We start from the raw sequence: 143,071 nt of genomic DNA, 5'->3' as shown, positions 1-143,071 counted from the left end.
CATAGTTTAATGATGTACAACTAAAATAATCCTAATCAGAGAAATGGCAACCATGGGTAATACCCAGCCCGCATTAACTCTCGCTTAACATGTAAAAATAAGGCTCCAGCTCAAGAGTAGCAACTCCAGCACTTTTTCTCCGGATGCACAGACGACTGTGCTGAATAGGACTCGGTAGGTACATGCTAGGGAAGGGTGCTTCTGCGGGCATGAGATACCCACTAGAGAGGATAAAATAAATACCAGCTCCTTCTCCCCCTCCCCCACTCGGAGCCCAAAGATTTGTTTATTTTCTAATAATGTTTTCCTCCAAGAAATCTATTTCTTGCGGACTGCTTTATGAGCTCTCGGGGCGGAAAAAGTCAGAACAAAGACAGTATTTCACTCCTTGGTTGGCAGGCAGCTGTTAAAGGTATTTACTGCTCTACTGCAGTGCGGCAGTGAATGCTGCTGGCAGGGCTGGAGGAAAAAAACAGGAAGTTAAAGGAAAAGATGAGACACCATAAACGCGGCAGTGAAGCAGCTGGGCACGGCTGAGCATCACAAACACTGACCTGGACAAGAGACCATCAAAAAAGAAAAAACGCGCCCCCCCGCCAAAACAAACAAACAAACAAACAAACAAAACCCAACCCCAACTGGAGTGTTGGGCTGGCTTGCTGCGAACTGGGAAAGACCTTAAATGTGTAATCTCAAAGCGGGTGCCAAGAAAAGCACCTGGAGTTCCCGCCCCGCTTCGGAAAGTCATGCCCCGTGGCCGTGGGTTATGCCAGGCAGAGCCCCACGGCTTAGAGCAGCTCGCGTAGAGACGAGGGCTGGAGTCCGTGGAGCTCGCGGGTGAGGCCGCTTCTGCGCGGAGCAGGAGCAGGAGCAGGAGCAGGAGCAGGAGCAGCGCACGTGTGTGCCCGCCGGCGTGGGGAAGCGCGCAGCTGCTCCCGCCGCGGGGGCGCGCGCGGGGGGGCGGGGCAGGCACATTCAATAGCCCCGTCCGACCTGGAAAGGCCCGGATTCCTCGGGGCAAGTGGGCTGCCGATTGGTGTCCGCTGTTGCCCAGCGCCCCGGGTGAGAGCGGCCCTGCGGCAGTGCTGGCCCTGGCGGCGGTGGGGCGCTGTCCCCTGCCCGGCTGCCTGCCCCCGCGGCAAAGGTGGGGGCTCTTGCTGAGCCTCGGCTCCTTTTGCACTGCCCGGTTTCCTGCCGGCGGCTCTGCGGGGCTGATGGAGGAGGAAGGAGGGCGCACCCGGAGGGGCTCAGTCCGGCCCCAGGTGCCAAATCTGCCAGGTGAGGCGGGGGCGTTTTGCTCCCTCCTGCCCCACAGGCCGTCGGCGTCGGGGCCAGCCCGCTGCGCGGGTCCTGTCCCGGGCGCGCTCCCGGCTGGCGTGGGGCGGGGGGGCAGGGCGGGTGACCCGCGGGGGTGCCGGCCAGCCCCAGCGCCCCGCGGGTCGTGCTCGGCTCTGGGGAGCCCAGCCAGGCCGCGCCCCTGCGCCCGGGGGCCTCCGCATCCGGCCCGTGTGCACGCGCTCGTCCGCCTGGAGCGGGGCCCCCCCCGCCGGAGGGGCACGTCCGCCCCCAGCCCCGGCCCCGGCCCCGGCCCCGGCCCCGGGGCCGCACGCGAGGGGCGCCCGGCCCGGCCCGGCCCGGCCCGCGGCCTTCCCGGTGCGGCAGCGCGCTCTGCTCTCCCGCCGCTCGTCCAGGAGAAGGCGCTGTAGGACAAGCCTCGCGCTCCGCGCCCGCAAAGCCTCGCCCGCAGCCCGGCCGCTCAGCCCAGGCGGCCGGCAGCGCCCCCCCGCCGGGCGCACGGCCCAGGGCGGCGCGGGCTCCCGCTCTGCAGCGCCGGGGGTGGCGGGGGGCTGCACCCCTGGAGGGGCAACTCTCCCCCCGCCAGCGCCCGCCGGGGCCAAACCCTGGCAGCACAGCGCGGGGGGACAGCGAGCCCCTTGCTGCCTGGGCCCTACCGGCCTTCTCTGCCAGTGCAGCCCCCTTGGCCTGTGGGTCCCCAGGGCGCACAGGGAGCTGCCCTCCCTGGCATCAGCCGGGGCTTTCGTGTCTGTCGGCTGCGGGTTCCTCTGCTTTCCCTTTGATGTCCCCGGGGCAGAGCCTTCTCTCGGCCCGGGCCCGCCTGCCCACACTTCCCCTTCTCCTTGCACTACCCACCCGCAGCCCGCCCTGCCCCTTCCCAGCTCGTGCCTGTAGGGACCAGCTTGCACAGCCAAGTCACCGGCTGCACCGGCACCCCCTTGTATCCCCCCCCCGGTGGTAGAAATACTGCCCAGGGCTGATCTAGGCGCCCCCAAGCCCTTGCCCTTCGCCCCTTGCCCTTCCAGTGGTTGGGGTGTTCTGCAGGCGTCAGCGCCTTGGCCTTTTCGATCTTCCTCTCCGGCTCTGAGTCTTGGCTGCCTGCTCCCAAAGGCAGGGCTGCTGCTAGGGTTGAGGCCTCGAGGTGCAGTAGCCTCCAGCCACTTGAGTGCCCCCATCAGGACACGCATTAGCAGGGCTATGCAAAAGGTGGTAAGAGAATGGGACCTGATGTACTGGGCACGTTCAAGATGGCACACCTGATCTTTAGTGTAGGGAAGAGGTGCGTCACTGTTGCTGGTTGCATACACATTGCAAGCGCCTCGGGGTAGGATCCTTGTGTCTGTGAAGCGACTTGAACTACACCTACCAGACACCCTTGTGGTTACGTTCCCAGGTGAATACTAATCATGCTTTCCATGGATTGCTTTAATCCAAACCTGTGCCGCTTCCTGTCTGTGATTCCTCCAAACTCCATCTTCTCATTTAGAGCAGGCACTAGCTGGCAGAGCTTCGAAGACGCCTTTCTCATCAGGTTTCGCAGGGCTCTCGGGGGGACGATAATCGTGGTTCTACGCTTTAAAATCATAGGGCTTGAACTGTTCAGCAGCAGGTCGTGTCTCTTCACCACGATTGACACTTGGATGTCAACTCACTTGCTGTAGACCGTCTCCGCGAAAATCGTCCTCTGCCTTTTTCGGCCTCAGTTTCTCTGGATCTCCTCTCTTCTCCGGCCTTTGAGAGGAATTGCATGCCTTGATAATAGCTGTTTCTGAGCCCGTTGCTGCCACTGTGTTTTCCTAACTGCTATGGCTAAATAATGTTTAAACCTCCCAGCCTCTGCACGTGCCTTCTCTCTGCTACACCTTTTTAGCTGCTTAATGGCGAGGTTTTTCTTTGAACTGCACCATTTTTCAATGCTCTAATTTTTCACCCGGGAACCGTCCAGTTGTTCCATGTGTTTTTTCGGATGATGTTCTTTGCCACATTAAGTGAATTCGCAATTCATCTCTTTTCACAGCTTACACGACTTCCCGCCCCCCCCTTCCTGGATAGAATCTCTTGCCATATTTCACTCTATACATTTATTTTCCACTGCCCACTCGAATGCAACAGGCGCTAAAGTGACTCCATTTGTAGCTGAGGAAAGTATTACAGTTCTTTTAAGAAACAGTAAGTGGTCTGAGTTGACACATGACCACAGCCTGATAGATTTAATTTCTTCTGTTGTTGTAATTAATGAGTCCCTCTTTTCTATGCCACCATGGCCAGTTCTAAATGCTTTTTGTTCTACAGTATGATTATCAGACTCCGTGGATTGCTGCCCAACTGTTTTGATGTTCCAAAACAAGGATGGTTCTTCTCTGAATTTTAATACACAACCACTTCCTCCACCTTCCCAGTAAACCTGTTAGTAATTAACGCCCTATTGCTTTTGGCCCTCACTTAGTAATTAGCTGGCTTTCATTTAGTTTGTGTTGGATACTGCAGTTGGTCGGTACTTCTAAAGACTGAGTCGGTGTGCCTGAGAAAGGAGCCTGGAACGGATCTGGCACTGACTGACAGCCTTCTCCCAAGCCGCCCATCTAGCATTTATTCAGGATAAATGGCACTATATCTGACAAGCCTCTGCTGCATCTTACTGGAAAGGGTGGGTAGTGATCATTCGCCACCCGTTCATTACAGTTCAGAAAATCATAATATAACTGTGCAGAGAGCTCTTTTTTACGCGGAGACACGGATTGGTTTTACTTCCTGAAATGTACCTACTTGCGGTGCCTTTGTAGCCAACTCCACTCGGGCACGATGCCAGGGCAGGAGACCTGAACCAGCATCCTGGAGGGCTGTGTCCAAGCCAGCCTGTCTGCCCCCATTCTCAAGTAGGGTGGCGCCCAGGCGAGATGTGAAAGGAATCCCTTCTCAGGAGCACATTTCCTACTTGGTAAATGTGGTTTTAAGCGATCATTTCCTATTTCTATTAAACTGTTTCCACAGCGAAACCCCGCTCTCTTCCTCACGGGCTAAATATTTCCATTGGTCCATTAATCCAGTTTCCCTTGGTTCATAGCTTTTTTCCTGGAATAAGTGAATCTGCTGGTTCCTGAGACATTTTGCTTTGCCTTTGAGATGTCAGTTTGCATGCAAGCTACTGCCTCCTAGGATGCGAAATAGCAAGCCAGCCAAAGGCTCCCTTGGTTCAAATCCTGGGGGAACCCCAAACAATCTTATTCTTTAAATGTTTGTTTTAATGTCTTTGACTGGTTTCTTCTGGCATTCATTTTTTTAAATTCTCAATTTACATCATCCCATCTCTGAATGCGATAGCGAAGAGTCTATCCCCATACAGTCGGGTATAAAAGGACGTAACAAAAACACGTATGTTATAGCGCTGTCCAATTCTGAAGTACAGATAGAGGTTTTAGAGGGGAAAACAGGCGAGTGCAAGAAATCAGGTGTCATAGAGAGGAAGCAGGAAAATAAAGTTATTAACAAGGTATCAAGACTGCCTGGGGAAAAATGATTATGCCATGATTTAGAAATGGCGAGATAATGCAAATATGTTAAGATACGAATATGTCTCTTTATTAGGCACATTTTAGTCTATGGCAGTGTCTTTGCCCTACAACACAGGTCTGTGTATCCTGACAATAGGAAATGCTGCAGTATTGCTGCTAGATATCACGGAGCCAAGCTGAGCGTGGCGGTGCCTCCTTTTCCAGAGGTCACGTCCCTGCAGCTAGGTGAACACACGCACTCTCGGGCTGGGGGAGAGGAGCTTCCTCTTCTACTCAGACCTGTTTTCGTGTTTTGCCTGTGTCTTCTCTGATGTAGCCTTTCCTGAACAGAAGTATTCAACCCCCGGCACGACTCAGCAGACCTGTCCTTTTGACCAGAGCTACTGTACTAACAGACTTCCCATTTTGAAGCCGAGCAGGGATAGATTATTAATTGGTGCCCAACTTGCTTCATGCAAGGGGGAGAAAGAGGGGGAGGGGGGGACACACACATTTGACTTCCTGTGCTTAGCCTCCTTGAAATTCTCATTTGCTTACTCACACCCTGCTCCCTTCACACCAGAGCTGTTTTATTGTTTTATAGCCCTCCTTAAAGCTTCAGTTATCAAAGATCTCCTTTGGTCAGGATGACCAGTTTTCTCACTTTAGAAGGAGCAGTGCCTTGCTGTTTGCAGCAGTTTGGTCACTTGCGAGCGCCCTATAGGCAAGCATCCCCCAGAAGCCCCGGGCATGTGTTCGGGGAGATCACAGCCTTGTGGCTCGACTGGACTGAGCAGGAGTCCCGAGGTGGGTTAGGGTAGCCCGGACTACTTTCTAAGGGCGTTCGACCAAAGTGCCATAAACTTTCAGACAGGGGGGAAAAAGCCCCTTAATGAAGACCCTCTCTTCTTTTCGCCTCGCCATTTGTTTCCCCATCCCTGCCAGCTACATGCATGCTCAAATAAAGGTTGGAATTGGTACTCACAGCGAAATGCACACGCTCCTTTTCCCATTAGCAATTTGGAGGCTAACTCCACTTTAAGTAGGGTTCTTTACCATACACTATTTTAAAAGGCCAGGATATTGGTACTACAGCGAGCTGCGTCCATCCCTGATATTTTGAACTATTTAAATTTTATAGAACACATTCAGCGAACCTTTATTTAGTGAATAAAAGTTTAAAGCTGAAGGTTATTTATGGTTCCACAGAGATAGGTCCTGAGTGGCTATTTAGAAGCACGTGATTCCAATAAACTTTGTTTTATGGCTTGAGAGTTGACAAGCCAAAATATAATTCCCACCATAAATTAGTTTAAGAGCATAGAAGTGCAGATGCTTTAGTTCCTGGAAGCAGTAATAGGGAAAGTGTTAGCAAGGAGCATTCTGCCTGAATCCGACCATGGAGATATTTCTGCTCTCAGTTCCCCCTTCCATGGGGAAAGCACACAGTAAGTCCGTTATTACTCTTTATACCATCACAAACGTGATCGGTTGCTTCGAGGTCTTTGTGCTTCCTTGAACTGTATATGAATGGTATTCAAATGTAGCCTACCCCTGCAATATTATATAGACTGGAAGCAGGTTTATTTTCAAAATGAGCAGGTACAATTCATATAACTACGATTAGGTAATAATGTCTGAGATTGGGTTGCTTTTTTCAGGTTTGAGCTTTCGGATGAGAGGGGAGCATCTTGTTCTCAAATTAACCCTGTTTTTAGCCGGTAAAGCATTACTTGCTGTTTAACTGCTGGGATTTCAGTATCCTTGGCAAGTTCTAAGGGAAAGTGAATAGTGCAGAAAAGCTGGAGGGGGAAAAAACGGTTTGGGAGGCTTTATATAGTGCACTAGTATTACAAGGTCAGTTCCTTTGTATGATGATACAACAATTGGCCAGGACATTATGGCAAAGCAGTGGATGAGGCGAAATAGTTGCTCACAAATAAAGAAATACTGGCATGTGCTCCTTAGAGAGATGAAATATTTTAACAAGCATCTGAATGTTTATTCCTTTTGTTTTAACTTGTATATTTATTGAATGTGGACAAACAGGAAATTTGAAGGTAAATTTAATGGAAATGTACATACACTCTTATGATGCAGACAAAGGCACTCATGTCTCCTGGTTATGTTTGGATAATAGGTGATTTTAAAGGATATCAATAATAGGGAACTCGGAGACGTATTAATATGGAATTATAGTTCTTTCTATTTTCAGAATCGATATGGTGCTGCATGACATGTGTCACTATTGATAGGGTATGATTTAGCAAGAGTAGATCCGAATATTTCATATGTATAGGAGTGTAGTGAATTAGTACAGAAAAAAGGCCTTTGTTATTCTTTTTTCAGTGGTGGAAGTAGTGGGTTTGGCTTTCTTCCCCCCCCAATAATTAATAAATGTATGACAGAAATAGTCAAAGTGAAAGAACATACGTCAGTCATGGGGGGGAGTGTGTTCATACAAATCTTAGTGAATGCAATCTGTGTTTAATTCAAAGAGAAGCTTCTTTCAGCACCGTATTGGAAGAATTACCCTCACCTTTTCTGTATGTGTGCATGCTCGTACTCCTTATGTTGCTATACTTATTTGAAATGAATATTACTCATATGAAATATACCAATAACAAACGTTTTTGTTGCAACAGGTTTGACACAATGGAAAGACGGCTACAGTAAGTAACTTCTAATTTCTTGTATAACTGGTATTCTTTGAAGACATTATTTCTTTGCCTTAAGCTGGAAACCAGGTCATTTTTACATGACAGTAAGGTTGTTTTTATTTGTATTTAAAGACTCTTGGGGCTCCAGTGTTTTTAAGCCTGTCTTTATGCACATGTGTACTTTCAGATAATTTAAAAGTGGTGTTTCTTTAGGGATAATATCAGTGCTGCACAGGTGCTAGGTGTCATGTTATCCTACTCTTAGGTACTATAAACTAATTAGCAGTATTACAGTTTTATCACGCCAGGGCTATACAGCGCCTCCCTGTGCAAACACTGAATTTATCAGGTTATATCACAGTGCTTCATAATCCTGGCTACTCCTCCTCTCCCCCCCCCCCAGAAAGGATTTAAAATAGAGTTGCGTTTGTTATCCAGGTTGAAACTCGTTTGGTCTGGCATCACGAATGAAGGGCATCGTGGTGTTTGCATGTCGGTAGCATGGGTGAATCAAGTTGTTAGCCTCGCGCTCCTGGGTGTTTTCCCAGCAGCAATACGGCTCCTCTGGGTCAATTAAGTCTTTCTGAGCTAGCGAGGGTAAAACGTTTATTTAAATTATGTGAAGGCACTGAGTAGACTTACTCTGTGAGTTTAGGAGGAGGACCTTCCATTTTATTGATTTTTCTTGTCTTTCTTTATCTACAATTAATTGCAACAAGACGAATATTTAAAGGGAAAACATTGTGACAAAGGCCATTGTTAGATATAGAGCAGAAAACGTTCTTTACTGCAGCTTTATGCGTGGAAAAATTGAAGAATAGGGGAACTCGATGCATTTTAAGCCTCCGCCTTAAGAATAAGGTTGACCTGTTTTTTAATGGAGAAGAAACCTTCAGATTGTTAAGATTCATTAAATATACATTTTCTGCCCACTCTGCAAACCATGATCTGACCGTGATAATGTTCGGGGGGGGGGGGCACTGTGCTCTCATGTCTGTTTTTTCTATGCTGCTGTTTCCTGCATACTGTTAAACAAGGTCTTTTGCTTCTTCAGAGTAGGCTGATGGTTCCGATTCTGATTTTACGTTGCCACATTATTTTCCGAGTTCTCCCTGAAGGAACTAAACAACTGCCAGTCCTGTAGGCTTTAAAATTCTCTTCCATAGGTAACTTTTCTTCTTCCCTAGATCTGTCCTGAGTTGCATGGATAGTCTGGCCATATTCTGTGGTCGGCCCTAAATCTATGGATCACTTTCTTTTTACAAACCTACATTTAGCATACTGATTATGAACCAGAATACAAAAAGGCTGATAGATCAAAAGCACTTGTATGGGCAGTTGAACAGGAGGTGAATATTTAACGCTTTTGTTCATCAATAACTCTTTGGCTTTGACCTGTCTGAGCAAGTCGTGCAATAAGGTGAAACGCAGGTCACAGCGTCTAACAAATATGAAAATGTGAGCTATTAAACGGAATATAGAGGTGCTTTCTCAGCCCTATCGATCCCTTCTGTTCACCACTCCCCGGATCCTCGGAATCTGGCGGGGCTGCTGCACTGCGAACCGGGTTTTTCTGATGTGGGCTTGTGGAGCACGTTTAATTACCGAGCACGTCGCAGCTAAAAGCTCTGCATCAAACAGAGAAAGCAAAGAGGATCTATGAAAAGAGCTAAATGCGATCTTAAACAATCCGGAAATCCAGATTTGGGCCAGAAAATCGTTTTGAGCGGCACTCGCTAAGAAGCGGTCCTCACAGCCATAATGAAAAAGGAGATGCTTAAAAATATCTTCCCTCAATACAGCGAAAGTAGACAGATGTGAGCTGTAGCAAAGCCAACCAGCCACCCAGCTTCCATCAGATAAACCTACTATCCCGAAATAGGCACTAACTAGTGCATCTCGGAGGACCCCCGCGCGCACACACTGTTAGTTGTCCTTAGGCTCCTTGTTTTACGTAGTGCAAGAAGAGGTTGGCCACAGGACAGCACGGAGGAGCTGGGTCAGACACAATTCATGAACTTTTGTACTCCTGTGTGCTGCTGTCGACAAAGTAAAAATAATGAAACTTTGTGATATGTTTGTAAATGATTTCGAATGACCTCTCGCCCTGCCCTTCACCATAAACGCTACCGCACGAAAACCTGAGGAGAGTGCTAAGCAGAGAGTTTTGCTGATAGGCTCCCACTCAGCTCTCAGGAATAAGTAACTAGAGCAGCATAATGTGATGAAGGTAAATTTGGAAATTATTTTCCCCTAACAACTAACTTTTTTTTCCTTTGTAAAAAAAAATCCTGTTTGCATATTGCTGCCTTTTGTTTCCTGCTCTTGTCTTTCTGCTTCGATCTTTTTTTTAAGCCTAATTAGGTGAAATCTCATCTAGATTAGCCAAAATAGAAAAACACTGATTGCATTTAATTTTAATGTAAAAAGCAGCTTATTTTGATTGGTAACGTCCATTGGCTTTAGTAGCGATTTAAATGGCAGAGCATCTAAAGTGATCATCAAATCTTAGGGAGCATTTGCAATAATGTTAGTTGCAATTCGTGGTACAAATTTGTTCAGACTCATAAAGATCTGTTCCATCCTGAAGGACCTAACTGAATCTTTTCGGAAATCTTACCCTTCTTCCAATCCACGTTTCAGAACTTTATCACTACAGAATAGCTTGTATTCCTCAGAAGACAGTAAAGAATCAGAAAATTGCAATGATCCCGACTATGATATTGTAGATGAAAACAATGTTATTACGTTGTCTATATATACCCTGTAGAACCGAATTTGTGTGGTATTCACATAGTCACAGATTCGATTCTAGGGGAATATATGGTCGATGCAAAAACTTCACCTTTCTGCAAATGGTTAGAAGTTAAAAATTTGAAGGTATCAAAAGACATGTGCGTGCTGAATATTGGGGAATTCTAAAAGTTTTTCTGCCTCTATCATATTTACTGCACATCAGAACAATTCCTAACGTTTATTTTGTTGTTCAATCGGAAATCTCACTCACAATCTGTTCATTTAAACATGATCAGTAAATTTATTTTTTGAAAAATGTGCCAATTAACTAATGATTTTTTAAAAAGATAACTTTTGCAAGTAAAGAGTTAGCTAGATATGCCAGATGATAGCAACATTTTCCTATCAACTGCCCAGATCTCATCAAAATATTTAGGACAATAGCAAAAGCAGCATTCGAGTCACTGGAATGTATTTACTTGTACTCCAAGAATGCTGTTGATGGATTAACACTGCATTTATCTAATTACATCTGTGATTATTTTTTTCACATAATAGTTAAATGCCATCTCCAATGCAATTGATTGCACTTCAGTAGTTAAAAATGAAGGTTTCCTGGTTATATGCTTTATTATATACAGATACATAGCGAGAGAGAGACTCACAAAGTGAACCAGAAGTTACTGATTGCCTAATTTTATTCAGCAGAACTAGATTCTGGTAACTTTTGGATGACCTCTGCAAGACAAAGACAGGACAGAGCTATTGTACATCATATTAGCTTCTTCTTTTATGTCTTTTCTTTTTCTCGTCTCCTTATCAATATTCTGCCTCTGAATCCTATTCCAGCCTCTGGCTCTTCCTTCCTTGCGATATTTTATTTAACAAATATAACCCGTGATAGAAATTATTGCTGGTGAATTAGACGAAAGGGCATCAGAGGTTAGAAAAGTCAGTTCAGACAAAAGGCTTGATTTACCTGAGGGTCAGAGAGGCTGTCATCGTTTGATGAATATTCTTTATACTTTAATATCTATTTTTGAAGATAAAATGTATCGAATTCGGGTCACTTGATTACACGTATATTATTTAGTTAAATTTGTGGAAATTATGAGATGCACACAAATCCGGTGATAAACTCGCTGCTTTCCTATTGGCTGAGCCAGTCACATGGACGCCTAACTTTATTCAGTTGACAGCAAGTAGGAGGGCTCTATGGAGGGAGAAAAAAAGACAACACGAGAAAAATTAGTATTTTCTACCTTCAGAAATTAATGGCCATGAGTTCGTATATGGTGAACTCTAAGTATGTGGATCCCAAATTTCCTCCTTGCGAGGAATATTTACAGAATAGCTACCTAGCCGAGCAGGGCTCAGACTATTACAGTGCATCGCAGGGCTCGGATTTTCAGCATCAGGGAATCTATCCACGGTCAAACTACAGCGAGCAGCCCTTTAGCTGTAGCAATGCCCAAGGCTCTGCAGTGCAGCCGCGGGGTCATGGACAGGAGCAATCCGGCCCACCGAGCCACTTCCCCGGTCAAGCAGAGCATTGTCCACCGCCTCCAATGGCCAACTCCCGAGCCTGCAGCCAGCAGCAAAACCTCAAAACCCCCAACGGGTCAGCAATTAAGCAGCCAGCAGTAGTTTATCCCTGGATGAAGAAAGTCCATGTTAACTCGGGTAAGGCTCCTCTTCTTACTTTGCTCTTCTCCCCTGGTTCTGATAATCCTGCGCAGAGGCTTCTTAAAGTCCTTGCAAGACTAATGGGCGAGGGTTTTAGACTGAGCTAGCCAATTAGACTCGTCATAAATTTTTATTGCCGAGGAAATAGGCCGTTGGCCATGTGGCTCTTCTCTGTGTAGGGGAAAACTCCATCTTAGGAGCAGAGCAGAGACTTTCAGAGGACCTAGCTAGCTTTAAAAAAGATGCCCGTGTTCTGTAAGCAGCTGGGATGCTCCCTGCCAGCCACATGCTTGCAGCTTGTAAGGTATGCTCTGTAAAGTCGAACTGGGAAGTGGAGATTAGATGTTTAAAGTTATACGTATTTTTTCCTCAGTGAATCCCAATTACAACGGAGGGGAACCTAAGCGCTCCAGAACAGCCTACACAAGGCAGCAAGTCCTAGAACTGGAAAAAGAATTTCATTTTAACAGGTATCTGACTAGGCGCCGCCGTATTGAGATAGCCCACACTTTGTGTCTCTCTGAACGCCAGATCAAGATCTGGTTTCAGAACAGAAGAATGAAGTGGAAAAAAGATCACAAACTGCCCAACACTAAGGGCAGGTCTTCTTCAGCTGGTTCAAACCAACATTTACAGACTGTTCCCAAGGACCATCAGACTGACTTGACAACTTTATAGAAGAGGTGAAATTTTCCTTTTCATCCTTAGAATCTGAACAGTCCTGTACATAACTGACATTACCCCAGCAGAACCTGCATGTAGCAGCTAAAGACTCCAGACTGTCATCCTGCTTTAAGGTACTGTCGTACAAGGGAGGCGAAATGACCTTACTCTGGACTTAATTTGAATTACCTATATTAGCACAACCTAAAAACTCTTCAGACAGGTAGTGGAAAGTGTGAGGACATTAAGCGAGATCCTCTGTCCATAAAAAGTAATAAATCTTGAAAATGAAAGTGTCCTGTGTTCAGTTTTGAATTTGAAAATGAAGGTTTGATGCTTTATTCGGCTCTCTTTTGTTCGGGTTGTCTTTCCCTCCCATGCATTTCGAGATGAGGCATTTGGGCAAGTTCAGGACAGAAATCTCTGACTAATCTTTTATTTCAACTCTGAAGAGTAGTATTTGTGAACTTTTTTTGTGCTGCTTTACATTTCTTGGTGTAATGAAAATTCTTGCTCATTTCCATAACATCTCAGAACAAGGGCATAGGAATGGAGTGAAAACGGGTTATTTTATGTTTTCTGTTTGTATTTGCCTATTTATTTATTTACGAATTAGAAGAATAAAGATAGGAAGCAAAGGAAAATAATCAAACCAAAAAGAGGAGAAAGCTAGGGTTTCTCCTCCCCAGTCCCATGAACATATGTATAATGCTCAGTTATCCTGACCAGACAGAACTTTTCGCCTCTTTTTCTGGTTTCCTTCCTTCTCTGTAAATACGAAATCGTTTCCTACCCTAAAAAAGTCACATTCTGTAAAAGGTATTTGACGTGTTTGTTTTATTCGGCTCTCTCCTTTAATCAGCCTTTGGTAACAAAAAAGAATAACAAGAAGAATAAAAACTAAAACAATACTCTCAGAGTGTAGATCAAAGCGTCCGAGGGGTGTCATCTAAGCCATTCTGCTTTCCAAATAGGTGGCATTTTCTTTGTTTTATATCTATAATGAGAGCCCCATTTTAAAGAAAGGTGGCGTACACTTCGTTGAGAAGATGGTAACAGTTTTGAAGCAATCAAACTTGAATCAAAGGCTTAGGCATCACTAGAAGTTAGTATTAAGGGAAAACGAACCATTGTAATAAAAGCTGAGCAGGTCCATTGGGCTTTGATTTGGACGTGGAGGCCATGTAAAAGTTTGAATGGAATCGGCCTTCTTTGTATCTCGGCTAAAATGCTCACAAGCTGGGCTAAATCAGCTGCCCTCCTCGGATAAACCTTGGCTTGGAGGGATTTACAGATCAGCCCTGAACTCTTAAGGAAAGGGAATAGCCTGTGTCTACACATTTTAACTAGACACTGCCTTCCTCCTATCAAAGAAAATCCGAAATCACAATGACTGAGATCTTAAAAGTGCAAGCATCTAGTCAAATTGGCTTCCGTTGGCAGCACTCTGGCACGTGAACTTTTTACTCGAGACAACACGAGGGGAAATGGATTTTAGTAGGCTGGAAATAAAAAAAACAAACAAAAACCAGGGGCTTCCGAACAAATGTAATCGGCAAAATGAACTGTGCTCAACGATGATTTTCTGCCCTTCCCTCGTCCCTAACTCTGTAAAGTGTCTTCCAAGACTTGATCTTTTGTTTTAGATCCTGGAGACAACTCTTTGTTCTTCCTAAGGGTTAGCCTGGTTCTCAGACCTGCACATGGCAATACTTGAATATCTCCACGTCGTGATATTAAAGATGGATTTTCCTGCATTATTCGCATCATTGTTTCTATGACAAAAAGCCCCGAGTTCATGCATAGTAAAGACGTCTTTTTCTCTGACGCCTTCACGTTGAGAAGCTGAAAAGGTATTTTACTGAAGTTCGGCTAAATTGCAGAAACAGGTTCATCCAGAGGACAAATTTTCTATTCGATTAGCTGTATTTCAGCCGGGCAGAGTGACCTCTAAACCCTTAACCTCTTGGACCCGCACTCCTCTTCCTTTTCTCTAGCATGGAGAGCAGCTAGAAGGCAGCCTTTGGGAAGGGCATTCCTCAGACAAGTTGCAAAGTTGCTATACCTAACTCTTTGGGTATCGGCCTTAAATCTCCCCAGTTGTCAAAAGTCATGTATTTTCTGTCACAAGTGATCTGAGAGGAGTGGGAGGAGGGCACTCTGGTGAGCCTGATTTAAAGTAAGCCTCGCCATTGTTTACCTAAAGTCTGTGCTGAGCTAATTGTGAACCATGCAAACGTGTTATTTTGGGGGGAAAGCCAACGTGTTGGGCTTTGTTCAGTGTGGTTTTCTGGGCAGTCACTGAATCAAAGGGGCTGTGTGGTTACGACTGAGCTCCAGGAAGAAGGCCACACTCTCTGCTCCCAGGCACAGCACCCTACTGTAGCCAGCTGAAGGGACCGAAGGCAAACCAGGGTCCACGTGCGAGCAAAATTTGGCCCATTGTCTTTTGAAATGTTAATACCGTCTGGGCGAGTGTTTGGTTCAGACAGCGGGTAAAACCCTGTTTGCAAGTCCCTCTGAGCAGGGCTGGGGCTAATGTGAGTTTGCCTGGTTCCAGTTACATCAGTAGGCTCTGAAAAGCCGCAAAACTCCCCAACTAAATAGTTCACATCTGCCACCCTTCTGAAGCTTCAGGATGTGAATGCCTGGGTAATAAGAAATAAACACGCCAATTTGCTATTCTCTCTCATTTGTCCCCATTTAATATGAGCCCGAAGTGTTCTGAACTCTCATGAGAGGTTATTTTATGTAGCTGAAGATAAAAAAGATGTTGTTTTGTTTTGTTTACCATGGATAAAATGTTGTGTATTGGAGCCTTTTGTTATAAGATCGCATTGTCCAACAATACTATAATATCTGTTAACGTGTGATGCTTTTTATAGACTTTACCAATGTTTTTGCTGCCACTGATTAAAGTATTATTTATACTAACTGTCGCCTGTAGTTTTGATGTAAGTCCTCCACATATATTTGAAATAAAAAAAGGTGTAGAGAAACAAATTCTGGTTTGTACCTTGAACAAGTAGTCCTTATGAGATGGATCTCCTTTCCATAAACATACATATCCTTCCTTTCATTATGCTGTTAAAACATGGATGTTGGTCTACAGACCCAAAGTCTACACCCAAATGTCCCTTTGAACAGTTTTGCTGATTAAGTTAACTGGACTGGTGTTACTCTGGGGCAAACTGAAGTCTATATTTACATTGAGGCTGCAGTTAAAATGCCCATGATCCATTTGTTAATGTTTTCTATTTAACAAAGCATTAAAATGGTTCATGGATTAATTCATGAGCGTAAATATGAAGAATCTACACCTGGAAGTACCTCGACTCCTCCACAGCTGGGATGAATATTTCAAGTGGGCAATGAAAGAGATTCTTTTTGATTTTTTTTTAAATGGAGAAGCTGCTTATAAGCAGTGGGTTCATCCGTTCCGCTGAGTTGAGAAAGCCAAATAAAGGTGAAACTTCGCATTTTGAACCTTTTTTGCAGCCCTCTTTCCTCCTAGATATAAGCCCCTCTTTCCTCTTAGACATGAATAACTCAGATGACAACAAACCCTTCTTGCTACAAGGGGTCCATCGCTTTATTGTTATCACAGATATTTGTCACATATGACTTGTCTTTTCTTGAAGGGTGGCCGAGGCATGAGTGCAAAAAAAGACCGCCTGCGAAATCAGAATAATGCCCCCAGATCAGGCGTGCGCCCTTCACCCAGGGAGAGCTTGGGCAGAGCTCTGCGTGCATGTGTGTTGACAAGTACCCAGTCATTGAGTTTAAATATTCAGGCACATTTTGTGATTATACTTGCCGTGTCTTCTGCTTAATGGCTCCTCCTGTTATTACCAATACATCAATACAATTCTGTATATTATATCACCGCTAGTCGTTAAGGTAAGAATGAGGAGGAAAGGCAGAGTCAATAGCAAACACCACTCACTGTACAGTACAGTAAATAGGGATCTTTCAATGCACAGCCACACAGCTTCCAACGGCCATGTTTGTTAGCCTTTCCCCCTGTTTTTTGTAAGCCTATAGACCAAAATAATCTTGCAAGGCACAGTCATAAGAGGCCGAATTTCAAAGTGCAAGGAAGATGATAAGAATAGATTTCTACAAGTCCTGACCACGTGATTTGCGAAATAATTAATTCAGCACGTCCCTTAAGAAACACGGAGTCGTCATTAATCTGCCAAGCAAAGGACTCTATCAGACTTGAAAACTGAAGAGATCCCAAGAATATAATATACAAAGGGTGCAGTCCCTTTCTCTCCACACCTAGCTCTTTGGTAGCAGCCGAAAAAGAGAAGCCTGGTATGTAAACATTTTACTTTTATTCCTTCATATTTAAATCCTTAATGAACTTAGCTGTCAAATGCTTGACAAATAGGACCCCGGGCTTCCTGATTTGGAACCAGGAAGAGCCCGAAGTTGGTCTGAGCTGATGCAGTGACCTTTGATTCAGAGAACAGTTTACACTATATGAAAAATTGTGATCTTCGGCAAAAAAGGATTCCTGTGCGTGCCTGGTCGTACTCTGGAGAGAGGGGAGAAGCTGAGATGTGGAGTGAAATGGGAGAAGATTTACTGGTTGCTAGTGTCTAACTGGGAACAATACTGGCTGTCAGGGCATCTGCTGCCCATTCTTAAAATGGTGAGAAAAGGCCCTGAACTTCTTTTCAAACAAGGGTCGTAAATTTTTCTTCGCGTCATAATAGAAGGCTATAAAACTGAGTTGAAATTTTACCCAAGGCAGGCTTTAGCCAGGAGATAATGAATTCAGAGGCTCTCTCCCCACACCAGACCTCCCCGCCACCGGGACACAAAGGGAAGGGGGAATTTTATTTTTATTCACTCATTTATTTATTTTTTGCCAGACCTGCCCCCCGTTTGGGACCGGTCGCGCTCGCCTCGCCTGTGCCCCTGGCGCGGGGAGCAGTGTGGAGGGGCGCTCCGAGGGGGAAGCCCCCGTGTCAGCTCTGCCTCCCCCTGCAGTCCTGCACTCTCCCCACTTCCAAGAGTCCAAACTGAGAGGGACATGGCCAGGCTACAGTTTTGATTTAGAAATCATTTTCCTCCCAACCAATACGATTTGGACCTCAAGGCTGAGATTCCTCCGTGAAATTCCCCAGTCAGTTGGAAATCCTTTCTGCAAACAGGATATTCTTTATTATCCCTTGCTGGAGTAATTTCTTAAAAACCCAGATTGTAGCTTTTATTACTTCCGTTTTGTGGCAGGACAGAGACAAAGTTTCCTATGTTATGAATTATACATTAAAACAATAACACATTAATTCAATTATTCAAAGATGACAAATGTTTATGTGCTTTGGTAGTGACTAAGAAACAGATTTGCTACTTCATGAGAACTCCTACATTTTTATCAATGAGGTTTATATTATTCTGTTTGTCCGGAAAGAGCCCAAACTCCACGATGCCATGCAGTAAAATGGACCCGAACATAAATTGAAACACTTTAATAATAACGTTTATTCCTTCATATAGCCCGGGATATTTTATCAGTTTGACAATTGCCGGAGTTGTTGTTATAAATCATCGTAAGTAATTCCTGAAAGGGTGCGAGGCTGCTGGGGGCGGGCGAAGACTGTAAATCTTTCTGTTTTATTGCTCTATGAACATATGCTCCGATTGAAGAAGTCTTAGATCCTTTACTGGAGACAAATTCACGCAAAGCTGGAATCCTGCTATCGCTGGGGATTAACACTTCCTTAATGCTTTTCCAGTCCTTTTGCAACGGCTTAATTTTTGCTTCTGCTTTTGGTGGTTGGGTTTGGGGGGGTTTTTTTTGCCATGCAACTCAAACAACTCCTTCGGTGGTGGGTACCTTTTTCCAAATTGCTCACAAAAAGGGGATTTTTTCCCCCTCCTCTTGATCCTTGCGTGGTCGATGGAGCGGTTTTATGGAAGGAGCGAAGGATATTTTCGTCATCCGAAAATGTCTAAATACTCTGTAGAATTATTTCCTGCGCTGGATACATGCATCCGTCTACCTCTATGTAAATCCAGACAGACCCCTAGCTAGGTACACTGATGTAAAATGCATGGCTGACGGGAAAGGATGTAAAGAACAATTACCTTGTATTCGAGGCAGGTTTTAAAGGCACCATTTCCAGGAAATATATGATTATAAATCCGGAGTTGTACACCATCATTTACACGGAATTTATGTTTGACTAACTGGACTCCAATCTTTTTATGACTAGTTTGGAAAGTCAGGGAAAGCAATGTAATTTAGATAAATGTTACAATACACTTATGGATAGGATTGTAAGGTAATACGTTACTGTCAGGTCGCCATGCTTTGGGTGGTAATGAAATCTTAGCAGATGCTAGATTAGGTGTGGTGCTGTTATAGCTTAGAAAATCAAACAAAGACCGAATATACATTTTTGCCGGATTTTACATGTTCAGATTCTTTGTGTACATCCTTTGGACGTATACATGTCGCTTTTGTTCTGGCTACAGACATGCGTATGCACGCCACAGAAAGAAATAAGGCTCAGTCCACACGCAGACATGTAATGTGATTTTTCTAAGGCTTCTTTGGTCTCCAGCTTCGGGAAAAAACGAGTTTACTTAAGTTTCTCCTCTACAGAAAAGAAGGGGGAGGAAAAAGAGAGCATATTAGTAAAACCCAGTACGTTTCAGTGACCTTTCATTGCACGTTTGTGCTGCGGAGTTTGTATCTATGCCTGTTATTTTCAGTTACCTTAAATCCAAATTTATTTTCTTCTTCTGTCACAAATTTCTGAATTATTAATTTATTTGATCAGCAATGGCTGAAGAGGCTGCTAGTCGGGTTAATGCCCTCTGTATTTGTTTTACCCACACGGGAAAAGATTAATGCCATAGAAATTACGGAGTGCTCACGGATTGCGGGGTGCTTCCCTGGAAGATTGCTGTGGGAGTTTAATTTGTCCAGGAGAGCTAGGAACGCACAATTTACCTAGGAAGAGAAGGTCCTGATAGTACTTGGCCAAAGAGATCAATTTAACCAGCGGGATTTGTAATAGATCTGAAAGGGAATTTGGCCATTCGATGCCTAAAACAATAATCTAACGCCAGCGTCAGTGGAGTGTGAAGACATTTTTGCAGTGGACTGTTGCAATGCTCCTGCAGGAGGTGGCTGGGCGCCTCTGGAGCCCCGCGTAACACCCCAGACATGTCTGTTCCGGGGGGCTCGGAGAGGACGGACATTGTGGAAGTTCCAGCCTCAATCAGAACAATCTGCTCTGGGGATCACGTGAACAAATATGCTTGTGTTTGAAGGCAGCGCCTATATTTCTGATTATAAAGGGGTTTGTGTTGCTCTTCCCCAAAATTCATAAATGGCCGCACGATTTAAAAACAAAACAAAACAAGAGCCGGCCAATTGCTGCCTTTGATTCCCTGAGGTTGATTGCAAAGGGTTGTGGTTTTTTTTTTTTTTTTTTTTTAACCCCAACAAATTCCGAATTGCACTCGCCCTCTTTTATTGGTAGTTGAGCCTGAGCCTGCTTTCATTCTATCGGGAATACTGGTGTATGGAAATGTCTGTAAAACCGCAAGATCAGGTTTAGGACAGTATTGTCTGCAGACAAAGGGTGAAGGATATATTCTAACAACCGCAAGCGCAGACACTGAGACTGAGGAGCCCAGGTTTATGATAAATTGATACACAGGTAAGCAACTGCATGACAAAATGGAACCTTTAACCACAGGGCTGCAATATCGCCTGCAGTCAGAGGCTAAATATAATTTGTTTGTAATCTCTGATCAGAAGGATTGCAAATGTGTAGCGAAAGATGCATCTGTCTCCGTATGCATCCAGAGCAATATCATCTTCAGTATATGCTTTACTTTTGGAAACTAAACATTTTCCAAAAGGCTGGAGGAATGCGTTTACCCCAATTTTATTCTGTATTTTGGCCGTTGACAGTATGGGATGGCAATTAAACAAAAAAACAGAAAAAGGAGGAAGGGGAGAAAAACTTTGTTATATACTATCACTGCCAAAGTGAGATGGAGCATTATATTCATTCGCTGACTTGGACTGCTGGGCAGGGGGGAGTCGTGTTGGTTTGCAAAGTACGATATAAAATAGTCTCTTTGGTAATGTAGCCTCTTCCTCTGGTCTCTTAAACGCTCTTGGCAAATGCACTCACCTTTTGCCTTAGCCTTTCATGCGCATTTATCATTCGATGCTGCGTTTCTGGTCTTTTTATTATTATTTCTCTCAGTCACACTTGCACTCAAAGCAACGATTTGCTGTTTACCAAGCAGTTTTCTTTAAATGTGTTTCCATGGGGTGATCCTTGGAAAAAATGGACTAGCGTGTTCATAGAGAAGCTGTTCAGTGTCCCTTGGAGGGCTTGGGGTCTAATCCCAATAAAAAAGAAAGAAGATAATTTATGTCAATTTAATCTAACAAAGGGATGTCACAGGAACCTTAATTCCGCTGTTGGCTGTTGAAAATAGCCAGAAACTAGCACTAAATGCCAAGTGTGCGTTTTAAGAGCCCCCTACCCTATTTAAAGAATAAGAACCCGGGATGACCTTTTAAGATTCTCCTTACTGAAGTGGCTCCAATACAATGTCCAAGCTTCGTGCAGGGTAGCAGGGATTAAGACTAAAACGTTGCCAGGCTAAATCGGGACAGAAGCCTTTATAGCTCTCAGGCAAGTCGCCCTTCGTTGTAGACGCTCGCCCGTTTATGCAGAACAATGAAAAGAAGGGCAGAAAGTTGTTTTGTCAATTGGGCGCGCTCTGCTCGATCAGAACTTAAAGGCAGGGCACATTTTTCTTAGCTCTATGCCTCCGAGCTGCTGGACTGCCAAGTTAGCCGGCTGAATCCAATTACAGCAAGCAGCATTTCATTTGGCTGGATGGAAGCACTCACTTATAACTGCACCTAAAATTTCAATAACACCTATATTGGGCCCATGCCTGAATAGTCCTAAAGATTTCCTTGGATTTAGCCCTGGCAACTTTTGATCAGAGCCCAGTTTTAGTTCTTTGAAGAAGTCTCAGCAAGGATGGCACAAAGCCAACTTCTTTAAGCCTCAGATCCTTAGGAATACAAACTTCTGGGGTTAACCCACGTTGTGATCAAAATCTCTCTCTCTCTCTGCTAAACTGGCTGTCAAGTTAGGCGGTCTGGAGCCAGGCTGTTCTCGCGGAGCTGCTGGGGAGGCAGTGGGACTGTTGTAAAAAGGATGAGAAGTCGATAATTAATTAGACACAAAATGAAAAACTTACCATGTTAATCAACAGCGGCTTACAGTGACTTGGTTTGCAATATTATGATCTCTTCTCTCAGGCTTAAGGTGCACCCGAGTAATGCTTTCTTCTTACACACTGTAAAGTGCTAGTTCTAATGATCTCTGTTAAAAAAAATAAAGCACTTAAAGTTGACGTACGCCCACGTGAATATATTATATAAGACGTTACCGGGACAGGCCCTGGACCAAGAACCTGGGAGAGCATCGTGTGTAATCATGAAGCTCCACTTCCCAAACTCCAGTTTGCCAGCATAAATTAAGGTGATTTGGAGGTGGAATGCTGCATCATACTGGGTTTGAATAGGGACACAGAAGACTTGGTGGAAAGTTGTAAGGTCTGTTGTGTTGTGAGCTATTGGAGGCGCTTCCGTTGGTTGTTCATTAAGTGGTGAGTTATTGCTATACAAGCCAAAGGTCATATCAAAGGCTTATGGTTGCTAGATATCGTCTTTATAATGACCTGGGCTTCTTTGTGGGGGATTTTCTTGCACTCTTAATGTTCTCAAACTCCTTAGACGACACATTAGAGAATCCAAGTGGTCATTTCGATGCACAAATGTGCGTTGTGCATAGATAGGCAGGGATTTTTCTCTCTTATCTTTCCGTGGATCTTAAACAGCAGCTCTAGTTAAATGTTTATGGCGCTTTCCTAAAACCGTAGATCAAAGTGTGCGTGTGTGTGTGTGTGTGTGTTGGGGGGGGGGTGTAGATCTGTACAGGAGTGCGGTGGCTTGGCTTTCCTTGTTGTGACAAACCCAAAATAACCACAGCTATACATAATGTATGAAACCCGAGCAATGGCGCTGTGGTCTTTCTAGCAAATTTCCATTCTTCCTAGTGTAAACGGTTAGACTTGTGCATGATGTTTCCCTGCCTGATGCCAAATGCATGCACGTCTCGTTTACCCTGTGGAGCTCGAGTTGCTTTTCGATCCCTTTTGTTGTTGCTGCTGAGAGAAAACAAATTACACTCTGCGATTTCTATGGTTGCCCTTCCTTTTTCTAAGAGGCAAAGGACACTGATCCGGGAGCTAAGGGGGCTGGCACCGCTAAGCAAGGCTCCGGCATGGGGACGGTGTTTGTGTCTGTGCTCGATGCGGGCTCGAGGCCGTTTATCAAGTGTTCCGCCTAGGTGCCCGCAGCGCCCGGGAGCTCGCATTGTCTGCGGGACTCGGGCCAGGCCGCTCCAAAGTTTGGCCGCTGCCTCTTAGAAACCGCCCCCCCTCCAAAAAAAAAACAGCAACAGAAAAAGGCTTCTAGTAAAGCACCGCTAGCACAGCCCCTGTTCTCGGTAAACTCCGATGTGGAGCGAGAGGCAGAGGGTTTTGCTACAGCAGGGCGTGCATTTATTATGAAATTCACACAGAAAGAAGTCGCAGGCAAAACAGCTTCCACTGAGACGTCTCACTTTTGTTTCAGGTTCGCCCCAACGGATTATCCACAGGAACCCGAAGATCCTACAAAAAGAGTTAAAGTCAAAATTCAAGAAAAAACATAAGAGTGGTGAGTTTGTTGCATTCGCTTTTCCATCCGTTTGCCCCCTCTGTCACTCCACCAGCCGCCTCCACGAAATGTTTATGGTAGGGCAGAGATCAAAAGCGCTGGGAGCGTCTCCCACCCGGCGCTGCACGTTCGGCGATTTCCAAATCGACGGTGGTTCAATAGCGGTGACCCACTTCTCCGCACCCTTCCCGAGCTGCTGGTACAGCAGCAGCTAAACAAAGACATACAGAAAGGCAAATACTTGCACTAGCTCAACCCCATCGAAGTAGCTCGTTATTAGAGATTTTTAAACCCGATGGAAAAACAAGCCCGCGTTTAACCGAACCACACTGAGATCGATTCCGCTTCCTCGAATGGGAATTTCGCTCCGGCTTCAGCGGGAGCTGGAGCTGACTTTTTAAAGGCTGTGGGCTTTTTCTGCCGCTTTGATGTAGCAAAGCTTTCCTTACAATGTTACTGTTAAGTCCCAAAACAATTCTTAAGGAAGACGTCTATTTTGCTCAAGAGAACCGTCAACATCGGTCGGGCAGAGAAAGCTTCATTATGATCCAAATTTAGAAACATTAGTAACGGGAGTTTAGAGCTTAAAACCATTGTAAGAGAAGCAGGTCAGACAGCTATTAAAACACAAGCTTTGGATACCATCTATAGCACACATACGTATCTGCATTAATGGCAGCCATGGGCATACTATGCCAGACACACTCTTTCCCCTCCCAAACCCTTTTCCTCAAAGTTAATTTCCTGGAAGTCTTCGAGTTGCAGACTCTCCATCCATTCTGTAAACTGTCCTCCAGCAAATCCACCAACTATTGGGAGAGAGGGGCTTGTGTGGGGGCGAATAAAATCAGAAAAACAGACACGCAGTTAAAAAAAATCCCTGGCAGCGTGAAGGAAAATTGCCTGTGCCCTGGACGAGAAGCAATAAAGGAAGAAACTGGTTTGGCTACTTTATATACATGTGCGCTTCCAGGCTTTAAATAAGGCAAATTTGCGGAGTAGGGGATTCTTTTGCTGGTCTGCCTCCTACGCGCAGCCTGTTTTACACTTCTGAAAGTGTTGGGTCTTGGGAAGTGTTTGCCTTTTCATTCCCTACTGAAGCGTTTACTGCTATAGTACTAGCAGTCATAAATTTTGTTACAAACCACAATGACAGGTGCATTGATATGCACCGTGAGAGCTCCGGCTGCTTAATAACCACTCCACTGGCCGCTCTTACTGCCTTATATTTATTTATTCGGTATCATATTAGATATTGATCCTAAGCAGAATTAAGTGTAGTGGAAATTTTAGTAGAGAACTGCTTAATATGAATATGTTTGGGTGCCGGATCGAATACAATTGTGAGGCTGGGAACTTGTCAAAATGGGAGCTACTTGCATTTCGGGCGCACACGTGGGGTGCGTGTCTGTGTGGGTAGGGGAAAGGCTGCTGCTTGCTCTAAAATTCCTGCATCTCTTGTAGCCAGTCTGATCTCTAGATAGGGCTGGAGAAGGGTTGGGAGCTCGGAAGCGCATTGAAAACTGTGACGGGACAAAGAGCTCCATTATCATATGTAATGTATAGCGGTTCAGATGAGGTTAACCTTTCTGGAGAGCAGGCAGGGAAATTCGAAACACAGACACGGATACTTTGTGGTTTCCTAGCCCCAGTTGCCTTTCAGTCCGCCTCCCACAACGCTGCCTAACCATTTGGATGTGACTTTTTCTGGAGATTGGCTTCGGCGGAACCAAAAAGTGTTGAGCCTGTGCTTTGGTGTTACCTCTGAAAACATCGCCTTATGCAAAGCCAAAACGTGTAAAGGTCCCCCCGCCTCCCCCCAAGATCTTAAAAGATGAGCCACCAAACAGTTGAGCATTGTCCATGTGATTTATGACCCATTGCCTCCTTTTTAGGTTCAAGCAGAGTTCACAAGCAGTTGGTATTTCAGAAAAGAAATAAGGCTTTTTAACAGTTTTGCAGCGATACTCTCTCTTAAGAGTCTGTATATGCTTTGGGGGAACTATATTTCACATGGTCTGTCTGCACAATGTTGTGTTGTCATAACAGGATGCCACAGTGTTACTGAAAATATAAATGATCAAGATAGAAAATTATGAATGGAGTTGATTATTTAAAAAAAAAACACGTTATGAAATACACTTAAGCTGTGGCTAAGCTTCTCCGGAGCATCACACTTTCTCACCACACATCAGAAGTCCGCGATTTTTCAAACACGTTAGACCCCTGTTTGTTGGTTTCTTCGGGGAGAAGACAGCTAATTTTTCTCCCCCTGCCAGCTTCCCAGAGTGTCTCCATGCTGGGGTTGAGCAGAGAAAAGAGCCCTTCTGGTTAAGCTGTATTCCAGATAAACTGACAAGATAAAGAATTTAAAGTCACCTCGAATTGGAGTTGCCTTGGCTTAGAATATAAACTGGGCTGAATTTTAGAAAGAAGAACAGTGCTACTTAGTCATGCACATTACCACCGGGGAAGAGCAGGCAAATAAATTTGACATAGCATATTACCACAGCATTGTATAAATATTGACTGAAGAATGACAGTTATCAGTTACTGCTTTAATGTTTTAGACCTACTTTTCTATAATGTGTTAAGAAGTGAGACAATAAAAGAGAGGCAGTGAGCGCGTGAGACCTACTCAAATACAGATTATGTTGTCAACTGAAGTGTTTGACACTTTATCCGGATTGTGTGATTCGAAGATGCAAAAATATGAACAGAAACGTGGGCTAAGGAAACAATTAGAAACATTCCGGAGCCATATCACAGCATGCTGCTACGTCGCAGACTAGTTCCCATGTTGGAGTAAAAAAAGTTAAGATTTGCTTTCAAGTCATGGCACCCGGGCAATTTCCGGTACAAAAATATTGATTATGTACAGAAACTTTTCGTATAGGTACATTTTTGAGACCCAGCAGTTTGAAAGGAAAAATCCGGACTTTGAACTAAGGCGCGCATGCTAATAAATGAACACAGCATGGGTTATAATAGGAGGTAAAACGGGCCACAGCATCTCGGAACGATTCAGTTGACAATCACCGACAAGAAAGGTTGAGTAGAAGATTGAGAAAGGTTGAAGAAAGTAGGAGAAAGGTTGAGCAGAAGATTTCGAGAAGTAAAGTCATCAAAGAATGCAGTTAGGACCGCTGAGTTTTTCTTTATAGTGCAAATTAAAGTTACTGAATAGTCTTAGTTATACTTTAACTTCTTAGGAATCTTTAAAGGAAAAGAGAGACCGGGTTTACAATAGAGATGGAATTTTCTCTGTTTTCTTCAGTTTCCAATTCTGGTTCAATCCATCATGTCATGTGAGGCTCTCACACGCTTGCACGCATGCGTGTCTAAGAAAAAAAAAGGAGGGAAAATAGGGAAATGTTGGTTAATCTTTCTACCAAAACGGTACACAGAGGTCAGTCATCAGCAATACTGTATACACATATATACACATCCGGGATAACAAAATAAATGATAGCACGGGCATACAGCTGAGGAACCGGGGAAAAGAGGGCGGTTTAGACATGCAGAGGTGGTTTTGCAACACATTTTATGCAAATACCGGGAAAGGGGAATTTAGAGATAAAAGGCACGAAAGCAAGAGGAGGAGTGAACTTATGGAGAAACCTCTGGGCTTTCAGAAATGATCTAAGGTAATTCGAGAGTGATACTGTGGGGCCATGGAGTCTCTGCTTTTTTACTGATAGCACAGCAGCCGTGCACTGGATGGCTCTGGTGCTTAGTGCCTATGGGTGTGTGCGTGTGTGTGTGCGTGTGTGTGTGTGTACACACCGAATTCTCCCGCACAATCGTGGCAGAGCCCGACACCCCCCCGCCCCGGCCCGCGCAGGGCGATGGAGCGGGCCCGCCGCCGCCGCCTGCTAATTCCACGACACGAAGGGGCCCTGGCCGTGTTTCTTCTCACTCGCCCCGTGTTCACTGCAACTTTTTAGTCAAGTTTCTTCTGTGCGTGCGTGTGCGCCTGCATATGTAGGTGTGTGCACGTGTGTTGTATGGGTGTGTGCGTGGGTGTGCACGTGTCGGGCAGGTATGGGTGTGAGCATGTGTGTTGTGCGTGTGTGGGTGTGTGCATGTGGGTATGTGCATGTGTGTCATGCGCGTGTGTATGCGTGTGCGCACGTGTTGTGCGTGTGTGTCTGCGTGTGCAGGTGCGTGTGCAGGTGCGTGTATGCGTGCCGTGCGTGCCTTTGTTGTGTTTGTGTGTGGGTGTGTCCACGTGTGTTGGGTACGTGCGCGGGTGTACGTCGTGTTCGTGCGCGGAGGTGTGCGTATGGGTGTGTGCCCGGGTGTGTGCGTGTGCAGGTGTGTGCATGTGCGTGCGCCCAGCTAAGAGGCGTAGCCGGAGGCAGAGGCCCGCGTTGGCAGGGCGCAGGGGTGCGGGCGCGGGCCCGGGGCCCGGCTCTCCCTCAAAGTGTCTTTTGTGTCCCCGTCCCCGCAGGTGGGTCCCGCGGCAGCGAGCGGCCGGCGCCGGACACGTGAGGCGGCCGCAGTCAATGTTATTTGAGCGGGGCGCCCCGGCCTCGGCGATCCCAGAGCGCGACATGCAGAAAGCCGCCTACTACGACAACGCGGGGCTCTTCGGGGGCTACAGCTACGGCAAAGCCGACGCCTACGGCTACGGCTCGGCGCACCAGCCCTACCCCGCGGCCGCGCTGGACCCCGACTACCCCGGCTCCGCCTGCTCCGTGCAGGGCGCCGCGCCCCTCCGCGCCCCGGCCCACAAGGGCAGCGACCTGGCCGGCAGCTGCATGCGGCCGGGCGGCGGCGGCCAGGGGGGCAGCCAGGCCCCGGGCGGCAGCGAGCAGCAGCAGCCGCCCGCGCTGCCCCCGTCGCCCCCGCAGAACCCCGCCAGCGCCGCGCCCCCGAAAAAGGCCAAGGGCGGCCCCAGCGCGCCGGGCGCCGGCCCCGCCACCATCAGCAAGCAGATCTTCCCCTGGATGAAGGAGTCCCGGCAGAACTCCAAGCAGAAGAGCAGCTGCGCCGCCGCAGGTACCCGGCGCAGCCCGCTGGGGGCCCGGGGCCCTGCCGCCTCTGGCCACGCGGGTGGGAGCTGCCCGGGCGCCCTCGGCGGGGACCGAGGGGTGTCTGGGCGGCGGGCGGAGCTGGCTGCTCCCCCCGCCCCCCCGGCCCGTGGGACGAGGAAACAGCCATGCCCCTCGCCCCCTTTGGCCTCCCCCAGCCTCTCAGTCCCCGACGGGCCCTGGCGGGGGCTCTGCAAACCAAGGAGCATGAGCTGCGGGACCCAGTAGCCCTCACACGCCGCAGTGGGAACATCTCAGACTCCGTGTCCTCTGCTCCTGGCTGTTGCCTTCAGACCCGCCTTGGGCCTTTGCTTTGGTGAAGGGAGCCCAGCGTTTACACAAGCCCTCGCAGCCGCCTTCAGTCTTGGCCCCAGTCCTCTCAGCACGCTCCCCATGGCTGATTTTGTCCTGCTCCACCCTGACTCGGGATAAGGGCCTATTCCCCCAGAAAGCAACAGGAGTTGGATCCGTTGCTCAGAGGGGGCAGGGTTGGGCCTTTGTGGTGGGGGAGGGAGCAAGGCCACTAAGATGCCTTCGAGGGGCCTGGGGGAGTTCAGATCCAGGGGAAGGGGTGGGGGGTCTTTGGTCATTGATTCAGCTGGTGTATGACGGCCCCACACTGGCCTACTCAGGACTGATTCTGCATTGGCAATACCTCAAAGAGAGGTGCGTTGGGAAGGGCTGTGTTGTGCCAGCTACAAAACTCCACGTGCCTCATGGGTGGTCAAACAAGTCTACCCTGGGGAAGGTCCAGCAAAATAGACCAGATCAGATCCATTGATTGCCGAGCCACTGGACCAGAGGGCAGTGAAACAGGGACTCCATGCCAGTGCTTGCACACAGGTGTGCCAGGGCTGTTGGGGGTGGGGGGAGGTTCCTTTGAATCTTTGTATCAGTGCCCTGCAGTGAATGGGTTGCTGGGTCAGGGCTTTAGGGCTGGAGCTTTATTTGTTTCTCTTCCTCCAGCAGGAGAGAACTGTGAAGATAAGAGCCCCCCGGGCCCCGCATCCAAGAGGGTCCGCACGGCCTACACCAGCGCGCAGCTGGTGGAGCTGGAGAAGGAGTTTCATTTCAACCGGTACCTCTGCCGGCCGCGCAGGGTGGAAATGGCCAATCTACTGAACCTGACGGAGCGGCAGATCAAGATCTGGTTCCAGAACAGGAGGATGAAGTACAAAAAAGACCAGAAAGCCAAAGGGATCATGCACTCTCCCGTAGGACAGTCCCCTGACCGAAGTCCACCCTTAAGTGGCCCGAATCATGTAGGATTCTCCAGCCAGCTTCCAAGTGTCAATAGTCTTAGCTATGATGCTCCTTCACCAACCTCCTTCGCCAAATCGCAGCAAAACATGTATGGCCTGGCTGCTTACACAGCGCCTCTCAGCAGCTGCTTACCCCAGCAGAAAAGATACCCGGGAGCAGAGTACGACCATCACACCATGCAGAGCAACGGCGGCTTTGCCAACCCCAACTTGCAGGGCAGCCCCGTGTACGTCGGCGGGAACTTTGTTGATTCCATGCCAGCTTCTGGCCCGATGTTCAATATCGGCCATCTTTCCCATCCTTCATCCGCCAGCGTGGACTACAGCTGCGCTGCTCAGATCCCAGGCAACCACCACCATGGACCTTGTGACCCTCATCCCACATACACAGATCTTACTTCTCATCACACATCTCAGGGAAGGATTCAGGAAGCACCCAAGCTCACGCATCTGTAGTAGACTGGGACGGATTGAGAGCGGGAAATGTACTCACCTTGCAATTACCTCACTTTTCTGACGTTACGGTGTTACTTTGCTCTGAGTGCCAACAGCATTAGTGGATTGGTCTCCCCTAACAGCTCCACCCTTCTGTCCTTTCTTTCCTTTGTACCATTTTCTTTTTATTTTCATTTTGTTGCGACTCCAAATAAGTCAATGAAAAGGATCCTTTCTTTTATAGCTGTTTTAAGCATGACAGTGCAATATACTGCAAACCAAGGGACTCATAATCTGGTAATTATGTACTTGAAGGTAAGTCTTAGAGATCAATTAGTATTAGCAGCGCGTCATGCTGAGGTGTTTTTAGACCAATTGTGAGCGATGGGATCTTGCCTGCATATAAGCTTATTTCAGAGAAGTTAATTTATTAATTCTTCCGTAATGTAAGGATTGCATTGGACTAAATGATATGTATTTATTATTTTAAGCGAGACATTTTTGTATCACGGATTATTTATCCTCGTCTTAATGTATTTATGTGGATATTTGTAGAATTTATTCACCAATACTTCGGGAGATTGATTCAGGTCCATGGTGACTTACATTTCACCTATTTAGTATATTTGGTCTGAACTAGTTGAGAGAGTAGTTTTGAACAGTTGTAACAGTGGCTGGTGTCTGTAGTTTATGTAAGGATTAATTAAGACAGCAAATTGTAAGTCATTAATAGAGTAAAACAAACTGTGGCATTACACAAATGGCCGTTTTTGCTTTAAAGCGTATTTATTTCAAATTGTCTGGTACCATTTGAAGATCTATTTAGATTTTCTTTGGAAGCCGCTTTTTGTTTAGTTAGAAGTGCGTCCGCTGGAACAATGCAATGCACTTGGTCGTGTTGTTTCTGAAAATTTTCTACCTACCAAAGCCTCAGAGAGGTTGGCATTTATTTATTGACTAAATATCTCTTGCACACATTATTTCGGTGGGCTATTTTATTTTTATTACATTCTAGCTATCTGAAATAGAGTAAGCTTAGAATGCAAAAAATTAGAAACCCTCTAATAGTGCTAATATGATTAGGGTTTCCATAGCAATCCATGCTGCAGCTGCCCATCTCCTTTGTTATTTATACTGTTGTTTTTTATACCGACCATAAATCAATTTTTAGACAGCATTGGAAGCCCGAGATTAATTTTTTTGCATAAAAAAACACTTTGTAAGAAAATTGACAATCAAAGATATACAAATGGAAGGAAGCCGCTAAGTATAATAACTGAGATACAACGAAAGTAAACAAACTCTTCCGAGATGCTCACTATAGCTTTCAGCTAGAAAATCATCTCCGTGTGCTCCTCTGTAGCAGAGATTGGTACATTCCTTGTGACAACTATTCTTACTGCCGTGACCACAATATTTCGTAAAAGGAACAAAGATTTACAACCATCTCATTTCCTCCTTTTTTATTTATACCTTTGTGTTTAATCGCTCAGTGGAGCTACCAAGGTTTTTGGAGGCGCAGAAGTGGCGTTAGGTCTGTTAGGAAGGAGACATGCCCCTCCAAGAAGGCTTTTTCTTATCGCTTTTAAAAGCCTTCAGTTAAGATTCAGATCTTCAGTGTTCCCAGCAAAGTCGTCGCGACGCGCCACTTTTTAGTTTGAAAAATACTCCAACTCCTACTCCTTCCCTTGATGCTCAGACCTGTTCCTATTGTGAGAAATGCTTCACTCCTACATTTCTGTCAACACAGGAAAATCTTTCTTTTCTGGTGTTTCGTGGGTCACTAAAGACTCAGAATATTATTAGTTACTTTTTTCTCCGTGCTATTTTTAAACATGTCATGTTACGCTGAGAAAAGAAGTGTATCCTTTTGTTAAATTTCACTTTGACCCGAGCAGATTTGAATATACGTGTTGTAGATCTCTAAACAAAACCAGAATAAACTGCTTCGATCGAAGAAATATTTTAACCACTTCGTGACCTCCCCGTGTTTTCTATAACAGTTTTCACACCGGCTGCTTCTTCGGAGATAAGCTAGGAATACGTAAAATAAATAAACATTCAGATAAGTAGTAACAGTGAACACTGCAGCGGCGTGTCGAGTCTAACACGACACACACACACATATTTGTAAAACGATTTGGTGCCTGTAGATCAGTGTTCTTCACATTGGAACAGATTTCATTTCATCCACCTCTAAATCCAAAATGCAGAACCAGCGTGTTCCCACAGTCTATTATGTTACCCAAAGTCACTCTTCTGAACGTGCGGACATCTGGAGTCCAAGGTTTGTGGGCTGGCTGACATGCCTAGGCTTCCTTACATTCGCGACAAAAGGAAGAGGATCATTTAGAAATTTCCCGGGGTGGAGGCAGGGGCAGAGGTTTTAGGCCACAAGATACAAATACAGTGTTTCGGGGAGCCCTGGGACGTGGTCTCTATATTTTGTAGGGCAAAACTGCAAATCTCTCTCCAAACGCTCCGACTGGGGAGCGGAGAGGAATCATGTGATAAATACATTCAGTTCCTTCGCCCTTAGCCGGGTCCAGGTGCTTTGATGTAACCGCGATAGAGCCCCATGATCACGAGCTAATTAGCAGAAGCCCTGGGTCCTTAGCTAGATGGCTGGCGCTTTTACAGAGTTTGCATAAGCATCAGCAATCTGGGAGAGAGGCACTTTGGCAAGAGTCGTCCTTTTTCTTGGCCCACCATTTAAACTTCATAAATTATAAAACAGCCGCTCCAGCGCTGCACATCACCCAGCCACAGGAACAGGCGCCCCGCGTTGCCAGTCCCGCCCGGGGGCCTGCCACAAAGCCTGGCAGCCAGCTCCCGACCCTGCGCCCCGCCAGCCCCGAAATCAGCCCGGCGGCTCGGGGAGCGTGTCCTCAGACCCCGCTTCAGCCAGGCCTGGCCCAGAGGTGCCACAGCGGCCATGCCTTCCTCGGTGCTGCCGGAGAGAGAAGAAAAGGGCGACAAGGCGGCTTTCGAGCTGATCCAAAGCCCACTGGGAAAGTCTCCCAGCCAGGCCTTGGGGCTCTGGAGCGTGCCCCGAAGGGGGCTTTATGCTCATTCAAACCCGGCATTTTAAATATTAATCGGAGCTCTTCAGGAGGCCGAGAAATCCCACCCGCGCCCGCCCAGCCCGGCAAGGCCCCGCGCCCGCTGCTGGAGCGCACCCAAGGGTGGGAGGGCAGGGGCCGCTCCCGTCGCAGCGCAGCTCCAGCGCGGGGGTCCCCAGGGTGAGCCGGGCTTGATCTGCCCGGGCGTGGAGCCAGATCTGCTCCCGGGGGAACTCGGGGGGGGGGCTCTGTCTCGGGGTTTGCACATTCCCGGGGGGCTCTGCTCCGTACTCCCCACGCCCCCCCGCCCACGCGGAGCCTGCGGGGGGAGCGGGTCGGGCCCTACACGCGAAAAGCAGGCGCCTAGGCTGCGGCAGGGCCCGGCCCTTTCCCGCTAGGCCGCGGGGCCGGCGGGGGCAGGGGTTGGTCCGTCGGGTCCGCGAGCACATTTTCTTTCTTTCCATCACTTGGGTCCTGCCGCTGCCTCCTCCCCCCACCCTTACCCGAGGCTACAGGAGGTCTGAAAGGAGACAGATACCCCTCGGCCCCGGGCCCCTGGCGGCAGAGACGCCGCCGCGGGCTCCGTTCCCCTGCCGGGAGCTGGGTCCTTCTCGGGCCGCGGCAGCCCTGGCCCGCCGGCAGCTCGCCTTCATGAGCCTGCGGGTTGTCTGGGGAGCGGGGCAGGGGAAAAGGCACCGCTGAGCGACCTGCAAATTGGCCGGTCGCGGGAGGCAGTAGGGGGTTGGGGGCGGCGAGCAGCTCTCTGCGATGGGCCCCATTTGTGCACAGCGCGGTCCTGAAGCACGGGCCCGCCCCCCGCTCCCCGCCTGGCAAGCCTTTCTCCCCCCGCGTTTCGTAGCCGTGGCCAGTGGGGAACCCAGCACAGCGCCCATCGGAGCGGGCAGCAGGCACCGTGTAGTCCGCTTGGACCCACAGGAGCACCCCCGCCCCTTGCCTAATGTCATCACCTTTGAATAACGCTAGTTTCGAGTTTGGAAACAGCGCTGCGGAGGCGGGGGCGGGGGCAGGGGCAGGGGCAGGGGCAGGGGCTGGGGTTGAGGCAGGGGCAGGGCGCTCCGATCTGGCCGGGATCCGCTCCCCAAGCACGGGCCTGGCAGGAAGCAGCGGAGCGGGGGAGCCCCAGCCAAGGCCGGCGCTGCACAGCCGCCCGCCCGCTACCCGCCTGCCTGGCCGCCTCGCAAGCTGCTCGGGCCCGCGGCCCCAAGCCCCCGGGGAGGTCGCAGCTGGCCCTGATGCCAGGGCACGCTGCAACCTCCTGGCGCGGGCTCAGGCCTACGGGCGGGGCTCCCCAGCGGAAAGCCCCGGGCATGTGCACGGCAGGCGCACAAAGGCGCTGGGGGGGCCACGCTGCCAAGCGGTGCGAGCCGCCCGAGTGCCAGGGCGCGCGCCTGGCAGGCGGCGGGAGCGGCGGGGCTGGCTGGCAGCAGTGCGGCGGCTCCGGCTCCTGCCGGGCAGCCCGGCGACCCCCGGCCCCAGCTGGACAGGAGCTTCCAGGACAAACAAGAGGGGCTCCCCAGCAGGCCCTGGCCCGGGGTCGCTCGGAGATCGCGGGATCGGGCCTCCCCCCGAGCCGAGGGAGGAGGAGGCGCCGCAGGCTGAGGTCCTGTTATGCTTCCAGCGGGGACAGGCCCCGTGGCCGCCGGCCCGGCTCGAACAATAGCGGCGGGGCCGCGGGCGGGCGGCGGCGGCACAAAGAGCCGGGCCCAGCAGCGCCCGCGCGGGCCGGCGCTGCCGACACGGCCCCCGGGAGCCCGCAGCCCGCGCTCTGCAAGGCGCGGGATCCGGGAGAGCCCGTTACCCGGCCCCAGCCACTTCCCAGGGACTACATCGCAAGTTAATCACTGAAGAGGCAAGAGCTCTCCATTACCAAGCGAGCGATTGCAGCGGGAAGGCTGCGGTCCGTGCTGGGAGCGGGGCCGGCGGGGGAGGAAGGGGGGATCGGTTCTATTAAGAGTTCATCAATCACCCAATGTGCACTTTTCACTCGACAGCGGTTCCTCCTACTCCAGCTCGAGTCCGGGCCAGCTGGGATTCGACCAGAAACCACAGCCGGAGGAGACAGAAAGCAAACCTCAGCCCCGCCATCTAATATTCACGGGCTAGCGCTCGGCGCTCAGCTTCCAGCAGGGAGGCTGCAACTGAATCCTTTAGTCACAAAGAGCGACATGCAAAAAGGGACCCCGTGGAGAACAACCTCAGCAGACTTAGTGCCCACACACACACACACACACGCACACACACACCAGAGCACAGCCTACTAGTGAAGGCCTTTTCAAGACAATGCACAACAATACAGGCTGCCCCGGATAACCAAGACAAGCTTTGCCTATCTTACTTCGCGTTAAACTTGAGGGTCTATGATGGGCTCGACCCCTAACATAGCTCAGGGGTCGGAGCATCAGCTGTGAAACGCAGGCCGGGAGGTAGCCCAAGCTGCTTATGGAAAAGGTTTCCGTGAAGGAACAAAGCAGGGGGGGAATCAAAATCGAAATAACCCCAAGCTGCAGAAAGCTGAGTTAGAAAGATAACTCCCAACATTATCCAATACCTGCCGGTTTGCTTGGCTTTGCATGCTCCCTTGCAATTGCACTTGAAAACACAACACAACGACACAGCGTGTGGAGGGGGCTTGCTGGTGGGCTGAGTGCCCCAAGACGCGGGGGCTGCACTTGGCTTTGCACAGCACCCAGCACTTGACGGAGCTGCCATTGGAAAGAAAAGGCAGATGGGAGCAATGCGAGGCGCTGTGTGGGAGAGAGAAGAGGAAGACGGTGTGTGTGTTTGTCTTCACTAACAAACTGTTGTCCACAGAAGGGCCCCCTGCAATGCTCTCAAGTCTCAAGGCGCATAGTCCCCGAGTTTCCCGGGCTCCTTTACCAATGGTCAGAGGGTCCTGTAAGAGGGCCAAGGAAGCAGGAATTCCCGACAGGGGGGTTAGCTCGACAGCACTGGTGGGAATCGCTGGGGCTGTCCATATTCTTAGAGAAGGAGGTAGAAACTTTCTCTCCGCCTCTTCCAGGCACAGTGTGGGGGCTTAATCAGTCTCCTGCCTCATCCAGGCCCCTCAGGCCTGCTGGAAAGGCCAGCCAAGAGAGCCAGGCTTAGAGTGGGGGACAGAGACTCACCTTCCTCTACCTAAAGCGGAGAGGACGGCCTTGCAAGCCTACACTACAGCCCCTTCGTGTTTGCCCCTGAGCTGAATGTGGATTTCGCTGGAGTGCCACCCAAACTAACGTTTCCCTATGCGAGCTTCTCTTATTATCCGATACAGCAACTCCTATGGACAGCCTCCTCAGTGAGGCACCTGCGACTTTTTCTTGTACAGCAAGGCCAAAATAATTTATGTAGAGGATTTTGGCAAATTCTCCTGAACACAGTCTTTGAAAACCTACCAATCATGATATGGACTTCGTCAGCTTGCCTGGAGACTCTTTAAAAGATGTTCCCAGAAGTGTTTTTTTAGAGGAGTGCCAGGGAAACACGGTAGATCCAGATTCATAATACTCATCTCTCTACCAGGCAGCAGAGCCGAAGCTCCAAGCTCCCATTCCGACCACGGCTCTACTGGCCTAGGGCCTCTGAGGGGTGCCAGGGGTCTGCTGAATTTACACTAGTGGTGGGCCTATTCTTTAGGCTCAAGTGGCATCCCATTACAGAGCAGCTCAGAGCAGGAAGGACGGGCCAAAGAACATTTTCCCTTCTGCTGGTGGTAACAGAGTTTGCAGAACAGGTCCAAACAATCTTTCTGGGGAAAAAATGGAAGAAAATGAGCAAAGTGACAATTCCTGAAGTATTGACTTGGACTCTTCTCTACAAGGTGCCCTTGATCTCAGTAGAGGCGGATCTGCCCTGCCAGCGCCTGCATGCCTCCGAGTGTTTTTCGGAATACTTACCGCGTGTTAACAGGTACGTGACTCCGGCTGACTCTGGAGCAAACGCCTGTAGGGAGGGGCGCTATTTTTCACGCCTCTGCCAAGTCGCTGTAATAATTGCCGATTTGCACGCTCCTAAGTTTCTTCTGACTCGTTCCAGGTCTCCAGCAAGTCTGCAGCACTGCGCTCCCAGGCAGCCTCCACATCCCTATTACCGGTCTCCCACCGCTGCTTACAGAGGCTCCCTTTTCCGCTTTTAAAAATCTCCGGGTTTCTTTTCCCTACCCCTGAACTTTCTAGAAATCTTCTCCAACCCCTTATAGGAAAACCCACAGCTCCCTGATGTGACGCCCACGTTTGAAAATAGTGATGTTAGACTATGCTGAAAACTACAGCTTTTTTCCAAAGAGAGACCTTCAGAATGAGAAAATCCGGAAGGGCTTGTAGCTGGGGTCTTCACTCCTATACAAGTAAACTGATGTAGGCAGGTAATGGATAGAAATAAATAGCAGTACCGGAACAAACTTGTCCAGCTGATATGGATGAAATCCCCTAGTTCAAAGTGGTTTAAAACACAGCTTTTGCAATAGGTAAAACAATGCATTGTATTTTAAGAATGAAAGGATCAACTAAAACTGTTACAGAATTCTGGAAGCTCAGCCTTGACTGATCTCAAGTACCTCTTACTGAAGGGGCATCACTTGTTCAATTCATTTTTTTAATGAGGTGTGAAGAAAGAGTAAAATTTCACTGTCTGAAGGGGTTTCATTTGCTAAAAAAAAAAAAGAATTATTCCTACGGAAAACGACTTTACAAAACTAAAGCGTATGCAAAGCGATTGCAAAACTAACTTAAGCGGAGGTCCTGCTTGCTTTAAAGCGGGGAGGTGGGAATCCGAAAAAACAACTAAAATTTCTTAACCAGATAATAGGTTTCTGCTTCCTTTGGTTAAATGTGTCTCTCTAGGGATCATAACCATTCACAGTTAAATTTCCTGCCAGTTGACTATCTATCTATCTATCTATCTATCTATCTATCTATCTATCTATCTATCTATCTATCTATCTATAATATAGATACAGATATATAGATATAGATAGATAGATATCGCCCTCCCTCTCTCGCTCTCTTTATATACATATATATACATATGAAGAGAGAGCGATATAGACATATTATATATATCTAGACATGTTTATTCACCAATTATGAATTATGACTGGTGAATTATATATATCATAATTGGTGAATCACTGACAACACAGTTGGTAACACTTCAGAAGTCTGTGTCAAGGTGCCGTTAGAGAACACCTAATCCAAAGATCTAGGTTAGCAGTAATTTAGTAGCAAAAACCATTCTGCAACCTCACAGCAAAAGCATTGCTCCATTCATGCTCCATTGTCTTGCAGAATATATTTTACAGACTGTTGAGAAATAAAAAACTATGATCTGAAAGACACCTTGGCGTATTTATTTTTTCCTGCCAGATTTGGAAACGCAAACCTATATTACAATTCAGGCAAAAATACAATTCAGGCAAAAGAAAAAAAGAAGGAGGGAAAAAGAAAAGACGTGGCGGGGAGCTTTGCAAGCTGTCAGCCAAAGACCTGACACACAAAAAATATGACAAGGCTCTTACTCTTGCAACACCAGATAGGAAAGGTGGGTGCGGGGTCCCTGGAGAAAAATAACTCACTGATTTGTTGCTGTACGTCCTAGAAATGTTTCCTGATGAATTTTAACAGAAAATAAGAAACTTTGTTCTGAACTTTTGAAGTTCGGCGGAGGAAATCAACGGGTGAGTTTTCTAATAGGAGTTTCTAGTGTAAGGAGCTAATTAAACACCTCACTTGCATTGCCCTACTAATTCCCTACCTCAAGCGTGTGTCCCATTTTCAGTCCCTAATCAAAACCACTCAGCTGGAGCGCCTCTTATCAGGCCACGGCCCACGGAGGGAAGCCCACCCCCTGGCACGCGTGCGTGCTGCATGTGCTCCGCGTCTCTCGGAACGGGCCACCGTTTGTGACAGGTAGCAGCCAGGGGGCCTGGCCTGCCCTTACACCCCGACGCACATGAAGACCTCCACTGCAAGATTTCAGTGAGAGCTGCTCTCCACTGCCGTAATTGCAGATCTGGCCCCTCAGTATGTTGCTCTGAGCTGGACGCAGGCGGCAAACCTTTGCGATACAGTTGTACTTGGGACTAAGCATCCTGTGACTGCGGGTGCTGGTTATGCGGGGGGAGGAAGGCGTGAGGAGGGAGGGCACGGTCTCGCATTCAGTAACGTGTATGTAATGAGCACATTAATAAGGACTAAATCTGTAAGGTGCTTCTCTACCCGGCCTTCTGCCTGACTTTAGACAAACACCTCTCTTCTCTTTCATAATGACAACATCCCCCGGGGTCCTTTACTGTATTATATGCCAGAAAAGCTATGGGAAATACTCGCGTTTTATTTCTTGCCCCTTCCCCCCGCCCCCAAGTCCAATAGGCCAAATCTCGCCCCTTCCCCTCCAGCCACCTGCATCCCTGACTCGGATTTTCACCCGTTCTGCTTTCAAGCACCACAGGTGCTTCTCCTCCTGGCTCCTGAGCCCCGAGAACGGCGTGCTCAATGTGTCTGAGCCTCCTGCCCTGGCCCGTAGCAATGAAACCCCGTTTGCTGGACTCAGCCCAGGGCTCCGTGGTCTCGAGTCAAGGTTTCAAGTATCTAGAAGTATCTAATCAAACTGTATTTATACAATTTTTGGAAACCAAGGTCATTTGTCTTCTTCAGTCAAATTAATTCTCCGCTCCCCAGGGCAAATGAAGATTTAAAAAGTAATAGCAGAAAAGGCTGGAAAGTTTGGGAAAGCAGCGATTTGGATCTCCTTGCTGCTCTATGCTCTTTGATTTCTGTGCCAGTGGTAAACACTCAGTAAGCAATGCTATATTACCAAGGGAAAAATGAAAGCCCATTAACATTGGAAGTCCTCGGATACACTTTCAAGAGACGACAAAGCACTTATCTGCTGGAGCAGAACCATTAATAGCTAGGAGGCACAATAGCATCCAAACCCTTCAGATCTGGACTGGCTTCCGGATGCATTTTAACCTCCGATTCCTTCGGATCTGCAAAGATGAAGTGTCTCTCGGAGAGGGAGCACACGCACAGCTGAGTCCCAGCTAGCGCCGAGATGGCAGGGAGGCGGGAAAGGCACATTACTCCCCAAAACGTGGGCACCCGGGAAAGCAGGGGACAGCTGCTCCCCTGCCCTAGCAGACACGAAACTCGCGAGTCCAGCGCAGGGCAGAGGACCCGAGTGCCAGGGCGGGGCGCCTGTATTGCCCGACATAGGCAGGGGATTAGGAAGGACAAGGCGAGCTCGTGCTCCTCGCGGCAGGGGCGACAATGCCAGGCCCAGCCGGGCATCTGGGCAAAGGCCTAAGCGGAGTGAGCAGGGCCCGGCCCTCCTTAGTCCCCTTCCCCTGCACTTGTGCCCCGCGATCGGATCAGCGCAGTTACCAGCCTGCACTGCGGGGGGCTGGGGGCTCTTTAAGGTCCCGTCAGCGCCTTGGGCTGGCAGAGCTGGGAGCGGGGGAGGGGCCGGGGCAGCCGGGCAGCCCCTTCTCCCTGTGTGCGGGGCTGCCGCCAGGCCGTGCGCTTGTGTGCGTGTGCGCGCGCGTGCTCGTGTGCCTGCGTGTTCATGCGTGTGTGCAGCTGCGGGTGTAAGCGTGTGTGTGTTCGTGTGCGCGCGTGCTCATGTTCGTGTGTGTGCGTGTGCGAGGGTGTGTGTGAACCCGTGTTCCTGTGTGTGTATGCGTGGGGGAGGGGCGCGTGTATACGTGCGCGCTTTCCTGCGTCCATGGGTCCGCGTGTGGGCGTGCGTGTTCATGCGCGTGACTCTGCGAGTTCGTGTGTGCGCGTGCTCGTGTGTGTGCGTGCGTGGGGGTGCGTGTTCGTGTGTGTGTCCATCCCGGCGCTGCCCGCGCAGTCGGTCCCGCACCAGCAAAGTTTGCGGCGGGCCGCGGGCTCGGACTGCGATTGGCCGCGGGGCAGCACGTGCCGGCCGCCGGCCCTATATTAGGGCAATATTGCCCGCGCGGGGCGGTGCCATGGCCGTGGCGGGCGGCGCGGGCAGAGCCGGGCCCTCGCCCTCGCCCTGCCCCGGGCCATGAGCGCCTACCTGGAGCTCTTCCCCCGCGGTGGCGGCCGCGCCTTCCCGGAGCGCGCCTACGGGGCCGCGGGCAGCCTGCCGGGGCCGCCGCCGCCCCCGCCCGGCTTCGCCGCCTGCCAGCGCCAGGGCGCCTGCGGCCCCGCGCCACCTGCCGCCGGCACCTTCCCGCCGGGCTACGACCTGCCCTACGCGGCCGGGCCGCAGGGCTCGGGCGCGGGTGGCGGCGGGCCCCCGCACTACGCCACGTCCCTGCTGGCGGGCGGCGGCCTGCCCCCGCGGCGCGACCTGGGCAGCCGGGCGCCGCTCGGCCCCTTCCCGGCCGGGCTGCACGAGGCGCCCGCCTTCCCGCCGGCCGGCGTCCCCAGCGGCTCGCCGCCCCCCGGCACCTACCCGCCGGCCCGCTCCCCGGCCCCGGGCGCCGCCAGCGGCACCTTCGACTGGATGAAGGTGAAGAGAAACGCGCCCAGGAAAAGTAAGTCTCCAGCCGGGGGGGTTGGTGGGGTCCAGCGGCCCCGGTCCCTGCCCGCGGGGGTGCGGGGCCGCTGCTGACCCCGCTCTCTGCCTTGCAGGCAAAGCCGCAGCCCCCGGGGCCGCCAGCGCGGCGCGCACCAGCTTCAGCACCCGGCAGCTGACGGAGCTGGAGAAGGAGTTTCACTTCAACAAGTACCTGACGCGGGCCCGGCGCCTGGAGATCGCCCGCGCGCTGCAGCTGCACGACACGCAGGTGAAGATCTGGTTCCAGAACCGCAGGATGAAGCAGAAGAAGCGCGAGAGGGAAGGGCTGCTGCCGCCCGCCCGCCTCGCCGCCGGCACCCCGGAGCCCTGCCCCGCTGCCCGGGACCCCCCCTGACGCGGATCGCGGCCGGCGCCGGCTCCCGGGCAGCTCGCTGCGGGGCAGGGCAGGGGGCACCCGAGGTGACGGAGCGGCCGCAGCATCCTCGGGGCATCCCGAGCCAGCCCCCTGCCCATCCTCCCTCTTTGCACTAGGGCCCTGCCTTGCGACCAGACCTCTGGGCTGCGTCTGCCTGAGAAACGGCTCCTCTGTCCTATCCAGCTGCCTATTGCGCTCGTTTCTGTAAATGCACCGGATTGCTCCTAACCGCCGCTGGCTTGCACTTGACTTCTGGGTGGATCGGGGATTGCTGCCGGGCAAAGCACGCTGCTAAGTTTCCTTGTTGGCCTTTTGACACGTTGGTAAAGCAGGCGGCGCAGCGTCCTGCCTCTCGGAGCGTCCTTGAGGCTCAATGTGCCGCGAGGCTCTGCTGAAGGGCCTTTCTGGCCGCCCGCCAGCCGGAGAAGATGCGCTCTGGCTGGGTCGGCTGAGCGTCTGCACGGACAGCGAAGTTCTGGGCATTTGCACTATGACGCTTTAACTCGCTCCTACTCTCCTATGTGCCTGAGTACAGACAGTCCCGGATCAGCTGCTACCGCAACCCAACGACCTCGTTTTCAAACTTCGCAACTGCGACTTACCAAAGCTGTGGCCGGACTTGTACTGTAGCTTTTGTAAAGGAGAAGCTTTGTCTTGGACTTTCTTTGCTAGGGCATGATTGGTGGGGCTGCTTTTTAAATGCAATCCCAAATAGCTGGGAGCTGACCAGATAACGCCTAAAACTGATAGGTAGATGGAGAACAAATAAGGAGGGCTTTGCTGAACAATAGTGGTACCAAAGATAGTCTGATCTACCCGGCAGGGTCAAACTGATTTAGTAGATATAATGCTGGCTGTGTCCTAGGGGCTTTTTGTTTGGTTGGTTAAGTTTTTCTTGCCCCCCGTCCCCCTTCAAGAGAATATATATTTAAAAAAAAAAAAGTAGGAGTTTTTTTTTTTTTTTTTAACAAAATGAACTAGAAGCTTAGTAGTTATTCCCTAACCTTTCCAGGGAGAAAACAACAGAAAAGTGGCTTGCAAATGAAGGCTCCTCTTGTCTTTCCCTCATATGGTAGTTCTTAGTAATAGGGAAGAGGGCACGAAAGCACTGACTTCCCACTTCCAAAGTCAAGAATCACAGAAGGGGACTGAACCACGTGGGCAGCCTCATCTGGGGAGTACGCAGGCTGACCTTCCCCCAAACATGATCGGGGTCTTCATTACTGACTGGCTAAACTTGGGGGAGGGATATCCCGTCCCAGCTCTCTGTCCACGGGAACTACTTGAACTGAGATAGCCCGATGGGTTTCTAAACCGTGCCTACAACTTTAGGAAGCAGGTAATAGTGCACAATGGCCTTGTGGTTTAACAGTGACTGCTAGACAATCTCTTCAGTGACCTTGCAACTAGGGAGTCCCAAACACCTCATGGGCAAGACTGTGAAGTAGTTGAATCCCAACTCATGGGTTTTAAGCAGAGAGTGAAATGAAAATAAATAAATAAATGCGATTGGAAAATGATGTGGCCCCGGATGCTTCAATACATTGTTGTCAGTGTCATTCTAGTATATTTGGCCATCTGTCCCTCAACAGAGTAATGGTAATTAGCTCTTGACTAAAACAACAGAGCACCCACTGGGCTGTGTTGGGATTTCAAGAGGGGCCGAGATGCAGGCATTCTCCATGACCTCCGGTCTGCCTGCAAGAGGGCTTTGATATGGCAATCCACACCGCTCTAAAAGGCATTGAAATGTACAAAAGTGGAAGCAACTTGGCTGAATCCCTGTGTAGCTTCGCTATTCCAAAGGGAAAGGACTCTCTTTACCCCACCTATCCACCTCTTAAACACAGGTATGAAAGCACCTGGTGACACCCTCACATCTATACCTGCAGGGAAGAAGATAGGGCAGAGCTGTTGAGTATTACTGACTTGGCTGGCTGCAAGGCTCAAAGCCTTTCTACTTAGAGTTGAAATCCAAAGACCAAAATCAGCTTCCTTTGATCATACAGACCTACCACTGATCAAAATGGTAGTTGCAGAGAGTGCAGCAGGAAAGGGTCTTGTTCACCAAAGGTGACTTTTTTTTAATTTAAATTTTAAAAGGAGCGTGAATAGCCTTAGCATAACAAGACTTTCTCTCCAACTAGGAGGAGAGCAGGGTCAGAAAGAGTTCATTCAGAAGTGAAAGCAGGAAGGACTTAATCCTTCCCAAGATCTGGTTATCACTGCTAATATTTCTAAAAGCTCCCCCATTTCACAGTAGTACTCATTGTGTTTTATCCTTTCTCCTCCCATCCACTGCCAGAATGGAAGGTTTTTAAAAGAAACAAAGAAAGTATTAAAACTGTCAATGTTAGACAACTGCCATGATTTTAGGACAAGGCACAGATTTGTAGGGTCCCAGAGCCACTAAGGTCCCTGCACAACATCCTGTTCTCTTTGATTTTTGTCTGCCTGCGTCTTTTGACTTCTGGCCTCTCAGATGTGGTATTGGCTGAGAATGGAAGACAGCAGTCTTCCCACAAAGCTGGCAGCCTGATGGGGTTACATATGTCAGACTCTGGCTACCATGGCCTTGATGATATCTCACTTTTAAAGACTTGCTCTGCATTAAGTTAGTTTGAAATAAATCTTGCTGAATTTGAAAACCTCAGAAATGTTAAAGTCCAGAAGATACTTAACTGCAGACATCTCTTCATATAATAAAAGACCAAAGGGATAGAGATTCTTTATGATGCAGTTCAGAGTTCAAAATAAGGGGAAACCACCAAAAGTAGTACATGGCATTTCAGAGATAAATATGAAATTAAGGCAGTGTGAATACAGCTATTCGCTTATGTCTGATTTCTGTAATTCAGCACTTAAAATGTTAAGAGCAGTATGAAATAGGACAGAAGGAAATGTGAAAGACCCCATTGCAGACTCATTTCCTGCCTTCCATCATGTGGCTAAGAAGCCCAGTACTAATAGCTGTGTGGTGAGAGTTAATATAAACACACAGGTAGAAGAAAAAGAAAATTAAGCCAAATAGATGCGGAAATGACATCTCAGTATATAGGGGGATGACTCGCAATAAATCTGTGATGTTTGAGTCACTGGATAGCAGGCAGGGCCAGCTGATGGGTGCTAGCAGGCTTCTGTGAAATTAAGTGTCCTCATCCTAGTTCATTCATGTTATAAAATGACTATCACAACAGCCACTAATCATCACACTTTTTAAGTCTTGGAATAAAGTTGATGGGGGGACAGGGGCAGCCTCTTCCCTTCCAGCAGATAAATCCTGAAATTCATGGGGAATTTAGCACCGAGAAGCTTGTTCTGCTCCCATAATCCTAGCGCTATGGCTAAGGCAAGGTTGGTCTCCTGGTCTGGTTGGCTAGCACTAGCACTAGTCATTCGCGCAGTCCTCAGCTGGTAGGTGAAAGGCTGGAAACCTTCCATCTGGGTCTCAAAACTCCACCTCATTTTTTTTTAACTGTGATGTATAATTATGGGCTGAATACCACTCTTGTACCCCCCAAATGATTTTAATAGAAATTCTTAATGTTTACACCTAACCCACAGATGCTCAAAAGAAAAAGAAAAAGGGCTGTTTTTCCTTTAGATCCATGGACCATGATTTGAACCAGGACTTGAAACAGGTTGGTCAGTAAAACTATGTACCTGCCACCTGTGTGGCAGATTACTCACTGCCATCCCAGATTTTCCCTGTGGTTACGCTTCTCTTCTTCTGATCTACCAGGTAATCATCTCTGGTGGCTGTTTTGTGGATTGCAGCAAGCACAGAAGGAGATGAAAGAGATCACAGGAAACAGAACACAATGTTAAAAAACCCATCAGATAAATCAGGATGAATGTTGAGGTGAAAGACAGTTGGGCTGGGGGCATGTGAAGGAGTCTTGACAATGAGCATGGTGTAAAGTGTAGTGAGTGCTTGAGGGAAGTGACCTCTCAAGACTGAAGTGTTGAGTTACACATTTTATTTGAATTTGAAAGGTAAAACTAAAATGAAATCATGAGCACACAGTTATACACACAGACTTCCTTTTTAATACATAATATTAGTACTTATTTCTAAATAGCGATTCACTTAATAGGCTGTAGTTAAAAAGTCATACTAACTGAATTACCTATATGAAACCAATTTAAACTGAAATCAATGTTTACAGATCCTTATGAAAATGGCACCACAATGTTTTTTGTCTTTTAGTATAATATCAACACAGAACATTGGGAAAACATTTCTGACTACTGTTTTAGAGAGAATGAAAGGGAACTGCCAAAATAAAGTATAGCACTATAAGCTCTGGGGAAATAAACCCAAACCAAAACTGTCTCTCTATTTATTTTAAGCTAAATATTTACAACGACTGAAACAACCATTTTCAGTTGCCTTAAAGCACAGTTCTCCCCCAACTCTACTGCTAGTAATCCTTCCGTTCTGATGGCAAACATACACATGCAACCAGAATAACACTGCTTTTCAAAAGCATATGGTTCTCATGCAAACTTCAAAAACAGCTGTGTTTGTATCCACCTCCAAATTTGTCACATGGCTAAGGGGTTAGTGGTTTGTCAGCATTTTCTTTTCTTAATCGTTTCCATGTTTGTGTCAGTTACTTTGATTTTTGAGGAATGTATCCATTTCATAAAAAGATCAGGGAAATTCCTTATGTTGGGGTCTGCTCAGCTCTGAAGTCAAAGGAAAGACTCCTGCCTTTTTTAGTGGAGTTAGATCAAGACATTAAACTACAGCAAGCTTCTTATAATGACTTTTTCATGCCATATATTTTCCTGGATAAATAAATACATATGTTGGCCTTGTAGCAGTGCATAGCTCTGTATCCATCAAAATGACCAAACCAGAATACAGAGATTTACTTGCTAATTGAGACTAAACCCTATATCTTTACTACAAGAATCTCTAACAACCCACTGCTATGAATATAGACAAATTCTGTTTACAAATTAGTGCTTATTACTAAATGTAATTTCTTCTCAAAGTATACATGCACTTTAATGACACCTTTTTTCTCCATGAGCAATTTTAACTGTACATGTGTTAGCTACTGCTGCTTTGCATTATTCTGTCAGCAAGATACCCAGAGGAATGAGATAATGCAAGTCATGTGCCAATTCCTGAATAATTAAATAAAAATGTCTGTTATATACATGGGCATACACATGAGACAAATAAATGATAGATAAGGCCTAGCATTCATTTGTTCAGGATTCAGCCCAGCAGTTGGGTGTTGCATATGTTTAGTTTCACACCCAACAGTTGGAAACAGGCTGTAGGTTATGCTGATAGGAATAGAGGCTCATTTCCTAATTCTCATGAAAGTTAGAACAAAATTGAATTTTGCCTTAGTGACTACTTGTCACTCTACATTATTAAGGATTATGAATATTCTGTTATTTCTTGGTTTTATTTTTCTTCAAACTTCTTTAAAACAAAGCCAAAAGGGTGGCCACTTTAGCTCAGTTGTATAGTGGGGTTTAACTATTTACTGTTGGCTTAAGGCTACAATGGATTTTGTTAGGAGGCTTCAGACACGTTCTCATTTTTGGAAGAGACCAAACAAAATATAGTGACCTGCAAGTCCGCACCTGTCATTTTTAATGTTTGAGTGGTATGTGGAAATGTGAGGATTTTGTATTCTTTCACTAGTCATAATGTTCCATGATCACTTATCCCCATGCTAATAAAATGCAAGTGAGAAGAACCCATGGTTGTCTCATTACATAACTTCTTAAATAGTCTGAAAGGGTTGAATCTGAATGGGGGATGTTTGCAAAACAATACAGCAAACTCTTACTTTTTGGGGTAGTCTCTTCACATTATAATGCCTATTACACAGAAAGCTTTGCTTTGAGGATCAACAAGTAATATAGTAAATCAAATACTAAAACAAGGAAGACAATCACTGCATCATCATCTCTATAAAAATGCAATCCTCTGCTCATTTAGTAAAGATTGGGTCACAGAGGTATTCATAAAGAGTAAAGTAAAACAAATGATTGACCGCTATCTCAAAAATGCTTAGACAAAATTACAAATGGTAAGTCCTGTTTGTAGTGCTGCATAAGTTTTAGCTTATACATTTTTTTAAAGCTATGTTGTTCTGCTGGGTAAGCCTTCATAGCTTCTACAAATCATTTTGTGTTTTTTTTTCCAGTGAGACTTACCTATGAAAAAACTCCAACAAAACAACACATACACTATTCTCATGTCATTAATAGATGACAAAGTTTAGACTACTTTTCCCTGCTCCCCCGCTCACTTGGATTCCATATGAGTAGTGTGTGACTGTTGCAAACTTAGACCATTTGTTCTGATTTTTCTCACTGCTTATACATATCAATACAAGAGTTCCTAACTGGGTTGAAACATCTTGTTCAATTAGAGAATGAGATTGAGTAATTTGCAATTACTCAATTTCAAATTCTACAGTATGTTAAAAAAACCATGACACCTCCTACCTCTCCCAAAAGACAAGTCAGTTCATGCTAAGAAGTTACATTCTTGTTTATATAAGTTGATAAAGTAATGGTATATGCAAACTAAATTAAAATATATATTAGTTACTTAGTAGATTGTAATAGACACAGTGCTAATATACACTGGGTACTTATTTATGAGATTTTTTACATCTGTAAACCTCTGCAGTTTCCAGAACAGATTTATGGTATGATGCATAGATCATTCACATTTTTCATGAAACTCTTTTGGCAGGGTAGAAAAACCCACAAAACTCCACAGCTAAGTCACGGTTATTCACTGCTTTTATAGAAATGCTGATCTTCTGAGACTACAAGTTCCTGCACACTGTTTTTCTTGATTAGAATGGGCTGCATCTCCCTCCTAAAGTAGGTTGAGCAGCATAGAGCTACCAGTCAAAAACCTTAGGTCTCTTCTGGACACTGTCACTGAATCATTGTGTAACTTACGGGCCTGTTATTTAATCACTCTGTGTCAGTGTCACACCTTTAAAATGAGGATAATACTGCCTCTTTGATCTCTGTGACTGGAAAAAGTGCTGCACACATGCAAAGTGTTCTTAAAATGTATTGGTATCTGCCCAATTTTAAGAAACTTAGCTGCTGCCCTAGTGCTCTTGGCAAAATGTTGATTATCTGTGATTTAGGATTTTGCCAATAGTCTTAAAATCTCAGATAATGGTGCAGTCTTGGGAGTTTTGTGTAAGCAGGGGATATAGGATTAGATTTCTTACATGTTGCACAAAGGAATGCAGATACCTACAAAACAGCTTCATAAACAGTGTCATTTTCTTGTTTTATCTGTGTTTTTGTTTCCTATAACACTCAAAGTAATAGCCATTGGAGATTAATGGATTGTAAAATGACAATTAAAACAGACAAAAACAATATGGAGCTATATGTTTTGAATTACACTTTTCACCCTTCAGAAGGAAGCTATATTTTCTGATGCATTTCGGCAAAGAGCAAATTGCTTCAGCCACATTACTAAATTCAGAAAATATTGGTTTTAAATGCAAACTGACACACCTAACTATGGCAGCATGCATGGTATATTTCTTATAATGTTATCAGAAGTGTATATGATAACCTATGCCCCTGTAACAATACCCCTATGTCCCTATCAAACTGTTACGTAGTAAATAATACATTTTCATTCTACTTATACAACCTTTGTAAAATGTCTGAAGCCTAGTAATTTCTGTTATGGCACAATATCAGTGGAATCTGAGAGTTAAGACTTTACCCACATTATTCTTCATCTTAACTACCTTGCTATACTAAATCTACATTCTTAATGTCCTTTTTAATGTCCCTTTAACAAGTAAACTAGATTAAACACAATAAAGTTTAAAGTGATATTTGAAAATAGATAAAACCCACTATCACTAAATTTTTAAATGACTAACATAGATTGGATTTTGCCCAGCTACTGTTCAGATAAATGAACAAAAATCTAGCTTCTGTTACTCTCTTTTAACACTATATCCTTCTGGTGTTGGGAGTATTATGCTACAAATTAATGCATTCCTGGATTTATGAATTATATCATTTATAAATGGTGATTCTCTTCATCACCTGAGTGCTTCAAATTAAACGATAATTACAAAACAGAAGTTAGAACAGCTCTAAATAAAACCCATATATCTTGCTCCTTAAAAAAAAAGACTTAACAAATATATATCCCTGAAGTTTTTCAGATTTGACTTTTAATCCCATAAGGAGTAGATCCCCAAAGACTGACCATCCATTAAAAAATTCAAGCAATGAATTCCAGATTGCACAGTTGCAAGAAGTAGACAGCAAGTGATTACTAGACTGAGCCTGTAATAGACAGGAGTATGATTTTTTGTCATATTGCCAGGTCCAAGGCCCTGTAAAGCTTGGCTGTTTTGAAAACCTTGAATTTCACTTGACTGTGAACAGAGGCCCACCTCAGAACAACTGAGAACACCTGCTTTATGACCATAATATGACATCCTACTTAAGAGGTGAGTCAGATGGGACTACCACCAACTCCTCAAGCTTTGTATGGGGTTAAACATATTTCACTACTCTAGTTTTGTGGCTGCAAATATCAGTTAGTGGTGAGGTCCACATGAGGAAGGAAGCATCACAGACCTTTGGTTAACCATAAATGAACACAAATGTATTATATATTGCCAGTATCATCTCTGATCCCAGAGTAGTGATAATTCTAATCTGTCCCAGAGATGAGAACCATATAGTTAAGTGTCAGACATACGTCACCAACAGTGAGAGCAAACACAGCTTCTAACAAAGGTCTGAGAGTGCTTTTCTGTCTGTCAGCCTTACCTAAATTGGATATGAGTTGAGAGCTTGCTTCCAAACATACTCTACCTAGAAAAGTGAAAAACATGGTGCCTAGGTTTAATGAAAATGATGTGTATCACACAGCTCCCCATGTCAGTGCTAGAAGCCATATTGTCAGAGACGTATCAAATGGGAAACAGGACAAAATACACTCCTGAAGGACTTTACATGTTTCAGCCCTTAGAAGCATGTGTGACAATTCTGACATCTTAATATGAAGTGCCTATTTTGATCTATATCCAAAATGCAATTTCTGTCAATACATTTTGTGTTTGATTTCTAAGATTTGTTACTTTAACTGAGGACAGTGAGGAAGCCCCACCCAGCACTCCTTTCAGAGAGGAGATGAAGTTATCATGCTAGCAATTACAGTCCATTAAGGCTCTGGCTTTACTGCCAAAAGAGGTATATTTCTACCATGGGATAAGTAATGCATGTTAGCTATTCCACTATTAAATGCTAGTGTAGATAAAGCACTCACATTATAGTACAAGGTAAATGTAACTGGAGTAGAATTTCATGTGAATCTGACAGACCTGTCTACATCTAGATGCCTTGCCCGAAGAGATACCATTACATGCATGTTTGATAAGCAGCAGACACATTATCAAACTAAATCATGGTTAATTTCAAAGTATACTTGGTGCATGAATTGTGACAGAATACAGATAACAAGAAGTTGCTTTAGCTTGAAGCATATTACTGTTAGCAGATGTTGTAGAAGCTGTGATGAAGTAGTTTGAATATACTCTTGTTGGGTTAAAATGAAGTTTCTTACTGCAAAGGTCATGTAGCTTCTGAGGAGAGTATATGTTAGGTAAGAAAGGCAGAGAAAAATCAGAGAGAAATCCAATCTGAATAATGAAAGCATCTAACACCTACTAAGCTCCCTGGTCAATGTGGGATACGACTTTATGCAAACATAGATAGTAAGTTTATAATTAAAGAAGTAACTATAGAATTGTTCCTTTTTAATGTCTATATGAAGGCTTGATTAAAAGGCCTAGATTCTGTACACTCAGTCCAAGAAACTATGAGGAGTTATCATTGAATGATAAAGATGGTTCTAGGGGATGTGGTAACAATAAAGTAGGAGAGATCAACCAGGGCAGGGTCTGGTGTTGCCTTTGTGTAGGTTTTTCATCTTAGAAATGATTCATGCCTTGCCTAGACTAGGATTTCACTGTTATCTAGATCAGTGGTCTCCAAACTTTTTTGATCATTGCACCCCTATCAGTAAAACATTTTTGAGCACTCACCCCCAATATATGAGTGAGGGCGCCACTGGCAACCCCTCAGCATTGTGGAACTCCCACTCTTCCCTCAGGATACCTCGCATACTGTACGTGACCGACCGTCTGACATGCGGACAGAGCAAGGGCGCCAGTGCTTAAATAGAAGTTCTAATATTTTCTTCCTGCACCCCAATGGATCATTTTGCACAGCCCCTGGGGTGCGCACACCCCAATTTGGAGACCACTGATCTAGATAATGTGCATTAGCTCTTTCACTACAAAAGAAACTCACTTTTGTAGTGAAGATAAAGGCTAAAACTGAATGGGTCCAGACAATGGAGCAAGCATCCAGGGGTCCTCTTGGTCATGGTTTCCTAAAAAAGGATCAAGAAAGTATCTAAGGTGAATAGTAATGAACGCCAGGTGCAGATGGGATAATGCATCTCAGTCTGGTCTAACTTCCTGATGTTACTATTAAAGAGTGCTAACTTTTATGAATGAAAACCCAATATTATTATTAGATCAAATAGTTATGATATCTTTCAAATGAACTCTTGAGCTCATCAAAATAACTCAGACTGACATCCCTAGAAACTGAAATCCTGTGTTTGTTTAGCTGCAGCACAGAAAATAACAATGCAGACTTTGTTACATTATCTCATTAATAGGGGCCTACCTAATTTGCAGGGACTGCCCCGACTTTGTGGTCTCAACACAGTGCCGGTTGCCAGTTTTGCAGCAGAGCGCAGTTGCCCCCTTTCCCCCCCCAATTGGCTGAGGGTCCCTGGAAGTCCCATCCCTCCCCGGAGACTGACAGATCACCATCTGTCAATCTCCAAGGAGGGGTGGGACTTCCTGGGTCCCTTGGTTGTCAGGTGTGGGAGGTCCTGCTGTGCTCTGCTGTTAAAATCTCCACTCTCCCATTCCCCCTAGTGCTTCAGGACACCAGGGCTTCCCACCTCTGTTTTCAGCTCCCTTCCCCACCACCCACTTGCTGGCCATTTTCCCTTTTTTTCTGTGGTCCCTGCATTTTTTCATGGGGACTGGGCTTTTTCACAGGGGACCTACCAAATCTGTGGTTTCTGTGAAAACTGAAATTGCAAATTTGGTAGGTCCTTACTCATTAAGGTGCTTCATACCCTGACCTAGTGAGAGCATCTCTATTAACTAGCATCTCTAACACAGTCTGATATAAACTTTAATATCCCTAGGGAAAAAAAAAGACTTGTAGCTTGTCATGTCCATCTCCTTGATAATGCAGGTTTGTGGCCTATGGTTCATAGTCTGGTATTTATCTAACTCCTTGGTTCACCCAGAGAATCTATACACAGCTTAGCTTATATCATTGCTAGGAAGTTCTTAGTTTGATGTCATTGTTTATTTTCCTCTTTTCAGAATATTTGTAAATTATCATCATTATGTATCCCTTTGAGTTGACAAAAAATACCAAATAGAATAAAGGAGAAAATATTGCTGCACCATTGTTTATACCAATGACATTTCCTCACTTAGGGTAATCAGGAATGAACAGAATATCCCACCTCAAAAACTAAAAGGAGCAGCACAAGATGCTTTACCCACAGCCTTCTACTGGTGCCAGTACAGGAAAAACGATGATCCTCCCTAGCTCATCCAGCCCAGAGTTTCCCAGCATTTTTTGCCCCATGGTACACTTACCTAAGTAAAAAAGCATGGCGGCACAGTGGACGCAGATTGGCGGGATGGGGGTAGCATGTGGTCAGCTGGACACTGACCAGGGGAGGTGTGGGGGGAGCACAGCCAGCCAGACACCGGCAGGGAGGAGTGGTATGCAGCCAGACGGATGGCATTTTGGGCTGGAGCCATGCCCCCTGCCTGACTGGAACCACACTCCCTGTCTGTGTCTGCAGCAGCAGCAAGCAGGGGGCATGGCTCCAGCCAGGCAGGGGCCGTGGCTCCAACACGAAATGCCACGGCACACCTGGACGTGCCTGACGGTACACTGTGGTACACACTGGTTGGGAAATGCTGATCTAGCCTACCTATCTCATGATCGCTGCTAAAAAGAACCATAGCAGGTTTTATATATTTTCAAGTTATTTTACTTAACATCAGAGGTTTACAGACAATGAAGTGGGCGTGGTAATTACAAATGAGTAACAACCACTTTGAACCTGTGTCTTGGGTCAGGGGTGAGCTGCATCTGTGATCTTTCCTCCAGTCTCTCAGATGCTCTCTCCAAGTGGCAGGCCTCTGCCTGGACTCTTTCTTGAATACAACTCCACGGTTCACACCATTTCAGGCTCTTGACTGGCTTCCTTAGGCAAGCTTGAGCCCTATTCCCACTGTCCTGCCACAGTTACTGGGTCAGTTGTGTTTTATATCTTCTTGCTGTCCCTCGGGAACACACTTTTCAGGCAACTGGTACTGCTAACTACAATTCACTTGTTTCTCCACTCTTAAACTACTAGTAGATAGCAGTCACCCTATTTCCAGCCTTATTAGTTCAACAGGTTGTAGTTCAATGAGCTGCAACTGCGTCCCAGAAGACACTCCTCTACGTCTATGTTGAATGGCTGATGGGACTGACTTAGTAAAGAGGGAAAACATGTTGTCTGTTCTTTCAAAAGTGCATGGCAAGCAAGTTATACCACAGGGGCGGGCAATTATTTTGGGCAGAGGGCTGCTTACCCAGTTTTAGTAAGCTGTGGAGGGCCACATGGATAACCCCACCCCTTGACAGGTGCCCCGCCCCCTGGTAACCATCTTGGGACCAATGTCCTAATCTCTTGGGACCAATGTCCCAGGGCCAGTGCCAGTGAGGCCCAGAGCAGGGTCCAGGCTGGCAGGGGTCTGTGGAGCTGAGCTGAGCTGCACCAGCAGGGAGAGAAGAGAGCTGGCTCAGCTCCACAGAGCCCCCTGGCACCTGGGACCCTGTACCCTGCTGCCCTGCTTTGGGCTCGGCTGGTGCCGGCCCCAGGACACCAGTGTAGGCCCCACGCTCCCACTCACTCCCAGTGACCCCCAGCCCCATGGTACACATGGGGGGCAGTGCACAGCCCCCACTGCCAACCTGGGCCCCATACTGGCTCTGGGCTCACCCATCAGGGCTGCACCGTGGCAGCAGCAGCTGCAGCCCTCCCGCTTGCTGCGCTGGGCAGCATTTGCCACCACCACCTCTGGCCTGTCCAGTGCGCGAGCTCCGGGTGGGCAGAAGCAGCAAATGCTGAGCAGCACAGCAAGTGTGTGTGTGTGTGTGGGGGGGGGGGGCACTTTCTTCCTCACCCAGCAGCTGCTGCTGCTGCCCTGCATCCTTGATGGGTGAGCCCGGAGCTGGTGCGGGCCATGGCTGGCAGCAGGGGTGGGTTACAAGCTGGTGCTGAGCATGGGGAAAGTAACCCCTCCCCTGCCCTGGGGCCAGCGCCCCATGTGGGGCTACACAGCTCCACACAGGCTGCGAGTGGCTGTAGCAGGGAGCACCGGCCATGGGGTGGGAGATGGCTGCTTTTCCCCATGCTCAGATTTTCCCCTGGTCCTCCCCTACCCCTGCTAGGGCTTCTGGCTGGGTGGGCGGGTGTGCAGGAGCCCACCGGGGCTTCGCCTGGGTCCTACTGCCCTGACAGGAACCAAGACAGCTTAATATTAATTTTCTAAATTTTTTAGGGTCCCCATGGGCCAGATAGAATGGCCTTGTGGGCTAGATGCAGTCTGCGAGCTATATTTTGCCCACCCCTGATATAACAGGTCTGCATGGCTAGGGCTTGCCTGCCTCTTACTGTCTCAAAGCGTAGGTGACAATATGTGTTGCAAGCACATCTTGCAAAGCCCCTGCTTTAGTTCTGCAGCCCTGCTGCTTGCTCTACCTAAATCAGTGCCTCTCCCTGAGAAATGATTGTCCTCTTTTTCTTTTAACCTGGGTTTTTTAATGATTTAGTGTTCTATGACCTCAGCCTCTGGGCTTGGAAACAATCACCCTTCTCGTGTAGTGATATGCAGGTAGAGAGTTCCTTAATGACTGGCTTAGCCATTGTTAATGCAGAAGGAAGTGACAATTTTCACTCAATATGGCCACAGAAAGTGGTTTATAGCAGTGACCAAGGACAAGTGCATGGCTGCAGACTGCTTAAAAAATGGCTGATCGGGTGAAAGTTTTCATAAGGGTTCAGAGGAAGATGTTTCAAAACAGCATCTTTTGTGATTTCTGTCTGTGCTGCCTCCCAGCTTACCACTGTTTTCAGACTGAGAGGGGGAAAAGGGAGCAGAAAGAGTTCAGTCTGGGCTTTTTCAGCCCCTTCTGAAGGGTGGGGTGGGTGTACTGGAGCCCCACCCAGGTGGGGGCAATCCAATTAACTCACACCACTCTCCAGTGCCAGCTTAGGAACCCCTAGAACAAGCTCCCTCTGCTCCCTTTTTCCATTCCCATTCTGAAAATAGCTTAGGCTGGCAGGGAGGAGGGGCCATTGCTTGGGGAAATTGGCTGCAGGCTAGCAGCCAGCAGCTACAGTAGATTCCCCTCCTCCCTGGAACCAACAGTGAAACCTCTGCTTTGTCTGGGGTATCGTTGTAACTCAGAATGCTGAGTTACCAAGCGTTTTCTGCAAAGTGTTTTCAGTTACAGCAGGGAGCTGCCCTTCTGTCTGTATCCTTAGGGACCTTTGATGTTCTCCTTGGTGGTGCTTTTATCTCTGCCCATATCATTCCTCCTACAAGTCTCATCACTTTTAACTACATCCATTTCACCATAATAATATCAATTAGGAAAACTGAGGCATTTGTAATATTCTTACAAAATAATACTAATACTTTTTTGTTCCCCACAGCATATATAGGCACCTGCTTTAATTTTTCCAAAGTAAGCATACACACATTTGAACAGTGACATTGCTTGCCCCAATATCTTTTCATTCCTCTCTTTCAGATTAGTAAAGCTCAGCCACTGATGAGTAAATCTTATATAAAACATACTTGCAAAGTTTTGTAACTGCATACTTCCTTTGCTTGCTTTTTCTTTCACCATAGTTGGTCCCTAGGGAGAAGCAATGTCAGCTATAAGTCTTGAGAACTATGAGGAAGATGTGGCTGTCCTATTCCCATTCTCTTTTTGTATTAAGTTAGTAGTTTGAAACATAGGAGTATGTCCCAATTTGAAAGTTTCTGCTAGTTCATATGTCTGCACAAAAGATGAGTCAGTGATCAACTTTCTGAGGATATATGGAAGTCATTCTTGCCTGGCAAAAGCTTTTCCTATAAAGATTATAGCTAGTGTTACATTATGTTTAAATTGTAGAAGCATTGATGGTAATAACTAGATTATTCTAGGAAAAGTCACTATATTTAGAATACACAAGAGGACAATCATTTACAAAAATAAAATGTAACTTCTATGTAATTAGGATACATGCAGATTTTGAGAGAGATCAAACAAAAACCACAATAAAAAATTATCTGACAGACTTATGAGGATCTTGGTGTTATGTTTAGTAGTACAATGGAAAAGTAAAAATGCCTTTAATGGCTAAGAACAAAGAACGGGCTACCCTAAATTTAAAGCATATGAAAGAAGGATTCCTTCACTCCATGTTCAAAAAAAGATCTTAAATAAACTTCCTAATGCCCCTGACCGCTCCTGTCAGAACCAGCTCCCAGTTGACTAAACTTGTTCTTTTCCTGTCTGGAAAATGCTGATTTGTTAAAACTGGAGTATTTTATTGTAATATGTCAGTTTCAATTTTTTTTTGTCAGGAAATTTTTTCAGGTCTGGGAGTAGACTTGATCATCTTAGAGAGAAGAGGAGACTGAAACCCATCCCAGAAAAGCTTATTCCAGAAAAGCTTAGAAGGCTACCCGATTGACTACAGCAATCACCTACAGTGTGGTTAATCCAAATTCACATTCCTACTCTAATGAATATGTAAATGATCTATATACAGTGGAATTGCTCCAAAAAGAAAGACTGAGAGACTCACCTCAGAGTAGAGACTCTCCTCACTCAAGCAGGCACCAGGGATGTTGGAGTCCTTTTTTCTAAGGACTTGGGACTGTCTCCCATCTCCCTGGTGCAAGCCCTACTTCTGAACAATTGTTTTGAAGTGGATTATGCTCCCATTTTCCATAAAAGACTTAAAAAACCAAAAAGGTCTGGTTCCGCCCAATGCAGAATGTGAAAAAAAATTCAAATCTCAACCACTTTTACAAGATGGAAAAACCATTTGTCACCCAGGTCTACAGTTTATCAGAGCGCATCCCTCTTACTGTGCATTGCATATAGTCAGTTCCTCATTTCTACATTCCTGGTATGGAACTGTGATGATTTCTATGGCAAGAAGGAAAAGGATTCTCTTTCTATGCCAGCCTCTCATAGGGGGTTTATACCTAATCAAAGTATTAATAAGCCCTCTTTAATATTTACCACACTTATCCAGCAACTGCCTGCAGTTCTGCTCTTTAATTTTTCAGATAGCATCTGCAGGTTATAAGCAGGTTTCCTCAACTTAACAGGAAAGTTTCTGTTACTCATCACCAAGATTAACAGGGTACTTCAAGATTTTGCAGCACTGAGACATGATGCACAAAGACCAGATTGGAATTTAACATTGTCACCACTTGAGATCTAGGGTCCGATCACAGGGACCGTGATAATGAGGATCATTTTTATTAAGTCATTGCTTTGACATTCTTGGAGTTTCAGCAGTCTTATTGTAATCCTCACTTGAAAAGATAATTGGACTTGATTCTGTCTATCCCTTTGTGGGGAGATGTGGGAGGCATGCGTATGTGCAGAAGATGCAAAGAGCACTGAGACTTTTGACTCCCCTTTTCTTGCCTTATCCTTTTGAAGAATGGAGATGCTGTTTCCTGCTAGTGCCCCTGCTGGCACTAGCTGCTAGCAAAGTGGCAAGGATTTGAGTGGAAAAAGTTGTAGTCCAGCTTCAATTCTGGCTGACTCCCTCTTCTCTCTCTGTTGAGAGTGCCTGCTGCAAGATGCCTCTTTGCAGTCTCCTCAAATGTAAGCCACAGTTTAGAAGCTAGAACAAGGGTTGACAAAGTTTTTGGGCAGAGTGCCAAAAACACCCACAACTTTGACTTGGAAAATCTTGGTGTGCCAGGGCAGACAGCAGGGAGCCACGAGGGGCCTGCTATTTGTTGTCACAAAGCAGCCCCAGCTCCTTCCTTGCCATCTGTCCAAAGGTACGATGCCAAGCAAAACGCTTTTGCGTGCCATGTTCTGGCACCCATGCTTGGGGTTGCCTACCCTTGTGCTAGAATTTTATCCTATGTAATTTAAGCCATATGCACTTGTACATGGGCAGTTCTAGATTTTTGAAAATCTGGGTGCAGATGGTGAGGTGCATCATCACATATAACACAACACACATTTTTCTTCAGAAAGAAAGTAGCAGCTTTATGTAAGGGGGGTTGGGTCATGCTACCTGGAGCCAAGTTTTCTCTCTGCTGTAATAGTAGTGTTGTGTCCTTCGAAAATTCCCCTGCCACACCTTGATGTTAGAGAGAGAGGTACCAAACACTTTGAGACAAAAAGCTCAGTCAAGGGCTCACGAGGTTTGCTTATCTTCACAGGGCTCCACGTCCCCATACTCTGCCCTAACCACACCATATGTTCCAGGCTTGCTGCTGCTTGCCTACTGAACTGAGGGTCCAGTCTTAGTTCCGTGAATGCTGTTGCAATTAAAATGGAGTGCTTAGTGCTTAGGAAGATTGACTTCTATCAATAGTCAGCAGACAGGCTTTATTAATTAAACAATGAGCTATATAGGAAAATGACAGGTAGGCTATTGCAATCTACAAACAACATTTATAATTAAGTCCAGTATATTTCTAGCCGTAATAGTGGTTCTCTCACCAGCACAGGCAAAGAAGCAGTCCTGATCTTTGCACCTTCTCATCAGGTGTGGTTCCATCGTGGAGGGTGGTCAGCTGGGCGTGGGTTATGATGGGTCAGTGTGGTGTTTCCCTTCTGAGATGAGTGTGCCTTGCTGGCAGCTTCATCCTTCTCTTAATCTTCAAAGCATATTTTTCTTGATGTGTTGAAGATCAGGGTCCAGATAGTGATGACAGTGTGGAGGTCATTGTCCTTTGGTTGTGTCATAAATGTTAGCCTTTTGGATCCATTTCTAGTTGTTGTGGATAAAACTGATATGCACAAAAGCCTTAATCCCTCTGAAGGCATATCATTTGCTTAACTATAATATGGCTTGATTGCTCAAGCCCAACACCCTAAACCAGAGATATACTACTTGATTTAATTGCAGTAGGACTCGATTACTTGAACTGAGCACCTTAGACCCTGAATTGTAAGGCACTGTATAGGTTGTTGTGATAACAGGGCAGAGCCCAAAATATTTCTCAACTGGCATGGACACCTAGATAGGTGAGGGATCTGATAACAATGGAGAGGCAATCACTTTGAAAGCGGAACTTATTCATAATCAATTTAGAGAAGTTGGGCATGGGGGGTACTAGATACCAGAGCCAGAGATGAGATTAACTGTATTGTTATGTTTCAGGTGGTCCCATTCATGAGTTTATATTCTTGTGCAAAAGGGCACTGATATTATAATTTAGTCATCTGAATTTTGCACATAGGTTCAGACAAGCTCTGTGTCCAGCAAACCCCCTAGGTGGGATCTTCTTCTAAGTTGGCTGCTTGCCCCGTTCTTCCCCTCACAGGTCCCAAGACAGCCACCTCTCAGTTCTAATCCCACCCTTACCTTCAGGGTTGGGATGAATTTACCCCTCCTGGGGTGCAATCTTGTCTGTGTCTCTTTTCTCTTCTAGAGTCCCAAAGCAGTTATCTCCACTCCTTGGAACTGGATTCACCGACAGAGCAGTTTCCTCCGTTGCTTCACCGGCTCTTCCCAAGTAATTTCAGGGACTGAGTCGTTCCTCCAAGCCCTGGGATCAGTTCCTCCCCTTGTCTCGTTCCTCCTCTTGTCTTCTCTATCTGCCTTCATTCATTAAGTCTCAGTACAGTAAATGTCTAATTTTCAGTAATACCGAATGACCACAAAATAAAGGGAAACCAAAAGGAGTCAGGGAAAATGTAAGGAAGGATTGAGCACCTCTAAAACTTAAACTGTAAACATCCTTTTGAGCAACTTTGAGAGAGGAAATAATAAGTATGGTGAACAGAAAAGAGATATGATGCATCTTTTCTGCATATACTCTGCAGATGCTTTGTTTGTTTTCAGAAATGGTGTTTTGACACCTTTTCATATATATGAAAATCTTGAAATCCATGATGTTGGAAATGATCATGCAATATCCTTCAGGAGTGTGAAAAATGCCCTTGGACTATTATTTTTATAGATGTATGTTTCTAGAATTCATACTTTGTTTGGTGTGTACAGTTCAATAAACAAGTGGTAATACTGTGTTTGATTAAGGATATGGTGCATGGAGGGTAATACCTGAAAAAAATAAGAATTTTATAGCTCTTTTGCCCTTTTAATATATATATAAAAAAGGTATTGGGAAAATAAATTTAAACTTTCTTTCTTTCTTACCCAGCATCAAATCCTGCCGTTGGTTGAATGCACTTAGATAGCTGCCATTGGAGTTTCTGGGGGCTGCACACAGGCACGAGAGGTAAAAGTTTATCATGAATTTTTCACTCATGGGCTGTCCACCATTCTTTTGAGACTGCCCTTTCCTGTTGAAACCAATGAAACTGTGTGTGTGAATCAAAGATTTGTCTCCATCCGTGCTAAGTCAAACTTCTCACTTACAACCCGCTGTGGTGGAGGAGCCTACTTGTGGTTGGTCACCATACTGGTCACACCTCTGTCTAGGGCAGTTTACCCAGTCTCACCTGCCATGACTTGTTGAGATATACAAGATAATAAGTGGGAGGCTATGCGTTTTAATGTTCTGATGCCAAGGGGTTTATACACGGCTCCAACCTCCCATTACTGTGTCTCATGCATTGCAGATGGCATTCAAAATTATAGTTGCTCCCAACAGAAGCCAGGGCAAACTGCCCCTTGCTGGGTCTCTTACAGTGTTCTCATTCACGCTACACCCTCTCACAGGCCTTCATTCATTCACCCCCTCTCACAGGGCCTCTTTCACACTGCCCCTCACTGGGCCACTCACAACCCACTGTTCCTCTGAATTGCCTTTGGACCATCAGGCTTGCTGACATACACATGTAGGCCCAGAGTGTATGTAGACATGCCTATATACACTCTCCCACAGCCCTTCGGGTGCCTCTCTTATGCCTAACACTAGACTGACTTTAGCCGCAAGCACATCTCTGGGCACTTGGCTCTTCTTGCTCCCCTTCCTGGGGCCCCTCTCTCACTCCTCACTGGGGCCAATTCTATGTCCCCATCCTGGGCTTGGGGTCTTATACCCCCAGGGACTCAGGTACATTTCTCTTAGTGTACCTGGTCCCATTGTCTGATCTATAACCTACTGGATAGTGGGGGCTAGAGTTATAAGGTGCCTCTACCTGCCTTTCACTGGGGAGGCAACTGGCCTGGCATTTTTGGGGAGCTGCCCCACCACAAGTAGCCCCACCAGGCTATCATTCCCCAGCAGGGTGCAATTTCAAGTCATACCCAGGACCAGGAGCCTCATGCCATCCTCATAGCTCCTGCCCTTACCTCCAAGGTATTCCGGAGCAGCCGCTCAGCCAGATGTTGTTGTGCCAGCTGTCAGCAGAGACTGCTGGCTCAGTCCTGAGGGCCTGAGCTAAAATGGAATCTGCTCAGCTCTGTCCTCCAAGTACAGGGAAGGTCATGTGACCACCTCATCAGGGCTGGCTTGCAATCAAAGCCCTTAAAGTGACAGGTACCAAAGGCACTCTGTCACACTCGCTTCTCATTTTAAGATGCCCAATGTGGTACTTGGGACAGGGTGACAATGGTGTATGTATTTATATAAAAATGTACCTAGTACTCATTAAAAGCCATGATAACCGTAGCAGGGCACCAGGGTGCCTGCTACTAGCAGTAGGAATAGGGATGCTGAAGCTCCCTGAAGCAGCACAGATGTGGGTTGCTGGGGCAACCAGGCTGGTCACATGACCAAAAAGGGGCAGGGCCAGGCCTTTATAAACAGCTAGGCCAAAGCCTAGCTAGCAGTTCCCTCCAGACAGCCGCAGGAGCAGGAGCTCTCTGGGAGAGCTGAGCAGGCCGAGTGGATGGTTGCTGCCTGACCACACTGACCAGCTGCAATGATGCAGGGGTAGAGAGGACCCGGAGGGAGGTATGGTTGAGAGCCAGCATGGCGTGGGATTTGTATGATAAGCCTGGGGCTTATGTTATGTTGTGGCTGGCTGGCTAATAGTGTGGTTTAGTTACCATTAAACCGGAGGACCCGGTGAGGCTGAAGGGGTGTAAGAAGGCCTCACGGGGGCTCCCCAGTAGCTTGGGGGTTCCCGGTGCCCAGTGGGGCACAGCGAGCGGTGCCAGTGGGGCACAGCTGTTTGCGCCAGTGAGGCGCAGTGTGAGGGGGCAGAGACCCCAACCCTGAGGTTGGAGTTGGCCCCTCAGGGAGATGATCCTGAAGAAGGGCAGGGGGCCAGGCACGGCTACAGCCACCTGAGCCCCAAGGTGCGAGAGGCGCGGCATAGACCCCAGAAGGGGCAACGAGTGTGAGAAGTGCGGCATAGGCCCCAGAGGGGGCAAGCCCAGTAGGGCATACGACCCGGAGGAAGGGTCAGGGGGCCAGGCACGGCTACGGGCCACCTGAGCCCCGGGCACGAGAAGCGCAAGCAGCGCGAGGAGCACGGCACAGGTCCCAGAGAGGGCGAGGGAGCGTGAGAGGCGCAGCTTAGGCCCCAGAGAGTGCAATGGGCACATGAAGTTTGGCTTAGGCCCCAGAGAGGGCAACACGTGTGAGAGGCGTGGCAGAGGCCTCAGAGAGGGCAATGGGCGCGAGAAGCGCGGCTTAGGCCCCAGACAGGGGGCGCTGGTGGTGAAACCAGCTCAGGGGCACCAGGTAGGGTGCCGAAGCCCGGTGGGGCGAGTTAGGGAGAAGCCCCAGTTGGGCAAGTGACCCAGACGGTGGTCCAGGGGGCCAGGCACGGCTGCGGCCACCTGAGCCCCAACCGGGTGCGGGACCTGGAGAGGGTCCCGGAGGGCTCCGCACGGGTGGAGACGCTAAAGAGGCACCAGAGTAAGGCACCGGTGCGTGACGAGCACCGGGACGCCAGAGAAGGGTGCTGGTGCGTTACGAGCATGGGGGCGCCAGGTAGGGCGCTAAAGGGTAAGGACTTGATAACGTCCGGGAATAGCTGCGAGGCTTGGGGCGTGCTGAAGGGGAGGTAGGAGGCACGCATTGCCCATAAGGCTGGGGTGTGTTGGGGCACCCACTGGGAACAGAGATAGTATCAGCATAGTGCCTAGGTGATAGGTGGCAGCCTCCTTAATTGAACCATTTGACATCAAAGACGTGGCTGGCGAGGATAAGAGGGTGCTGAATCACCTAATTGGCATGGCAGGAGGGGTGCTAGTTGGTTCATGGCCGCCCTCAGGCCCCACCCTGTGACAATAACATTTTTGCCCAGATTTTTCTGCTTTGCAAATTTGCATTCTGTGCTGGTACAAAGTGCCTGGAAAACCAGCCAGTACAGGAACATGAAGTTACTGTACTGCCAACTCCCTCCTACTGCTTGGAAAAAAGTGTATTCTCAGTGTTTCCCTGCATCTCAAGGATCTCTAGGTGCCATGATACCCCACTGGGCCTCCCGTCAGATGCTCTTACTCCAGGAAACCAGTACAGCAAAGAGCTGGCCCAGGACTGAAGGTGTGCCATGTTGGTTTATTTGTGCTCTCTTTGTGTGAGAGCTCTTCTTGACTGCTGTCAGATCTGCTCTCCACCACAAGCAGATTATAAAAAGGGCCTGTTTCCCCTTGTGTTTTCAAGAGTTTGAAAACTAGGATATTTGGGTAAGGTGCTATTTCAGTGGAAAACAACCATTTTGGGTTGGTGTATAACCATCAAAAGTTTTCTTATGTTTCATCAAGTGCTCAGTTGCCATAAGCATGCTGTCTGGAGACAGAAATTACTGCATAGTTATGTAAGGTTCTTTGGGTAGATGTGATATTTTTTATTAGACCAAGCGTGTACTAAAAGATATCACATCTGCCCAAAGAACCTTGCTGCCTATGTCCTTAGACTAACATGACTTCAATCAAAAACCCTGATGCATGGTTACAGTGCACCAGCCACTTACTGAAGAACTGTTGCTGAACATCCTCGGGTGGCTCTTGTGGAGGGGGACAGGAGGTGTTAAAAAGTTGTATGAAGCCTGAAGTAATTACTAGGAGGGGGAGACATCATCGGACTGCAAGGACTGGTAGCTTCAAATATAGCACAAATAAACTGCTTAGTGTCAATTAACATTTTAACAGGGCTCTGTAGATGAGAAGTGCTATATCAGTGTTAGGTATTATTAATGTGTGTGTGTTTATATCCACATTAAACTGGACTTAGACTAATATGTGTGTTTTGCATGCATCATATGACTCATGATAGAACTTAATAAACATCAAGCTGCTATCAACACACTTTTGCATCCTGTGGGGTTCCTTTTAGTCTTATGGATTTGGTCCCCAAACCCAAGAAACTCAATTTTAAAGTAGACAATACCCAGCAGATGAAGCTATCTTAAAACAAAAAACCTCCAGACATCCCTTCTTCCTAAATACTCCAGCTCCCCACCCAGATTTTATGAGCAGAAGATTTACATTGTAGGCAATAGAGTGTGCACTTGATGGTAGTCATGGTTTTTGTGCCATACATATTTTAATTAAATAATAATAAAAGAGAGAATAATGAAAATAATATTCAGTAATCAAGGTATTACTGAAACAGTTTGACAATATTAAAGACCTGATTATGACACCAGCCTTGGGACTTAGCTGGTGAAACAATCCCTAACCTAACCCCATTTTGACACTTTTAAATGGGTCTCTCCTGCTATCATTTTAGAGTTTTAGACTAATCATTAACACCTTCACTAGCAACGGTAACCCCTATGGACAAAGGATACAGATGGATTGTAGGCAGGGCTATACTCCATCTCTGAGATCTTGTCTACAGAGGGAAATTGACCAGCATAGCTAGTACAGAATAATCATTCCATTGTAATGTTGTTGGCTAGTTTTCCCCTGTAGACAAGCCCAAAATTATGAGCTAGTACAGTGACTAGTGAAACCGGTTCCCTAACCTCTAGGTATCAAAACAATATTATCACGATCAATATAATCATCCAGCTTTTTTCAACAAAAAAATGGTCATGACAAGATGCCTTTGAGGGTAGAAAGCCAAGTAATCTTTGGAGGGTAGGGAAATTCTCAGAGCTCCAAAAAAGATTTGGGGTGAACAAAGGGGAAAAGGGTACACAACATATCTACAGATTGATTCCACATGAAGCCTAAGCCTCTTAGTACTGCATTTTTCTGCAGTTTAAACCTCTCTTTCTTGCTGAGTTTCTGGTCATAGTGCGAATGACATGCACTTGATATTTCTATTTAAGATTTTATAAGAAACTTGCTGCCATGGTTGAGAAGCCATGTATATGGCCATGTATATGTTCTATACAAACACTAGAGACCAATTCAGCCCTCGGAATTTCTGTTTCAGTCTATGATCAAATCAGTATTGAAGATGATAGGTCTGATATCTCATAATGTTGATGGGCCTTATGTCCTGTGATGAGGTGTTCTCCCTTTAAAATTAGGGGATTTTAGGAGATGTCCTTATAATATGACTTAAGGACAGAGGGGAAATTAATTTGCAATAGGAAATCAAGGAAAGACTTACAAAAATGGCAGAGTTCAGAACCATTCACTGTGGTTGATCTATATTTCCTCTTTTTTCTTGTGTCTAATAGTCTAGAATGTAATTTGATAACTATTGGGATATTTCACTTGCTAAATTCTGAACTCTGAATTAATTTGCATAATCCACTTATGCATCCAGGAGTAGAATTGAACTGTTTGTATCAAACTGAATTCTATATAAAAAAATGTCTTCGTAATTATGTGTTAAAATATTAATTTGGTATTGGCTACTGCTATCAAGCTTGGCCATATCTTTACCTGGACAACCTGGGGATGTCCCCAGAAGTGGAAACGTGTTTCCCCAGGGATGAACATGAGGAACACCCATGCCATGCATGCTCTGGTGCATGGCACGTTGCCCTGGGTGGGGTAGGGGAGGCTAGGGCCAGCAACTGTGCTGGCCCCAGCAACCTTACCTAGGGTCCTGGGGGCCTCTGGGAGCTGTGGCCATGGAGATCCTACAGCAAGGAGCCAGACTGGCAACTGGGGTATGGTTCTGGCCAGTCAGGCTCCGGTTTTGGGTGGTGAGCATTGCCACCATGTATGCTGCCCCACTTCTTTTAGGCTCAGGTTTTTTTGACCCCAGGATATCCTGGGTTCAAAAACCACCCCTGCATTGCAAATAAGCAGCGTGGCGAACACCTGCATGTGCAGCATGTGTGTGGTATGGCACCACAGATGGGTCTGCAGTGCCACATACCACATGTCCACGCTCATTTGGATGCACTCCCTGTATCCAATGCTTTTTATTCTTAGCCTTTCCCATTATTTATGATGGTGAGTGGACTTGAATAATCAGTACCCAGCAACTTAAAATCTCAGTGTTCACATAGAAAGATATCTTATTTCCCATGATTCTTTCAGCCTTTTGTAATTTTCTTATCATTCAGTTTACTACTCTAATTGGGAAATCTAGCTTCCGTTAGCATTTTAAAACAATCACCCATGTACCACATCTCTGATTCAGAGCTTCACATTCTTTTGTCTCAGATTACTTCCTAGGTCTATTTTTGGGCTATTGCTATAATTAGGAGGCTTGCACTTTAATACAAGGAGCTTTGTTTTAATAATATAGCGCAATGTTTTAAGTTGACGACATGTACTTTGAAAATTACTTTGCAAATGTTCATAAAGCTATATATTTGTTCACAAATATGTTATAGTCTTTCACAGCATAGACAATTTAAGAATGCGCCCTGTAAGACTTATGATATATTGTTGCTTTATCTGGACCTGGCAACAGACTGAGGTCATCCTGACACCGAGTGAGTCATTTTTAGTTCTTACTAAAATACAGCTGAAAAAGCATTAGGTGGTATGGCAGAATAATGAAATAGCTTTTTCTATCTCTTGTATCTACTATGTCATCTAGATATTAGATGTACAGTTGAATTGTATGGTATGTCTTTTGATTTTACATATGCTTTCTATTATAGAGGTAAGAATAAAATAAATGAATGTATATCGTGATGTAAGATAGCCATCTTAGGGAAGATCTTGGTTTGTGGTGGAATGGACAAGGCTAGATCCTTTATCGAGTCACCCTAGGTATAGTTCCATGCATCCATTATATCCCTAAGGAAGACTCATACTGCATATTCCAGATTGAGATATCTGCAGTCATCCTACAGCCAATAATACCTTATTTCATTTTCATATCAGAAAAATAACTCTTTCATACCAGAGTTAAAATCTCTGCAGTATTTCAGAAGTCAGCCATGTGTACACTGGTAGGGAATTTTGCATCAGTCATGAGTTATATAGCAAATGTCATCATGTCCCAGACATACACTTTACTTCCACTTACTGTATAGTGATGTGGCTAATATTCAAACCACCAGTCCATCACAATAACCAGAATTATGATACATATTCTCATCCATTAAGATATTGGGCAATGCTTCTTGATGCTAGTAAACTTGTTCTAATTTTGACTGCCTTCCTTTGTGTCTATATTTCTAAGCTGAATTATTATTCCAATGCTAAACCATAATGCAGAATGATGGTCTTCAGTATGTTATGTGTCTCGTCACAGTTTTATGAAGTATGAATTTCCCTGTGGACAGTGCAGAGCTGTACACAGACTGGACATTGTAGAACCATTGAACAACTAAAAGTAACACCTTTTTTTTGCAATCTTTGGTATGAAAGGATAAGATTTCATGGGCAGAACTAAGATTGCTTGGTGTCTTAACTATATATTTTCATACTTCCAGATATTTTGATTTAATTTTAGCTGTGCAGTTTCTGAGTTTCCAGTGTGTTCTGAAGATAAAGGTATTTGTGTGAGGCTTCACCTGATGCAAAACCAGTATCTATTTGCATCATTAACTCCAGTCTAATACAATTTATTGTTAATTTATTTTATTAGCAGCTTTGTTTGTTTTAAATTTGAATGATTGGGCTTGCTCTTTGCAAATGGAACCAGAGGACAGATTCTTCACCCTGCTGGAGTGTCCCAGAAGCATGACAATGCCACAAGAGCTCTTTACCTCTTGAGATTCCCTCCTTTCCAGGCTACACTGATGGGTTTCATTTTGCTCTTCAGTACTTAAATGAGCTATGTCAGGCCTATGAGGATTATCTTCCTATCCCCCTCCTTTCTCTTTCTTTGCCTGAGAGTCCCTGCACAGTGCCTACTTATTTATTCTCCTTTCCTCCACACCTCCACAATTCTAGAGAATTCAGGACACTGCCCCAGTGATCTCAGCTCCTCTTTGACTGTAGCTCATAATGATTAAGATTCCTAAGTAACTCGTCTCTGGACAAGATCTAATTTCCAAAGCCCCCAAAAATGTATCTTTGTCAGCTATTTGGAGCTCTGAAAACATATGCAGAGCTGCCAAGAATCCTTCCTTATATTTGATGCACTTGCAGTTCTCCACTATATGATCAGATAAACCAAAGGGTGTCTCACCTTCCCTGCACTATGGGGCTTGTTTGTCACAGTGAGATCAGACAGGGAGCAACAGGGCAACCTTCTTTATTATACTGGTACAATACCAGCAGAAAGCTTAACTGAAGGCTTGCAAGCAAAACAGTGGGCAGAACATGAGGAACAGTGCCACCTACTGGCAGAAGCACAAAACACAGACATAACACTCCATGGGTAAAAGTCTGTTCCTCATTCTTCCTGCAGTAATTCCTCTCAGCCACTGGGGGCAATGATGGCCCCAGACTTGAAGGCAGCCAGGTTGCCAGTTTGGATCTCCTTTGTTGGCTTTCTGTGCCATCAGCCATGGTGTGGTGATCAGGGACAGATAAGCTGGAGAGAGCTGAACACTCAGGATCAGGGCACAGTCCTGGATCTCAGAGCTGTGTCCTGGTGTTCCCCGGGACTTCCTGACACACAGGGAGATTGGATGGGGGTTAAATAGAGAACAGAATGAGGGGGCTACCAGAGGGGCTGAATCCGTCAACTGCCTTCCCACCCTGTCTCCTTTCCCTGGCAGAAGGCAGGGCAGGGTGGCACCTTAGAGACTAACTTGTTCAGAGAGATATGAGCTTTTGTAGGCAACATGCCTACTTGGTGACTTGCTAAGAACTTCATAGTATGTGATGAAGTAGGCCATCACCTACGCAAACCCATGCGTCTCTGAACAAGATGGTCTGTAAGCCAGGGATGTGGAAAATATAGCCCATGGGTCAGATTCAGCCCACCAACATATTTTATCTGGCCTGTTGCGGGTCTTTGTGGGGAATGGAACATGGCTTTGCCCTGGCCCTCTCCTGTCACCGCCCCACAATCCTGGCCCCAGCTGCCCATCCTGGTGCCCACCCACCCACAGCCTCATCCCATCTGCTTGATCCTGGGATGGTTTTTATGGAGACCCCACTTGCTCGCTCCACCTGGTGTGTCTGAACCAATCTACCACTTAGGGAGTTTTGATGAGCTGTAGTGGGCCCTGGGGAGCAGGCGGGGGTGATGACCAGCTCACAACGGTTCACTAAAACTCCCTAAGTTGCTCCTCAGCCCAAATAATTGCCCACCCCTACTCTAAGGAGCAACCCGGCCCCGCTTTGTGCGTGACATCAGATTAACATGGCCTAGCCACCTCTGTCTCACTCCCAACACTGTGCCAGCAGGACTCAGACTCCTGTCAGTCATCCTCTCGTTACCTTCACTTCACCCTCCGTCTCTGTTCTCAGTGCTCATGGAGACCAGCTTGAGGGAAATCAATGGCTCTTGCCACCTGTGAGAAATGTGACTCATGGAGCTGGGAGAACTTGGCAGCTAAACAAGCAGTCCAGAAAGGCATGAAACGGGGGGAGAGACAACTGAACTAAGAACAGAAGCAGTTTATCCTTCTTAACATCTTTGGTTTAGTAACCTCTAAAATAAAAACCTTCTTGCCTCACAGGCAGTGGAGCAGATGAAGGAATGGGATTAAAGTCCAGTTGGGGGTGTGTGTGTGTGTGGGGGGGGGGGCACACAAGAGTTAAAAATCCAGCTGTTGTGGGAGGGAGGGAGAGCAAAGGGGATTCAAATATGGTTTGATTAGATACCTCAAACATCTGGCTGATACAGCCATGTCATCTGGCAAGAGGGACTGAGAAACTGGTGCTGGGGAAAGCCGGGAGGCAGTGGGCACTGCCGAACTCCAGGGCACAGACAGTGGTGATGAGTGTCTGCTGGAAGAGAGCCCTACAGTCCAGATCTGGCCCCTGCCTCAGGCCTGTCTACACTTGGCTGTGATTGCGTCTGCGGGCCTAAAGCACCAGCCCTGCTCCCGTCTTCCGGGCTCGGAGCCGCCTCCTCCGCTCCCGCGCGCCTGGCCCACACCCCGCGGCCGGGCGGGGCCGGGGGCGGGGCGGGCCCCGGATGCACTCGGCGCGCGCGGCCCCAGTTCCTGTGCGTGCTTCAGCCTCGCGGGGCCGGGCTGGGCGTCATGTCGCTGGCGGCAGAGGCGTTCGTGAGCCAGATCGCAGGTAGGGGCCGGGCGAGGCGCGTCGGGCTTCTGGAGCCGCGGAGTGGCCGCTCCATACCTCCGACCAGCTCCGCGGCCGCCCCCGGGCTCTTCCTGGCCTCCGCCCGCTCCCCGGGCGCCCCTCGCACGTGGGCCCGCGCCCTCCCCCGCAGCCTGTCCTCCATGCCCCTGTGCTCCGGGCTTGCGGGGTGGGGGGGGCGAGTACTGTTGGGACCAAGCTGAGGCCCCCCCGGTCCCTGGCTTGTCTAGGGGGTCACTAGCCCGCCGCCGTGATCAGCCCCGTCCCCGAGAAGCGGCGATGTTCTTGCTGGAAGTGTTGCCTGGCAGTCTTGCTTCAGGCCAGTGGGCCCTGGAGGCAGGCAGGCAAGCTGCGCTGGAGTTAGGTGTCAATGTGGTTTTGTGGCTATGTAAAGCGTGAAACAACTCTTTTTTTTTTTTCTGGTAGCCAGGTAGGTTTCCCAAACAGCTGGCTGCTACAGGTTTGTAAGGACAGGAAAGAGTAGTGCAGTCACCCAGCCTGACCACCTGTATCGTGCACACAGCTGCATTTCACCACCTGATCCCTTTATCAAGTCCTTAAACTTTGGGTGATGTAGGGCCTGCTTTTATCTTCATCTAAAGATGTCACGTGATGGAGACTGCAGCATAATCCTAGGTAAGTCATAGTTAGCCAGTGGTGTGTTCACCCACCTAAATTTGTCCAGCTTTACCTGGCCCATAAGAAGGGAAAGTGTTAGATTAGCAGAAGAGACTAAAGTACTCTTTGGGTAGGAGAAATGGGAACCAGTGACACTGTAGAAGCATCTGTTGGTTCTAAGAAATGCCAAAATGATGCTCCACTTCTGTGGGGTTTAGGATTTACCAAATTACAGCTACTTCTCTTGCTCCATCTGAAGAATTGTTTCAAACTTTCCCCCTCAGGTTTTGAAGCTGAGTCTTGGTAGGCACTTAGCGTTGACATGTGATTCAGTGCAGCTCTGCTGCATAAGCTGACATAAACCTTGTCATAAAATACAAGGAGTACAAGTTGTCAAAAATTTTAGGAGAAAAGATGTTCTTTTTCTGTTTTCAGGGGAAAATACTTCATTCATGGTTTAGCTCAAGTAGTTTAGGAGCATCTTGATTTTCTTCACTGAAAACCTAGTTTTCCCTTTTTAAGTTAATAAATCTAGTGATTTCATTTTTTTCCCCTACTACACATGCTGTAAATTCTGCAGGGGCATAGCATGTTGCGATCTCTTTGAACTTCAAAGCAGGAGGATCAGAATGTTTGTCTCCTGGCGAGACCTTCCTTCACCCTTAAAAATCTAAATCAGCAGCTCTTGCATAAGAACTTAACTGCTGCATATTAAGGACTAGAAATGCCTGCCTCCCTGATTCTCACTGTGAAAAAGATTAACCAATAGGAGTGATGAGGCTAAGTCACTTAGTCACATTTGAGAATTTTGCTGTACCCTTGTCTTAAACACCAATAGCATACAGCTGTGTAAAAACATCGGTGCAAGTGATGTTAAGTTCTTTTGGGCAAACTGGATGAAGGAGGTTAAGGCATTTATTGGTGCAGATGAAAATCATGGTCTTTTCTGATGTATTTATTGAATACTGCATTTTTCTTGTAGTGAATGAAATATTGTTTATATGGTGTTGTATATTTTACTGTATAGCCTTTATATCTATAATTATAACAAAATAGTTGGTCTCAGCAAGTTGTCACTTTAGAATGCTCACAAGCACAAAATCCCATAAAAATACCCTGTAGACATTCCAGTTACTTATGTTGAAAACGTTAGAATGTTATAGTTGGGGGAGGAGGAGCCTTCGTTGCAAGCTATAACAACGTATAAATCAGGGTTAAGTGTAGGGGAGGAAAAATTTAAAATGTCTGAAAATCTGTTTGGCATACAGCCTTAACTCTTTCCTCTCTAAGCTGAAGCAGCTCACTTGTATGCCCTAGAAAGATCTGTATCCTAGTGCACATTAGGTATAATACTTGCTATGTGAGCTTCACCCTACATGATAACAGCTTGCATTTGAAAATTTTGGAATCTCTCTCTGTTTGAGCTGCCTTGCCTAGCTGTAAACCCTCATTAAAATTTAGCCTTTCAGAATAAGTGAGCTACTACAACAAATCTTTCCATCATCAGAGAGAGAAGCTCATTCTGACCTTAATTAAAGAGCATTGCTAGTATTCCTTGTTATCACCCTTTGTACTGCACTGTCTCTTCAGAATATAAATGCTCTGGTGCTTAGTTTATTCATCTCCTTTATGTACATTTGATACATGAGCACTCACTGTGACCCCAAGTATTGTACAAATACTAGTGGCAGATCAATCTACTGAACCTTATTCTTTAACACAAAGTTATGACTTTATCTGTCCTCTTCCAGAAGCTGATCAGTGTCAAAAGCATTTATCTGCCTGCAAAGTAATAAACACTTTAGTCACTCTGGGTGACAAGCTATAAAGTCACGGATTGGAAATAAATAAAAACAAAAACACTATTTTGTTCATGTTGAAAGATTTGTCTGGTAACCAGTTCATTCAGGATTTTGATCAATATTCTGGCCATGTTTTTACATTATCAGAGGCATTGTACAGTAACTAAAGCTACAAAATAATATAATGACTCTCCGGCATTATATGAGTAGATTTAAGAAACAAAATAAACATCTTCAAATGTGCTGTCTCTTATTTTGTATATTGAGCCCTCTGAAATTGAAGTTCAGAGTACTTCTCTGCCTTAAATATGAAAAACATGCATACCTAGTGTAATGGTATTTTGAGGGTGAATAACGTGTTGTATTACAAAGAAAAGCGATACTATTTAAATGCATATTGTTTTAAAATGCTCTTATTTCTTATGTTTCTAATTGTGAACACTCATCTCTTATTATGTATGCATACCCAGGTAATTTGACCAAGGATTTTTTTTAACATCTAATAAAAATGAAATTTGATTGGCTTGTAATAGAGGGTCCTGTTCACAAGAACAATCACTTTGTCATGACAGTTCCAGTTAACTAACTATTCCAGCAATATAGCAGCCATAAACTGTGGTTCTTGGTACATGTACAGTTAAATGTAATAATTTCAACATAGTGTGTTTTCCAGAAATGTATTAGAAGTTGAGAGGGGTTTTTGGAGTACTGAAAAGATGAGTCATAACTTCTTTGAAGATATTGACTTTTCAGGTAATGCCTGCCCTCACTTTTACCACACTTCATGCATTCTCTTCAAGACTGCATATGGCGTGTCATACTTAATCACTTGTCCACCTGCTTGCACATCTGCAAAATTTTAGCAGTCTGGTGAATGATAATTTCTTAGGGCATCAGCATTCGTTCTGTGCAAGTAGCATCCTTTTGAACATGCTGAGCATAGTCTGCTGTTCTAATGCACTAATGATTAAATATAAAATGATGATCAAATCACTTAAGTTGACTAGGAAGCTCTTTATGGTAACATTGGCTATGTAATGCTAAAACTATTTACTCATTCTTGTTTTGAAAAAACAAGATATTGCTGCTCCAACCCAGGGGGAAAAACCTCACATTTTTACAATGTGTTTATGATTTGGCAGCATAAACTTGTCATGCATATTAGATATTGCATATGCAAAAAATACATTAATGCACTCAAAATATATTTTCCAAAGAATTTATAGAGGGGGGTTTGCAGGCTAATTGTATATCAGTCATAAATAAACATAATAAGAAGTGAATGTTTATACTACTAGACAGTTTGCAATCCTAGCTTTCAAAGGGTCTAATCTCTTGAAATCCTTTCTCCTAATACTTGTTAAAATCACCTGAGGGAGATTATGCAAAAATACTTAATTGATGGGTAAAGGATTGAAGGGGGTGGACAATTTTCCAAGCACTTTTCCTATATCAGCAATCAAAAAATAGAGAAAATAAAGTCACAAAGTGTCCTGTTATTTCTCACAAATTGGTGTTTTTCTCATAAATGAACGCTACCTAGATACTTAGTCTAATTTTAATACTATGGTAAATTTACAAAAGTTTGAGAAACATGCTACTACTATAAGTGTATATTTTACATTCTTAGTAAGTCTGCCTTAGTGTAATAAGCCTTCTTAGAAATACACTTTCAAGTACATATGTTTACATATAAAAACCAGGATTTTGCTCATAGCAAATACGTAATATAGAATAAGGCTTACCATATAAATTTTCTTCCAGATAAAAATCCAAAGTCTAAATAATACACCAACTACATAGGCATTCTGTATACCAAAATACATATCTGAGCTTCCATGTTGCAAGAGAGTAATTGCACTTGTTTAAAAATAGGTTTGAACTATCAGCAGTAGTATCTTCAGTTGAAGCTATTTTTGTTTTGGATGCTTTCATATCAAGTCATATTTTGAAATCATCTCATTTTGGTTTTGTGTCCTTTTATAGGAGGTTATGTAAGAATAAACCATAAATAAATTGCTTTATTTCTAGGATACTAGTGTCACCTGAAATCCTTTTGGTTTTTGAATGTTTTGTGCCCTTAATCCAACCAGTTACTCTGGGGGTTACCTGCCTAACCTCGTGTAGATTGAAGGAAAAATAATTTGCTTACTGTAGTATTATTGTCTGATATGTATTTATCTGAGTTAGTATTTCCTGGTCTAAGAAACAATACAATAACAGCTCATAAAAGGAAGATTCCTTCCCAGTTATTTTGGGATTCATTAAGCCCAAACAGTCTCTCTCTAATTGGTATTTACTGTTTCAAGTTTTCTGTTAAAGTAACAGCTTCTCTTGTCTCTTGCCAGAAATCTTGATTGCTTTTTAAGGATATTACAAACTCAGCAGCTGAAAAGGAACATAGATATAGCATATTTTTAAATATTAGTAACACTCAATACTGGCTTATTTGTACAAGTTCTCGTAAGACTAAATAAGGCTTTTCACTTTTAAAATGTCCTGGATCTGGACAAAACATTCACTATGTAGAGGAAATAGAGCACAAGTATTGCCTTTAGGGAGGCATTGTGGATTCGCTCCCCACCCTACTCATTTTCTCTGGCTCCAAGATGCTCTTGCTGCACATAAGTGCCCTTCCTCATACCTGATGAGGCCTGATGATTTTTGACCCTTCCAGCTGCTGCTTCTCTTTGCAAAACCCAAGCGAGGGAACTTTGTGGTTGCCATTCCAAGCTGTAGTGATGTGGGCGCAGAACAGGTGTTGCATTCCATGACTTTGCTGGCACACTCTTAGATTTGCTCTCTGAGGGTGCATCCAGACAAGCGCGGATGTGTGGTATGTGGCCCTGCAGACCCTTCTGCAGTACAGATGCTGCACATGCAGGCATTCCCTGTGCTGCTGCTTTGCAGCATGGGGGTAGAGGGTTGACCCCAGGAAGTCCCAGGGTAAAAAAACAAAAACCAAAATACCCTGCCGAAGAAAAATGGGGCATAGAACATAGTGGCAGTGTGTGTCACCCAAAACAGAGCCTGGCTGGCTGGAGCCGTGCTCTGCTGGCCAGGCTTCCTGCCATGGCTGCAGCTCCCAGAGGCCCTCAGGACCCCAGACACAGTTACTGGCCTCAGCCTCCCTTGCCCCACCTAGAGTAACTTGCTGTGCATCAGAGTGCACATGTCATGGCTGTCCTTGGGCAAACAAGTGTTCCTGCTCATCAGGACGTGCCCAAAATGCGTAATGAAGGAGAAACTGCAGTAGGCTGGGTCGAAGTGTAGGGTACATGTTGTGGTTGACGGAGTCGGAAGAAGGGAGGTATCCATTAGGGTTCCTCAGAGTTTCATAGTTGGTAGGGTCGGAAGGGACCTGAGCAGATCATCAAGTCTGACCACCGGCCATGGCAGGAAAGAGTACTGGGGTCAAATGACCCCAGCAAGGTGATTGTCTAACCTTGCCTTAAAGACCCCCAGGGTAGGAGGCCAGCACCACTTCGCTTGGAAATCGGTTCCAGATCCTAGCCGCCCTGATGGTGAAGTAGCACCTCCTGATGTCTAATCTGAATTTACACTCTGCCAGCTTGTGACTGTTATTTCTAGTCACTCCTGGTGGTGCTCGGGGGAACAGGGACTCCCCCAGTGCCTGCTGGTCCCCTCTGGCTAGCTTGTAACAGGCCACTAGATCCCCCCCCCCCCAGCCTTCTGTTGTGGAGGCTGAACAGGTTCAGGTCCTGTAGCCTCTCCTCGTAGGGCCTGCCCTGCTGCCCCCTGATCATGTGCGTGGCCCTCCTCTGGACCCTCTCCATGTTGTCCACATCCCTCTTGAAGTGCGGCACCCAGAACTGGACGCAGTTCTCCAGCTGCGGCCTGACCAGTGTTGCATAGAGGGGGAGGATCACCTCCTTGGACCTGCTTGAAATGCATCTGTGGATGCATGACAAGGTGTGGTTGGCCTTCCTGACTGCGTCCCCACACTGCCGGCCCATGTTCCTCTTGGCATAAATGGTGACTCCAAATCCTTTTCTGCCTCTGGACTGACGAGAAGAGAGTTCCCCAGCCTGTTGGTATGGTGCTGGTTCTTCCTCCCCAGGTGCTTCACCTTGCATTTGTCAGTGTTGAATCCCATCCTATTCTCATCTGCCCACCCCTGTAACCTGTCTAGGTCTAGTTGTAGCCTATTCCTTCCTTCTAGTGTGTCCACATCCCCCCACATTTTAGTGTCATCAGCAGATTTGAACAGGGTGCTTTCTACCCCCTTGTTCAAGTCACTGATGAAGATGTTGAACAGTGCAGGCCCGAGGCCTGAGCCCTGGGGAACCCCACTGCCCACATCCCTCGAGGTCAAAAATGACCCATCCACCACCACTGTCTGGGTGTGGCCCTCCAGCCAATTGGTGACCCGTTTGACCTTGTAGGTGTCAACACCACAGTTCCCCAGTTTTTTAATGAGAACGGGGTACGAGACAGTGTTGAAGGCCTTCCGAAAGTCCAGAAAGACTATGTCCACTGCTACCCCTGCTTCCAAGGTTTTTGTGACCTGGTCATAGAAGGCCACCAGGTTGGTCTGACAGGACCTGCCTCTAATGAACCCATGTTGGTTGCCCCTAAGCATAATCTCCCCTGCTGGCCCCTCATGGACATGTGTCAGAATAATTCTCTCAAAAAGCTTACCCAGGTTTGAGGTAAGCCTATAGTTTTCTGGGTCCTCCTTCCTCCCTTTTTTGAAGATGGGGACCACATTGGCCCTCTTCCAGTCCTCTGGCACCACACCAGAGCACCACGAGTGCTCATAAAGCTGTGCAAGGGGTCCCACAATGACCTCAGCTAATTTCCTCAGCACTCTGGGGTGGAGATTGTCTGCACCAGCTGATTTAAATACATCCAGTCCCTCCAGAAATTCCCTGTCTAGATCCTCACTGACCCTTGGCCTGGGTGTGCCTCCCCTGGGGCCTGAGGGGGGCCCAGTGGAGGGGCTGATTTGGTCCCTGCTCAGGAAGATGGAGGCAAAGAAGTCATTAAATAGGTTAGCTTTGTCGTCTAATTTCCCAGTGTGTTTTGCAGGGGCTGCACGTTGACCTGGTACCTTCTTTTTTCCCCCTATGTATTTAAAAAAGGACTTTTTGTTGTCCTTGATCTGGGAAGCTAGTCCCAGTTCCATCTCCGCCTTGGCCTTCCTGACTGTCCCCCTGCATCCCTGAGCAACTGCAGTATAGTCCTCCCTGGTGATGGCCCTCCCTTCCATTGGGTGTATGCCTCCCTTTTACCTAGGAGACATTCCCGGATGCTTTTGGTGAGCCATGGGGGCTTTTGCGCCCTCCTGCTCCCTTTGATCCATGTTGGGATTACCTCCCTTTGGGCTGGGAGGATCATCTCCTTAAGGAGCGACCACTCTTCTTGGACACCTGGCTCCCCTTCTCTCTGGGACCTCAGTGAATCGTAGAATCACAGAAGTAGGGTTGGAAGGGACCTTGTAGATCTTCAAGCCTGACCCCCCGCCTGGGTGGGAGAAAAAGACTGGACTCAAATGAGTCCAGCCAGGTAGTCATCAAGCCTCTTCTTAAAGACCCCCAGGGTAGGAGCCAGCACCTCTTCCCTAGGAAGTTGGTTCCAACTCCTAGTCGCCCTAACTGTGAAGTAGTTCTTGCGGATGTCTAATCTAAATCTACTCTCTAATAATTTGTGTCCATTGTTCCTTGTCATGCCAGGGGGCACTAGGGGAAACAGTGTCTCCCCTAAACCCTTCTGGTCCCCCCTAGTGAGTTTATAGACAGTCACCAGGTCCCCCCTCAGCCTTCTCTTGCGAAGGCTGAACAGGTTTAGGTCCTGCAGTCTTTCACTGTAGGGTCTGCCCTGGAGTCCCCAGATCATGTGTGTGGCCCTCCTCTGGACCCTTTTAATGTTGTCCACATCCCTCCTGAGATGGGGCGCACAGAACTGGACACAGTACTCCAGCTGCGGCCTGACCAGCGTCGCATAGAGGGGGAAGACCACCTCCCTGACTCTACTTGAGATGCACCTGTGGATGCACGACAAGGTGCGGTTAGCCCTGCCAACTGTGACCTCGCATTGTCGGCCCATGTTCATCTTGGAGTCAGTAATGACTCCAAGATCCCTTTCTGCCTCCGTGCTCTCAAGAAGGGAGTTTCCCATTCTGTAAGTGTGCTCTGGTTTCTACTGCCTAAGTACAGTACCCTGCACTTGTCAGTATTGAAATGCATCTTGTTTATGTCAGCCCACTCCTGTAACCTATCCAGGTCTTGTTGCAGTCTTTCCCTCCCTACTAGCATGCTCACCTCACCCCAAATTTTGGTATCATCAGCGAATTTAAACAGGTTGCATTTCACCCTGTCGTCCAAATCGCTGATGAAGAAATTGAACAGCGCAGGCCCCAGGACCTAGCCCTGGGGGACTCCGCTGCCCACTTCCCCCCAGGTCAAATATGACCCATCCACTGCCACCCTCTGAGTATGACCCTTCAGCCAATCTGCAATCCATCTGACTGTGTAGGCATCCATGCCACAGTCACCTAGTTTTTTAATGAGGATGGGATGGGAGGTGGTGTCAAAGGCCTTACTGAAGTCTAGAAAGACTTACATCCACGGCAACGCCTGCATCCAATGCCTTTGTGACCTGATCATAAAAGGCAATCAGTTTGGTCTGACAAGACCTGCCCCTAATGAAACCATGCTGGTTGCCCTTGAGCATCATCCCTGAAGCCAGCCCATCACAGATGTGCTCCTTGAAGATCTCAAAGAATTTCCCAAGGATAGAGGTAAGACTGACAGGCCTATAGTTGCCCGAGTCCTCCCTCTTCCCTTTTTTGAAGATGGGGACCACATTAGCTATCTTCCAGTCATCTGGCAGCTGGCCCGAACACCAGGAGTGCTTCCCCGACTATTCTCCCTAGCTCATTGAAGTCCGCCCTCCTGAAATCTAGGGCTGCTGCCTTGCTGCAGGCCTTTGCTGCCTTGTGCTGGATGGTGAATTCCAGCAGGCGATGATCGCAGTTGCCCAGTTTTTTAAAATTCATTCTTATTTAAGGTCTTCATTAATTATTATGAAGCAAATGTGAGCAGCATGTTAATGTGTACATTTAATTATCCTACATACTGAAAGAAACCACATATAAAAGTGAGGCTAATGATGGAAAGTGAATCAAAAGTTAGAAGCATTGACAGAAAAAGAAACTAAGAATGTAGAAGAAAATTGAAAAAATGTAAGTCTCAGCTGAGCAAAAACATAACGTAGATAATGAATTTGAAGGGTGAAATCTAGAAGATAGAAATAGTGACATAGGTGCAGGAATGATGGGTATTGATAAAGTTTGACAAATTAGCATTGCCTAACAGACTTGTCCCTGGCATGACTTCTGGGGTTCAAAGAGAATTGTCACAAGCCCTGATGCATTTGTGTCTGGGCAGCCTGTTAGTGGCAAGGTAATTGATAGTTGGAGAGTGTGCAGGAAGTTGAAAAAAAATAACTTGTTTGAAGTAGGGGCTGGCAACCTTTTGCTGGTTCAGGCTGCCCTTTGTGAACCATCCGTAAGTCTCTGGCCTCAAGAGCAGCTTGCACTTACCCTTGCTGCTGATTTTTTTTTTTCCAGCTCCTCTGTAGTGAGAATAAATGCAGATGTGATAGAACAACAGGTTCTGCAGTGGAGAGGAGCATGGAGGAGGAGATTGGCAGTGTGGTGCAGCTTTTTGCCAGATACAGGCCATAGGCTGTCAAGTCTCTGATTTAAAGTACTAGAAATGTAGATGACTTGGCTACCTATTAATTCGAGAAGAACAATTCTCATGGTTAAAATGCCTCGTTTTTATTAGTTGCTGAATTGGAGTCCAAGTGAGTTGTAGGATGTAAGTCTTAAGTGCAATTGAAGGCTACGTAATTAAAAAGATATCTTTTTAGAATAGTTATAAAAAAAAAAAACTAGAATGAGAAACTTGCACACTTTCTCTAGGAACAGGGAATACTGAATACCTTTTCAGGATTTAATCTAAAAGCCCTCTGAGATTTCTTACTTTTCTATCTCTTGTTGACTACTCCTCTGTAATCCTGATCATCCTCTTTTTTTTTTTTTTTTTTTATAAGTAAAAGTGATAATCTCCCCTTAGGAGTCTTCAGCACCTTGTAAGATCAAAGTGTGTAAATGTGTAAGCATGTATGTGTACATGCTCTAGGCAGTTGATTCAGAAATGGGAACCAAAAGCCACAAATGTTTAGGCCAGGGGTGTAAAACTCATTTGACCCAGATCAATAGCCACAGGGCCAGATGAGTGGTGCATGGCAGGCCCTTGGCTCTCTCCCTTTCCCCTGACCTGTATACCAGGAATGTTCACAAGCTATGTGACTTGTAATTTTTGTTTCTTGCAGGAAGTATTCCAAGGATAGATTTAACTGAATAATGCAAGTTTTCCATCTGATTTAATGCACATACTTGAACTTGAATCATGGTCCTGCAAATATCCATCAATCCTTTTTTTTTTTTTTTTTTTTTTTAAATAACTGATGTGTATTTTTGGCAAATCCCAGGGAGTTACTGACACTAGAACTTGGTTCTTGACCATTGTTAGTCTACAGTATTAGACCAATATAAAATTGATCAGAGTACCTTACTGAAATTGATCTCTGCTTCCATGTAGGTAGGTAGAACTGGCTGCTGTTCAGGCAGCTAATTCATAACTTAGTTGCACTTTTTTTTATTGATCACTACTAATGGATGTGATTTCTTTTAACTACTTTGGTTCCAAACTCACTGCATTAGTCAAGTTTATTCATGTACTTTATGTACTGCAGGTTTTAAAGTGTATTAATTACCAGTATTTTCCTATATTGATACATGCTAGCACCACTGAATTGTAAATTTTCACTGTTTTCATTTAAAAAAATAAAATTGGTAGTTTGCCTCCTATTTGATTTGTTGTGTTTAAAAAAGAGAATCTGTGTATTTTCCTTTCCTCCCTCCCTTTCCCCCTCCCCTCCCCACCTGAAGTCTGGGGAATCACAGCTGTTGGTATAGTGTTTTGGGCTGCTGTAAGCATAACTGTCAGGCTGACTACAAGACTGGTGCCAATCACAGTGGAAAAAACTATTTCAGAGTAAGATGTGGAGGATCACAATCCTCAAGTCAACCAGTAGGAAATGCTGAAGAGCAGGGCATGCCTGAAATTCCATTCCAGTGATGGGGTTGGGTATCTATGTGAAATTTGGTTTCACTGCTTGAAACCCCCTCATAATTTAGGCATGTACATCATTCTTCTTGGTATGGACATCTGGATCATACCTTTAAAACTTAACTGGAGAAGGAAGAAATAACAGTGTCCATCTCATATAATAATAACCTAGTGGTTTGAAGACACTCGTTTTAATCAAGTACTAAATAAATCCACAGTAACCAGAGTTACTGTGCAGTAGTGGCAGCAAACAGCTTTTCGTGACACTGCTGCGCAGTAGCCTAATAATACTGCACAGTAGTGTATTAGCACTGTTTGCTGTGATGCACTACTGTGCAGTGTTATTAGGCAACTGCACAGTTAGTGTCTCCTGTAGATGGGCCCACTGTTCTAAAAGGTTTTAACTTAGTACATGTGGACTCTGCAAAGGTTGAGTTGAAACTCAGTATTGATGAATAAGACACTGATACTGTGTTTTGTTGTTTTTTAACATGCATACTAAGCTTATTACAATTTTCAGTAATCAGTATTTATTAATTAGAGCCAAAGCAGCTCTCAAATGGCCTGCTGTTTAGCTTCTCTGATCACTGCAATACTCCCTCTGAATTGTCAGTTTCCCCTTGCTCTTGTATCAGTATTCCTGAAGTTCAGTAATAACTTGTTCTTTATAAGGTCAACTCAGTTACTTCATAATGTAAGCTAGTGATGATGGAAGCTGTCTGTTTTATTAAGATATGATGTTATTGGCACACTGTATGGGTCACTTTGATCTGAAGACTTTAAAAGGTGGGTGTATGTCATGTTGGTTTCTTTTCTTTTGCTCTTGCCAGTGTTGTAATGGTCTTGGTTAGCTGAGGAATTAACATTTACAGACCAGAAGAATCTTGTTGCTGAAGGGTAAACTGGATTTGACTTCATTAGTGCACAAATGATAAGTTTTGTGTAGAGTTATTATCGCATTAATCAACTTGATGGATTGGAAATATGACAGAACTGAAGCAGCGTGTAATATTAGTGCCTATTATTCTACAAATTATGTCTTCACCTACATTCATAAGCCAAGAGTCATGCTGTACATTTAAAAAAAGAACAAAAAAGTTTCTTTTATTCTGGAAACACTTGACATTTCTCTATTGTTGCTGCTTTTTTTTTTTTTATTTCTCTTTAGATCTTATAACATGGGGGAATTAGCCTTCCTGAGATGTGAATTGTGGTTTGTGATTAAATGAAGATAGCGCTGGTATTCTAAATGTTATTTTAAGTGTAGTATTAATGTAAATCCAGGATGGGTTTTTTTGTGTCCCCCCCCCCAATTTAACATGGTGGGGGAGCCCCTTGTCTTGGATTTGAGTATCCGACTCTGAGCCTGGGTCGGGGTCGGAGTCCTGCTCACAACAACCACCTGCCCTCCCCCTGATCCTTCTGTCTCTTTACTCCTTTAGTATTATCAGGTGCAGCTCCAGCTTTGGTTGGATTCCCTCCTTGGGCACAGAGTGCATAAAAACACTGTCCACTGCTTGGCCAATCAGCAGTGGTGCAGCTTCAGTCCCAGGAGGCTTCTGCTTGGCCAAGCAGTGGCCGTGTCTTTGTGTGCTCCGTGGCTAAGGAGGGACTGGAGCAGGGGCGGCACTTGACGGTATGAGTGTGTGGGGAGAAGGGCAGAGGCAGTGTGGAGCAGCAGAGGGCAGGTGCCAGGAGGTGGGTGGGCAGGCTTCAAGGGAAAAGTGTGGGGAAGGAGGGGCAGAGGATATGGAGGATACCTGGCACCCTAACAGGCACTTGACCTGCCCCCTTGCTGCTGCTGCTTTCCCTGCTGTAATTACCTTCTGATAATTAGATTCGATACCTGGAAATCTATAACAAATAGACATTTTCCATATATGGTAAAAGCTCTGTTATCCGGCATACCCTGGGAATGGGGGATGCCGGATAACAAAATATGCTGGTTAATTGAGCAGCCCTGGCTTCTGCTTCTCCTGCTGCGTCTGGGGCGTCCCTCCGCCCCTCCTGTGGCATTGCTGTCCCTCCCGCTGCATCACCGCCCATCCTACAGGCCCCATGGGACAGGGAGGCGGGTCCCACACAGCCCCACGCAGCTTGTTATGCCCCCAGGTTGTGGGGTCTCAGCAGTGCAGGCTGCTTTGCTCCTGGCTGTGGGGGCTCAGAAAAACTGAAAGTGCCATGGTGGGCACTTGCAGTTTCACTTTATCTTACAAGCCAGCATGCCAGTTAGTAGAGCATGCCGGCTTGTAAAAGCTGTGCTATCTGGCATCTGACCTATATATGTAATCTAATCGTTGGAGGGTTGTCTTTTTAAATGCGAAGTAGCCTTGGATTTTGGTAAAGATGGCAGTAATGCTTCTATCCTTCTGTACTTGGGTGCTTGCAAGTACCACAGGATGTTTGCAGTGTCATAGCGTCAATCTAAACCTGCCTCCCAAATCAGAATATTTAACGATTGCTGATAGGGTGCTTACAAGGTACAGGGTGAATAATAATCGTGATAAAGGGGAATTGAAGTATAAATGTTTAATTTCATGATTCTAATTTAGTTCAATAAGTGTATTGGCCTTTGAAAAGGTACTCCTTGTGTTGTTACCTCAGTAACTCTTGCAGCATGTGGTCCAATGTGCAAGGTTCTAAGGTAGATATTACAAGATGTGTTTTAGGGTATGTGAGTAATAGATTACAGGTAACCTCCACTTGACGCTTGTTTTTTAGGAACTAATTAAGAGTGCTAAGTGAAATGAGTGTTCAAATGACCCATGATGGCGACTGCAAGTGTTTTTAATGACCCAAGATAGTGACTGCAAGCATTATAATGAAATGTGCTGAACAGTAGGTGGAATCGGGTATCAATTTAAAATAAGCGTTATAATGAAACAGCTCTAAGTGAAATGGCATTAAACAGGGGTTGCCTGTATGGAGTTTATTTCAAAGCAGCTAGGTTTTTGAAATCCAGGAATAAGAAATTAGCAAGCAAAGCTTGTTACTACTTAAGTAGCCTGTGTGAAACAAATGACAACCTTGATGTAATTCTTATGGACAAAAGTCCCCATTATCCAAGCACCATCACATTTCGCAACTATGACCTGTGTTCATAGATTCATAGAAAATTAGGGTTGGAAGGGACTTAAGGAGGTCATCTAGTCCAACCCTCTGCTTAAAGCAGGGCCATCCCCAACTATATAATCTCAGCCAAGTTTTTGTATAGCTGAGTCTTAACAAACTTCAAGGCTGGAGAGTCCACAACCTCTCTGGGTAACCTGTTCCAGTGCTTTACTACCCTCCTAGTGAGAAAGTTCTTCCTAATACAGGGGTAGACAAAATATGGCAGGTCTTTGTCTAGCCTGCAGAGTGTCCCTCAGGCCCCTGGCCCAGGCATAATCCAGCTGTGGCAAGTTCTGCCTCCCCCTGGGCACGCAGTAGGGGTGGGGCAGCTCTGCAGCTAGTTGCCTTTCTACGCAGCCCAGGTAGCAGGAGGCTCCTTCCAGTTGCCACCACTGCTAGCCTCAGTCCTGCAGGCCTGGAGGGACCTGTGCTGTACAGCTCTGACCCCGTGCCCACTTTGGGCTCATCTGCCCAGGCTCAGCAGCAGCAGTACAAGACGGAAGCTGCTGCTCAGCATGGGGGGGGGAAAGTGGCCCCTGCTCCATGCTGCCACCTGGCCATTCCTGCTGCAGCTGCCTGGAGCCCACACCACATGGGACTGCCCTGCATCTCTGCTGCCTTCACTGCTTCCTCCACGCTGTCCCACGGGGTACCGGTAGCCATGCAGAGCAGTCTTGGGGCAGGCCTGCACGGGTTCTGGCAGCTGTAGCAGGGAACTGCTGGCAGCGGGAGGGGGAGGAATAGGAGGAGGTTTTCCCCCTGTGATGAGCAGCAGCTTTCGTCTTGTACTGCTGCTGCTGAGCCTGGATGGGTGAGCCTGGAGCAGAAATGGGGCATGCGAAGTTGGGGCTGTACAGCATGGGTCCCTGCCAGTACCACAGGGCTGGAGCCAGTGGCAGCAACAGCTGGAAGGAGCTGCCACCACCTGGGCTGCCTAGAAAGGCACTCCAGCTGTGGAGCTACCCCAGCTGACTGCATGCCCAGGGAGTGGCAGGATGTGCCTCTGCTGGGTGGTATGGGGGTGGGCTGGATTGGGGCTGTGCACGGGTTCTGAGTGATCTGCTCTGGGGAGGGTGAGTCCGAAGCAGATGGAGGGTGCGCTGGGGTTGTGAATTGGTGGTGGTGGGAGGGTGCATGGGCTCCAGGATGTTGCAGGATGGGGGTGAATGCTGACTGATTTGGGGGGTACGCGTGGAGGTCCTATGCATACACCACCATACCTCCCATGCAGATCCCACAAACTCTCCCCTGCAAACCCCACAACCACCCCCTCCCTGCCCACAATCATGCACCCCACAAACACTGTACCTACCCATCCCCACCTCCACATGCACCCCCTATACCCCCCCCACGTGCCTCTGGGGGGAGCCCCACTCTACCACACCCTCCCCCCAGCCATACACCCCAGAAACCCCATACCCACCCACCCATACACATCCCCACAAATCCACATCCCATCATCCCCACATCCATACCCCACACCCCTCCACATTCCCCTACAGTATACAAGAGTAAGATTTCATTTTGAGCTATTATGCAATCACCTGTGTATACGCCACAAAAACAAGTCGGAACAAAAATATTTTTTTTAATGAAATTAAAATATATTATTGTTGATGTTTGATTTTCAGTATATAATTTGTTGTTTTTTTTTCTGGTTGCAAGATGGCAAATGCCTTTCCCTAAAGGAATATTTGTGGGGGCAAGTGGAGGGACTTCTGGTAGAAAAGGTCAGGGTTAAGGGGTGGGACTTCTGGTCCCAAGATCACAACCAGGGGACGGGGTGACTGTCAAGGGGTGGAGTTACATGCGGCCCTGACAGATTGCAGAGAATGCATTAAGCAGCCCTCCAGCCGGAATAATTGCCCACCTCTGTCCTAATATCTAACTTAAACTTCCCTTGCTGCAACTTGAGACCATTGCTCCTGGTTCTGTCATCTGCCACCACTGGGAACAGTCCAGCTCCATCCTCTTTTGAACCCCCTTTCCGGTAGTTGAAGGCAGCTGTTAAATACTCCCTCAGTTCTCTCTTCTTCAGACTAAATAAGCCCTGTTCCCTCAGCCTCCTCAGAAGTCATGTGCCCCAGCCCTCTAACCATTTTCGTTGTTCTTCACTTGACTCTCTCCAATTTGTCTATATCCTTTCTGTAGTGGGTGCTGAGATTTGGGTACTGAATTATGGTATTATTGTCTCTTTTGGGGGTAGTTACTGTAGATCAGAATTTGAGGTATATGGCAAACTTCCTGTCTATGCTGTATCTTGGTGCTGTCTAACTTCTGGACCCCTAGGGTCTCCCCTGCCACTTGGGCTGCCTAGACTTACTCTCAGTACTTGGTTCTTTTTGTGACTTAGGTAGCCTGGATTTCCCCCCTGCTGCATATACAGCACCCTCCTGCTGCCTGTCTCCACCCTGCCCCACCCCAAGGTGTGGAGGCAGGAAGCAGACACTGGAGAAGGGAATAAGAGCCTTGTTACTTCTGGCAGCTTAGGTGACTGAGTGGTGGGGACAGCACCAGTTAGATGGGAGCTTAAGGGCTGCACGTTAACTTGTGCATGTTAACCCCTGCATGCAACCCAGTTGGATAGCCCTTGCTGTGTCTAATCTAACATTGGAGATGTATTGTTGCATGGCCAGTGAGTAGTAAGGTAGCCTAAGACAATTGTTGCACTTTCCTCTGACAAGTTGCACTGTGTTTTTTTACATTGCTAATAGTTTAAGGACTATATAGGCAACCCCTGCTTAGCGCTCTCAATTGGTTCCTGAAAAACTGAGTGTTAAGCAAAACCAAAAGTATTTGACGATCCAAGATGGTGACCGCAAGTGTTTTTAATGACCCAAGATGGCGACTGTGAACATTATAATGAAGCTTGCTGAGCACTAAATGAAATCAGGTATCTATTTAAAATGAGTGTCATAGCGAAATAGCGTTAAACGAAACAACGTTAAGCGGGGTTGTCTGTACATACAGTAAAGTTTAGTGTCTGGTATCTGGTCTTAAGATGACAACCCTTTATATTTACAACATTATACCGAAGACTATAATTTAGACTTCTGAACAGCACCATCAGTCATTGCATAAGATAGGTGATAGAAAAATGTTACCTTCACCAGTTGCCATATGCTGTGGGCAAACCTATACCTTCAGTGATGGAGTGTTATTAAGTCTCCCTTAGATGTGCAAAGATGCTGGTATTTGGATGCAGAACTGTACAGGGTGTAAACTCAGTTGGACCTTAGCATGAAGTTAATGTCTGAATACACTGCAATACTTAACTTCAACCACAAATGATAGAAACCACTAACTTAATTTTATTCTTTCAACACTATTTTCTTGCATCAATCACTTACCTTTCTTCTCCCCAAAACTGTGGTGCATGTATTAAGCAGGGAAGATGACTTTCTGCTTGGAATAGAATCACTCTGCTTGGATTCTTACTCTGCAGTACAGCAGCTCTGGTGTTACTATTTAGGTAGCTGAGGGAGTCAGTTGTCTTAATCATAGAAAATTAGAATTGGAAGGGACCTCCAGAGGTTATCTAGTCCAACCCCCTGCTCAAAGCAGGATCATCCTCAACTATCTCATCCTGGCTGAGGCTTTGTTTAGATGGGTCTTAAAAACCTCCCAAGAAGGAGATTCCACAACCTCTCTGGGTAGCCTGTTCCAATGCTTTACTACTCATTATTCTTTGCTCCATAGGTGTAAATGATAGTATCTCTTTTGTAATTGGCTTGATGTTCACTAATCAAGCCCTTCTAGAGCCAATTTTGCTCTTTGCTAGCTGCTCCTGATTTGTCTCCTTCTGTTTCCCAGACCTGGAAGGTTTTTAGCTCTAGCAGCTAAAGTGTCAGCTTTAGTTAAGTGGAAAAAAGAAAGGTGAGTTAGCTGAAGGTTAGGCTCTGTCCCTTCTCTGTGCAGCCATAACTCTTGAAATTCTCCCCTGCTCTTCATTCTGTCTTTACAAGGTGGTATATATCATATCTTGGGGTGTATTGTATGCTATAAAATACAGTATTTCAGCTACCTCCAGACTTGACGGGCTATTTCTATTTCAGCTTGAATCTGATGATTCCAAGCTACAGATGTTCAGGTAAAGTTTGGGGATTTAGAAATGGGCCCAAATCACAAACTCAGATGATCATTACACTGCTGCCATACAGCATACCATACAGCATTCTGCTGGCACAAATGTGATTCAGGATGCCCCTTATTTTGGCAGTTGGAAAAGGTAAAAGTAGTAGAAAGTTAGGGATGGAAGAGACTTCAGAAATTCATATAGTCCAACTCCCTGCTCAAAGCCGGACCATCCTCAACATCGTTATAGCCAAGGCTTTGTCTAGCGTGGTCTTACAAGCCTCCAAGGATGGAGATTCTACATCCTCTATGGGTAACTTGTGTCAGTGCTTTACTACCCTCTTAGTGAGAAAAAATGTGGTCCTGTGGGCTAATATGGCTATGGTATGCCAGTGGCATGCAAGGGAGCATCATGTCTTTGCCTTCCCACCCTGACTAATCAGGTTCCTACGTACAGCTGGGGTGACCTGAGGTGGGAATTCAGAGGCGAGCTCTGTCAATATTTTGACAGTATTTCTTATGATAGTTAGATAGTTGAGGTATTGCCAGTTTTCAGAGGTTACTAACACCCTTCTAACTCTTTTATAGCAATGCAAGCAGTACTTGGTTTACTGCATATGGTAGTAGTGTACTTAATTTTCTCATTTCCATCAACTCTTGCCATGTAATTTAGATAGACTTACACTAATCTTATTAAATAAAACAAAGACAGTGTAGTGTACCTGATGCCACAAACTTAATAGCTAAAAGTAATCTATCACAAGAATTTTTACTCCAGGGCACAAACTTTAATGGATGGGTGTAAAAACAGTAAATGCTATAATAAAACAAAACATTTCTTCATGACACTTGGATGTGATTAGTTGCTTTCTCATGCCCATATTGGTATAGCTCCAGTAGCCTTTGTGTGTGCATGTTAAGGGTAGTGGTGACCTTTGTAAAACTGTGTATACCATATTACAAGCTTTACAGTCCTGTCCTACTTCCATAAAATCTTAAGTTAATACTTCAGGAGTAGGAGAAAAGAATGTTAATTATAGAATCATGCAGTGTTTTCCTTAGAGTTCTGAGTTCTGCAGCCAAAGTGACACAAAGAATGACCTTTTCGTAGTTGGTGGCAGGCTTCTACTTTGCTGTACGTGTAGTCATTTATAGACCTGATTGATTTAAAATCTTAGTTTGGGGAATAGAATGTTAATGTTCACAGCTAGCCAGCTTTGTGAACAAGTAAAACTTGAATTGGTAATAAAAAATCAATACCTGAAATGTGTTTAACAAAGAAATTGGTCATTCTGTTGTCATAGTGTTAAGAAGCAAAACCAGCTCTAGTACATTGGTACTGATATATAATTTGTTTCATCTCATACGTTTACATGGTGCATAATTGATTGATGAAGCACAGGTCCTCAGATGAAATGTTCTGTCCTGTGTTCCCCTTTTCCCTCCCTTGACACATTCTTTAAAAAAAAAAAAAAAAGTAAAGACTATTCTCCAGGACTCCAAAATATATGTACAAGGCACTTGCATTGGCATCCAGTTTTTGGGGTGTGTGCCTCCTAAAGGTCCTAAGCACTTACTGACTTGTTATATGACACTGAATCAAAATCCATCATTTAAAAGGCAAAGGTTTTTGACCCAAAACAAATTCTTTTAGCTGTGTTTTGAGGGTGCCTTCTGTGCCAGTACTTCTGTACATCTATTCTGTTCTTAAGAAAATATTTTTGTCTTTTAGCTTTTATATCACTGTTCTTCTGAATGGGCAGAATAACTAGCTGCTAGTGTGTTTGTGACGGGAGTATATACATGAACTCTCCTATGTTGGAGGAAGGGGGGATTACTGCTTCAGTTTTGTATTTTCAAGACCACTTTGACTTACCTTTTGTATGAGGGAAGTTTCAGCCTTCCATTTGGTGGGGGAGGGGAGAGAGGAGGGATTCAGGTATTTCCCTTTTCCCTATTTACTCCCTCTGAGTAGGACAGGGAAGAATGGGCTATTATTAAGGTAGATTAAATTGTACATCTACATTTCCAGTTTCTCTTTTAGGTAACATTCATGTTCAGTTCACATCTGCTGGCACATTGTTGGTTGGCTTGCTTAATTATGAATTCCTTTTCTTTCAACAGCTGCAGAACCTTGGCCTGAAAATGCTGCATTGTATCAGCAAATGAAGGGTGGGTATTTCTAGTTTTTGCAATTAACAATGACTTGATTTTTAAAAACACATTAAATATGCAGTAGCCTAATTAACTGCAAGGAAACTGTTAAGAGATTCCTTTGTGTTGTTTGTCTGGTCAGAGGTTTTAGCTGTGCTTCCATCTGCCAATATAAACCAGCTATTCATGGCCTATAAGGTCCTTGGTTTATTATTGACTCATTATATTGGCTGCTGTAGGCAGTGTAAAATGATGTGGTTGCAGGCACAGTTGGCAGATTTACTGCACCAATAGCTGAGGCAGCAGATTTTTGAAGTCTTGTGGTAAAGTGGGCTCTCAGTAAAAAGGAACTGTTAAAATGTATAGGCTAGGATGGTTCAGGCTCCCTTTAGCAGCTCTTCATATATCATCAGATCACATTATGGCCCCCATTTGGGGCTCAGCAGCCTGCTACAGTTGTCAGAAGACTGCAAAGTAATGAAGACTAATAGGTAGCAGCCCTAGTCTTCTAAGCATGGAATTTTTATTGCAGCGAACTTGTCATCTTTCTTTTGTGTGACAGACCTAGACACAGTGTGCAATATTAACTGCAAGCCGTTTTATAGGTTCCTGAATGCTTTTACTTTTTAGCTGGAGGAGTTGGGAAGATACTATTTTACTTTGATTGGGAAAGGAATAATTGGGATAAAATTCACGCATTTGTGTGCGTCTGAAGTGGGGGAATAATGGTTTTTAATTGCACAGCACCGATTAAAAAATATATAGTAGGAAATTCCAGAAGAATTCCTGGTATATTTTAAATTCATACCACAAGTTTTCTAGTCCAGCAGTATAATGTTAATGGGGTGTATGTTCCTTGGTAAAATATTTGACTTTTAAAATTTGTATATTAAAAAAAAAACAAAAAAAACAACCCTCAACACCCCCCCCCCCAAACCTCGAGTATTATTTAAGTATACGCAGCTAAACCAGCATTATTTCCTTTAATTATGTTCTTTCATTTTCTTTCTGCAGAGGAGCAAATTTTGCTTTCTGATAATGCATCTTGTCTTGCTGTTCAGGTAAAGCAATATTTTCTATACTAGAGATGTTTTGTGTGTTTTTGAAGAATTAATTCTCAATAAATTTAAGCTTTTTCTTTTATTGAGGAGAGTCTGTCTATCTAAATCCCTCTTTTAATGGCATCCCAGGATGCAGTGTAATTTTTCAAGTTGAAATTAGTGAAAGACCAAAAGGAATATAAAATGTTTTCAACCCTGTAATGCCTGTGCATGTGCTCATATTTTAAATCTGTTTATAATATGAACTTGACACGGTACTGGTAACTTATCTTTGACCTTCATTGTGGTTGTTTCCAGTTAATCTCATCATTTTGGAAGCTGTTTTTGCAGAGGAGCATTTTCCAAAGGCCCCTTCTTTTTTCTTGCTGGTTCCTTTATTCTCAAAGCTAATATCCCCAAGTCGCAAGGAATTGCTTTCATGTAATTGGCATCACATTAAAGTAATTTTTCTGACATGATCCGTCCAGTTCCACCATACAAACGGCTAAGATTCAGTTTGTATTAGAGGTAGTTCTTATAATTGAAATGCTTACTGCTGTAATTGGGTTTAATAGCATCCCTGTTCCTGTGGAGTTAGTGTGAACACCATTAACATGTTAGGTTTAGTGACTGCAGAGGTTGAGGGAATGTTTCCCCATTAGAAGAAGTTGGGTCTGGATTTAGGATCCAGATGCCTTGTTCCAGGGGGAACACCCTCAGATCGACCATGACCTTTCCATTTGATAATAGGCAAATTTATTGATACACAGTGATAACAGAAAAGAAACAATACAAGCAGTCAAGCAATTCTATATACAACCAATCCTAGGGCTGTTATCAGAGTGAGGAGGCATCTGGTCAGGATGCAGTTTTCACTCTGAGGCTTTCTTAGGTGTCAGATGTCAGCAGTCTGGGATGCCAAGGCCCACAGCGCCCCTCCAGTGTGGTGGATGAGATGAGCTGGTGGTGTGTCCTCTGTCTATGGTGGTTTTGGGGACCCCTCCTAAGGATAGGGACCCTGAACCCAGGCCCCTTCTTGGAACCCCTCTTGAGGAGACGGAGAATGGGGTGGGGAAGGAGGAATGGGACCCTTTGTTACTCTCAAGTCTGCTTTTGTATTCTTTTTCCTTCCTCATGACTTCTAATGACTCTGCATCTGTAGCTATCACTGATTGGTCTCTGTGTAGTTGCCATATGTCCATGTAGTTCATCACATGCGCACATCCTGATTTTTTTTCTTTCTGGGCCTTCTCCTAATTTGGTCTGTTCTCCCAAAACCGGGACCTGAGGGCCCCCTGCTCTGAGGCCTCGTTAGCTGGTGTCACCTTGTCTCGTGTTAATGGAACAGTATGGTACATTCTTCCAGTTTCTCAGTTTGTGTGTCTATCCATTGGCCTTGTTACGTTAGAAAGCCTGCTTCTAAAGGCTGAGAAACTCTGCATGTGAAACCCTGGTTTTTAGAAATCAGTTAACCCCTGCTGTGTATCCTGGGTCTGTCTGTCTGTTTCCAAAAAACAATCTTTTAAATACCATTTTTAAGCTATCAGAAAATAAGTCATGCCTTGTGATGATCTGCATATATATAAAGTTGCTCTTCTCCGAAGTAGCTTTGCTTCTACTTTCTGGAAAAGGGTTGCTTTATACCCTCACGTCTGTGTGCTTATCACGGGTGGTTCAGTCTTTTTGCACACCTAATTCATGTAGCCTTTTGGGGTGTTCTCTATTAACCTAGAAGGCAGTACCTTGTTTGGTTAGAAAGGGATGTATAGAGCTAGCAAAGATGTCAATCAGATGTTCAATATTATTTGGACACTAACAATCCCCTCTGACAAAGATTTATTTTTTTTTAAGGTGGCCATCTAGAAAATACCCATGTTATAACAGTTAGTCCTGTTGGTAGCAGAGAAGGACCTTGCTGCTTTGATAGATGGACAAGTCTTGTGTTTAGTTCAGAAAAACAGATGCCAGTGTTTTAGCCTTCTGTCTGGTGCAATGTCTTAAATCATTCCTTGAGGGAGAGAAGTAAGTACATTTGTTGAGCATTTCATCACTTGATCTCAGTGTTTATTTTAACTCCAGAAATGCTCTTTTTTCCCCCCTCGTTCTCATGAATTTTCTTCCCATTCATGAAGCTCACAGGTGTGGCTTCTGTTTTTTCTAAACAAAACAAAAATTTCCTTTTCTAATGTAGCATTTTGCTTTAGTATTTCCATTCTATTGTTATCCTACACATGTCACTTAGATGATAAATTAACCATAATATATTGAAGAAAAACAAACATTTTTAATACTTTTTGGCCTGACAACAGATAGTAGCCATGACTATAAATATGACTTTGGCAGATATCTGATTGAAATTTTATGGAACAATTTTCCTCTGTACAGGAAAATGATATCAGTGTAGAAGAATCTGTATGTTACACCCTTGTGATCTCAAAGCATAGGCTTCCATCAACATGCTGGATTATTTTCTAAGGTTTATTGAAATCTGTAACAAAAATTAGCTTAATAATCAGGAAGCTTTGAACATTGATTTACTGGACATGTTTTGCATTAGGCAACTTTCTGATTGCTAGTCAGAAAATTTTAAAAACAAAGCGGACTTTTCATAGCTACTGTGATTTACTTTGGTTCTGTGACTTTTTTTGAGAGAGAGACTAGCAGTGTAGATGTGTGACTAGGACAGGGGTCGGCAACCCTAGGCATGGGTGCCAGAGCATGGCAGTGCCCCAGGGCGGACGGAAGGGGCTGGGCTGTGCTGCCACAACAAGGATTGGGTCCCTTGTGGCTCCCCCGTTGTCTGCCCTGGCACTCCAAGATCTTGTAAGTCAAGGTTGTAGCTGTTTTTGGCACTCTGCCCAAAAATGTTGCTGACTGCTGGGCTAGGATGAGAGAAAACTAATACTTGAGATTTCTTTTCTTGGTATATCTGTAAAACTTTCTTTTTTTTCTTCCCCTTCCCACCCCCCAAAGCTTTATCAGTGACATTTGACTGGCTACTGGCATGCAGGCTACAGATCGTGGCTCCGGAGCAAGCTGCCCACATTCTTGGCGGCTCCGGAGCAGCCCCTGCGCTGCTCAGCTATGCATGCTGCCGGCGCAACTGAGGTCTCCATGGAGACTGGCACAAGCCATGTGGGCAGGGTGGCTGGGAAATGGAGTCGCTGGCAGCCCGGCGGTTCCCCTATTCCTGGTTTAGGTCAAAACCACAAACTTGTAATAATTTAATTTTGAACTATACCAAGTACTTCTAGAAATCTTCTTTTCATAACGGTTCCTTTTTGAGTCTGTCTTGGTTGGCTTCCAAAGAACACTCTGTGTGTGTGTGTGTGTGTGTGTGTGTGTGTGTGTGTGTGTGTGTGTGTGTGTGTGTGTGTGTGTGTGTGTGTGTGCATGCTTGCATATTAAAAAAGCATTAAGGGGTAATGCTTTGCTAAGCAATTAGGCAGAATAAAATTTGACTACAGTCTTTAGAAATAGTACCAGTATCCATTTAGCATGTCATTTTCTCTCTTGGCAGTAGAGCAGATAATACAGAAAGCAAAGTAAGTTCTTATTAATATATGCAGGAGTGACTGTTTCAGACATTTTCTTATCAGCGAATGGTAATAGCTAAAGTTTCAACACAGGGAGTTGGCTATGCAAATTCTTTAATATTAAACTAGTCATAGGTGGCTTATTCTCTGCATGTATGAGATGGGACTTTTTTTTTAAACAAAGTGATATAGTAATTTTATATGTACCTTTTTAACAGTTGGCTAAAAGTTCCTACCATGAAACTCCTGCTGATCCTACTTTTTTCCTGTTAACCTACTATTCTATACTATACTATTCTATTCTATACTATAAAGCAGAGTGAATTATGAATTATGGCATCCCTTTTGTATTCTGCTGTGTTTAGACCTGTCCATTTGCTGAAAATGCTATGCAACTGCATACATGAAATAAGCCACTAAATTATCTTTAATACACAGTATTTCACTACTTGTCCATTAACCTGTATTAGCATATTATACAGTTCTATTGGAAAAAAAGATCACTTGATCTCATGCCAGAAAAATCTTGATGCTAAATGTCATTTTACTTTTCACTGCAAAGAAATTCAAATAAAGGGAACATGATTATTTTCAGTAATGGTAATTTCAATAATGCTTATAGTACTGCAGGGTAGAGAATGTTGTATGTAATGAAGCCTCTGTTCTTTCTGTGACGTGAGCATCCTTAGTCCTGTTAATGTTAATGAAAATTCATGCACGCATCATACCTGAAGTAGTTCAGGGTTCTCCTCATTCTCCCCCTAGTTCTAATAGAATAGAACATCACTTTCAAAAATGAATAAGTTACGTTAATAATTAACACTATTCACAGCATATTAAACAGTGCCGTAACAACAAGCTCCTGGCTATTTTCCTTTCTGCTATACTTTACGGCAAAGAAGAACATTCCGTACTTTCCAGGTAAGTTCCTCTGGCAGGCTGTAGATTTGTTGCCTTTAAAAGCAGTGGTATTTCAGTTGGATTTCATTCTGTAGATTACCGAATGCGTGCAAGAACCATTTCTAATTCTCTTTTATTTCTATTTTGTGAATAAATAGAAAGATTTTCTCTCAGGATTGTGAGCACCTAGTAATATTGGTGTAAATTGTGTCCTCAGAATCCTTCACCAAGTGTGATACTTTTTCTTTAAGCTTTTACATTTCTTACCACCTCTACTCTGTTTCATTGAAGCGCATATCCTGATCTTGGAAGAAGAACCTTAAGGATGTAACAAAAGAAATGTTATGGTCTTATGTTACCTTTTTGTTACATCTTTGAGAGAGAGCAGCAAGATGGAAAGCACCAATGCGTAATCTTAATAAAATATGTGAATAAAATGAATTGAATACATCCTGTGTTTTACCCTAACCTTTTTCAAGACTAGGCTGTGTCTTCCAGTGTGTTGGTACAGCACCTGACACATTCCAACTAACATTTTTTTGGATATTGCTACAGTATAAATAAGTGAAAGATTGTGTTTTGAAGTTTCCACAGCTATTTTTTTTCAAACACCCTTCATGGCCCCAAGACATATTATTGTCTTTTTTGTGAATCTTGTACATAATTAATGATCTGACTGAATCATATAAAAGAAATTGGAGAATTAAAGTAACTGAGGGTTATTTTAGTTCATAGTACCTGAAATCTTAAGTATGTATGTAAGTATAACTGACATCTCTGTAATTCAGTGAGATCAATTGTGTTCTAAGCAGGGAACACATTTTAGAAATAGAGGACAGGTTTTAAGCTTTCCTTTTTAGTCTTTGATGAAAACAAAGACACAAGTAGTGTAAACTGATCTGTTTTCGTGGATCCATGGGCCTCAGATGCCAGAACGAAGGTTCTATGTAAAGGTTCTGGGGCTTTTTCCAGCTTGTAGGTATTGCCAAGAGGCAGGTTTGGAGTCTGCTGGTGGTGTGGATATGGTGTGTGACATGCCAGTATGTGATTTTTAAACCAAGCTTGGTTGTTTGGGTACTGTGCTAGACAGTGCTATAGGACAAATCTGGTCTGTGGGCTGGGGTTGAGCACCCCCAGACAACAGACCAGATCTGTCCTGTGGCACTGTGTGATCCAGCTTGTGTGGCTCCATGAGGGTCTGGAAATTTGATGAAGGGTAGTGGTGAAAATTGGTGCTTCCACCACCAGAATTTCCAAGCCACTGTGGGCCCTGCATGAGATCCTATCTGCATGCAAGGGGTTCAAGGGGAAGGGCCCAATTTGGCACATGGGGGAGCTGGGGCGGAAGGGTCCGGTCCAGTCCAGTGTGTGGGGGGCCTCTGGCTGGGGCTAGGGTGGAAGGGCCCCATTCAGCGTGCAAAGACGGGGTGCTAGGTTGGGCCACAGAGATCATATGCCATGCAGGACCAGTGCCTGATCCAGCACACACTGGATTGGGCCCTGGCCCTGTGTACCAGATCAGCCCTACAAAGTGGATCTGGCTTGCAGAACCACCCTCTACCAGGGATTTTGCCTGTGGAGCAAAAAGGTTGGGTACCACTCTGCTAGACAAGAGGGGGAGGAGTAATCTTATTAATGGGAGGAAGTCCTTATGACCAGGTTCAGTAGTCACTAATGTATTCTAGAAGTGTAAGTAACGTTGTCTTTATGTGACTGTGAACATCTGCATTGCTTTAAAAACTGTGTATTAAATAGGAAACCTAAATATGGGGCCATTTCTAATATGTTATATTTATAAAAGATTCTTATGAATGTAGTATAAGCAAAATATATTGTGGACATGTACCCAAATGGTTTAATGCTTTAAAAACTTCCAAGTTGCAGTGTGTGTTTACAGAGGTTCCTATCTTGTGGGATTCAGAATCTTTGAGTAGCTAATTGCATACTATTTACAGAAGCTACCTTTTGGGGCTTTGTAGTACTAGAAGATGTCTTTACAATCAGCTAGTAGGGGGGCAGTCAGGAAAGCCAAGGCGGAGATGGAACTGGGACTAGCTGCCTGGATCAGGGACAACAAGAAGTCCTTTTTTTAAATACATAGGGGTAAAAAGAAGGTACCAGGTAATGTGGTGCCTCTGCAGGACACACTAGGAAATCTGGTAGTCGCACCAGACAGCAAAGCTAATCTGTTTAACAATTTCTTTGCCTCCATTTTTCTGAGCAGGGACTGGGTCATCCCCCACACTGGGACCCCCGTAGGCCCCAGGGGAGGTGCACCCAGGCCTAGGGTCAGTGAGGACCTAGTCAGGGAACTTCTGGAGGGGACTGGACATATTTAAAGCAGCAGGTCCTGATGATCTCCACTCCAGAGTGCTGAGGGAATTAGTAGAGGTCGTTGTGGGACTCATGGTGCTCTGGTATTGTGCTGGAGGACTGCAAAAGGCCCAGTGTGGTTCCCATTTCCAAAAAAGGGAGGAAGAAGAACCCAGGAAACTATAGGCCAGTCCGTCTTACCTCAGTCCTGGGTAAGCTTTTTGAGAGAATTATCCTGGCGCATGTCCGCTGGGGGCCAGCAGGGCAGATTATGCTTAGGGGCAACCAACATGGGTTCATTAGAGGCAGGTCCTGTCAGACCAACCTGGTGGCCTTCTATGACCAGGTCACAAAATCCTTAGACGCAGGGGTAGCAGTGGACATAGTCTTTTTGGACTTTAGGAAGGCCTTTGACAACGTCTCTCATCCCATTCTCATTAAAAAATTAGGAGACTGTGGCGTCGATACCTACGTAGTCAGATGGGTCACTAGTTGCCTGGAGGGCTGCACCCAGGTAGTGGTGGTGCACGGGACTTTTTCGACCTGGAGGGATGTGGGCAGTGGGATTCCCCAGGACTTGGTCCTTGGGCCTGCACTGTTCAACATCTTCATCAGTGACTTGGACGAGGAGGTAAAAAGCACCATGTTCAAATTCACAGATGACACTAAGATGTGGGGAGAAGTGGGCACATTAGAAGGGAGGAATAGGCTGCAATTGAACCTGGACAGGTTGCAGGGGTGGGTGGATGAGAACAGGCTGAGTTTCAACACTGACACGTGCAAGGTGATGCACTTGGGGAGGAAGAACCAGCACCATACCTACAGGCTGGGAAACTCCCTTCTTGTCAGTGCAGAGGCAGAAAAGAGTCTTGGAGTCGTCATTGATGCCGAAATGAACACGGACCGACAGTGTGGGGACACGGTCAGGTGATCCTCCCCCTCTGTGTGACACTGGTCATGCCACAGCTGGAGTACTGTGTCCAGTTCTGGGCACCGCACTTCAGGAGGGATGTGGACAGCATGGAGAGGGTCCAGAGGAGGGCCACTCGCATGATCAGGGGGCAGCAGGGCAGGCCCTATGAGGAGAGGCTATGGGACCTGAACCTGTTCAGCCTCCAAAAGAGAAGGCTGAGGGGGGAATCTAGTGGCCTGTTACAAACTAGTTGGGGGGGACCAGCAGGCACTGGGGGAGTCCCTGTTCCCCCAAACTCTCCCAGGAGTGACCAGGAATAACGGTCACAAGCTGGCAGAGGGTAGATTTAGGCTAGACATCAGGAGGCGCTACTTCACTGTCAGGGCGGCTAGGATCTGGAACCAGCTTCCAAGTGAAGTGATGCTGGCTCCTACCCTGGGGGTCTTTAAGAGGAGGCTAGATGCACACCTTGGCAGGGTCACTTGACCCCAGTACTCTTTCCTGTCCATGCCAGGGGGTCGGACTTGATGATCTGCTCAGGTCCCTTCTGATCCTACCTACTATGAAACTATAAATAGTAAAAAAGATGCTTATGTAGCAGAATTTTAAGTTCTCTGGGCTAACTCGTTATTTGATTGCTTGTTGAGAGAAACCCCTATGACTAATAGTTTTTACAGACTTAGGATGTAACATATGAATTGTGTGATTTTTGTTTTTGAACTAAAGTAGGCTCAACTTTAACTTGTTGCTCTAAACAGAGCAAAGACTCAGTAGTGAAATGAAAATCTGACAATCCAGTTTTTAAATGGAATGAAAGCTAGAATTCTTCATGATTAGAAATACAGTATCAACATAATTGATCTAGCAGCATTACGTTGTAACTGCAAATATGCTTAGATCCCAAGCCATACAGCTACTGCTTGTGAGTGAAACATCTTTCATATAGTTCTAAGATGAAATTACCCCTGAACGAATAGCATCTTCATTTATCTTCAGAACCTCCTCTGTGCTACCAGTGAATCTACTCTTTCCACATTCTACAACAAGAATTACATTATACCATTATAGCAGTGTTCTGCTGCAGTGTAAAATAAATTGTTTTGGAAAATGAACCTGGCTTTGCTATAAATTACATTCACAGGTACAAAGGAATTTGTTATTTTGTTTAAAATAGTCACAAATATAATTAAGCTCTTAATTTATGTTAAACTACAAATGTGGCCATTACCATAACTGAATTAGGAATTTAATGTGTCACTCAAAGAATGATACTGAACAGTTTTCATTTGTAACCTTAGACGTACTATTTCAATTACAGGGTCTGCAGCTGTTTGATATAAAAACTGAATTATTTTGTAGATTTGTTCATGATTTTTAATTTTAGAACATGTCCCTTCAATAAGGTGGAGAATAATTCTTCTGTTGTCATCTCAGATTCTCCTTTGTGTCCTGAAGAAATAGAATAAGAATGAAAACACAAATCCCCTTTTCACTTTTTCTTCACAGTAGCACTGTGCAAATGCTTTCTGCTCAATGAAATATTACTTGCAATAGTTTATTAAAAACCAATTGTGCATCTCCCCTGAATGAAACTTGGAGTATCCCATCTAAGAATAACATTTTTCCTACAGATATACAACATGTGAACTGTCAGAGTTCTGGAACAATTAATTGCTCTTTCCCCTGATCTTAAATACTGAAATCTGGATGTGATTTAAGTCTAACTGAAATTCATTCTTAAAGGAGTGCATATGTAATTTCAGTGGGGTGGGGATTTGAGATGAAAATCTAACAGATGATGTACTAAATGGAACTCAGTTGAAAAATATTTTCGACTTGAAAAATATTTCTATTTGAAAAAAAGATTATTGTATAATTAACACTTAGGGTGACTTAACTGAAAAGATACTTTATGCCTTTTACTTTGCATTTTTACTTTCTGTCGCCATGTTAGGACATGGTGATATCATTCTTGCTCACTGTTCTGCAGGGAGCTTTTACAAACAGCAGCAGCAACAAAGGTGGGATGTAAGAACAGAGAGAGAGGAAAGGGACAATAGCTGAATCCAGCTAGGTTTGGTATTCTTGGGCCTGTTCCAAGGGAGCAGGGATATCATTGTTCGAAGGGAGCAGGGATAACATTGTTTTTTAAATAAATTTTAAATTATAACCAAAACTCAAAAGAGATCAGCTTGCTTTTTTTGTAATTAGGCACGCTGGGAGGGGGGGAAGGCTCTCTTAAGGCTGTCTTACTGTTGTAATGGAACCAAACTAGTCTTGCATCCCTTTCAAATTCTGTTAATTACTGTTTGAGTAGTTCACAGGACAGTTCTTTCCTGTACAGTTGAACTAATTTATAGGGAAAGTCTATGTTTAAAGGTCTCCAAGAGGGCTGAAACTTAATTTTCCTAATTATTAATATTAAAAGCTGCTTCTTGCTCCCTAGCTTGAAGTTGTATATCAAGACAGCAGACAAGAGTATCTTAGAAATGACTGACATGGATAACATGTTACTTTGGCAGGTTGTGCCACCTTCCCAAATTAAAATGAATGATATGCATAAGAGTATTAATTAGCTTAGTTACAAGTGTTGTGCCAAAGCTTGACATAAGCCCTTGTTGCGTAGCTACTGATAGTTCATTCCCTTGCAGTTAATATACATTTCACTTCATGCTTGCTTGCAAAATAAAGTGGGTAATGCAACTAACAGGAAGAAAAAAATGTGTGAAGTCAGTCATCTCCTGTAGCAAAGCATATTCCAGTAGAAGAATTCTTTATTAAACTTGTGGAAGGTAAATAACCTTATCCAAAGGGAGGACAGCCTAACTTCAGGTCAGAAATATTTTTAAGGATATCTTTTCACCCGATATCAGGCATGCTGAGCATAGGAGCTGCCCTGGTGGACTGGCATTCTGCTTCAGGTACTGGCCAGTGTTTGGGAAGAAAGCGGTTCCATTTTAAAAAAAAGAAAGAAAGAAAAATGGTGATATTTGTAGATGATACAAGAATTCTCAGTAATGTTATATCCAAAACATATAGATTAAAATTATTTATCCCTTTTTAAAAAGTCAGCCAAAGCGTTTTGGTGTGATGCCCTCTGACTGAAGTAAATTACACATACTGACCATTTTCTTTTACTTGCTGTAAGTGAGCTGGATGCTCTTGCACATGTGCATGTGTGTGGTTTTTCTTCTCTTATTTTAATATGCCCAAGAATAAATCTGTTGAAAACTAATCAGTTTCACTGTATCTTTCTAAGATATTAAATAGAAGCGTGGCATTTCAGAACTTTTTTTCTCTGGTATTGAACCCTGTTTGAGAGGTCAGTAGAGGAAATGTAGAAAGCTATGAATACCGTTTAATAAAAACCTTCCAGACCACACAACCGTTTCAGCTGAAGTTGAGTAGAAGACTTCTTGTAAACTGTAGATTGGTGAATCTGGGCTGTCTTCACCCAGAATAGACAGCCTCATTTAGATTAGCTCAAGGATAAAATTGGTAAGATTTGGCTACTATGTTAGTAGTATATCCGTAATAGTTGATAGGTGCCAACACTGTCTTTCCTGCTTAAGGTTCTGAAAATGAGGGACCTTCATTTTGTGGTCTGCAGTTTGAATTCATGCCTTCCTGGTAATTTTCTGTAGGGGAATAAGATACGTTCTTGGTAGATATTAATGTTTCCACTGCAAGTACTAGCATCTTTTCAACAAAAGATTTTTAGGTCCTCACTTGAAGAATTCTCTTTTAGTTGATCATCTTATCAATTAAGATATGTCTGCAAGGCATAGTGTACAGCTGTATCAAGACAGCTGGCCTAACTTAGACACCAGAATCAGTATACCATATTTACTCAAATATAAGCCTACCCTGAATGCAAGATGGCCCACCAATAAGTCAATTCTATATATGGAAAAATGTATAAATTTGTTATAATTTTCCAGGTACCGAATTTAATTTATTAGAAGCTTGTCTTGAATTTCTCCCCCACCCACTGCTGCATCAGGGAAAATTAAATCTGGGGAGTCAGGTGGCCCCTCTTCTTCTGCCCCGCAACTTCTTTCCCCTCTTCCCCCCCTTCCCCTTGTAGCTCCTTTCCCCCTACATACTGTCAGTCAGGCTCTGCTCTGTAAGAACCTAATTAGAAAACACCAATTTTTTTAAAACAAGCGTGCTTATGATAATATACAGAAATGCAAATTACTATGGGTACCCGTAGACTTAATTCATCCAGAAGTGATTCATTTTACCTCTTTTGAAAGTACTCCAAGTTTTAGCACAAGTACTGCATAAGCACACTTTTCCAAGCAGCACTTTTGTACCTGCTATCATATAATTACAAACTATTCATGATTCATTAGTTCAAAACTAAAAGACTTATGATTTACTGTGTGCCATCAGGCATCAACAGGTGTGACGCAGAATTTTAGGGAGCTGCACCCCCTGTCAGTAGCAGCAGCAAGGAAGGGGCATGGCTCTAGCCAGTGACGTCAAGCACAATGCCACCCTCACCCCATTGCTCTGCGTCTGGCTGCATGACACCCTCCTCAACCCCCCCCCTCCCACTCCGCATCCGGTGTGCCACAATTTTTTTTATTCTTGTAAGTATGCTGTAGGATGGAAAAGGTTGGGAAATGCTGGTCTATGCAAAACACTACTGTGCATTAAACTAAACGAATGCACAGTAAAGTGTTAGTATCTACACATGCACAGAACTTACTTTGCAGTAAATTAGGCTAACGTGTCATTTGCTAGTACTAACAAGTACAGGTACTAGATTAATGGCGCATTAGCTACTGTGTGGAAGTGCATATATAGATGCTAACTGGGAGCAAATTGCCCAGTCAGCTTAGCCAGCAAGGGGCCTCCGGGGGTAGAAAGAGTTGATTCTAGCTCAACAAGATACTGCCTGCCAGCCAAGTGAGGATTGGGACTGGCCCCTGTGCACCCTGCCAGCTCTGGCCATGGCACATGGAGGGAGCCTGGAGCTTCCTCTGGCTGCTGCAGGGGGGCAGAGCAGGGCAGGAGCAGTCCTGGCTTGGGCTGCTCCTGTTGGACAGGCTTGTTCCCAGCATGTAGACACGTGCCCCAGATCACTGTAACGAGCACTAATTAATTGCACTTGTAGACACGCCCACTGTAGAGTTGATTGAGTTGGGCACCAGCAGAGTCAATAGTATTTCAAGATATGGTGACCCCCATAACTCAGCACTGCTCAGTATATATATGTACTTCAGATACCCCACTCCCTCCAAGGAGCCATATTATAATTAGCCCACACTTGTGATTGGAACTTGGTGTTCTTATCATGCATCCAAAACTTTATATGCAGGTGAGATACTGGGCAACCTGGTTTGGCTCCACCTCGTGGGTGGCAGGGTCACACTAAGTATACGTGACAGGCTGAGAGAGGGGCTGATAGAGGTTCTGGGTGAACTGTCTGGCACCCCATATGGTAATGTTTACCAGACATTTAAGGCTGGTGAAAAAATGAATAATTGGAAATGGGAAATAAAGGCACAGCTCAGCTGTGGGAACAAGAAGTAAGTCTAAATGTATTCAGTGTAGTGGCTCACCATGACTTGTATGCACTGGAGGAGACTGCGCACAATGGGCACAACTGTATATCTTATTCAGATGAGCTGTACTAACCTATCCTTGTGGTAGTTTCCTGTCAGTTTGTTTGCCCAATGTGGGTCATGTGTTATAGCAGGGGTGGGCAAAATGTGGGCTGGATGCAGCCTGCCAGGCCATTCTATCCGGCCTGTGGCGCCCCTAAAAAATTTAGAAAATTAATATTTATCTGCCCCTGGCTGCCTGTCATGCGGACCTCAACGGCTTGCCAAAACTCAGTAAGAGGCCCTCTGCCTGAAATAATTGCCCGCCCCTGTGTTATAGTGATACTCTGTGTTGGCTGCATTTAGTCAACTTTTATAGTTATGTTATATTACTGAGCATGTGCTGCTTTTGGCATCAGTTTAATGACAGACAATGTGTTCAATGATGTTTCCTTGTATGCAAATATAAAAGGGGCTTTCTATTCCAAGCTGGTTGGGGAAAACCTTGTCTTATTTTCAAGTAAATATGGTAGCTACCTATAGGTATTATGTAGGTTTTTATAGTTTCAAGGAGAGTTTAGGTTCAGTTAGCACCCTGTATCAGAACTGGCTTAAAACCTGCAATGTGCTGTGATGACTCTAGTTTCTAGTCTCCGCTTTTTTGGGTGGAGGATGGGAAGGAGGGAAGGTAGCGATTAAAACAACTTCATGTAGAACAGGGATGTCAGTCACCACATCCCCTGAGCTGGATCTGAACCATGGGGCTCCTCATGGTCTGGGTCCAGCATGGGGCAATGGCGGCAGAGCTAGCAGCGGCTTCAGTGGAAGCAGCAGAGATGGCAGCAGTAAGACAAGTGATGGCAAGGCAAGTGGCCTCAGGCAACTGGATTTGTGTGAGTAGAGCCCTTACTTGCCCCTCCCTCTTCCTTTTCCCTCTACTCCCCCCATCCCCTTCCCCTTGCTGCCAGTGACCACATCTACCAGGGCTTATGGACCCTGAATTATGCAGCTCGCTGCTGCCATGCCCCCAACTTCTGGTAACCCACTGGTGCCAGGTGTTTGACACCCCTGCTGTAGAATCATCAGACTACTTTGGCCATGTTCATTTTGGATTTTTAGATCTATAAGATCTAAAATAAGACAAACGGTAGAGCAGGCCTGTCAAACTACTCTGGCCCCACAGGCCAGAAAAGGATCTCTGGGCTGGATCTGGCTATGCTGGAGCCAGTGAAGATGGCTGGTCCAGTGAAGCACTGCTTGCAGCACAGTCCCTGTGATGGTCCCCTGTGTCTTGGGCAGCACATGTTGGCCCTGCTCTGGGGATTGTGCTGCGATCACTCTCTGTGGCCCAGAGAGCTAACACAGGGCATGCACTACATGGAGTGCCCCCAGTCTGGCCATTCCACAGGGCTGTCCAACAGAATGCTGTATGCAGTGTCCCAAGTCAGCCCCCTGTGCTGTGGGCAGCCCCTGTGGCACTACATCCAGCCACAGGCAGCACAAGTCTCAGAATGGGGACAGGGGAGCCAGTGCTCTGGGCTTGCTTGGTGTGGGCACTGCAGGCAGGTCGTGCTCTGGACTGATCATCTGTGCTGTGAGCAGTGCTTGTAGTGCCAGATCCAGCCCATGTGCCAGGCCAGCTCTGCATATCACATGTGCGGTTGGTCTGAGACCTGTGGGCTGGATTTGGCCCATGGGCTTCATGTTTGACATGCCTGTGGTAGAGGTTTGATTGAGGCAAGGTTTTTTGTGGGTGATATCTTCATTGGATCAACTGCATGTTTGGGATAGACTTAGACAAGTTTTCAGGTACCACAGTACCTTTCCTCAGGTCTTTGATCTTTTACCCAGTGTACCAAATACCCACACAGAAACTGTTTCATGTATACATGGAACAGGAGGTACCTCGAGGAGAATGAAATGTTTTGAGTCACCAATATTCAATTTCCTGTCTTCTAACTGGCAGCATAAATCATCCCAATTTAGTATAATCTGCAAGTTACAAATGGTATTAACACTTTGACTACTAATATAGCTGTTTAAATGCAGTTAAGTCTAACAAAGATTCCTGTAGATGCCCCCTGCTCAGTATAGTTCATTTTGTTTTTGCACTTTCAAAAACATATTTTTATAAACATACGTTGCTTGTGATTCTATTACCTTCACATTATATAGAGGCAAATATAATCACAGTTTATGTGAAAAACATTAAGTATGCTTAAAATAATGTTAATTATCATTTTAGTTTTTGTTCTCAATTATGTTCATTTTCTAAGGCCCTTCGGTCCCATCAGTGCAAGAGAATATAAACATGGTAGTGATGTAAATTGCTTCTAATATTTATGATGGGCTAATGGCACCTAGGTATTTTGTGGGCACTGCCCTGACTTCAACCCTTTATGCTGCTCAGAGACATATCTTCTCAGTTGCTGTCAGAAGCCAGTGAGTTTAACTGTGAGCTCCCTGACTTCCGGATTTTGGGGTTTGTTTTAAGATATTGAGTGAACTTAGCTTAGTCTTAATGAAATCATTTCCTTTGTTTTTATGATTACGTGGGAAGCTGATATGTTTTGAGGTCTTTTTTTTTTCCAGGTAAGGTTTTTGCGAAGTCCCTTATACTAGCTGTCTTAAGTATAGAGGAGACTGTGATTTAGAGCATGCAGGGAGGTAGAATGTCAGATCTTCAGCACAGAACATTGATTTATCATGGGCTTTGTGTCCACACATGTAGGCTCCATACCTTTTGTTTAATGGCAGTTGAATAATTGGTTGGTGCATGTAATAGGCCAATTCTGTACTTGCTGTACTTAACAGGATCATGCCTCTCTGAGGAGATATGGTTGTAGTTGGTAAACTGTTTGCCTGATCTGAAACCTAAAACGTCCATCTCTTCCTGCCACTCTACAATGTACACTGAATGACTAGTAAGAGTTGGCACAGCCTACTGTGTGATGCAGCAAAGTATTCTAGTTTCTATAATTACTTAGGTTAAACTCAGTGCAAGGGTGGCCAGCCTGTGTCGTGTATGTCCAGCCTATGTCATGTGTGCCACAGATGGCAGAATGTTGTACGCAGCAGATCAGGAAGGGAGCAGGGAACAGAACGGTAGATTGGGCAGAGAGTAGAAAGCAGAACGGCAGGCCAGGGAGGGAAAGGTGATCGGAATGGCAGTCAGGGAGGCCATGGGGCTTACCTTGTGGCATGCCTGCCAAAAAGGTTGACTCCCTGCTGCTCTAATGGATTTTTAGCAAGGTAGCTTCAATATCTGATTCTTCTAAGGCATTTCTATAAGGACAGAGTTAGTCATTTGAATGCCTTGCTTGTGACTTAACAGTAAGATTTAGAGGAAACTTTTTTTCTTCAATGCTGTTTTTGTTAACTAATGTACGCTAAATGCACGTTGCTAGAACTGGTCTTTTAACAAGATTTTGTTCATGAAATTTCCCTACTTTTAAAAAACGATCTAGAGAACTTTTGCAGAGGGATCCACTTCCTAAAGTGTCTAGGAAGGTTTTAAGTTTTCAGCAGACATGGCCTTTTTGTTCCATGTTTTGTACAGCACTAAGTACAGTTGTGTCTTGAGCTTATGGCTATGGATTCTAAGTGCAGTGGCAATACATAGTTTCATAGTTTCTAGGGTCGGAAGGGACCTGAGCAGATCATCTAGTCCGACCCCCTGCCATGGCAGGAAAGAGTACTGGGGTCAAACGACCCCAGCAAGGTGTACATCTAGCCTCGTCTTAAAGACCCCCAGGGTAGGAGCCAGCACCACTTCTCTTGGAAGTTGGTTAAAGATCCTAGCTGCCCTGACCATGAAGTAGCGCCTCCTGATATCTAGCCTAAATCTACCCTCCGCCAGCTTGTGACCGTTATTCCTGGTCACTCCTGGTAGTGCTCGGGGAAACAGGGACTTCACCAGTGCCTGCTGGTCCCCTCTGACTAGTTTGTAACAGGCCAGTAGATCCCCCCATAACCTTCTCTTTTGGAGGCTGAACAGGTTCAGGTCCCGTAGCCTTTCCTCATAAGGCCTGCCCTGCTGCCCCCTGATCATGTGAGTGGCCCTCCTCTGGACCCTCTCCATGCTGTCCACATCCCTCTTGAAGTGCGGCTCCCAGAACTGGACGCAGTACTCCAGCTGTGGCCTGACCAGTGCCGCATAGAGGGGGAGGATCACCTCCTTGGACGTGCTCGAGATGCATCTGTGGATACATGACAGGGTACAGTTGGCCTTCCTGACTGCATCCCCACACTGCCGGCCCATGTTCATCTTGGAGTCAGTGATGACTCCAAGATCCTTTTCCGCCTCTGTACTGACAAGAGGGGAGTTCCCCAGGCTGTAGGTATGGTGCCGGTTGTTCTTCCCCAGGTGCATCACTTTGCACTTGTTGGTGTTGAATCCCATCCTATTCTCATCCGCCCACCCTTGTAGCCTGTCTAGGTCCGATTGTAGCCTACTTCTCTCTTCTAGCTTGCCCGCATCCCCCCACATCTTAGTGTCATCAGCAGATTTGAACAGGGTGCTTTTTACACCCTCGTCCAAGTCACTGATGAATATGTTGAACAGTGCGGGCCCGAGGACCGAGCTCTCTGAAACCCCACTGCCCACCTCCCTCCAGGTTGAAAATGACCCATCCACCACCACTCTCTGGGTGCGGCCCTCCAGCCAGTTGCCGACCAAATTGACTGTGTGGGTGTTGACACCACAGTCCCCCAGTTTCTTAATGAGAACGGGGTGAGAGACAGTGTTGAAGGCTTTCCGAAAGTCCAGAAAGACTATGTCCACTGCTACTCCTGCATCTGATGATTTGGTGATCTGATCATAGAAGGCCACCAGGTTGGTCTGACAGGACCTGCCACTAATGAACCCATGTTGGTTGCCCCTACACACCTAGAAATCAAAATTGTAGAAAATCTGAGGAAGTCTACTAGGGAGAGGAAATGGAGGGAGAACTCCTTATTGGTCTCCATGCCACCAAAACTCCTTCTATCCCACCACGCTGGCATTTTGTCTGTTTGGTTTCACCTGCAGAGGTAACTGGACCGTAGCATAGATAAGGAAACACCCATGAGCTTACATCAATTTGAAGTAGGTGCAAACTGTGAAGATCATGGCTTTTCATAACTCTACTGGGTTCTGATGATCCTGTGTGGGTTTTGCCAGCAGTAAGGGGGTCCAGCGAGCCCTAAGCCTCCCAGGGCTTGCAGGTTAGAGTTGTTTGCAGGAGGGATTATTGAATTAGTGCATCCAACAACACTTAAATGATTCTCTCTAGGTCAGTCAGCTACAATGTAGTCAAAACATTAGGATTCTTGAAATCTGGACACAATTACTGCTCATCAGATCAGCTTCAGTTGTTCCAGCTGATGTGGAAATATTTTTCTCTGCATCAAAAAAAAACTTCTTAGGGTCTTCTCTCTCCTCTCTCTCTCTCTCTCTCTCTCTCGCTCTCTTTTTTCAATGTAACTCTTCAGTTTCCAAAAGTCCTCTGACACTATTTTAAGTTTACTGGGCCTACTTCACCATGGTAAGCATGAATACTTTTTCATTAGTTCAAGAAACTTCTAGCTGAAATCTAATACAGAAGGGAGATCCATACATTAAATCCTTTCTTTGTTTTTTTTCTTATAGCCTGCCAAAAGTTTACAGTAGCATAAAGCCCTATGACAGAAATATGTTGTCCTACTGACTCCAAAATAGGTCAAAGACTGAGGTCAATTGTCCCTACCAAACTTAAACTATATGATAGGTATTTTTGGTTTCTGGAATTTTTTTTGTGTGGGAAGAGCTGAAATCCAGTTTTTGATAATCTCGGTTACTGTAGCAGTTTTTCTACTGTGCTGAAGACCATGGATTAATCAATCATGAAACCACATTTTCAGTAGAAACTAATTTTAATATTTGGGGTGGAAATCTTTTGTGTTTAAATTAGAATTGCTGAATTGATTCATACCAACTCTAACATTTCCCTGTAAGAATTCAATTGATGTGTCAATATGAAAAACCCTGTAAATACCCAGACATTTCAGCAGTGGCTTTTTTGGCATACAATTTCTCCTTTGAATTCACCATTAAATTTAAAAGATTTATGATAATTTGCTTGCTGTACTAACTCCAGCATAATTTCTTCTGAACCAGTATTGAGCATAGCACATGGTAGTTAAAATCACCTCTGGCTAGATGCAGAATCATGAAGTTTAATTTAGTATCTTACTGTAGAGGGAATTATACCAAACAAAACTCCAGGTACTTTTCAAGAAGGAAATAATGGCTAAGGATTAAAGAAAGTGGTTTGATTGGTAATAGATGGAGTCTTTTTCTTCTTTCTAAATACTATCGGTCTAAAAACAGTTCTTTGCTATCTATACTGTTACACTGTAATGCAGTATTACTGATTGCGGATGTTTACATCCTTGCATGATCACTGGGGTGGCTAGTTATATCTTTCAACCCTAGTTATATCTTTCAACCATATATTGAATTCTATATTTGCTCATATGCTTTAATAGTATGTGGAATCCAAGGAGGAAGTTACCATTTGTTATTTTCCAGGCATTACTCCTGCTTCTTGAAGGAGTTCAGGCAGAGCAGAACCAGGATAAACAGACCCTGTCCCACTGCAGGGATGGTATAGGATTAAGACTACAGTCCTGTTATTTTTGTGGGGAGTTGAATTCAATGGAACAAAGGAAGATAAACTAGGAGGTCTTCTTTTGAGTGGTTCCTTTGTAATGCTGAGAGTAAGTGGGTGAATATTATTATTATTTTTTTTTCACTTCTGAGCTTAGAGCTATTATTGCGAGTGAACTTATTTCCTCAGAAGTAGTCACTTCCAGACTTCTCTGCATAGTAGTAAAGAATGAGGAGTGTTGAGGATGCTGATTCGGTTTCTTGGAGAAGAGGCTAAGGAAAAAGCTTGCTCCTGGCAACTGTCCTAGCTTGTGGCTCTTCTGCTAGGGATAGAAGGCTCTTCCTTCTGCTCCCTGTTCATAGTATATAAAGTGATCACACAACAGAGAAACTCCTCCTGCTAGATGTTGCCTGACTTGGTTTCTGTGATGTATTTTTTTCCTAACCTTGCAGGGGTTTGTTTGTTATTTCCCTTCATCCTTCCCCTGTTCTACCAGAATTTCCTCAGCCTCTGACTTAAACCAGGAAAAGAAGGCAAAGATTTAAGTCCGCATGCATGTACTTATTAAAAACCCTAATTTCAAAATTACTCATTAAACCAAAAAAATACATTCACGTTCATTAAAAATACATACATGTGCACTACATGTGCTTCCTTGTACATGCAAATTACAAAATAGACAGTACTTCAGATTGCACAGTGACTGGCAATGCATGCACAGCATTTGTGTCAACCCTGACCTTGAGTTTTCCTATGTCACGCTCTTAATTTTAGTCTAAGGTTACTTTCACCTCTCTCAAAAGTTTGCCTTTTGATTCTTGGGGCATGCAGAATTCATGGTTTAGGTAGGTGTGAAATACAACTGCAAGAGATATGTCTCAGTCTGGGATTATGTTTATAAAATTAAGAAAAGGATATTTTTCCTTTCCTTATAGTTAACGTACTTGGAACCAGAAGGTACACCTTTCATGTTGATCAACATGGGTCATAAGCAGCACTGATACTATGTGTTAGTAAAACTATTATGAACATATCATTTAAACCATCCTGTAAAATGCAATGGAACTCTTATTTACATGCAGTGTTAAAGATTAGTTTACTTGTACTAGCATTTATTCAGATCATACCAGTCTTGACGAACGCTTTTAGCTTTGGAATCTGAGATTCTAGCTTTTTTCTGGGGAAAACAATAGAATAACAGGATTTTGAGTGCTGTTCCTCAATGCTGAGTTACTTACTTGCCCTGAGCATGCCCCCTTTTTAATAAATAAATAAATTTAATTAATAAAAATTACAAGGTACCTCTATTTTTTAGAGTATAAGTTATGTTACCTGGTCTATAATAATAGCTGCTGCTTACAGAAATCATTATCTTGTGCAAGTAATTTTGAGTCTTGCAGATTGAAAGTAAGAATATATTGATCAACTTTTCCCTTAACAGTTCAAATAAAAACTACAAAACAAATGCTGCCACTCAGAGGAAACTCAAAATTTAACGGTATTGCAGATTAACATTTGTAAAAATGTTGGCTAGTAAAATTTGACCATGGAATGATTTGAAATGTGCATGAAAATATTTTACATGTTAGAAATGTAAAATATCCTGGTTAGCCAAGAATAACCACAGAAGAATGTATTTTTTGTCCAGTAGACAAAAAATCACTCCCACTTACTACTGTCACGGTACAAACTGGCAGTTGGATGGTGCTCATCTTTCTTAGGTGTGGAGTAAACAGAAGTGTTTTTACTAATTGTTCTGGATAAGAAGCTGCAGTCAAGTGAAATGCAGGGTCTTTCTTCTGTAAAACATAAAGTGGGTAACTGTACTTAAGTGTGTTAAATATTAGCTAGTTAAATATAGGTGGAAAATGCATGTTTCGTCATCAGCAAATTAATGCATTCCTTTTTCTGTGCTCTTTGTTTTCAGGCCTTCTTGCAAATGTGCAGTCTGCCAGTCCACGTGGTTTGTCGGCCAAATGCAGAATATATGTCCCCATCTGGTAACTATCTTGTTCATTTAGATGACTGTGTAATACCTACATTTTGATACCATGGCAACAGCACCTCATCTTGCAGATAAGTCAGTCACTGCTAGTATATGTAGGCTGCCTCTTATTTTGTTCCTGGTCCATTGCAGTTTTTCTTCTGTATTGAATTAGGGTGATCATATACAACTATTTAAGATATCATGCATTTGAAATGTAATAGATGTGGAGGGAATTCAAATACACAAGTTGTAAGCCAGCACTGATCTTGTCGTAACACACTTGAAAAATATTTGGACATTCTTCAAACTGAAAGACTTACAGTGTAGTTATGTTTTGGGGACATACCTATGGGGATGCTCTGTTGGCTAACATATGTTAAATTTTCCTCTGAAGAGGCAAGTGGGGAAAGATCATTTATATGGAAGATCATTGTTAGCCTGTTAATAGTTGGGAAAGGATGAAGTATAAATGACTTGGTACTCTTAAATCCACTTCTGATCTATGGGTACTGCCAACAAAAAAACTCATAAATTAAGGATGTAATTGCACAGCATCTAAATTCTGTTGGAGACTCTTAACATTCACCTAAAAGGTAGCTAGGAAAGAATTGGTGAACTCACTACTGTTCATTGCATTAGAATCCATTTGTGAGAGTTACACAAATTTGATCCAGGTTTGCAGCAGTAGAAATGTCTGCTGACATGGGATTTTTGTATTTGTAGACTGCGTGGTTAACTCTGCTTTTCCATCTTGGCACTGAAGGCGAGGCGATTGGAATCCTGAGCATAAAAAATAAGTGGCTGGCAGTATCGAAAAAGGACAATTCTTGATTTTAAAAATGGTGGTTTTGCTGCATCTGTACTGTAAAGTGAGGGCAATTATTTTAAAATGCTGCTTGTCTGCACAAAGGAACTAGCATCCTAAATGCCCTGAAAAGCCCCCCAGCCTGCATCCATATTGGCTGCATCTAATAGCGCTGCTTGTCTGAAGCTTTCCTATACTGCCGGTTAAAAATAATGAACAAAGGAATACAACTTACATTGGTTGATGACCGTTGGACTGTACTGATCAGATCTAGCATGTTCAATTTTTCATATTGGTTCCATTTTCAAAAAAAATCTAGCTAGGAATATAAATGTGGCATTTGTTTCACCCTCCTTTTTGGGACTGTGCTGCATGGTGCTCTGTTTTTCAGATTACCTCAGTACAGTTTTAACATTAAAATAAATTGTAGCCAAAAAGGCAGTTCACAGGCTTCTATTTTTTTATGACAGAAAATCATGTGTGGACTGAAGCAGCTCTTAAGCATATCCACATTGCTCAGCATGAAGGAAATCTTGTCATAAGATTTACTCTCCTAGAAAATCTTTCTGAAGGTGTCCGAAGCCAGATGTAGAAATACCAGAAGGCAGTCTTTATATGCCAGCAGTGTGCAAATATAGACTGATTAAAACCATGCAGTCTTGTGGTTCAAAAAGCCTGAATTTCTTTTGTAATAATCCATTGCATGGATGTAGATGAGGCAGGCCTTTGTTGGCAGTGCATCTCATCTATTACCCTTAGGCTGACTGTGAGCCAGTGAGGAGTGAATCTTATGATAAAGACCATGACTGAATCTGCTTCAAGCGTGAACTCTGTTTGAACTGGATCTTAACAGCATTTGATGAAAGGGAGGAACTCTTTTCTTTTTTTTTTTTTTAATCTTACTGAATATCTAGCTAATATTAATTTAAAACTTCTGTAGATATCATGTTGGTTCTTTAAATCTTTCACAAGGACCTGCTGTATCTTCACTTTACCTTCTCTTCCTGTGGGAGCATGCTGTGACTTGTTTTACTAAACAAAACATATTCTGTGAGTTAGGTTGGGTAATGTGATACAGAAAATGTATAATATTTATCCATTTTTAAAAGGTGATTGCAATAGGATTATATAGTAGGTGTGCACTGATAGAGATTTTTGGGGTAATTACCGATAGTCGATTTTTAAGGAGATATATTGGCCAATACTTATCTGATTTCCAATACCAGCCCAGCAGCTTGAAGAGCAGTGTCCAGCTGGTAAGCCTGTTGTGGTGGAAGGGAAGGGTGGAGGAGGGGCAGGTCAAGGCCCTCGTGGTGAGGGAGGAATTGGGCTGGGCCAAGTGCTGCCGAGGTGGGTTTGGTACAGAGCAGTGGCTCATGCAGGGAACATTGGGAGGGGTGGCTCCCACCGCTGTGCAGCGCTTGTCTGGGAGTTGTTCATCCAGTGCTCACGCACTCTTCCAGGAGCTCCTGCCACTGTTCCCGCTGCTTGTCTGGGTGGGCATGGGGGAGGAGGGTATGCCCCTGGATCTGTGTGTGGGGCAGGGTGGGGTGGGCTCTTCCTGGTGGGGGACTGGGCCATGCTGCGCTTGGGGCAGGCAGTGGGGGCACTGGGAGTGGGGTTGGGGGGCTATGCCAAATTTTAGGGTGACTGCAGCCTCCATGTAGCCCTCTTGCAGTGCTGCCACTGCCCAGCCCAGCCCCCTGTCAGGAAGAGCCTGGTGCAGTCGTGGCCCCAGGCTGCCTCGTCCTACCCCACACAGGTTCAGGTGCACACAATCCCCCATGCCTTCCCAGATGAGCGGCAGGAGCTGCTGGATGAGTGACTCCCGGATAAGTGGCTCACAGTGGTGGGAGCCACCCATCCCCTTCCCCACACCCCCAGACGAGCCGCAGCTGTGTTGCACGCTTGTCCCAGCCCCTGTCCTCTCTCACCATGGAGGCCTTGATCTACCCTGCCCCCCCCACACCTCTTCCCTCCTCCCTTTCCCATCCCCTTCCACCACAACAGGCTGATTTCCAGTATAGACAATTTTCTTTATATCAGTGCCAATCTGATATCATATCAATGTATCCGTGCACCTTTATTATATAGAAACACATATATAGCATTTCTTACTTAAATTTACCTTCTGTGAAATATACAGGAATGGAAGGATCGTATCTGTCAAATCAGTGTTGATCAAGATATGCAGGCATATGGGATAGGCGTGAGCAGTAAGCTGCCACCTATTAGTTTAACGTAGGGGTGATGCATACTGTGCCCTCATCCTGCTCTCACATAGCAGGCATCTAACTAGTTCCACTGGGGTATTGAGATATTGCCATATAACCTGTAACTCAGGGTAGACTCCACTCCCTCCCCGTTAGGATTCAGAAGCAAGCTCTGTCCTTTTCCCTTCTCTCCCACCCATGTCAAGGGAAGGGTAAGAGGTTACCTAGCAAAGACCTTGGTTCACAAAGATCTCTGATCTTTCATTTTGTAGTCACAGTGTCCATCAATGAAATCTGTCCCTCCGTGACAAGCTGAAATCTGATCCTCCTGTGACAAGCTGAATGCCTTCAAACAGGCATTTGGTTGGGTGCTGCAACAGCTAGAAAGACGCTTCCTGCATTGTAACTGTGGGTGGGAGGGGAGCAAAGCTGACAGCAGGAGCTTTTCAGGAGATTTCAGATAGCTCTAGTAGGCCTCCCTCCTGCCTTACAGGCCTGCCAGCGGGGATAGGAGAAACACAGGAGAGTACAACCGCTCCACCCCCTCCCCTGGATTTTGCTGAGCATAAACTTTACAATTTCCCAGCATCCTCTGTCATCCAGTCAACCTCCACTGTGCCCTATGTGTACTGGTGGTGGGGAAGGGACACTGTTCCATAAAACTGAATAAATATTTTCTGTTTTTTCTGGGATTTCTCAACTGTGCTTTGGGGGTATGTTGAAGTTGCAGGTGAGATTAATTATTATTGTATTGAGACCTGCCAATTTGTCCTAAACTATGTGCAATGCTTGCAAATTTTTTTTTCTTTTTTAAAAAGGAATCGGGGTAAGATGAGTGAGGCAGGTTTGTAGCCCAAACTAGTGAATTGAAGAGGCTGTTGGTCAGCTGTTTGGTCAGTTAGTCTACCTGTATCTTGTAAATAGAGATGTGTACATTTTGTGCTTGATTTATGCAATTACAAAAAAATTAGGGGTTTTGGCTATCTTTTGCAGCAATACTTCAAAGCCATGATTTTAAAATTTAATTTCTACATGCCATAATATAATTAACTAAAAATTAATTCTCTTTCATGACAGGCAAAGTACCATTCATTCATGTGGGAAATCAAGTAGTGTCTGAACTTGGCCCCATAGTCCAGTTTGTAAAAGCCAAGGTAATACTAAATGTGTGTGATAAGTAACTGAATAGTAAGTCAGTCACTTTCATATTTGCACTTAACAGCATTTCCTAAGAAGAAACTAAATATTTGCATCATTCTAGCATCTAGAGCACATAGGTGGTCAGCCATGTTAGTCTGAAGTTAGGCAGAAGGTATGGTGGCACCATTAGAAACTTATTTCAGGGAGGCCATTTTTAGCATTTGACAGAGGTGGTGCCGGTGAAAATTCATGCCCAGAGATGTCGCTAGGGGTGTGCAGGGCCAGGGGGTGGGAGTGGCGACTGCCTGAAGAAGCTGGTGGCAGCGGGGGTGGAGTGGCGGTGACTCCCTGCAGAAGCTGGCAGTGGTGGGGCCTGTATGGACAGTCACCCCGATTCACACCCCCCCTAGGGACAGCCCTGCTAATGCCTCTCTAAACCAGTTAATCTCTAAGATGCCACCCTGCCCTACCTTCTGCCTCATACAAAGCTAACAAGGTTGCAAAACTGGACACCTCTATATTGTTCTGCATACAACATATGCCATAAATGGTTTCTTTATTTGAAAAGAATTTAAGAATTGTCTAGGTCAGACCAAAGGTCCCTGTAGTCCAGTATCCTATCAGGCAGTGACAAGTAGCCATTTACACAGTAGAAAAGATAAAATGGATGGATCCAGTGAGATGAGGAAGTACAAGAAAATAGTGAGACTGAATTGGTGGGCAGTGATCTTGGCACTCTGACAAGGTTATTGCTGTCATGATTTTGTGTGAGCACTGTAGTGAAGGAGGGACCTAATTGTGCTCCTTTTAAGTGGGTTTATGAGGAGTTCCTGTGAAGGAGAAGGCTTGAAGGTGCTCCAGAATGGAGCATCCTAGACTAGCTGGAAAAGGAAACCAGCCTCTTTGTGTTGAATGGCAGAGAATAGGTAGGGAGGGAACAGTCTGTGAATGGCCTTGAAACTGAAGACAAATATGGACAGTGTAATAGGCTAGGGAAATAATTTTAACAGCATGCTGAATGGATGCATGGGAGTGGGGAAGCCAAACAGAAAATGATGTTCAAGTAATTGAGATATGAGATGGTGAGAAGCTGGATATGACTTTCAGGTGTGGGGGCGGATAGGAAAGCTTATATTTTAGAACTCTTCTGAGGAAAGACTCTGCAAGATTTTAGAAGTAGCCTTCATGTGAGAAGTGTGACTCAAAGGTGACACACAGATTAGAGTATTCTGTCATGGAAGATGGGTGCTACTGTCCATGGTAATTAAAGAAACCAGGGTATACAGGGAGGGCTTACAGGGGAAATTAAGAGCTCTGTTTTAGCTGTTTTGACATTGCATTGACAGACAGCCATGAAGCGGTCCAAGATGCAGGCTGAGATTTTCATTTGGGCAGAAAGGGATGGTTTTGAGTCACTTGTATGGAGATGTTTGAATCTGTGTTTGTAATTGAGATATAAAGAGAACTGATCCAAGGGCAGAGCTACATGGAGCCCTCGCAGAAATGTGAAGGGACAGGGCAGGGTTGGGGTGCAGGAAAGAATCCTCTGAAGACCTCTCCAGCCGCTCTTTCAGGAGGCAGAAGGAGAATCAGAAGCAAATAGTCTATAAAATAAAGAGTAGAAACAATTTCAAGATGAGGAATGTGGCCAACAGTGTTGAAAGCAGCTGATAGTTGAGGAGATATGAATGCAGTGTTGCTTGTGAACGTTGCAAAGGAAGAGGTCATTAGAGACTTCGAGACTTGGTTTCAGCTGAGTGCAAGACTTGGAAGGGCAGGAGAAGCAGTCCTAGTGGTGATTGTAAACAGTACGTCAGTGAGACTAGGAGATGGGGAGGGCGGTAGTGAGTTTAGCAAAAGGAGATGGTGTGATGGTTGGAGGAGTGTGGTGAGATGGGAGTTTTAAAGATAGGAGAGACTAAAGCCTATTTTTATTGTAGGGAAACAGCCAATGGCAAATTAGAAGTTAAGGAGAAGAGCAAGGGAGGAATGAGAACAGACTTGAGGGAGGACAGAAGGTGAAGTGTGATTGGGGCAAGTTTGAGAGAATAAAGCGACATTGTACAAAAGTCAGTGCATCTGTATTGTTACAATTAAAGAATAAACTTTCTTCCCTGAGTAAAATTTGGTGAAATATTGTGAAGGTATGGTATAGGAATGTTTTTCTGTGGCATTTACTCACATTCTAGAAATAACTTGTAAATATAGGTTTTCTGTGTATCGGATCCAAAAGTTTTTGTTAACTTAAACTTCAATTATACTTCTTTCATGGATCCCTAAAACACAACTCTTAGGAAACAGTATGTAGTTTTTTGTGGGTTTTTTAAGTCTTGAGGTTTCAGCTAATGCTTATATACATTTTTTTCTTTACACAGATAATGTCTTAGTAGAAGTGAAGCTAGGCAATTAAACTATGTTTATCTGAAAAATAAATGCATAGTTATGGATTATTTGCAATTACCTTTCTTACTATTTTGTATTTAATTACTTTGTATCATGCTATTCAACCTTTCTATGTAATAGTAAAAGATCTTTTTGTATAGAAGAGACTTTGTAATATATGTCTATTTTATGAATTAATGGACTACATAGAAGATCAGAGGAGACCCTGAGTGAAAGCTCAGTGACTTCCAGGGGTTTTGGATCAGGCCATAGCTGAATATTACAATATTCTTTCTTACAGGATTGTAATTTTTTTTTTAAATCCCCTTAGGGCCATTCACTCAGTGATGGGTTGGATGAAGTCCAAAAAGCTGAGATGAAAGCCTACATGGAATTAGTCAATAATATGCTATTGACAGCAGAGGTAAAGCAAAACTTAATAATTTCTCAGCTTTCAGTAGGCGATGGGAGGCAAAGTAATTCTTCCATATTGAGAGTAGTAGCTGGATTTTATTTTTATGTTCTTGGATGGGGAAATAGTTAATCAATTTAGGTTAGTGTCCTGACAAGAATTAACTTCTCTTTCTCTGCAGTATCTTTACATAACCATACAAAAAGTTCACAAATGGAAGTTGGGTTGTGTTTGAACAAAGTAAGAATGTGTATATGAAGATTAATTTTGCAGCTATAAAGAAATCTGACTTGTAACTCAGCATGGTTTGAGCTTCCATCTTAATCTCTGATCTAATCTAGTGCTTGCTCAGGAAGGGAACTGACATCTAGATTTTGTCTTATAAGCATCACCAGTAAAGCCTTTTCTGTGTTCCAGAGGTCATACCATTAGAATAAAAATATTTAAAAGAAAATGGCAATAGTTAGAAATAATTGTCTGGGTGGTCTCCTTTTATTGTGAGGTTCAGTGAGTGTTCTTTTGTTCCTAGCTGTATCTTCAGTGGTGTGATGATGCTACTGTAGAGGAGGTGAGTGATTCTGCAGCATTTATCTTAATTAAAATTTAATGAGAAAACACTTTTGCTCACAATTGCAAGTCCCTACTCATAAATGAAACATTGAGGTTTATACCATTAATGATATAGTTTTTCACTTTAATTTTGCTTGCATATACATTTTGGGGAAGCTATGTGTCATTACTGGATGTAGCTGGCTGCAAAGTAGATATGTTTTTCATATATTTCTAAGGTAATAGATTTAAACTGTTTTTTCTTTAAGCTGCAAGCTATGAATTTCTGTGCTGAATAACTTAATATTGCACGAAAATGTAATTTCCTCTGATCTCTGAAGACCCTAGCTGTTTGTAAATAACAGTATATAGCATTTCCTGTGTTCTTATTTTACTTCTTTTAAAGTGATATTGTTTTCTTTTTGAACAAAGATCACTCATCCAAGGTACGGATCCCCTTATCCTTGGCCTCTTAATCGCATTTTGGCCTACCAGAAACAATGGGAAGTTAGACGAAAGATGAAAGCCATTGGCTGGGCTGGCAAATCACTTGAACAGGTCAGTTTAATAGATGGAACTAAATTCTTCCTGCTTTGCTTTTCTTTTTAATGTAATCATACAGCAATAATATATTCAGGTATGTATTTGTTAAAGTAGTATCAAGGTTTCAGAGAAGCAATATTTTATTTTACTTTGCAAAAAATATATATCCTTTGCAACACACCATGGCCTTATCTATGAAATCGTGCCTATGGCTGCACCAGCCATAAGGCTTTGGTCACATATACAGTCTGAGAAAGATACAGGGTGATGTTTTTTCTCATAAATACAGAAGTGTAGTTAGCAGTGTTCATCTGAAGTCAGGCAGAATGTAGGGTAAAATAGCACCTTAGGGCACATTTAGACAAGCATGGATGTTTGTTTCCTTAGGGACAAGTAATAGTGGCACACCTTGTGCTGCTACTACTTGTCCCCAGGGAACGCCTGTGCCACCCATGCTCTGGTGTGTGGCAGATTTACCCCAGGTGAGGTAGGGGAGGCTAGGGCCAGCAACTTTGCTGACCCCAGCAGCCTTACCTGGGGGCCTCCCGGGGCTGTAGCCACAGCAGAAAGCCGGGCCATCAGCTGGAGTGTGCCTTCAGCTGGGCAGGCTTCAGGTTTGGGCAGTGCATGTTGCCACTGTGTGTGCTACCTTGCTCTTCTTGGGTATGGGTTTTTGTTTTTTTTTGTTTTTGACCCCAGAATCTCCTGAGGTCAAACTCCCCCCACCCCTACTGCAAAATAACAGCACAGGGAACTCCTGCATGTGTGGTGTGTGACATTGCAGATGTGGCTGCAGTGCCACATACCACATGTCTGCGCTCATCTGGAGGCAGCCCTAGAGCCTGTCCACATGTGCAGGCACGTGCGCTTGCAGCATCTCAAATAGCAGCAGCGCAAATTTTGTGCCGGAGATTTGTGCCTTGGCATATGTGCCAGAATGTGCAGTTTGGTGTGGGGCAAATTGTACTGCTTGGGGCAAAGTGATGCTGCCCAGCTCTTCCTAGACCTTCAGCCAGAGGGAGCTGGAGGCTGGGGCCGGTATCTGTACTGGCCCTAGCAATATAAAAAGCTGCCCTGCTGAGCATCTCAGAGCTACTTGCCTTCAGGAGCTTCTAAGGCTTAGCCAGTTGGTATCTGGGGACACTAGCCCCCTGTGCCAGCTGGACTGGCCAGGGGGACTGCTGCCTGGTGGTTACCTGCTGCCCTTGCAACAGCATCCGTCTCCTTGGACCTGCAGCCCCATTACTCTATGCCTGCCACACCTGGGCAGGAACAGCACAGCTGCCTGGGCTATGGTACAGACACTGCAGCAGAGCCACTTGCACATCTGGGCCAACTGCCAGTGGGCTGTGGCTGCACTGTTGGCCTTTGTGTGCCCCTACTCTGCCCTCTGGGCAGCTATTGCTCAGAAGATGTGCTTATTGCAGTGGCCTGCTTTGAACTGTTGGAGCTTGTCCCCTGGCCCCAAATGGCTAGGAGGTAAGCCACCTTGTTGACCCTCCAGCTGCGTCCCCAGTGCCAGCCCTGGGCAGGCTTCTCTACCCAGGTCCCCCCACTTGCCTTACCAGCGGGAATCCTAGTTTTCTGTTTAAAAATCACAGATTCTCTGATTTACACCCCCTTCTGAAATCTACACTTTCATTTTTAAAATGAAACTCTGTGTGTGTGTGTATACATATTCATACATGTACATATTTACATGTACATATACATCTATCAGTTGAGCACAATGTTTTATTGATATATGTACAACATTAACACATTTTGGAAGCCTACCACTGCTTCAGTCATTGTAATAAAATAAATTCTAAATACCTATATATTTTAGTATTTGCTCTTGGTTTTTTTATCATAAGAAATCAGAGCTCCTACTGCCCCCTTTGCTCATCAGGATGTGGGTCCAGTTGCGGATGTCCCCACAGTTACTTTGTGGTGCTGAGCAGTGCTGATATAATAGTGCCCTGCCCTTGCTCGTGCCCTTGACCTTCACTTCCAATCCACAGTCTTGCCAGTGCCTCTGTCCTGACCTGCAACCCGTGTCTAGCCCCCAGCTCGCTCCCTCCCTGCATCAGGACAGCTGCAGGTGGCTCTGAGCAGTGCGAGCCCTTGCTGTTCTGCTCCCTGTGCCTGCACCCAGGCCTCAGCTGTCCCCCTGCCTTTCCTGAGAAGCCCTTGACTAGGGCTCAGTGACTGGGCTGGGCAAGCCGCTTCCGTTTTAGGCCGGCCTCCTCCTGTACAGGTTGCTTGGGAGGGCTCCAAGCCTAGCTCCGGCAGCTGCTTTTACCTATAGCACCCCCACCCTTTGCATATCCTGCCCTCCCTCTCCCCTGCTGCCACCCCCAGCCGATCGTAAATGAGCATAAACCCTGCTGCCACCTCCACCCCTTTTCCCCAGCCCATCACACCCCCAGTGTCGTCCCTGGGACCGGGAACTCTCCCGAGCCAGGGCCGCATGTTCCAGCACTAGCGTGAGCACAAGGTAGAGCTGCAGTATGGCAGCTGCCTGTGTGGCTGCGGCTCCTGCCAGCAAGTTCTGTCCTGTCCAGTGACTGGGTACACAGGGTGTGGGATTTGTGGCAGGGGTATGGATGCGTGCCGGGGTTTATGGGTGGGGGGGGAGTTGTGCAGGAGTATGGGTGTGGGGGTGTCAGATTTGTGGGGGGAACACTTTCTCATGTGTGCTGTGCCTTCTGTAGCGTCAGACTCCTACTCAAACACCTTTGAGACACCTCAACACACATGTGCATGCTCGTGTGGACGCGGCCTTAGAGATTGTTTCAGAGTGTCATGAATTTTCATTGGCAACAACGTACTTCTTCAGATGCTGTGAATGATCCATTAGCCTCTAAGGGCACATCCAGATGTGCATGAATGTTTGGTTCCCTGGGGACAAGTAGCGGTGGCGCACCGTGCACTGTTGCTACTTGTCCCCGAGGAATGCCAGTGCTGCGCATGTTTTGATGTGCAGCAAGTTGCTCTGGGTGGGGTAAGGGAGGCTGGGGCCAGCACTGTGCTGGCCCCAGCAGCCTTACCTGGGGTCCTGGGGGCCTCCCACAGCTGCAGCTGCGGCAATTCTGTCACACAGAGCCTGGCTTGCAGCTGCAGCACAGCTCCAGGTGGCCCAGCTCCGCTTTTAAGCAGTGCATGCTGTCTGAGCTTGTGCTGCACCAGGTTTTTCCCTCTTTTTTTTTTTTTGTTTGGTTGTTTGTTTTTACCCCTGGATATCCAAGGGTCAAAAAAAACCTGTGGGGGGAACCCAGTGCAGCACATGCTTGGGCAGTATGTCCTTGCAGTGCAGAGAACATCGGACTGTGTGTTTATGTGGTGCTGCAAATGTGTTTGCAGTGCCACATACCCAACAACTGCACTTATCGAGACGTGCCCTAAAGTGCTATCCTGCCCTACCTTTTGCTGCTTAGGAATTGCATCTATTTGTTTATGGTAGAGTAAGCCCCAAACGTAAAAAGAGGTTAGCAAGCATGAGCCCCTACTCTTACGTTGTTAATGGACTTCCTTTCCAGGATTGTTCCTTTTACATCTTGGGGCTCTAAGAAGAATACAAAGCAGTCTTGAGGTAAAACTTTAGTGGGCTTAAGTTAAACTGAATTACTGATGTTAAGCAAAGTTGTTAATTAAAATGTCCTCAAGTCCAAACATAATATAGAAATCTTTGTAATGTGAGATTACATACATACAGGCTACCTGGGCAACTTCATTTATTGTAAATTCCTACTACTTATATGCAGTAAAGAAGCTGTTTTGGAGATGAGGGTGTTTTCTGACACTTCTGGATACTAATCTGATGCATATTTGGTTAGGTGCTTGAAGATGTAGATCAGTGTTGTCAAGCACTTTCTCAGAGGTTGGGAACGCAGCCATACTTCTTCAATAAGCTGTAAGTTACTGTGTTGAAGTGGTTTAGTATTGTATTACTGTCCAGAGAATATGTATCTAAATATGGTATACTTGTCATTCTTTAATATTTCATAAGTTATTAAAATATGGGAATAAATCTTTATATTGCATACATAAGATTTTCTGAAATAGTGAAGTAATGGTAAATTTCTGAAATATTTTATGGAAACTAGGGGTGCACTGATACAGAATTTTTGGGCTGATGCTGATGGCTGATTTTTAACTAGCCTTATTGGCCAATACTGATCTGATTTTTCAATATGCAGTCAGGCAGTACGAAGAATGGTGTCTGGCTGGTAAGTCTGTTTTGGGGAGAACAGATGGAGGCCCCTATGGTGAAGGAGGGAGTGGAGCTGGGACTGAGGCAGGCACTGCACAGCCGGGGTGGAATAGGGCATGGAGCTGGGAGGAGAGGGGGGCAGCTCCCTCCACTGCACACATCCTGGGAGGGCATGGGGGCATGTACCCCCAGCTATGTGCGTGGGTTGAGGACGGGGTGGGGCTGCACCAAGCTCTTCCCGGAGGGGGGTTTGGGCAAGGGCTGTGCTTGGGGCAGATAGCAGCAGTGCTGGGAGGAGGGTTACGGGGGGGCCACAACCACCCCAAAATTTGCTATAGCCCTGTTGCAGTGCCACCCGGAGCCTGTAGCAGCAGCCTGTCCTTGCCTCGCGCACAGATCTGGGAGCACGTGCCCCCCCATGCCCTCTCAGCGTGTGTTCAGCAGCGGCCCTGTGGCGGGTGGCTGGGGCCAGCCTCCTGGAGTGTATAGCCCTGGCTCCACCCACCCCACAGAGTGTAACCTGGCAGTAGGGGCTTGCTGCCCAGAGCGCAGCGGGTAGGCAGCTGGGGCTAGCCTCTCGGAGCCCAGCCCAGCCCACCCCACACAGATCCAGGGGCACATGCCCACTCCCATGCCCTCCTGGACCAGAAGCAAGAGTTGCCAGAGGAGCCACCAGAAGAGCAGCTCCTAGACCGGTAGTATATGGTGGTGTGCAGTGGCAGGAATCCCCCTCCGTGAGTCCCATGCCTCACTGCCTCAGCTCAGCAGCTTGTCCTAGCCCCAGCCCCAATTCCTCCCTTGCTGTTGGGGTGTTGATCTGTGCCCCCCCCAAGCCACATCACTCTTCCGCCCTCCACCCACTGCAACAGACTTACTAGCTGGAGGCAGCTGTTTCCAGCGTTGGCAAGGACTGCCTGTATAGTCTATGGCCGAATCTCCAAATTGATTCAGAGGCTTCTGATTCGATTTGGACCTTTTAATGGGTCTCCTGATTTGATTCAGACTCGGAGTTTTGGTTGCCATATCTCCTCCAAATTGAATCGGCTTCCAAAGCTTCTCACAGCCCTAATTTATTGGTGATGTTATTGGCCACATCAGCCAAAAATAGCCAATTGACGATGCAGTCAATTTTCCTTATCAGTCCCCATCCAATATGGGACCGATGTATTGGTGCACCTCTTATGGAAATATTTTCTTTAAAAGTTTTTTTTTTCTTGTTTTCCTGTGATTTGATATTGAATATACAATTTATGTAGTTGAAAAGCATTCTGTAAAAGAGAAAAGTGTGCTTTAATATATTTAGGTATAATAGCATCACAGTATAAGCTTTGGTCCATCAGTCAAAGCATGTGTGATGATGCGGTTTTCATCAAGGCAGCTCTTCCTGTATAGGTTATGTCAAGTGAGTGTTGAAGGAGTTAGACAACTATCATCTTCATGCTTATCCTGGACTATTGGGTAGTGCAAAAGTGCTGATATTCTTTAATGAAGGATTTAAGTGCACAGAAGAAGATAGTTTGCTTGTGTAAATTCTGTATTTTTTTACAATATTTTTTTACAAAACCTCAACCATGAGCTGATAGGACATACAGCATGTCCTTTGCATTCATCAGTTGACTAAGATCCTTGTAGGCATCCATTGCCAGGGCATTTGAACCATGAAGAGATGTAAAAATAGACATTTTGGGGGGGGGAATATATTTTTAAAAATATAAATATAAAAATGCTTTTACTCTTTTATAATCCTGGGTTCATGTCTGGACTAGTTTTTAAAATGTTACAGAGTAACAATTAAGGGTAGATCACAATGATAAATTAAAACTGCTCGTACCATTACAAGCTAAACAAGCAGGTTGGGGTTAACTAAGGGCTTACTATAGAAAGTTTATGTAAAGGATGCAGGAGAGTGCATAGTGAGGGTGTATCCTGTCCAGCCCTTCCACAGGGTCAGAAATGAAGGAAATGGGGAAGTAAATTACTGGACGTTGGCTTGTTGGCTTTTCCCAGAGCATAACCATACTTATGCCAGCTGTTAACTAGACTTCAGTAACACACTTTCAAAGTAACTTTTAAAAAGTTTTTTAAAGTGGTCTGAAATATCACTGAAACCCTTACTGGACCTATTAGTCCAGTAAGAGATTCTTCTGGATGAAAGGTATATAGCTTTTACTTGTTCAGGTGTACCAAAGATGTTTTTATTTTTTTGCATATTGACCAGTATTGCAGAAAAACTTGTGGCCAGACAATGGAAGGCTTGTATACAAAGTCCTGAGTGTGACTACAGACTTAATCAAGAAACTGCTGCCTGCCCCCCCTCTCAGAAAAATGAATTTTCTGTGCCTCAGAAAAATGAATTTCTAATAAAAATTTCTACATCCCAGAAAGTTTAAAGCTGTTGTTGGACCAGAAGACTGTGGCTTTTAATTTTTTTCTTCATTTCTACATGACTAATTTGAGAAACATGCTGAGAATTAACAGCAACATGTATTAATTTATCCATAAAATACTATATTTAATTAATCTTCTTAACCAAACAGAACTAAAGGTTTAAAATGGCCATTTAGGTTACATCATGAAATGCTTGGAATTTAGTGAATTGAATATTAAAAGGATATTATGAATAAAAGAGAGATTTTTTTTTCATTGTGGTTCGACTTCTAGAGACCTTTTTTTTTATCTCCCCGCTCCCCTCCCCTCACCCTTTTGTAGGCCAACAGAACTAGATGCTCTGGTATTTGGACACCTTTTCACAATTCTCACTACTCAACTGACCAGCGATGAACTCTCTGAAAAAGTGAAAAACTACAGCAACCTTGTAGCATTTTGCAGAAGAATAGAGCAGCAGTACTTTGAGGGTCGAGATAAAGACAGCTCTTCTACATCCAGATTTTCAAAGGGGCCTTTACTGAGATAGATGTTTGGCTGGACAGGGGTGGAACAGTTTCTAAAGTTTTCTGATTTAATTATTTAACAGGCTTGTTTTGCTTTTAAAAATGAAAGCATGTAATAACCTCTGAAGCTGCCAAATTATTCTGGAATAAGAGATATTCTTGATGTTGCTTTGTGGTATAGAATTCATTGTGTACGTCTACCATGGGCTGTCTCCACTTCAATAGCCTGTATGCCATGTTAATTCTGAAGTGACCTTGGAACACTACTGTATTGGTATTTAAAATAAAACATACCTATTTGAAAGTTTCTCTCTGATCTTTTTCCCCTCGAGCTTTTTACTGAGTCTCGTATATCTGTAATTAAATAACATCTTCCCTAGTAGAATGACCAAAGGAAAGCAGTTTTGCATTACAACACCATAGAATTGGTTTGACTATGTGGTAAAGCTGGCAAAGGGAAAATTGCTGTTCAGCTATAACTATAGAGTGCCCTTTGAAAGTCAGTATGTTTACACAAAGGGATTATGCCATTCAAGAAATTTAGCTACCTGGTCTAGAATGCTGATGTAAGGTCCTATAACACCCCTTCTGCTTTCCATGCACACTGTTGCTATTTAATTTAGAATAAACATTTAAGGTTTTGTTTGTATTTTTCTTAAGCCTTTTTCAGATACTTGCAGGGTAACAAAAAAGGTTTCTACAAGTATGTTAGCAACAAGAGGAAGGCCAGAGAAAGTGTAGGTCCCTTCCTAAATGGGGGAGGCAACCTAGTGACAGATGATGAGGAAAAGGCTGAAGTACTCGGTGCCTCCTCCTTTACCTTGGTCTTCACAGCCAAGGTCAGCTGCCAGACTACTGCACTGGGCAGCACAGTTTGGGGAGGAGGTCAGCAGCCCTTGGTGGTAAAAGAACAGGTTAGTGACTGTTTAGAAAAGCTGGATGTATAAGTCCCTGGAGCCAGATGCAGTGCATCCAAGAGTGCTGAGGGAGTTGGCTGCTGGCCCTCATCTTTGAAAACTCATGGCAATCAGGAGAGGTCCCGGATGATTGCAAAAGGGCAAACATAGTGCCCATATTTAAGAAAAGGAAGGAGGAGGATCCAGGGAACTACAGACCAGCATCACTTCAGTCCCCAGAAAAATCATGGAGCAGGCCTTCAAGGAGTCCATTTGTAAGCACTTGGAGAAGAAACAGGTGATTAGGAACAGTCGGCATGGATTCACCAGGGGCAAGTCATGCTTGATCAACCTGATTGCCTCCTATAATGAAAAAACTGACTCTGTGGATGCAGGAAAAGCAGTGGATGTAATATACCTTGATTTTGACAAGGCTTTTGATACTGTCTCCCACAGCATTCTTACAAGCAGGCTGAGGAAGTTGGATGAATGGACTGTAAGGTGGATAGAAAGCTGGCTGCGTTGTTGGGCTCAACAGGTAGTAATCAATGGCTTAATGTGTAGCTGGCAGCTAGTATCAAGTATAGTGCCCCAGGGGTTGGTCCTGGGGCCGGTTTTGTTCAATATCTTCGTTAATGATCTGGCAGATGGGATGGATTGTACCTTCAGCAAGTTTGTGGATGACACCAAGCTGGGGGAGGTATAATAGATACACAGGTGAGTAGGGCTAGGATTCAGAGTGACCTAGACAAACTGGAGGATTAGGCCAAAAGAAATCCCATGAGGTTCATCAAGAACAAGTGCCAAGTCCTACACTTAAGATGGAACAATCCCATGCACTGCTACAGCCTGGGAACTGACTGGATAAGCAGCAGCTCTGCAGAAAAGGACCTGGGGGTTACAGTGAATAATAAGTTGGATATGAGTATGAGTCAGCAGTGTGCTCTGATTGCCAAGAAAGCTAGCAGCATACTGGACTGCATTAGGAGGAGCGTTGCCAACAGAACGAGGGAAGTAATTATTCTATTCTGCACTTGTGAGGCCACATTTGGAGTACTGTGTCTGCTTTGGGCCCCCCACTAGAGAAAGGCTGTGGATAAGGTTTGAGAGTCCAGCAGAGAACAGTGAAAATGGCTCAGGCTTGGGCACATGACTTCTGAGGAGAGGCTGAGGGAATTGGGTTTATTTAATCTGGAGAAGACCGAGGGGATTCGATAGCATCTGTAGTTGATAGCCTTCAAGGAGAGCTGAAGGAGGGTTCCAAAGAGGATGGAGCTGGACTGTTCTCAGTGGTGGCACATGATGGAACAAGGAGCAATGATTTCGAGTTGCAGCAAGGGAGGTTTAGGTTGGATTAGGGCAGGGGTGGGCAAAATGTGTCCCGCAGGCTGGGTGTGGCCCTTCAGGCCATTCTATCCGTCCCTTGGGGCCCTTTAAAAATTTTTAAAAATTTAATATTTATCTGCCCTGGGCTGCCTGTCATGTGGCCCTCAAGGGCTTGCCAAAACTCAGTAAGCAGCCCTCTGCCCAAAGTAATTGCCTGCCCCTGGATTAGGTAAAACTTTCTCACTAGGAGGGTGGTGAAGCACTGGAACAAGCTACCTAGAGAGTTGGTGGAATTTCCATCCTTGAAGTTTTTTAAGGCCTGGCTTCGCAGAGCCCTGACTGGAATGATCTAGTTGAGGATGGTCCTGCTTTGAGCAGGGGGTTGGACTCGATGACTTCCTGAGGCCCCTTAAAACCCTAACTTTCTCTGTTTTCCATACTTGCATGGTTGAAATATGGCCACAAACTTCTTTAATCCTGCACTGCAGCATGGTATGTTTTAGAGACTTGTCATGCATGATTAGCATGTCTGTCACATGTCAGTTCAATTTTAATTAGGAAGAGGCTGCTCCAGTTTTCCTTTTTAATTCTGCCCTTTGAGGAATTTCCCAAGTACGCAACAAAAAAAGAAAGGGGAAGGGAGGGAGGGAGGAATATGGCAAACATGGTGTCACTTGGTAAAGCAATCTTTTATTCAGTATTTAATTGTTAATGCTGAAGACCCCAGTGTGAAGTTTTGGTCCCTGTTTTTCATAGGTCATATTAATGTAAAACAACAAAATCATTGATGCAAGGCTTTTAAAAATGATTCTGAAGAGTGTAAAGTGCTGTGGTGCTTTTGGAACTGCTGCTTTATCATCACAAGCTGCACGTTTTAGGAGTCTGCAAATGAAAAACGTGTGAAATCCACTGTCCTAGATCTACCAGTGAAGACCACTCTCCGGCAGCAGATTGGGTTTTAGCTTTATTTTAAGCAAGAAAGGAAGGGTGTGTCATTCAAAGGCCCTGTCCTTGCTCTATGCAGCCTGAACTCTAGAAAAATCTTTTTTTTCTTCATTTTACCTTTCAAAAACAAGATGATGTCAATTATTCTGGGATGTGTTATTTGCAAGATCATATGGTATCCAGCCCACCACTGTATTTTCAAAAGCAATCTTAGGAATGCTATGTTTTAGGAAAAAAGGCGGAAGTAATAATAATAGAGCACTATAAATAGAGCATTATAAATGGAATTCCTTATTCAGGAGGGTAACGTTCTGTGATGTGATTTAGAATTTTCTACATGAATGGGTACATCTCGATCTGAGCTAGTATCAGCCAGCTTAATTTTTTTGTGTAGTACTATGACAACTTACACTTGTAGAGTAATCTTTAAGAGTTTTTATATGGTACTCTAGGGCTCCTATAAATGTGCACAGAGCCTGCTCCGATGTGCTGGAAATCCAGTGTATCAGAGTAAACTTGATTAATCAAGTCTGCTGGAGCATAGAAGTTGATGTGCTCCAGCAGCCTTCCACATCATGTCTATAAGCATTCCCAGCACATCTCCGCGCTGAAAAAATGGTGGCAGGGAGCTTTGAAATAATACACGTTGGATGAGCTTTAGTTCAGACTGCCTTGCTGCCATTTTTTTGGCGTCAGGATGCTGATGCACGTGATGTCTGGGCACTTCTTAATTAGTACAGCTTGCTAATTAAAGTGGCCTAGCACTATGTTCCAGAGCACATGTAAAAATGTCCTTAGTTACTAATTTAAAATGAACGTTACGGACTGTTTCGTAATGCCTAAACACCTTTTTTTTTTTCCTTTTTTACTGTGGTAGACATGCGTCAAGTTGCTTTTAATGTCTCATCATGGAATAGAATAGAAATTACTTGGTAAAAGACTTCTAATCTATTATAAACTAATAAAGCTAATTTAAGTCTATTTGAGATGCTCAGACTGCACTTAATCGAAGGACTCAGAGTAAAGTGAATTATATTAAAAACTCAATATTAAAGAAGAGATACAAGATCATAAGACTTTGGAACTAAATAGCTTCTGAAACCTTAGCAGTCCTCCACATCAACAGTTTGTAGTAAATGAAGTTACCAAAATTCTGTGCTAATTTCAACTGGAAAAAATATTCTTTGCTGCCTAGCTTAAACAGTTTGGTGGTATTCTTAAGCTTTGTTAGAACTGACATGTTTACCATTAGTATTTCTGTCAGGCATTTGAATTAAAAAAAAAAAAAAAAAAGATGCAAAATCAAGATCACAACAAATTAATTAGACTCCCCCCCAAGTGGTGTGTAGTACTTAACTGAGTATGTTTTCAGTGAGATTACATAGGAACTGGTTCTTGTGTTTGCTTGTTTATTTTTATTAACGAAATCATTATTGAAAGTTTGTAGAAGGGGTGAGAAATGAAGAGGGCAGCGAGTCACTGACACCAAATGGTCTAGATTCTTTGTGTTAGTCTTATTGAGCAAACGACATGCATTTCATGTAAAGCCCTACATCTAGGAGCAAAGAATATAATCCAGATTTATAACAAAGTATAAAAAGAACCAATGTGTGGAAGTTCTGAAGCTGAACAAATCTTGGCTATATAAATAAGCTTGTAAATTTTTAACTGTGAAAGGAATTAAATTGTCCCTGTGGTTATCAAGGGTTGTAGTGGGTTCTCTTCATAGCAGATTCTTTTTTAATCAAGATTACTAAGAGTTGGTTTTTTTTAGTCACAGCAATTGCACTCCAAGCAGAAATTAATTCAGAGAAGTCCCACAGCCTGTGTTATTCAGCAGGTCAGATCAGATTAGTGGCGCTCAATCAGGAACCACGGGTGAGTGTGTTTCAGTCAAAAACAGGATTCGAACCTAGAACATTTAAGAATTGACACAACACCACCTTCGATTAATGACAGAAAGGCTTTAATAACTGTACCACAAATGGGCTATAAAACTAAATGACAGAAAAAGACTCCTTCCTGATATTCAGTAAATGAGCTATCACAGAAGTTCAGTATGTATTGGCTGCAATAGTGTCTCACCAATACGGGCAGGAAGCAGTTTCAATCTTCACAGCATGGATTCGCCACCTAGAGTGATTAGCTGGGCGCAGGTTACAATGTTGCAGTGATCTCTCCTCTTCTCTCTCTGTTTCATTCTTATATTCTTCGAAGCATTCCTCCTTGATAATTGGTTGCTAAAGTCTGACCAAAGTAGGCAGGGAGGGACCATCATATAACAATTCCTAGCTGCGTGTATCCTGTTTTGGGTTGTTCAGTTGTGTAACTTGTTTTTGCAAGCTTTTGATCAGTCTGGAAGTCAAATGGGATAGGTCTTGATTGACTGAATGGGACACCTTGGGGCACTGATACTGTTTTGGGTAGTTTTAACAGTGGGGCAGAACCCAAAATATTCTGAACCGGTGACGGTCTATTGAGACATTTGCAAAACCTCAAACAGACATGGAATTTCTGTTCAAGAAATATGTTTTAATCAAGGGGGGATGTGTTAACAAGGAGGATGTAGGGAGATGCAGTTATTTATGAATGGTTTAGCATAATAAAACATTGGGTACATTTGAAACTAGCACAGGAGATTAAATCAATTGGGATTACTTTACTTTGAATGGTTCCAGTCATGATCTTGCATTCTTGTGCAAGATGTGCTGTTGTTTTAATTTGATCATTTAAATTTTGTGTAGATCTGGCCAAGCTTTCATGGTCAGCAGTTCCCTGGTTGATGCTCATAAAGCATTTATGTAGCATCACTGAGACATGCCAGCATTACCATCAAGGCAGATGGGGCCACCGTCTCTGAGGTTAGATTTCTTCCTGGGTATGCTTAATTACATTTGAGTTAAGAGGGCTCTCAGCTCCTCCTTATGAGTACAGGACTTAATTCTAAGAAACAGTGGCCAGGTCCGACATGTGAGGATACATTACCTCAACTTCAACAATACACCAGTACTTAAAGCCACCACAGTGGGATGAAAAGCTATGTTTGGAATGCCAGTAATGGTCGGAGACCATCAGAAAAGAGTTTCCCATCAGCAGTGCTGTATGGCGTCTTGTGCTGCATCTAGTAAATGAATTATGGTTTTAGAATCATAGAAAGTTAGGGTTGGAAGGGACCTCAAGAGCTTATCTAGTCCAACCTGCTGCTCAAAGCAGGACCATCCCCAACTAGATCATCCCAGCCACAGCTTTGTCTAGCTGGGTCTTGAAAACCTCCAAGGATGGAGCTTCCACCACTCTCTGGGTAACCTGTTCCAGAGTTTTACTTATATCCTAGTGAGAAAAATTCTTCCTAATATGTAATGTAAACTTCACTAGCTGCAACTTGAGACTGTTGTTCCTTGTTCTGTCATCTGCCACCACTGAGAACAGTCTTAACTCCATCCTTTTTTGAACCCCCGCTTCAGGTATTTGAAGGCTGCTATTAAATCCCCTCTGTTTTCTCTTTTCTAGATTAAATAAGCCCTGTTCCCTCAGCCTTTCCTAATAAGTTATGTGCCCCAGCCCCCTCACCATTTTGTTGCTCTCCACTGGACTATCTCCAATTTGTCCATATCCTTTCTGTAGTGGGGGGCCCAACATTGAACACAGTACACGAGATGTGGTCTCACCAGTGCTGAATAGAGGGGAATAATCAGTTCCCTTGACCTATTGGGAACACACCTACCAATCCAACCCAGTATGGTATTAGCCGTCTTGGCAAAAAGGGCACACTGCTGGCTCATATTCAGCTTATTGTCCACTGTAACCCCCAGGTCTTTTTCTGCAGAGCTGCTGCCCAGCCAGTCAGCCCCTGTACTGGTGCATGGGAATGTTTCATCCTAAATGCAAGACTTTGCACTTGTCCTCATGAGATTTATTTTGGCCCAAACTTCTAATATGTGTAGCTCACTCTGAATCCTAGCCCTACCATCCAACTCCCCCCAGCTTGGTGTCATCTGCAGACTTTCTGAGGATGCACTATATGCCACTTTCCAGGTCGTTGATGAAATCATTGAACAAAGCCTGCCCCAGGACTGACCCTTAGGGCACTCTACTTGATACTGGCTGCCAACTAAATGTTGACCCTTTGATTACTACACTTTGAGCCTGATGCTCCAGGCAGTTTTCTGCCTGCCTTACAGTCCATTCATCTAGCCCATACTTCCTTACCTTGCCTGGGAGAATGCTGTAGGAGACCACATCAAAAGTCTTGCTAAAATCAAGGTACACCACATCCACCGGCCTCCCTGCATCCACAAAGTGAGTCACCTTGTTATAGAAGGCAATCAGGTTGGTCAGGCAAGACTTGCCCCTGGTGAATCCATGCTGACTGTTCCTAAAAACCTTTTTCTCCTCCAAGTGCTTAGAAATGGATTCCTTGAGATTCTGCCCCATGATTTTTCCAGGGACTTAAGTGAGGTTGACTGGTTTATAGTTCTCTGGATCCTGTTTCTTAAATATGTGCTTTATGTTTGCCCTTTTCCAATCATCCAGGGCCTCTCCTGATTGCCATGAGTTTTCCAAGATGATTGGTCAATGGCTCTGCAATCACATCAGCCAACTCCCTCAACACCCTAGGGTGCATCCCATCCTGCCCCATGGACTTGTACACATCCAGCTTTTCTAAGTAGTCCCTAAGTTGTTCTTTCACAACTGAGGGCTGCTGACCTTCCCAAACTGCTGCCTGGCACAGTAGCCTGGGAGCTGACCTTGCCTGTGAAGACTGAGACAAAAAAATTATTGAGCACTTTATCCTTTTCTGTATCCTCTGTCATAAGTTTGCCTCCCTCATTCAGTAAGGGACCCACACGTTACCTGATTCTCCTCTTGCTATCACCATACTTGTAGAAACCCTTTTTGTTACCCTTCCCATCCTTTGCTAGCTGCAACTCCAATTGCACTTTGGACTTGCTTACTTTATTCTTGCATGCCAGAGTAATGCTCTTATATTCTTTCCTGGTTATTTGTCCAAGTTTCCACTTCCTTTATGTTATTTAGTTTACTGAAGAGTTCCCTGCTAAGCCAAGCTGGTCTTCTGCCATATTTGCTAGTTTTCCTGCACATTGGGATGGTTTGTTCCTGCAGTCTCACTAAGGCTTCTTTAAAGTACAGTCAGCTCTCCTAGACTCCTTTCCCTGTCAGTCTGGCTTTCCAGGGGATCCTGCCCATGAGTTCCCTGAGTGAGTCAAAGTCTGCTTTTCTGAAGGCCAGGATCCTTACTCTGCTGCTCTCCATCCTTCCTTTCCTCAGGATTCTGAACTCAATTGTCTTGTGGTCGCTGCTGTCCAATTACCATCCATTATACTACATTCCCCACCAGTTCTTCCCTGTTTGGGAGCAGCAGGTCAAAAAGAGCAAGGCCTCTAGTTGGCCGCTTTAGCATTTGCACCAGGAAGTTGTCCCCAGTACTCTCCAAAAATGTATTGGATTGCCTGCACACTGCTGTATTGCCCTCGCAGCAGATGTCAGGTGATTGAAGCCCTCCATGAAAATCAGGGCCTGTGATCAGGAAACTTCCACTACCTGTTTGAAGAAAGCAATATCCACCATTTCCTCCTGGTCTGGTGGTCTATAGCAGACCCCTATCATGACATCACCCTTGTTGCTCTCCCCTCTTTTACCCACATGTTGTACTGTAACAACAGTGTGTTTTACTGAAGCTTGAACTTTCTGGACCTTTTTTATACAGGTTCAGATGACAAATTTGCAGCTTATCTGAAGACATCCCTAATTGGGTATCATTTAAATCAGTTTTACTGAAAATATGAAAACCCCATGTATAAGATTGTTGTTCTGTTTGTCTGCTAAAATTAAAATTACAACCTATAACTTCTACAATGTTACAAAAACAATTGGAGCTCTCATTTAAAAAAAACTTTTTGTGTATTTATCATTAATACCTTACTTACAGTTTGAATACATTCAGAGAACCTTACAGGGGTGCTGTGCTGTGGGCACTGCCTCTGCAACAAGGTAAAGCTGCATCCTTGTGCCTCGTACAGAGCCAGACTGGGAAGGGTTGCAGCAGGAGTATGCACTCTTGCCACAACCCTTTCTCATCTTACCTTGCATGCTCCTCCTGGAAACAGAGGCATGTGGGGCAGGTATAACTGTCCTGTGTGTGTGTCTTTCCCAGAGGAGAGTGGGGGTTGGACAGGGAAGTATGGCAAGAGCAGACACTCCTGCCTGCTTTATGATTATTAGGTAACTGTAATGCAGAAAGGAATGCATGCTCCTGCCATAGCCCTTCCTGGTCTGGCCACACATGAAGTGGGCAGTTCCACTTTGCCATGGTGGTGGTGCCATCACCCAAGTTAAGAAGCATCAAGGTCAGCTGAGGAAGCGAGACAGTGGTTCTCAACTGGGGTACTGTTACATTAAAAAGCTTATGGAGGGGTGCCCTGAATCTAAAAAGAAACTGGACTAGTTAAAAATGGTCCTTTTCCACCACAATTTATGATGGGCAGACTCCCAGTGGTTAATTTAGAACTGAAAAAAAAGGTTGGAACTGTCACAGATCATCTTAAATTAAGGCAGACATAAGACATTTGAACAGTAATAATGCCAGCAGCTTTTGTGTCATGGAAGATTAATACCACCAGAAACTATTAATTACTAACATTAAGTTAGCCTCAAATTTGTAAAGATATATGTACATCTTAAAATGAAATAGGTATCTTGATTTTTTAATTACTATACTTGCCCTTTATTACATTGCTTGGCTTTCTACCTTTTTCTTCTGTGAATTAACAGCTTGACACTTGGATGTTCAATTTATATTATGCTTTGAAAGCAGTAAATGTATTTTCTTGCCTTTATGATGATGAAATAAGTGTTAGTTAAAATAGAGGCCCTTCTTTCCTAGTAGGTTGGATGATGGCGTAGTTTACTTCTCAATTCAGAATTGCCTGTGGCTGGTTCCAGATGTCATTAAGGACCATTTTGAGTGGCCAACACCATATCCTCATATACTGTAGTGACCTTAGACCACAGGCTCAAGTCAGGGCCCCAACTCACTTAATCACTGTATAAACACTTGCAATCCTCGGTGCCCTGGTTTGTGACTGGAACTCCCGGACCTTATGATGATACAGATTAATAATGGGAATTCCCTTCAAACATAAAATACAGTCTATTGATTTGAAAAACCTTTCTGTAATCCTGATTTTTTTTTTATGGTGGTCCAAAGACAAATGCTGGCTAAAGCATCATTTTTCTTATTAACTAGCACACCATACCCAACATCAAAGAGGAAATGAGTCCATATTTTTTATTATTTTATTTGATTTTATTTTTTGCTTATAACTACATTTCACATGTAAAATGGAGGTGATAGTTGAGTAGTACTCCATAATGAACTGTTCAAAGTTATGTTGTAGGCAAAAGTTTTAATAAATAATTTTGTAAAATGAAGGAATATTTCACTCTGACAGCTAATAATTAATAATTGCATAGGATCAATAAAGGCACGCCTATTCCTCTGAAAGCTGTAGGACTTGGATCCACTGTCATAGCCATAAATCAAAACAGGAGTTGTTTGCATAAAGTGAACAGAAGTCTTTTTGACTCCAAGCCTTGATTTCTTATGTTACCCCAAGTGTATTGTTACTTCAGCTGTCATTGGTTTATAGACCATTAAATGGCACAGAATTCCTTTAATGCCTTTAACAAGCAAGGAAAAATAGCAACAAGGAGAGGAATTTTAAGAACTTAGGTTCAGTTCGCTTAGTCTGAATGTTGCTTGTAGTACGTGCTGTTAAATTTATGCCAGACTTAAATAGCGGAGGATGGTTGAAATCTTGGCTCCACTGAAATCAATGGCAAACTTCCCATTGGCTTCAGTGGGAACTAGGGTTTTGCCCAAGGTCCTTGTGGCAATACAGCTTTTGTTTTGGCTGCTAGCCAATACCAGGCCAGTGTTTTTAACTACCCTCTCCCCTTTTTAGGCTTGTGTGAAGCTATGGTCTTTGTTGAAGCTATATTCTTATGAAATGTGGTGTCCTTTTCTCAGAAAAATTGCTTAAATCCCCCCAGTGATGATAGAGCTGCTCTTAGCACATAACAGCTAAGATACCATGCATATATCAACCAGAAACCATTACAGTACTGAAGAGTGTTAATGAGATATTTAGCTGCTATTTTCTTTGGCATTTGTAGGGGGAAAAATGCCTAACAATTTGGCAGTCTTCTCCTTCTCAAACATACTTAAAGCTCATTGTTGTGGAAAAAATCTAGCACAAATCTACACATGGAGAATGCTGCTGAGCTGCACTTAATGAAGCCTCTTAGGATCAGCTGGACTGCTAGCAAACGCTTCATTTCCTGTGGCTTTCTTTCTTTACAACCAGACCGTAGCTCCAATGACTCTCACAACAATTATCACCCACTTGTTCTGCAGGTTTCAAGTTTTTTGCATTAGTCAGGTTGAGAAATTTGTGGTATTAATCATGACTGAAGTTGTTATTTATCACCTGCTGGGTGAGAAATAATAATTTTGGCACTAGTGGGGCAGCAGGCCAGAAGTACCAAATTAAGTAAAACATCTAAACACTAGCAAGGATCATTTCTCTGATTAATGAATTGTTGCAGAGAAGAGTGCTACTCATTATCTGGTCTTACAATAAAAGTGAGAGTTGGAAGAGTACTAGCTAGCTAACTCTTACTTTGCTACATAGATCAGAATTTGACTCACCTATTTTCACTCTTCAGTTTTTCCCCCTTCTCTTCTGAGAGAGTCTTTGCTTTCAAGTATTCTCAATATTGGACTTGCATTCCAGCAGCCATAATTTTTAAAAAGTAAAGTTCCTTGAGGATTTTCTCCAGTTCGCATGAAAGTTGGTGCATGTGTTGACTACTTAACCTGTCTGAGTTTTTCAACACTAGAAAGTGTTGCCACTGTAGTTGTATGGGCCAATTGTGGGTGTAGCTATATCAGTATAAAAGTGCTTATGTTTTTGAGAAGCAAAGTAAGTTAAACCCATATCAGGCATGTCTATATTTCTATTATTATATCCCATTGAAGCTGTTACTTGTGTAAGCACATTTTTTTAAATTTGCCCTGGTCCCTGACCAGTAGAATTACACCCATAAA

The 143,071-nt window shown here is 44.8% G+C and overlaps 4 protein-coding genes and 1 long non-coding RNA gene across 16 annotated transcripts in view; 4 read left to right on the top strand and 1 right to left on the bottom strand.

Annotated features, from left to right (window-relative positions):
* The window catches only part of HOXD3 (homeobox D3), a 64,604-nt gene extending 32,578 nt beyond the window's left edge, over positions 1-32,026 (top strand). For 2 of the 8 annotated variants that reach the window (XM_090045397.1, XM_090045396.1), the window contains exons 2-4: positions 23,238-23,321; positions 27,775-28,325; positions 29,324-32,026. In XM_090045397.1, the coding sequence (XP_089901523.1) occupies positions 27,830-28,325; positions 29,324-30,075 (1,248 nt within the window). In that variant the 5' untranslated portion in view covers positions 23,238-23,321; positions 27,775-27,829 and the 3' untranslated portion in view covers positions 30,076-32,026. Of the gene's footprint in view, positions 1-1,259; positions 1,279-6,131; positions 6,236-7,432; positions 7,460-20,201; positions 20,221-23,237; positions 23,322-26,650; positions 28,326-29,323 lie in introns of those variants that run through there. The other 6 variants (XM_090045399.1, XM_090045398.1, XM_090045395.1 and 3 more) reach the window with 6 other exon arrangements.
* On the top strand, positions 7,470-15,537 carry HOXD4 (homeobox D4). Its single transcript, XM_090045417.1, has 2 exons — positions 7,470-11,866; positions 12,243-15,537. The coding sequence occupies exons 1-2, from the start codon at positions 11,458-11,460 to the stop codon at positions 12,545-12,547; spliced, it is 714 nt and encodes a 237-aa protein (XP_089901543.1). The 5' UTR covers positions 7,470-11,457; the 3' UTR covers positions 12,548-15,537.
* On the bottom strand, positions 18,005-23,229 carry LOC149867431 (uncharacterized). Of its 2 annotated transcripts, XR_016442053.1 has the most exons (3): positions 21,797-23,229; positions 20,704-20,917; positions 18,005-19,148 (listed from the first exon to the last, which is right to left on the bottom strand). It is a non-coding gene; the product is annotated as an uncharacterized LOC149867431 (long non-coding RNA). The 2 variants fall into 2 exon arrangements; XR_016442052.1 differs by having other exon boundaries at positions 20,704-23,229.
* Positions 32,027-40,206: 8,180 nt separating the features above from the next.
* On the top strand, positions 40,207-43,559 carry HOXD1 (homeobox D1). 2 transcript variants are annotated; one of them, XM_090045416.1, is made up of 3 exons: positions 40,207-41,640; positions 41,738-41,892; positions 42,156-43,559. In XM_090045416.1, the coding sequence occupies exons 1-3, from the start codon at positions 41,166-41,168 to the stop codon at positions 42,195-42,197; spliced, it is 672 nt and encodes a 223-aa protein (XP_089901542.1). In that variant the 5' UTR covers positions 40,207-41,165; the 3' UTR covers positions 42,198-43,559. The 2 variants fall into 2 exon arrangements, with proteins under 2 accessions (XP_089901542.1, XP_089901541.1); XM_090045415.1 differs by having other exon boundaries at positions 41,738-43,559.
* A 28,124-nt stretch (positions 43,560-71,683) lies between these two features.
* On the top strand, positions 71,684-131,078 carry MTX2 (metaxin 2). Of its 3 annotated transcripts, XM_090045389.1 has the most exons (10): positions 71,688-71,830; positions 92,742-92,789; positions 93,786-93,832; positions 115,585-115,657; positions 119,740-119,816; positions 122,516-122,608; positions 123,126-123,164; positions 123,578-123,703; positions 127,507-127,583; positions 130,593-131,078. In XM_090045389.1, the coding sequence occupies exons 1-10, from the start codon at positions 71,791-71,793 to the stop codon at positions 130,795-130,797; spliced, it is 825 nt and encodes a 274-aa protein (XP_089901515.1). In that variant the 5' UTR covers positions 71,688-71,790; the 3' UTR covers positions 130,798-131,078. The 3 variants fall into 3 exon arrangements, with proteins under 3 accessions (XP_089901517.1, XP_089901515.1, XP_089901516.1); XM_090045391.1 differs by lacking the exon at positions 127,507-127,583 and having other exon boundaries at positions 71,684-71,830; XM_090045390.1 differs by lacking the exons at positions 92,742-92,789; positions 93,786-93,832 and having other exon boundaries at positions 71,807-71,830.
* Positions 131,079-143,071: the final 11,993 nt, after the last annotated feature.

This window comes from Crocodylus siamensis, chromosome 4 (assembly GCF_052110815.1).
Source record: "Crocodylus siamensis isolate JL-2025a chromosome 4, ASM5211081v1, whole genome shotgun sequence".
Lineage (NCBI taxonomy): Eukaryota > Metazoa > Chordata > Crocodylia > Crocodylidae > Crocodylus > Crocodylus siamensis.
This window is presented reverse-complemented; position numbering and strand designations above follow the sequence as displayed.

Coding starts and splice junctions, on each gene's coding strand:
- HOXD4 (XM_090045417.1), top strand. CDS start 11,458: ATGGCCATGAGTTCGTATATGGTGAACTCTAAGTATGTGGATCCCAAA. Junction 11,867..12,242: donor GAAAGTCCATGTTAACTCGG/GTAAGGCTCCTC, acceptor TTTTTTCCTCAG/TGAATCCCAATTACAACGGA.
- HOXD1 (XM_090045415.1), top strand. CDS start 41,166: ATGAGCGCCTACCTGGAGCTCTTCCCCCGCGGTGGCGGCCGCGCCTTC. Junction 41,641..41,737: donor GAGAAACGCGCCCAGGAAAA/GTAAGTCTCCAG, acceptor TCTGCCTTGCAG/GCAAAGCCGCAGCCCCCGGG.
- MTX2 (XM_090045389.1), top strand. CDS start 71,791: ATGTCGCTGGCGGCAGAGGCGTTCGTGAGCCAGATCGCAG. Junction 122,609..123,125: donor ATATGCTATTGACAGCAGAG/GTAAAGCAAAAC, acceptor TTTTGTTCCTAG/CTGTATCTTCAGTGGTGTGA. Junction 123,704..127,506: donor CTGGCAAATCACTTGAACAG/GTCAGTTTAATA, acceptor ATATTTGGTTAG/GTGCTTGAAGATGTAGATCA.